Source organism: Grus americana, chromosome 17, assembly GCF_028858705.1.
Source record: "Grus americana isolate bGruAme1 chromosome 17, bGruAme1.mat, whole genome shotgun sequence".
In the NCBI taxonomy this organism is placed as follows: Eukaryota; Metazoa; Chordata; class Aves; order Gruiformes; family Gruidae; genus Grus; species Grus americana.
Genome location: NC_072868.1, coordinates 1350966 through 1490242, shown reverse-complemented (window position 1 = coordinate 1490242; position 139277 = coordinate 1350966). Strand labels below are relative to the sequence as shown.

Here is a 139277-nt window from a genome sequence, read left to right as displayed (position 1 = left end):
GAGTCGAGGCCTTTCCTGCTCCTCACCCCACCCCACCAGCGAGTAGCTGGGTGGGCACAAGGAGTTGGAGGGGGGACAGCCGGGACAGCTGACCCCAGTGACCAAAGAGATATCCCATACCATATGACGTCATGCTCAGCACATAAAGCTGGGGGAAGAAGAAGGAAGGTGGGGAGATGTTTGGAGTGATGGCGTTTGTCTTCCCAAGTCACCGTTACACCTGACAGAGCCCTGCTTTCCTGGGGATGGCCAAACACCTGCCTGCCATGGGCAGCGCGGAATGAATTCCTTGTTTCGCTTTGCACGCGCGGCTTTTGCTTTACCTATTAAACTGTCTTTATCTCAGCCCACGAGTTTTCTCACCTTTACCTTTCCAATTCTCTCCCCCATCCCACCGCGGGGAGTGAGTGAGCGGCTGCGTGGGGCTTGGTTACCGGCTGCGGTTAAACCGTGATGCACATGTCACAGAAAGCATGTGAAACCTTTGGCTGAGCTTAGACTAAAACCCCTCTGATCTGGGATGCCACCAAGCCTGAATCCCTGACCTGTGCTGCCTTACAAGAATATAAAAGATGAGTGATATTTTTTTTTTTTTTTATATGCCTCCTATCCAGGGCAAGGATTCCCGGCTTATTTTTCTTTCAGTGATTCTCCTGATGAAAATCTCTGATTTGGTCCTGTCCCCCCAGGCAGAACCGGGCCAGGGGATGCTAGCACAGACTCCGGTTTGGCTGGCCATAGCACCGGTGGAGATCTTCCGCATTGGGAAATTTTGATGAAGTTCTTTTTCTTTCACTGGCATTTTGATTTTAAAAACATGTTGGTTTCTTTTTTTTAATCTTTCAGGCCAGTCCACCGCTGCGATTCTCTGCCACATTATTTGGCAATTGTACTGACTGCCCAGCAGAGGGATGTAGAAACCAATATACAGACAATCCACAGCTCCCATCTCCCCCATTTTCCCATCCTGCTCTCTGGCAGGCAGCTCCGGCCCTCATCTCAGAGTCATGAGCTGTGGCAGCCTCAGGGCTGAGGACCAAGGAGTCGCAGGACCCTAGGGGACTCCTCCACTGAGCCACGGTGCTGGACCCTGGGGGACTCATCCGCTGAGCCACGGTGCTGGAAAGCGTGGGGGTAGCAGGGAAAGAAAGAAGGCAGGGAAGGGAGGGTGATGGGGAGATGAGAAGCAGCCTGCCAAGCCACCCAGGAGCTTGCGGCGCTGCGGCCCAGCATCACTGACCTGCTCAGGGCATGGCGCCAGGGATGTGCCTTGCCCATCACTCCCATGCCTTGACCATTGCTCCCATGCCTTGACCATCACTCCCATGCCTTGCCCATCACTCCCATGCCTTGCCCATCACTCCCATGCCTTGACCATTGCTCCCATGCCTTGACCATCACTCCCATGCCTTGCCCATCACTCCCATGCCTTGACCATCGCTCCCATGCCTTGACCATCACTCCCATGCCTTGCCCATCGCTCCCATGCCTTGCCCATCGCTCCCATGCCTTGCCCATCACTCCCATGCCTTGTCCATCGCTCCCATGTCTTGCCCATCGCTCCCATGCCTTGACCATCATTCCCATGCTGCAGATGGTGCACGGACAAGGCACCAGCCCGGCGTCTGCCAGCACAAGGGTTTCTGGCCAAGAGCATGAGGTGAAGGAAACCCCCGGGCTTGCTCTGCTGCTGCCTGGGGTCAAGACAGGCTGTTTCAGGGGCTGATGGAGGTCCCAGCCTTCCCTGGTGTTATTTGCTCACAGTGGTGTGGGCTGAATGCCTTCAAGAGCTGAGAAAAGCTGCCCTCTCTGTCCACGCCTGGGCAGGCCAGCAAGCTTGAGGCAAGGTGCTCTCAGGAGCTCTGGCTGTCCTTTGACCCCACTGGTGACAGGAGCGGGTCGTGACTTGCTCATGAGTGGTAGCGGTGCTTTGCCTCCTCTTGCATCCTCTCCTCTCCACCTTTGCATTCATGGCTGGCTGCAGGCTGCTCTGCCGCTCAGACAGCTGTCCGTGATGTCTGTTTTCCTAATGAGACAATTCGGGGCCTTCAAATTATGTCCGGATTTCTTCTCTCCATCTGCTTTCCAGCCTCTGTCCATCCGCTCTCAGTTTGCGTCAGGCCTCGCTGAAATTTGTCACCGTGGGATGGCTCTTCAGAGGTGCAGCACAAGGAGCCTGCTGGGATGCCCCGATGAGCGCTCGCCTGCCCGTCCCCGACACCGCTGGTGCCGCCTGCCAGATCTGTGCCCAGGATGACCATCGCTGCCTGGCCACCACCGCGCAGGCAGGGTCTGCCCACACCCAGCCCTGCCTATCCCTGCGGGCAGCCCCGGTGTCCCTGTCCTGGGGGCGCAGGTAGCACCGCAGCCCCGTGGGACGGCTCCTGCCCTGCTCCCCCGGCCATCCTCGTCTGCGGCAGAGGTAAGGATGCTGGCTGCTGGCACGGAGACAGCTCGGGAAGAGCTCGCTGTAGGCACAGGTTTGCAGGTGGGTGGGGATGGGGCTCCAAAACCTCAAGTCTGGTGTGAGAATGGTGATTTCCTGAGTTCCTTTGCGTGCCATCCTGGGGGACCTTGATCCCCTTCTCCAGCTATCCTCCTCCTCCTACCCCTGGGGTTCAGCACTTTTTATTCTGAATAAAAAGCAGAAAATCTCTGGACTCCAGGAGCTGAACTAGTGGAGGGACTTTGCAGCACTGTGGCAGAAGTGTTGACTCATTAAACTGACGTCACAGGAAATGCTCTTTGCATTAAGGAGATTAATCACAGCTCTTTAAAAAAAAAAAAAAACCAAACGAAAAACCGAAAACCAGAAAACCCAACACACCAAAAAAACGCCAACTCTTTAACTTCTGTGAATCCTTCCTGTGAATCCTTCTCTATGCTGTCCATGATACTTGGCCTCCTTGTCTCAGGCTGAAACTTATTTAGCATTAAAAATCCCACTCCCAATAGTATGAACAAAACCTAAACCCTTCTGGTCTGGAAATTCAGAGAGATGATGTCTCTAAGAGAAGCAACCTGTCAGAGCTCCTTCCAAACCACAGGGAAGGAGCAGGGTTTGCAACAGAGGGAGCATGAATAAAAATATTTCTGGAAAGAAATGGAGGGTTGAGGCTTGACAGCAAAACGCCTGATGTACGAGCGCAGCTGCCGTGGAACTGGTGGCACGTGGAGGTTACGCACATGCCCTTTGGTCTGCTGAGCTGCGCTGGCCTGGTGGGTGGGAGGCTCTCCTTGGAATGCCAGCAGGGATTTCAGCTGGAGCACCATGATGAAGCCAAGGAAGAGAGTGGGAGCCTGCTGTCAGAGGCTCTGGAGAAGTATGGAGGAGCCCCAGGAGATCTAGTGAGCAGAGCAGGGGTGTTGGGGAAGAGCAGGCAGGAAACCTGATGGTGGTGGATGAGGTGATGCCACCCCTCCGGGACAGGGCTGGTGGGCAGACGGAGGCATCCTGGCACAGGGGAGCAGGGCTGGGCTTGGCAATGGCTTTTAAGCAATGGCCCTGTACTGTCCAGGGAGGGGAAAAGTAATTCCTTCACTCTGGTAGGACCTCAGAGCATTTCTGTTGAGTCAAGAGACCAGCAGCCAGTGCTCATCTGCTTATCCTGAAAGCCAAACATCTAATGAATGATAGAAGACTTTCGCACATGTTGCAAGGATGAACATTATCAAATAATTTATTCTTAGATCTTTATACATGAGCAGAGATAGAGATTTATTCTCAGCAGTGCAAACTACTTTCCATGAAGGTTATATCTTTGGGCTTTGAATTAAGATGTCCTGAGTTTATTTTTCTCTGCCACAGCTTTACGTGATCAGACTTCAGAATTAACCTGGTAAATCCAGCAAAGTATCTGTAGGCTATGCCATGTGTGTGAGAGGAGAGATATTTAATGCCACACGTAACTAAACGCAAGAATGACTCCGGGGCAGGTACCTGCCTGCACGACTGGGCAGTCTTTTGTGATGTGCTTACAGAGCCCGGGGTGGAAGGTGCTATTGAAATGTGAACGTTTTTGTATCTTTTAAGTGACGCAGAGCAGGACATCAGCGTGTTTGTGGATTCTTCAAGGGTAACTTCTGTAAGAATAGTTCATTAATTTGTCTCTCCCTAGATTTTGCTGAGTTTTTTAGTTTACTTCCATTTTAAAGGCATTACAGGTTTTCATATAAAAAAAAGATTTTCATTCATGGCTTAATTTTACCCTTTTCCCACAACTTGCTGGCTTGCTGACAAGCCTGTTTATAAGAATGGTTTAGTTTTCACCTCGGTAGAAGACTGTTTGGGAGCCATTTAATAAGCTAAGTCTTTTCTATTTTTTCATTTCAGTAAAACTTAAAATGCATCCGCTGTTGCAGAAAAATAAAACCTCGGTTATGAACCATGCCTGTAGCATTTGCCACGTGGTATGAAGACATTGGAGCTGGCTACACTCCTGGTACTTGACCTGGGTCCATGGGCATTGGTGATCACCACAAGAGCCCCAGGAAAGTCCTGATTATCAGGGGCAGAGACACAACCTTTTTAAAGAAGTCGATATCTTTATCAGGGAATCGACCCACCAACCACTTCTGAAAGTTTCTTAAATGGCTTGTTTTACTACTTGTCTGCGTAGTAGTCCTTGGGGATGAAGCCTTGAGCAGCTGATAAGAGATTTAGGTGCAACTTGGCCAGCTGAATCTGAGCCTTCAAGTCCTTACAGCAAATCCAACCTTGCAGGATGCACTTAAAGTTGCCATAGGCCAGGCCTTAATGCAGTCCTGGCTTATAGTCCCTGTATGAAACATGCTGCAGAGGTGGATACAGCCAGGCAGATACAGGGAGGTAGAATCCCAGAATCCCAGACGGGTTTGGGTTGGAAGGGACCTCACAGCCCATCCAGTGCCACCCCCTGCCATGGGCAGGGACACCCTCCACTAGCCCAGGTTGCCCAAAGCCAAAGGTAAGGAGAGAAGGAGAGTGTGCAGGGTGAGAAGTGATGGCAGTAGAGCTGAAGACACACTGAGCTGTCTGTAGGGACTGCGGGAAAGAAAAGCTGATTTTGTTTGGGCAATACAGGCATCGGAGTGGAGTGGCGGCATTTCAGCCCCGCGCTCCCACGCCTGCACGGGGAGAGCTGTGGGAAGGCACGTCAGAAACTGGCCCAGACCCTGCGTGTCATGTGTGCTCTCCAGGCTGGGCGATCCCTGAGGTGTCCGTAAGGGTAAAGCTCAGCCCGGAGGGTGACACTTCACAAGTGAAATGGCTCACTCGGCGATATGAAAAAGCAATCAGCCTGTCTCACGTGGGATTACCAGTGACCTTCCCTTGCAGCTCCTCTGCTCTTGTTTATCAATCTGGAGACATCAGCACCTTCTAATATTGCTGGAGCTGCTGGGAGGGGATGGAACATAGACTGTTTGACCTGACACTGCCCCATTTGCAAGCATTTAGCCTCCTCCCCCGAGTCCTCCTGCAGGCGCAAGGGAACTGGGCCAGCGGTGACCGAAACCTGCGCTGCTCCTGGCACGTTGGGCAAAAGAATTCACACTTGCAGATCTTGTCTGCACTCCCTCTGGGTTCCCTGGATGCCGGCAGCATGCTGGAAGACCAGGCATGGGCTGGGACTTTGTAGACTGCAGTGCTATAGAACCACAGAACAAAAAGGTGTTTGCTGTGCAAGCTAAGTAGGAGAAACCTGACAGTCAGCTGGCAAACATGAGCACTCTCCTCCCAGGGATAATATAAGGGCTTTCTTCAAATCCCTTTGCCAGCAAAAGCTTTTCTCTGTCTGGGACTGCGGCCTTTGTATTAGAGGGTTTAGGCTCTTCCCAAACTCTCTTTGGAGTTCTGCTGTCCAAATAATTGTTAGTTGCTGAATTGGCCTCTGATTTACCACCTGACATGGGTTTTTCTCTTTCCATCCCCACTGCTCTCTCTTGCAATGGGCTTGGAGCAGGAGCCACAGCATTATCTCTGAAGCAATTTGCATCTCTTAGATTCTCCAAGAGCATCTCCCCAAGGGCGCGGTTTGCTGACAGCGAACAGCATTGATTTCCCCAGGTGACTGAAAAAAGCAGTGAGACCAGAGTAGCTCCAGCACTCACATCCTCGGTACCAAGCAGATCGGACTGTTAGAGGAGCCTGTGATCCCTCCAGCCACCAGCCAGCTAGTGCTGACCCCACAACATGTCAAAGTCTTTGAAGAGGTAGCAGCACGTGCTGACAGAGGCATGTTTCTCACAAGTAAAAAGAAAGCAAGACAGGGTAACAGCCAGAAGAGGTGATGATCTAGGAGTTCTCCTGTTCAGGATTCATGGATCGCCAGGCTTGTGACCTCCTGAGCATCTTTCCTACATCTTTGCATCCTGAGGTGTGTGCTGTGCAGAGGAGATGTTGGAAAGTCTGCTGGTGAGCATGATGGGCATGGAAGGCCACTGCCATGCAGAGCTTCCCACTCTGTAGCATCCCAAAACCCCATGGGGCTGGAGCTCCAGCAAGGAGAAGGGCTGAGCACCAGACACAAATACAAAGGGCACAAAGGAGGGATTTGCCTTTTCCACAAACCAGGCAGGAGAATGAGAACCAGGGAAATAAATACTTTCCACTTATCCAGGAAAAGGGATAAAACTTGATGCATTTATGCCTGCCATGTGCTTTAGGAACCTTTGATGGCATATCCCCATGAGTGGGGTTTGCTCTTGCTCTGAAGGTCTGCAGGTTGAAAAGAGGAGAGAGCAAGCTGTACGTGGTGGGAGAGAAGGTCGGTGGCATGTGGGCGCTGCGTGGCATCTGGTGGGATGGGGTCAGCCAAGCACATGCTCCTGATCTCACCCCAGACACTCACTGCCAACTCAACTCCAGGTGATGCAGAAGGTCCTGTTGGGTCTCTGCTGGGGTGACTGAGATGGAGCCAGAGGGAGAGAGAAGTTCAGACACCACAACAAGACCCCAGGTTCTCATTTGGGTGTCAGAAAAATCTAGTGCTAATGATCCCTTTGCCTTCCTGCAGCAGAGGTGGACACGGCCTGCTCGGTGTTGGCAGTGGGTGGTGGAGCGTGCACCAGAAGGGTCCGAGCACAGCGCCCTGGGTCTTGTGCCTCCATGCACGTGTGTCTAAGTGCCTGACCTGCTGCAGAAGGCAGATCTAGGAACCCTTCTTGTCCTGGATGTGTCAGCCTCCCTCTATGGGCACCCTCAGGCTGAGGTTGGTCAGACAGCAGGTGTGGGGTAGGGTAGGGCTCTGATACCCTGCCTGGAACTGCTGGTCAGCCATGACTGCTGCAGTCACCACTCTTCTCCTTTGCATTGCACAAAATGCCCAAAACTTCTGTGCTGTTGCCAGCAGGGCTCAGGGACTGGTTCAGGACCAGTTTCCCAGCAGTGGGAACGGAAGCTGTCCTCCTCTCCCAAGTGGCTCCATCCCCAGCAGGTGGAACAAAGCCCGTGGTGTGCTCCAGACACACTTACCCACACCAGCTGGCTGCCAGAGAGAAGCAAGCAGACTCCCAGGCCATCCGGGGATGGAGATAAGCCCAGTACACCCCACATGCTCTCAAGGGCTGCAGGGTGTTCCCATTCCCCTGGGAGGCTGCACCCCAGTGCTGCCCGAGCTGTCACTTGCCTTTGCACCCTGGACCAGTCGCAAGCCTGAGTTCTCATGGCTGAATGCAACCCCTCTCCCATTGCAATGGCTCAGTAAAGCTCTTCGCTGGGGGATGAGCACCCACGTAACGCTGCTGCCCAGTGCAGTGCTGGGCAGCAGGGAGCTCCCCGCGGGGACTCCACAGGGTGAGAGTCCCCAGGGAAGGAACATCCCTGTGGTGGTGGCCCAGGGTGCTGTGGGTACTGGAAGGAGCGGGCTGCCTTTGCAGCCAAGTGGATGGGCCAAGGAGAGAGGGGTGCTGGGGCAAGAGGTGCTCCCAGGGAAGGTGAAAGGGCAGTGTAGCACTGCTCCTAGCCTTCAGAAATGTCAGTATCAATTCCCTGCTGCAGTGATTGCCAAATAGACAAAGCAGGAAGAATTAATTGCTGTGTTGTTATTTGAGCTGCAGTAAACTTTCCCTGTGTAGAGGGAAAGAAGAGAAATAAACCAACAGCCTGTCCCATCCCATTGACACGTTCAGTCCTTGCTGTCGTAGCCTGCAGATCCAGTCTCACACTGGCTGATCACAATCCAGGAGATTTCCCTGGGTTTATTCTTGTGGATTGATCACTGGAGACGTCAACTTCTTTGGGAGTGATTTGAGATCAGGTTAGTTTTTCCAGTCTGCTTTGTACCTGTTCCTTTCCACACCAAAGAGCTTGTCTGGTTGCTAATATTAGCCTGGCTCTGTATAATCACCTCTTACCAGAGACCCAGAAGTGCTCATCTGACATCTCCCATTCAGCAACACTTGAGAAGACAGCGAGGCTATCATCTGGGAGCATCCTCAGATGATCCCCTTCTCGTTGGGCAGAGGTACGAGGATGTGCCCTGCTCACGCTCCCCTTTGCCTCTCACCCCCAGATCCATCTAAACCTGCTTCCACAAACCTGGCTAGGACTTGATTCAAAGAACGATTTCGACCGAGCTTGCTGTAGTCAAGGGCAGCAGGTCAACCATTTCGCACGTCAGACCTGCAGCCCCAAGTGAGGTGTGGGCGAAGCCGGCAACAGCCAGGCGGCACGTGGTGTGCGTTGGGTGGCTCGGCTGGTGTCCCGGCGCTGCGGGGCCAGCTGCCAGCGTGCCATCGGACATCTTGTGAGAGCCTGATTTGGAAGTTTAATCATCTCTCATTAACACAAAGCCTCAGATAAACGTTGGTATATTGCAAATGATGATGAATTTTTTGAAGACCAACTGCCCAGGGGTTGCCGAGGCATAGGACGTGTCTGGCATGGGATACAGCAGAGTCTGGCCCGGCAGAATCAGAGCTGTCGCTGCTGCAGACGGTAATTGCTAGTTGTGATGCCAAACAGAGAGATGCTCACGGGGCCGCTGCTACACACTCCTTTTTCTCTCATCACACGAGGACTTGTTATTTTGGCATGTAGCGAGAGGCGATGTTTTCACTTCCTGCCCGGCACAAAAGAGGAGGGTTTCCAGTCTTGCTGAGCGAGGGTTGCTCAGCCTGGAGTGCACTAGCTCTGGTGGGTTCCGAAGGAGGTGTCCCCCAAGGAGTCCCCATGTCACTGCACTGGGGTGCTGCACCCTCCCAGCCCTGGTGCAATGACTTTGTCAGCGCCGTAACGCCTGGACTCTGCTGAGCCTTTCTTTCGGCTTTGCTCAGCGGTACGGGCACGGATGCTGCGAGTTGCTGGGTGCTTCCTGCCTCCAGCTGATGTCCTCTGGTCCTCCTGCAGAGGGGGATGGGATAGTGGTTAGTGCTCCAGCATCTACCTGTTGGGTTTCTGATTCATGCAAAGTTAGCACAAAATGATCAAAGCAGCCAGTCAAAACTCTTTACTTTTCCCTACAGATTATTGGTGGCAGAGATTTTGATCACTTTCAAGGGAAGAGCTAATTAGCAACTAACTGAATTAAGTAGACGGTGCAGCATATGAACTGACTTTTTGCTGCTTTTGTGGCTGTCGTGAAGATTACTCATACCAATGAAATAATTGTTTCCATAGCAACTAATGTACTTAGTAGGGGAAGAATTGGAGACACAAATAACAAAGACAAAGGCCAAATGTATAATGCTAAGAGGCATATGCAAACAGAATAAACCACAGTGCAGTGCATTGCGATGGCTTCAGCATGTGCCGCATCTGACACTATATGGGATGGCGTGGAATTCCACAAGCAGAGGAGTGTGGGGAAGAAATCGGGCAGGGCGCGGGGCTGTGTGGCTTGGTGCAAGGGCCATAATCTCTTCCAGTAGGTTCAGGTGGTTGTTACTGCAGGATTTCTTGCTCAGCAACTACCACAGCTCCCCTTAGAAGCATGGTGATTTTAAAGCTAGCCCGGTACGTGTAGAAACAGCAGAGCATTTGCAAGATAAGCAGGAATTAAATCTTCCCTTCACCTCTGCTGTGGGATCATACCTGACTTTATCCAGGTGAGTGATCCACCAGTCTTTTGCCTTATTCTGGCTGCTAGTCCTGTTTTTGTAGCCCTGAGATTCGGTGATCCCACACACAAGAGCAAACTGCCGCCACTTGCCAGCACCACCCTCCCTGTTTACTAAATTATAGGGACTGCAGAGGAATCTGCCCATGATCAGCCTGGCCCCAGCCTACGGATCCCAGCTCATGGCCCTTGGGCATTACTGCAGGTTCACAGACTCACAGAACCCCAGACTGGTTTGGGTGGGAAGGGACCTCACAGCCCATCCAGTCCCACCCCTGCCATGGACAGGGACACCCTCCACCAGCCCAGGTTGCCCAAAGCCCCATCCAACCTGGCCTTGAACACTGCCAGGGAGCCAGGGGCAGCCACAGCTTCTCTGGGCAACCTGTGCCAGGGCCTCACCACCCTCACAGGGAATTCCTTCCTCAGATCTCATCTCCATCTCCCCTCTTTCCATTTAAACCCATTACCCCCTGTCCAGTCTTGCCAAAGGGTCTTGTGGAGTCCATTAACTACAAGGGTCTGAAGAATAGGTTGAACGAGCAGCCATGAAGGCTGGCTTAGATATATTTATCCTTTGTCAGTGCAGAGGGGGGATGCTCTGACCTCTAAGGTGTCCACACTCCTGTAACAACCCATTATGCAGCCACTGCTCAAGGTGAAGTGCTTCTTGCTTTCTGCACTACATTTCTGTCTTTATCTTTGCCAAGAGCAGAGTAAATCTGGCCAGGGAAGAGGATTTACCTGCGCAGCAGTCCAGCACAAGGTCTTATTTAGTTGTCAATGTTTGCTTGAAATGCACAAGCACAAGGTCTCAGCTCAGCAGGAGCCCAGTTTGCTGTCATGACTTGGTCTCAGCACCAGAGTGTCACCATGGAAGGAGACAAAGCAAACAAGAGCTAGGCAGGCATCTTTGCGACCCCTCGGTACAAATGTAAAACCAGGTACAGAAGGATTGCAGGTCCAGTTTCCAAAGCTCCCAGCATTGCTCAGCATCTCCCTGGTAAGAGTCCTGGGCCAGCCTGATGCCAAATTGTCTGAGATTCCTGCTGGTTTGGCTGGAATAAGGTCAGACAAGAGGCCTACACACATGAAACTGAGACTGATCCCAGGTGACCCAAGTGCTGGAACCTATAAACATCCTAGAGCCAATCTAGCCAGTCCTATAACCATGAAATACTCCTGCTCCACCACCCCCAGATCTGAAGCCCTAGGACGTACCTAGAGCTTCTTCCAGGCTTTCTGTAGCAGAGTCAGCTGAAACATGGCAAAGGTTTCCTACTAGTTGTTTAACAAACCAGACAGGCCAGCGAGCTGTTTTCCTGAAGTCCCACAGCCATAGCTGCAGATGTGTTTGTGGCTAGCGCAGATGCTACAGGGTTCTTCTTGCTGGGAAGATGCCTCTAACCCAGCAGCCATGGTGCCTTCTGGAGCGTGTGGGAAGTTTGGTGGAAGGGATGGCTTAGGGAAGGGACGAGGAAGGAGACTTTGTGCTGAATGAGCAAGCAAGGAGAGTTGGTACTGATGATTCCCTTCTGGCTCTGGACCCCAAGCACCACGAGCTGTGGACAAAAGGTCCTGTCAGGTATGGGACAGACCCTGAGGTTTCAGGGCTGTGCCAGCCCTCTGTGCTCCTGTTCACAGACGCTCCCCTCTCAGAGGCAGTCTGTTTAAGTACAAGATGGCAAGGAGAATGCCATCCCTTGTTCTTTGGTCTTTTCTCTGGGGAAAAGGCCCTGAAAGTGCCATCGCAGCTCTGGGACTGTAGTGCTCGCTCTTTGCAGCAGCTCCCTTCCCGCACCCCCAGCCTGCCTGCAGGAACATATGCCGTGTTGCAAAACACACCTCCTGCATGCTCAAATGCCTTTGCCTGTTGCAGATATCCCTGAGGTCTCTTACGTAAGCCAGCGCTGGTTTGCTGAGGCAGAAGAGCATTTGCAAGAAATATGAGAAATTGCATTGTTCCTTCCCGAGGTAAACCCAAACCTCAGCTTTTTGGGCAGGAGGAAGAAGGAGGGGCAAATTAGGACTGATAAGTCTTAATGATAAGCCCCCCTGCCAGAGCCCTGGTCCAGCTGCCCCATCCTCCCTCTCCTCACCCGTACCTGCCTGCTCCCCCGGCCCCCCAAACTCCCTCTACAGCCCCGCTCTTGACTGCGCTTGCCGGCCTCGGCGAACCTGGCGAACCTGGGCCCCTTTTGCCCAGGAGACAGGACTTGTGGGTGCCCACACCTGGGTCAGGCTGATGCTCCTCAGCCTCCCGCTGCAATTCTGCAGGTTGTGCTGGGGCTTGTGCGGGAGGAGCTGGTTCCAAGCCGGCTGAGGTGGTGCCAGGGTGGGCTCTCTGCGGGCAGGTGGTCTCACAGGAGCGAGAAGCCTGTGGAGCTCCCTGGCTGTCAGCTCTTGTTGAAGAGCAGCTCTGCAGAGATGCCATGCCAGAGCAGCGAGGAAGATGATGCTTTTCCATCAGCCATCTCCCATATCAGAGTACTGCAGCTAACAGCGATCCACCAAGCAAGGTGCTGAGTTGTATCCAGAGCGTCAGAGGGACTCAGAGACTGATCACCACAGCCTGGTTGCTGTTATCCTCACTTCTTTTTTTTAAACTGGATATATTGCTTTCCTCTATAGAAAAAGCCTTTTCAAGAGAAAAAATACATACTGTTTCTTGTGGGCACCTCTCCTACCCTCCAGCATCTTTCACTTGATACAACCCCAGTGTGTGATTCTCCCGTGTCCAGAGCACACATCAAGCCTGGAGGGCAAGGGGGACACGTCAGCTGGAGCTCAATTACTTCATGTGCTGGTCTTGGTCACCCTTCTCCAGGCTGTTGTGCAGAGCATCTGCCTTCTGCTGAGGACTGAGGGCAAATACAGCACAGCACATGATTTTTGGGCAGACAGATGGTTCAGATATGATTCCTCTCAAATCTTTGTCCACCTCAGAGGTATCTGGGCACAGCAAAGTAGACCAGGATTTTCAAAAGCAGCCACTGGTGCAACGTAGCTCAACGTTTAAATAATCTCCTACAAGACCTATGAGACTCTGGGATGTAAGGTGAGAGCGGGTGCTCCCAGGCTGTGACCCAGGGTCCCTCAGCTGGAGATGCCAGCCTCCCGCATGCTCCCCATCCCCTCTGCTGGGCATCGCTGCCCTGAAACGGAGTTGGTTTTTTGTGGAGACAAGGGAAGCAGCACCCTTCTACAGAACGTCGGAGTAATTTGGTGTTTACAAATGATGCAGGCAGTCATCATGGCACGGTGGGCTGGTGGTGATGGCTGTAACATGCACAAAGGAGTTTATAAGCTTATTGGACCAGCTAACAGGGCAATTAGTGCTCAGGGTTTTTTGAAGTTAAAAACTTGATGGACTTTTCCTTCAGGAGCCAAACGTGCCTGCTGATGGGACAGGCTCGATGGCTGGGCCCTCCAGCGGTACAACTGGATGAGCCTTTTAGCCCTGCCATGGAGCAATGGACCAGTACGGGGCCAGGGTGCGACAGCATGCATGGGGCCCTCCCCAGCCACCCGGCGGGCACAGCAGCCTTGGGGGAGTATCCACTGGTGCACGCTGGCTGTGTTTGCCAGCACGTTGCAAAACAGGGACTTCAAGGATGTGCAATGCCATCATCCCAGATCTTGTGATGCTGCTTTTACCACTGAAAAGTCTTTAATCACAGGCTAGCAATTTCCCCCTCGCTCTTTCTGGGGACTGGGACTTATTCAAGCAATTACTTTCTTTTAGAAACCTGTGGGGATTTGTCTATGAAAGGTGAGATCATTACTGATGAGAAGAGGCCTCTCCTGGAGCAAAGTGCACTTTGGGAGCGCTGCAGCCACACGTCTGGGCTCTCTGCGAGGCTTTTAGTGCTGGAGCTATGGAATGGGTGGGGTATGGTATGGCATGGGTATGGGTATGGGTATGGTATGTGCTGTCCTGCACCGGGACACTTCTCTCTGCCAGACACTGAGAGCAGCACCGTGGCCCCAGGAGGTCAGTATCCAGGCAGTTTAGTCCCCAGCCCTGTACCACGTTGTTGCCTGAGTTTGGCCCTCCCAACACAGCCAGCTCCACAGGGGCCTGCTGGATTTGACATGAAGCAGGATCTGGTCCCCCATAACCACTGTCCATGCCCAAGAGACACATGTGTGGCCAGGTCCAGCCATTCCTTTGCTGGGTTGGTGGCCTCAGGTTGCGCCTTCAACATGGGGCCAAACTAGAGCTCCCACCCCCTTGGTCAACTGGAACACAAAGCTGTGCTAGCACACCTGGTGCCAAAAGGCTTTTGGCTTTCACAGCTCCCAACACCTCTGAATTTGATAGTGATGTGGCAATCCCTCAGCACTCTTCATGAAGCGTGAAGAGTGAACAACCTCCAGCTGCTACCACCGGGCTCACTCAGACATCAGCTTGTTGCCATGTCATTTCCATTTTCTTTGATTTCCTCATGTTGATGGTCTCTCCCTCCCCAATCCCCTCTGATAAGAGAAAGAAATGAACTATTGATTCATACGCAGCACTCGGCATTTCAGAGGGAGAGCACTCTCCTGTCCTTTACTGCAAGTGGGAATAAGCAGGCTTAAATGTCGTGGCTGATTCTGCATCTGGGGCTGGTTTGGCCCTGAGCAGGGGATTCAGGCTCTCCTCTGGGCTCTCCATCCCTGGGGACCCTTTGCCCAGACAAGAACCTGACCCTTGCCCACCCTGCAGAGAGCCTGTAGCACCCATCCGTGGGGAAGCTCTGCTCTCAGGAGACCTTGCGTGGTCTCTTGCCCTGCAGAGCATGCCAGCTGTGGTTCAGACAGAAAGAGGACGTGGGAGAAGTGGGTTTTGCCCTGAGTGGGGACTGCACTCAAGGGTTGCTGGCCTCGGTGGGTGAGTGACTCATTCTGCTGCTCAGCAATGCGTTTCCCCCACCTGCCAGAGACAGCCCATGATTTTGACCTGTAGGACTTCTCTGGAGTATTGCGGAGCTTCAGTTCACCGGGATGCACAAGGTGCTTGGAGTGCCAGAGGAGGAAGGTACTTGAGGAGCAGCCAATTAGCTCAATATAATGAGTCTTAAATACTTTCCTTGTCATCCCCCTTATAGCTGCCTGCATCTTTGTGCTCAGGCATGCATTCAGGTTTCTATAGGCATTCACTCCCATTTCTTTGCTTGTGTGATTACTTATAATTCCTGTTTAAATTCTTCTCATTTTCACAGTGTAATTAGGCAGAGGAGCAGCTTTTGTTCTGCAGTCAAAAAGCAATTAGCTGTGCTTTTTGCTTCATGGTTGTTTTTTAATTAGGACTTTGTTGATGGCTTTTGTCCTCAGCAGAAAATAAGGGACGAGGTTTACGGGCTGCAGCTGCTGCCCAGGGCAAGAGGGGCTGCCCTGCTGGCCTGCCTGGCGAGATGGAGATGGCAGGACCTGCGTCGGTCCCGTGCCCCAGTGACGCTCCCTCTGCTCCCTGCTGCCTTCCCATCCTCTGCCCACTGTGCCCAGGGGCCTTTCACCTGGAACTTGCAAAAGTTTTACACAGGTGGGGGTTTGCCAACTTTTCCTTCTTTAGGATGCCAGTCTTTGACTGTAAGTGTTGCCCAGCGCTTTCCTGTGGGGCTGAGGCATCTGCACCATCACCAGCGAGTCCTGTCCCTTACTGCCAGCGGTTGTGGCCCTGTTCCCGCTATTGAGCTCCTGTCCCAAGGTGGCTGCACACAGGTTGTGTTGTGCAGTTGGTGCCAGCATGGCCGAGGATGGAGACCTGTGCAGGAACGCGTGCTGGTATGGGGCAGCTCCCTAGGACTGAGAAGATATGCTGGGAAATCCAGTTGCTTCCAAAGCCGCTTGTTATTCTGTAAGCGATAGCAACATCCACATGGGAGCGTGAAGAAAATGAGTACGGGTCTGGCACTTAAATCCCCCGGAGCAAGAGACGTGGAGCTGCTCTGTCCTTTGCAGTTTAGAGAAAGCCAGGTCCCCTGCATCCTGTAAAGAGAAAGCTTCAAGTGAAGGATTCTCATTTCAAATGAGAAATAGTAAAAGGGTCCCCACTCGTGGCTGGGGTAATGTAGCCAGGCTGATACACTGGGGAGGAGAGGAGCAGCTCCACGCAGCGGGCTCAGGTAGCAAGGCACCATGGCAGAGCTGTGCTGAGCACCTGCCAGTCTCTTCTCCTCTGTTGAGTTTCCAGGAAGGGATGGCTGCAAAGAAGTGGGGCATGTCTCTGGCTGGCTGCTCGGAGAAGCGCGTCTCTGGAAGGCACAGCCTGGGTATCTTGCTCGAATGAACCTTTTTATGGAGCACACCTGATGACAAGGGGACAAACCTGGAGCAGAGAGGCTGAACTCCTGAGCGAGTGGCGGGGCAGAGCAGCGATGACCGCGCTGGGCACAGCACATGCCTCCAGGTCGCAGGCTGGGGTTGCTCCTGCAGACACTGCTGATGGCACGATGCTCGTGTGGTGGGGAACGCGTGCTGCTCCACTGCACCTCCTCTCCTCACCTGCCCAGGGTCTCCTGGCCATCTCTCACCCAATGTCTGCTGAGTAGAAATGTTCCCCAGGAGACCTCAAGAGTTTTCCAGGCTTAAAGCTTCTGTGTCCTGCCAGCACGTTAACTTGTGTTCCTGTGTTTGCTGCTGAGTAGCTCCTGGAGCTGCCCCCAGCCAGCCTTGGGGCTGGACTGCTCCCTGCCAGTAAAAATCACAGGTTTTCGCATGCAAGTTCAGACCATTCTTGATCTATGCAGAGTAGATCAATATCCTACCCGTCTCCCTCTGTAAACCTCATTTCTACCCTGTGACCTGCATCTCTTGACCATAGTTTCCATCCTTTATCTTCTGCGATCGGTTTAATTCCAGCTTCTCCAAGCCTTCATCATCCTGGAGGCAGGATGTTTGCTCTGTGTTTAGGTGAGCCCTTCCAGCTGGTCAAGGTTGAAGTAGCCCAGCGGCTTTCCTTACCTTGGAGGTTGCTTCAAAAAAGAAAACCGGGGCACTCCCCAGTCCCGTCTCTTTGTTTCTGCGGAACGGACAGCCCCTTCTCCTATCAGTGCTCAGAAAGCTGCGAGATGAATGCGAGACAAAGACACTGCATCTCATTTCACCGTGTCTTTTGGGATTGCATGTAAATCACAGCAAATATTCCTGTGGACAGATCCCTCACCAGCAACCAGATGTATTTTTAATACATGATACCAACCAATTAATGAGGTTAACCCCACTGCTTTAGGCCCTTTCTTTATTGCACCCTTCACCTTTCCTTAAACTCTGCCTTCCTAATGGCTTTTAGGAATGGCCCCGTGCCACCGTGCCCCATCCATCACTGCGTGGCCAGGCAGCCCTGTGCTCCAAGTATTCAGGCGGACCCCGAGGTGGCTGTTACAACAGCTTGCTCGATGCTGTGGATCCACACAGCCCCTGGGACTGCCATAGCATCCCTACCCTGGCCCTCCGGTTCCTTCCTGCCAGCTCTTCGGCGTTTTGTTCCTGTGCGCAGGGTGCACCGGAGAGGAGCTCTGCACCCCTGCCCCGCGTCCCTGCCTCCAGCTCCCCACCGTCCCACAGAGAGCGGAGAAGAGCTGATGGAGGGGGCAGTGCTGCCTGGGTGGGCTGGCATCGGGCTCGCACAGCGGGACATGGAGGACGGGGTCTGGCAGCTGCTGGCAGCCCTGGGCAGCGGTAAAGGAAGCGGTGGCTGCGGCGGGGGGAATGCTGTGGTGGGAAGCAAGGGGCTCAGCCCACTCCACATCCCAGAGCGGGATCCTGGGCTGCTCCCAGCACCTGGGGACTGCTTTGTGGGGACACCACACCACGTCCCTTGGAGGAGCTGCCCTGCAGCTGGGCTGCCCGTGCCTGGAGATCACAGTGGGTTATATATTTAGTGATAGGACAAGGGTTAATGGGTTTAAACTAAAAGGGGGGAGATTTAGATGAGATCTGAGGCAGAAATTCTTCCCTGTGAGGGTGCTGAGGCCCTGGCACAGGTTGCCCAGAGAAGCTGTGGCTGCCCCTGGCTCCCTGGCAGTGTTCAAGGCCAGGTTGGATGGGGCTTTGGGCAAGCTGGGCTGGTGGAGGGTGTCCCTGCCCATGGCAGGGGGTGGGACTGGATGGGCTGTGAGGTCCCTTCCCACCCAAACCAGTCTGGGATTCTGGGATACCCAGGAGGAGGTTGGCAGCAGGCTGTCCTGGCTGATGGTCGGTTCCCGGGGCACCAGTGCCCAGTCTGCCCCCGCCACCCTCCCTGCACCCGGCCAGAGCCGAGGCTGCCTCAGGGTGCCCAGCAGCGGGAGGGGTACTTGGAGCGTAGGTGTGTGCACCTATACGGTGTTTGGCAGCTGTTTCTCAAAGTGTTTGCTGAAAAAAAAAATCAAGGGTGCCCAGAGCCCTCGATGGGAAGTGCAGTGGGTGCCAGGGGGGTGTCCCCAGCACGGCACGAGGCCACCCGGTGCACGTGTCCCCTCCTGAGCCCTGGCACGCTCCTCGGGCAGCCCTGGCACACGTGCCCAGCTCTCGCTTCCTCGCCGGTGTGGCTGGCAGTGATGGCCAGCTTTGGCTTTTCACAAGGCAGCTGGACGGTGGGAGCTGCTTCGCCTGTCAACATCAGTACAACCCCCCTGCTAAACCTGCCCTCCCTGGGTGGGGATTAACTGAACGTTCCCCTTAAGGAGCACTGTCAGCGCTGTCAGGCAGGACAAAAAAATATGAGATGTCACGCCTATATTGATTTGTTTACTGCACACTGAATGCTAAGTCAGGCACTTTTGGGGCAGATTCTGTTGAGGATGCAAGAGAATTACATGTTTGAAATCCTTTCGGGGGAGCTCGGCACGAGGCAGCTGTCACGGCGGGTCGGGAGGACGGCCGGAGCAAGCCCAGCTTCTGATGCAGCTCGAGGCCGAGGTGCTGACAGTCGCCCTTGCGGCTGGGCGCCGGGGGTCTCGGCCGACACGCGGGCAGTGCCTCAGCACCCCATGGTGCTGCCTGCAGCCGCCGAGGCCCGGCAGGGATGCTTCCATGGCAAACCGTCCTCCTGCCCTCTGGCTTTTTTTTTTTTTTTCCCCTCCTTCTTTTTAAGGTTTGTCAGATGATGGATGCAATTGTTAGTTGAATGTTAGATTCAATGTTATGAGCAGCAGGTACTTTCAGATGATTATTTGCATGTAATAACACAAAGATTCATCTGTAGACTGGCTCTCCTGGTGTATAATGACATCTTTTGCTGTGCAGGGAGCCAGGACAAAGCCCACTCCCTGTTTGTAATCCCATGGAAGCCACTAAATGGCACTTGAGGAGGGTGTAAGCAGGGCAGGGCTGTGTGCCAGACCTCTCCCTGCAGCGGAGGACGTTATCCCAGATGCATTATTCAACAAAAGGTGTCAGTCCAGCTTTTTGCACTAGCTGAAAGCAAAATCACAGCCATTTGAAGCAGGCTCTTTGGGAACTAAAATTATCTTCACATCATATTTTTTTCTCCAGTAACGCCAGCATTAAATTTTCTCAAATTCTGAGTCAGACGTCAGGAAAAAGAATAAAAATGTAATTGGCTCAAATTTCATAAAATTTAGAAAAGGATCACAGCATCAGGCTGGTTTTCTCCTTTCTGCTGTCTCTAAGCCTTTAAGACACTCTGGTTGCAGGGGTTTTGTGGGGGGGTTTGCAAGGAGCTATAGAAATTTCCTGTTCCTTTCTGTTTTAAAAGGCCAGCGCTTACCTTCTTCTGCACCTACGGTCGTTGTCTGGCCGGCAGCTCGCTCGCTGACACTGCCGTGCAGTCAGGCCAGGGGCATGCATGTGAACCCCTTTGTTCCCCATTTCTTAATGAATTTCCTCTGCTGACGTGTAAGAGCCACAAGCCCTTCGCATTGTAACTAGCAGCTGAATGTAAAATGAGGAGAAACAAACCTGCCCGTTCCCTGATGCTGGCGCTGGCGAGAGAAGCACCGGCCATTTGTGCAGGGTGGGAGTTTTCCCCTCCTGGGGGCTTTTGCTGGGAGGCAGCCACTTGTCCTCTCTCTCCTCCGGGTGCCGGAGCGGCGGGCGCAGTTGGTGCTGGCCCCGGTGGGATGGGGATGCGGCAGAGATCTCCTTTCTCCTGCCTCCCCCCTGCCCACAGCCGGGACCACTTCCACCACCCTGCCCTCAGTTTGCCAGGGGGGCTGGCTCCTCAGGCTCAGAATCTTCTCATGGAAACACCTGACCATCTGCCCCGTGCTGCTCCCACCCTGTCCAGGATCTCCCCGAACCTCTGCCCTCACTCCTGCAGCAAGCCAGCCCCCGCCAGCCCTGACGGACGAGACAGCGCACATCCACCCTGGGCATCTCCCCTGGCAAGGTGTTCCTGCCAACGCACGTGGGAAGGTTCCTCTTTGCCCAACACCCAATTTCCTACCTTTCCTAGGTCAGCTGTCTTCCAAAATGCCACTCTGCTTGGGCACCTAACCCAACCTCTGCCGAAAGCAGCGGGAATGCTGTCGCTCGGAGCCAGTGCACCTGGGGCCAGCGTCCTTCCCTGTGTTTTCGTGGTTTCTAGCACAGCAAGGGGTGAGAGGACAAGTGGTCCCACACTGCTGCCTCACCTGGCATCATGAACTCTTTGAGAAGGTGCTGAGGACCTTTCTTCCCAGGCAGTTATGGGGGCTGTGCTGCCGCAGGCTGCTCTCGGGCCAAGCGTAGCCGTGTGTTCAGCACATCCATAAACCAGATTTCCAAATCTGATCCTGGAAAAATAGGTCTGGGAGGGATTTCAAGATGTTGAATCCTCGACTGTTCACCAAAACGAGAAAAGCACAGGCGCCATTTCGTCACATCGATCTGTGAGCGGGAGGTGGAGGTTCCCTGCGCCGCAGAGGCTGCACCGATGGGGCTGTTTCCCTCCGGCTGTGCCGGGGCAAGGCAGCAAAATCTATCGCGCATGCAAACGCAGAGCAGCTGGCACAGCGCCGTGCTGCCAGGGCCCTGCCTGCTGCCCACAGCTCCAAGCAGAGCCTGGGGCACCGTCCCGCGCCTGCCTGCAGCTGGGCGGCCCTGCGTTGTGCGAGAAAAAAAAAACAACGAATTTGCTTTTCAGTCAGCCAAACGTTGGAGCTCACAAAAGATCGAACCTGCTTCTTTATTTGTGTGAAAACACGGCAGAAATTATGTCACTGTCTTTTCCAGCGCTGGTTTGCTGAACGTACCATCGACTCTGGAAGCTCATGTAGGGTGGTCTCTCGACCTGTGTACACTGCAATAGCAATGCACGTATGCTATTCATAAGACATAACACCATTTGATCAGCTCCAGCGTATCTGGCTTGGCTTGCAAATGACAAGTCATGGTAGGGTGGTTTTTAGGGTTGGTTTTTGTTTTTTTTTTTTCCTGTTAAAAATGAAAAGGAAGATGATGTGATTGGAAATGTCAGGCTTTGTGTGGCGTGGGCGGGATGCCTGTAATTTCTCAGCCAGAGTAAAACTGTGTTATTGAGAAGCTCTCTAAAGGCAGACAAGCTGAAAACATGGGGTTTTTAAACAACACACAAGAGGTTTACAATCTGTCACATGCGTCTAATTGGCTTTTATTATATGTGCATGCTGATAGCCTCCAAATACGTGCCCAGTCATTCATTGCCTGCTGCTGTGCCTACTGTGTCACCTCCCGTGGCTGCACTGCCCTGCTGCTGCTGCTGCTGCTGCTGCTGCTGATGCTGATGCTGCTGCCACTGCCAACCAGCCCATGACATCTGCTGTGCCTTTGCCCACACTGCTTCCCTGCCCCTTTCACCACTCCCCCTTTGAGATGGAGACCCCTTTTCACTGGTGTTTGTCATATCGCAATAATACTGAAAGGCCCCTTGTGTGCGGTGCAGGAAGAGAAATGGCCGTTTCTGGGAGAACATTGACATTAGGAAAAATGAATGAATGGTCAGAGGAGCGATGTGAAGCCGTCAGCTGCTGATTGTTGGGTACTACACCAAGGGAAGGATCATCTGGCAGGTGCCAGAGAGCACCTCTGAGCCAGTGACACTCAGTGCAACCCCCCCTGTGGCTGTAACCCCCTTTGCTTACCCACATCTGCACGCCACAGCTGCACGAAGCAAGGTGCAGACCCCCTCCCGCCTAACCTCTCACTCGGGGGCCAGGAGAGCCCCCCCCAAGCCACCTGATGGGCTGAGATAACCCAGCTCGTGAATATTTTCCTCCACGACATTTCTCTGGAAGCTGTTTCACCGAAATCAGACTTTCTGTATGAACTGTTGATGTCAGTGACTTCTGGTTTTGAAAAAAGTTCTTAAAAAATCCTTCCTTTAAAACACATTTTATTCCAAGAGCATATTTTATATGGTGAATTATATTATAATCATAGAATCATAGAATCTTTAAGGTTGGAAAAGACTGCTAAGATCGTCAAGTCCAACCGTCAAATGCAACATTTTAAAGTATCAGAAGAAAATATATCAACTTTGTTGAAATATAACACTTCCAAAATGATTTTTGGGATGAAAATATGAATGTGACTTTTTTCTTTTACCTGTCTGCCTTTGGAAGAATTTCAAAATGTCAAAATTTCCCTGCTTCCATCTCTCCTCTGGCTTCAAGTGGGAAATCTCCAAGCTTCTTGTCTGGGCTCTTCAGGTGTTGAAAGCAGCTGCCACACTTCAGAGGCTGATTACGGGATCCCCGTGCACAGGTTGCACGTCATGGTGTCTGTTCTCCGGGGATGACGTAAGATCACTGCCACGGGTGACGATCTGCCTCCTTTGGGTGTTTCAACAAGACTCTTGGCAGGTGCTCTCTGTAGCTCACGGTCCTCACAGGCAGATGTACATCAAGTGTCCTCTCCGAGGTCCGTCATTTCCAAAGCTGGGAGATGCGGGGACGGAGGCGGTGAGGGCTGAGGAGCACGCCCTGGGTGCCAGGGCAGGTTTCTGCCTCTGGGGAAAAGCATCCAAGCATTCCATTCTGCTGAAGAAGAAAGCAGGAGGTCTGATACTGGTTTTCCAGCCCTTCCAGTGCCTGGCTGGTTTTCCTCATCCCCTTTGACTCTGTGTTTGCATCTCTCATAAGTGGTGACATTATCATATCAAAGGGAGCCCAAGCTCCCTCCACACACCTGGTGCTGCCTAGGGACTCCGCATGAGAGAGAGGTGAGCAACTCCTGCTCTCCCTCTCTAGTCATGGCAATTAGATCTTTCATTAGCTGCTTTCCATGCTCCAGGACAAAGAGTGTTTCTCCTTTGATACGAGACATCTGAACTTGGACATGAACAACTGTGTTTCGGTATCACAATCCCTGCTCAGCTCAACAAGAGCCCAGAACAAAGAAGGAAAGGGAAGGGGATCTGTGCTGCTCCTTGGAGAGAAGTCACCATCCACCCACCAACCCACAGAGGATTTTGAAACTCTGGGAGCATCCCACCTATAGCGCCAAGTCCTGAGTAAAGGTTCCTCTGATGAGCAGATGTCACAGGTTCACTTTGCACACTGCTTTGTGCTGTCCCTTAGGGCTGCAGACGTGCAGTGTAAACCTTCACTCACGTTCCTAAATCAGAATTATTCACCCTGCTTTTCAGGTGAAATTCAGCTTTTCCTGCCTGGGCAGGGAGAGAAAGCATCCATCCTACAAGCTGTTGCTGCTGGGGCCATTCAGTCCACGTGGGTATATTCAGCTGCAAATAACTATCCATCCCATCCGGTCCCATCCCATCCCATCCCGTCCCGTCCCGTCCCATCCCATCCCATCCCATCCCATCCCATCCCATCCTGTCCTGTCTAACCTCCTTTCAGCATGCATAAAGAGCTGATGTGCTGTCTTATTTTCAGACAAGCTGACCAAAAGTGGAGCACGTGTGCACACCCAGCTGCACAGCTGTGCACGCTGCCACTGCCACAGAGGCTGCAGGAATGTAGCAGCCCACAGCGAAGCCAAACTCTGCTGCAGATGAGGCAGCTTCCCAGGCGGCTTCTCCCACTGACACTTGCTTTTAAAATGACAATCTATTGATTTCTTTCCTGCCTGAACCTTCTCCTCAGCCCTCAGCATTTAGTGTGGCCCCTTGATGGCCAGGTCCCTGCTGGGGATGAGCTCTGAACATCTGATTCATGTGGCCATGGCCACTGCTTTGTTTTGCCTGGGTACAATTCCACCTGGCTTGTGCCAGGTTTGTCTGACACCGAGCAAGAGGTGGAGATTGCGGCCACGCGTCTGTCCCACCCGTGCTGCAGGTCCAGCGACTGGTGTCTTGGTGGGAGCAGGTTGGCGGTGTGGGACTAGATGATCTTTGAGGTCCCTTCCAACCCAAACCATTCTGTGATTCTGTGATTCTATGACATGCTATATGTGCCTTGTAGCACATGGGACAGCACATGGACTCACAGACTGGCTTGGGTTGGAAGGGACCTTTAAATATCATTTAGTCCAACCCCCCTGCCATGGGCAGGGACATTTTTCAGGTTGCCCAAATCCCCATCCAGCCTGGCCTTGAACACTGCCAGGGAGCCAGGGGCAGCCACAGCTTCTCTGGGCAACCTCTGCCAGGGCCTCAGCACCCTCATGGTAAAACATTTCTTCCTTTACAAGGAAGGACATAAAATGAGAGAGAGCAGAGGCAGAAAAGGAGTTATCCCCAGCTCCTTGGGGAAGCAGGGAGCAATGTTCCCATTCCCTAAGTGGGGAAACTGGGGTGCAGAACAGGAAGGAGAGCCGTGCAAGGTCAGGCAGAAAGGAGGCTGATGCAGAGCTGGTTGAACAGCAGAGAACCATTGGTGGGTTTTTCCCTGTGAGCGTCCCTGCTTCCCCTGGTCCCGTCCATGCTTTGAGAGCTCTCCACGGGGACTTGGCTTGCCCTGCAGTGGGTGATGGCTGGACAAGCCTCTGTTTTCCTTCCAGTGCCCCTGCTTACGCTGCTGCTGCCTGGTTTTCTGGTGGCTACTGGGTCCTGTGACTGGTGCTTTGCAGAGATGGGATGTCCCACATTTTGGGAATGCTGAAAGCCGTGGTGTGCCCGCATGGAGCAGCAGCACACCCTCCTGCTGCCCTTCTGCCGTGGCTGCGCAGCACCGTGCTGCTTGGCTTCAGTCAGGCAAGTGAGATAAAACCGGTCACTTAAAAGGCAGCACTGCCTGCTGCTGCCCATCCTGCCTGCCCATGTCTGTCTATCCCTCTGTCCCTTACCCCTCCCTGGCTCGTGTGGCTACATTTGAGTGGGGGGCTGCTGGGGGCAGCCAGGCTGAAATTAAACAAGAGAAGAAGGAGAAAAATAGTATTTGTGGCTTGTAGTTAACGGAGTAGCAGAAGCCCAGTGCTGTCACCTAAAGGCACCTCTGACCATCCTAAAGGCACCTCTCTTCTGCAGCCAAGGCTCTCCAAACCTTCACTGATCTGTCTCTGCAGAGAGGGTTTGGAGTACTTATTCCTTCAAAGTATTTATTAACAAAGAATTTCTTGGCTTTTTGATAAAGTCTAAAGAAAATATCATCATGGTTTAAATTTCCCTGGTTTGGAGGGGAAGACCCTTCTGCAGGAGAAGTAAATGAAAGCCAGCCCATCCTCAGTACTGGCCTTTCCTGTGACCCACAGCCATGGGCAGTGCTGAAGCACAGCAGATCCTGGGGTGGAGCATGAAGAAGTAATGCTGCCATCGACGAGGCCGAGGAGTCCCCATTCATACCAAGCGGATCCTCACTAGCAAAGGTCTCCAGGCTGGGAGATTTAAGATGGAGAGTCAGGCCAGCCTCTCAAAGAGGTGAAATGGATGTGGAAAGTGTCTCTGGGCTGTCCCCTGAGACATGGGGGTTCATGTCAGAAGTGCTCCAGAGCAAAATACCACCCCCCCCACCGTGTGACCTGCTTGTGCAGTGCAGTGCACCCAGTGCAGGCAACTGGAAGGGGATGACATTTGCAAAGGCATTTTGGTGCCTGGAGGAGCTGCTTGGGCTCCCGACGGGCTGAAGCCTTCCTAAGCATCTGCCTCCATCCCAGCCAGTGGTCCGGGCACCTCTTGGAACCTCGCTGCATCCACAAACAGCTCAAAGAAAGTTTCCCCATGGTCCCAGCTGGAGCTCCACATCCTGGAGGCTGGCGAAGAGCTCAGCTTTCACCCAAAAGCAAAATGTTTCCCCCACTTGTCACGGTGGAGGCAGGCTAGAAAGGCTGATGAGAGCCCAGAGAGCCAAGGGCAGCATCCCTGGGAAAAGAGCCCCCTTTATTAGCTAAAAACAAAACATGCACGTTCTGAGAGCCCAAACAGCGTGTGCTCAGTGCTCAGGGTTGCGTTTCGCTCCATCTCCACATCTGCAGCCCTGGGAGAGTGCGGCTGCCCTGAGCCATCCTGTCCTGCAGGCGCCTGGCTGCGGCATATTGCAGCCCCAGGGTGCCTGGGGCAGGGACCACGCTGCGCCCTTCTCTGCTTGGTGAAAGTCTGGCAGACTTTGAAGAGCTGTATAAATATCAACCCGCTGGCAGCGCTCCCAGGTAAGATGGGGACACGGTTGTCAGTGCCCGGCAGCATTGCTGATGGAAAACCACTCTTCATTCAAGAAAAGCTTCCAGAGCAGCTTCCTCTCTTACCCTCCTTTTTTTTTTTTTTTTTGGAGGGTGCTGCAGAGATGCTCATGCTTTCAGAAATCATCTTGGCTGGAAGTTAACTTGAGGCCAGGCTGAGCAAGGCTGCTGGAAGTGCCTTGGCAGGTCTTTTATCTGGCTGGTGCTAATCCCTCCAGATTGAGAGAGAAGGCAAATGAAGCAAACCTCACATTTTAATGACCAGGATTTGCTTATCGTGTTTTCTCCTTTCCAGGGCTCCCACTGATTTCTTTCCCCCTCACCTGTTAGGAAAGATAGTGCCAATGCAGTGCTGAAGTGGGCAGAGCAGTGCTTGCCTCCGCTGCCTGCTTTGCTGCAGAGTGAGCGTGGCTGATGCTTAGAGTCAGACATCACGTTTCGGGGGAGCTGTGCCAGAAGGGAAGAAAAAAAAAAAAAATCAAGTGGACAAAACCTGACGTGAGGCTCAAGGCACGTCCTACCTCCTGTCTCACCTTGGGCAACTCAACTTCTGCCTCAGTTTCTCCTCTGGGGTGAGTTCACCCCAGGTGTTTTCCACCTGCCAGTCGAACTGGGGGCCAGAGAGCTCTTAATCCGCCGCTGCCTGCAGCCGGCAGCGCTGCCCGGGGTCACAGCACCCAGCAGGATGCCGGGGGAGGCAGAGCAGCGGCTGTGGAGCTGTGCTGGGATGGTGAGGGGTGACTGTGGAGCACAGAGCAAACCCTGCGTCCCTGCACCCATCACAGCCCTCCCGGGCAGGAGGGAAGGCTGGTGGGTGCCCCTTGATTTTCCCCAGGCAATTGCTCCCTGCGCAGCGCTGGCGGGGCTGTGCAGTGCTAGCAGCAATCTGCCTGTTAATGCATCTGTGGTGAAAATTGCCTGCCAGACGCCCAGGCAGGAGTCACAAAAATGTACTGGAGAGCAGCCTGGGGACATGAAAATGGAGCATTGCTTTAACCCTGCTGCCTTTTGCAGAAGGCCCTTTTCAAACGGGAGTGCCAGCATCCATCCATCTCTGGCTGATGTGCAGACGAACACCCTTCTCCCCGGGGAGGTGAGGGGGTGCTGGCACCCATCGAGGCAGGGCAGGAGGCAGCTGCCTGCACTGCACCGCCAGCAGCACCGTGCACCGCTCCCCGGGGCTCTCCGTCCCGCGGGGGCGAGACTGCCGTGGGAGGATTTGCTGCGAGGAAGAGTACTAATGAAGCTTCCCCAGTGTCCCAGCAGAAATTTGGCTTCTGGCTCTGGAGAGCCCAGTAACATGATGGGCCATCATCGGGTGCTCCAGAGGAAGCTGTGGGCACCCCAAATTAGCTGATGGGGAAAATCTGCATCCAGCCTTAGGTGTCCTCTTGAGCAGAGAGCATCATAGGAATCAGTTACTAGAGGACAAACACAATTGCAAATGGCAATCTAATTGCCAGGGAAAGCGGAGGGATTAAGAACAACACTTAGCTTTTAAGAGTAATTAATACTTTCAAACACTTTAATGAACACCACCTCATTAATCCAACCTTCTCAACAAGCAGTTATGTTCACTGATGCTGTGCACCGCATTCGACACAACAAAATTTACCCTGCTTCACCGCAAAATGAACATCCCAATCTTCTAGTGTTTTACTCAGTTTCTGATTTCGGATAGAACTCAACCAAAAAAGGCAAAACAAATCCAGTCCTTCCTTTCCTCTTCATCATCCTACTTGGAGCAGAGGGCAGATGGCATTAGCAGCACCCAGCACTGAGCACATCTGTCAAAGCGGAGCGCAGCAAGTGTGTTTTGCACACCGAAATGGCCCCTTTGCAGAGCATCGCCACACTGTGCTCTTTGGGGTCACTGCCCCGCGTGAGACCACTGCCCTCACAGTACAGCATGGACAGCCCTGGGGGTGCCATTTACTGACCTGGTGTTAGGAGAAAAGTTTCCCTGCACATGGATTATCGTTCTTAGTGCACCCTGAAGTGTCCAGCCCTCGTACGGGAGGGTCCCTTCCATGTGGAGAGAGGTACCTGTTTCCTCCTGAGCCTGAGAGCTCCAAGGATCCAAACCCCACCAATTCCAGGCTGTCGGTTGTTGATTTTTGGCATCGGAGCTGTTTCTGTGCACAACACGTTCCTCTTCCACATCAAAACCTACACTTCAACTGGCTGAATGATTCACAATCATCCTTAATGGAGGCAATTAAGCAAGCAAACTGTGATCCGTTATTTAGGTTGATGGTATACTGTCAAAAGGAGTTAGTCTTCCAACTTGACCTGCTTGACTGCGTTGATCAGCTGTCCTCTCTCAGAGCGCAGCTGCGCAGGGCTCTTGGTGGCCCCAGCTCAGCTCCTGGTGGCCTTGTGCAGGACAGGGGGTTTATCACCGTGTCACCTCTCAAAACCAGGGCTGGGTGAAGTGGCTTTGGTTGTGAACGCAGATGAAACTCCAGGCAAGCGAGAAGCAAGATCCACATTTCCAGCTGATGATGTCTGCTGTTTTTTTCTCCCCAGGCTTGTGTGGCTGGAATGGAGAACACAACTTCACCTTGAGGGTATTTTCCTTAGAAAACGCCACTCCAGCGCTTGTAGTCATGAACTTTTGAGATAATTGAAAATCGCAGGCTTAGAAATGAGAAGAGGAATAAAAAAGTCCCCAAACAGCTCAGTTCAAAATAACTCATGTTTTTGAGGGCCTGGACCCTGACTGGGGAACCCTTGAAACCTGGAAGCACGGTGAGCAGACTGTTCTGGCTGTAAAAGTGGCTGGTTTTGCCAGAACTGGCTGAAGGCTCGGCCTGAGCTCAGGTGAACAGACACACACTCTGCTCGGGGTGCTGGGACATCATCCTCACCTCGAGCTCAGCCAGCCCTGACGGGTGGTGGCTCCTGGGGTGTCCCTGGCTGGGACCAGCCCGGCCGGCGGCCAGAGGACTTTGCTCAGGATGTCACCGAAAGCTGCCTGGGACTGGCAGGTGCCATAACTTCTGAAACATCACCTGGGGCCACACCACCAAAATCCCCAGGCTGCTGCGGAAGTTCCGGCAGCATCCTGGGCTTGCTGGGCTGCGTCTGGGATGTCACGGGGGAGGCTGCTGGCCCTGGGTGCTGCTGCAAATATTTCCTCACTGTGTCGCAGCTGGGGAGTCCTGCAAGCCAACCCGAGTGAGGGCACCTGGGTGCAAGGAGGGCATGGTCCTCCTGGCATGGAATTGGGGTTAGGGCCCGGCCATGTGCGTGCTGTGCAACCCCAAAGCCGTGCAGCGTGCCTGCGGAGAGGGGCAGCTGGAAGAGCAATAGCCCAGTAAACTCTGTAAGGATGTTAAAAACATGACTGTGTGTTCTGGTTCCTTGCTGTCTGATGTCACAGCTGAATACTGGTTTTATTTGTGTCTCCAAATCATCGTGCCCTGGGCAATAAGAGGGTGGGATCTCCCCAGTCCTGGGCTGGGAGAAGCTATAGCGTGGTGGCCCTTGTCTGTGCAGGAGGGACCCTGGCAGGGTGCAGGACTCTGCAGAGAAGGATCATCCTAAATCATCCCAAAGAGGTGGGAGGGGATGGGCACCCCTTTCCTCCTTCCCTGATGGAGTTGGGTATGGCTGGCAGTCACTGGGCTGCTCCAGGCACCATGACATCCTCTTTATTATCTGGCCAGTACCTCAGTGAGAAGAAATCAAGTGTAAGGGAGCTGCTTCTACCAAACCCTGAGCACCATGACCTCTCAGACAGGTTTGTTCGCAGGAAATGGAGAAAACCCCATGTTTGCACCAGCACCATTGCAAAGTGTGCACAGCCTCTTGCCGTGCCTCAGTTTCCCTGTGTGTAAAACAGATTGTTGTCTCGCTGTCCTGTTGTTGGTGCATATTGCCGTTGTGCTCAGGGATGATGGGTAAGCAGATCTCACTTACACGTAATGATTAAAACTGTATTAGCAGAAGTGAGATCAAAGCAGGCCAAAGTTCCCTGGTTTTCTCATCAGTATTCCCGTTAATGACTGCAGTTAACCCCCTTTGCCCTCACTTAAGATGGATCTGGCTTTTTGGATGTTCTTTTATAGCCCTTAATTACCTATACATTTCCTCTCTCCCAGCCTGGAGGTCTGGCACATCTGAGCAGGCTTGGCTGTTGCTTTTCTTCACTTCCATCCACGCTGTGTTTGCTGTGTCAGCCAGAGCATGAGTCAGCCCGTCTCCCTGCCGAGGGCCCGGGCTGCTCCCCAAGCCTCTCCTTGAAGAGCAGAGCAGTTCCCCGGTGCTGACCACAGCTTCAGCCTGGCAGTCCCTGCACTTCAGTGCACACGGAGGCATCTGAGCCCCTTCCCTCCTTGCTAGCACTTACCGCTATTTCTCATCTGACCTGCCTTTGTGAGAGCAAACCCCTCTCCCTTCCATACGCCCAGGCGCTCTTGCGATTCAGTTCAACACTTTTGCTTGTTCTGATTTAACAAAAGTTGCTTGCATGACATATCTGAGCTGGGCTCCCTCCGCACCCCTTGAACCTCATTGGGGTGTTTCAGGGGCATCTTCAAACCAGACAAATGGGCCTTGGAGCAGGAAGAGAAAAAGAAAACACTTCCAGAGATGCTCAGCTGACGGCAGCCTAAAACCTTGCAACGAGCCTTTAGAAACGCTGCTGTCGCTTGCACGTGTGCAGAGAGGCAGTCAGAGTGGCATGTCGCAAGGAAGCTCCTCTGCGGCAGGAGGAGCAGGTCTGCTGGAAAGACACAATCTTCTGCATGTGTTCACAACATGGCTGAGCTGTGGGCTGTGCTGGTCGCAGGACGTGTGTGCATCTCTCCAGCGGAGGCTGACTTTGGGATCCTGCATGCCACAGCTGTGATTCAGCTGAAGGAATGGAGCTGAAAACACCACCAGAGGAGTATGGTCTTTTCCTATAGTGCAGAAGATCTGACAGCCCTTTCTGTACACATCCGGCGAAGTTAAACAAAGATCCACAGAATTGCTGAGGTTGGAAGGCAATGCTGGAGGTGTCTCATTCAACCCCCTGCTCAAAGCATGGTCAAAGGGAGCAGGTTGTTCAGGGCCATGCCCAGTTGGGCTTTGGGTAGCTCCAGTGATGGAGGCTCTACAACCTCTTTGGGCAACCTAGTCCTGTGTTCAACCACCCTCACAGTAAAACAGCTATTTCTTATGCTTAAGTAGAGTTTTCTGTATTTCAGTTTGTATCTGTTGCCTTTTGCCCTGGCACTGGGCACCACTGGAAAGAGTCTGGCTCTGTCCTCTTTGCACCCAACTTCAGTTATTTATACTCATTAATAAGATCCCTCATGAGCCTTCTCTTATCCAGGCTGAACAGTTCCAGCTGTCTCAGTCTTTCCTCATAGAAGAGATGCTCCAGTCCCTTTATCACCTTTGTGGCTACTGGTGTACCTGTAGAAGGCTTTCTTCTTGCCCTTCATGTCCCTTACCACACTCAACTCTAGGTGGACTTTGGTTTTCCTGACCCCATCCCAGCACACCTGGATGGTGTCTTTGCATTTGCCCTGCCTTGTCCTCCCTTGGATTTTTCCAAGTAGGTCTCTGAAGAGGCCAAAGTTAGCTCTCCTGAAGTCCAGGGTAGCTAACTTTGGCCTCTTCAAAGACCTACTTGGGAGAATCCCATGGGTTAGGGCTCTAGAAGGTAGGGGAGTCCAAGAGAGCTGGTTAATATTCAGGCATTGCTTCCTCCAAGCTCGAGATCAGTGCATCCCTATGAATAAGAAATCAAGCAAAGGAGGCAGGAGACCTGCATGGATGAGCAAGGAGCTCCTGGAGAAACTCCAAGAAGGAAGTTTACAGACTGTGGAAAAAGTGACTGGCCACTTGGGATGAATATAGGAATGTAGTCAGAGAATGTCGGGATGCAACAAGGAAGGCTAAGGGCCACTGGGAATTAAACCTAGCAAGGGATGTCAAGGACAACAAGAAGGACTTCTTCAAGAACATCAGCAGCAAAAGGAAGACTAGGGAAATTGTGGGCCCACAGCTGAATGGGGTGGGTGCCCTGGTGATGAAGGATACAGAGAAGGTGGAGTTACTGAATGCTGCCTTTGCTTCAGTCTTTACTGCTAAGGCCAGCCCTCAGGAATGCCAGACCTTGGAGGTAGGGGAGAAAGTCTGGAGAAAGGAAGACCTTCCCTTGATCAAGGATGATTGGGTTAAAGATCATTTAGGCAAATTCGGCACCCACAAATCCATGGGCCCTGATGGGATGCACCCACGAGTGCTCAGGGAGCTGGCAGATGTTATTGCTAAGCCACTGTCCATCATCTTTGAAAGGTCATGGAGAACAAGAGAGGTGCCTGAGGACTGGAGAAAAGCCACTGTCACTCTGGTCTTCAAAAAGGGTGAGAAGGAGAACCCAGGAAACTACAGGCCAGTCAGTCTCACCTCCGTCCCTGGCAAGGTGATGGAACAGCTCATTCTGGATGTCATCTCTAAGCATAAGGAGGAAAAGAAGGTTATCAGGAATGGTAAACATGGATTCACCAAGGAGAAATCATGCCTGACCAATCTGATAGCCTTCTATGATGGCATGACTGGCTGGGTGGATGGAGGGACAGCAGTAGATGTTGTCTACCTCGACTTCAGCAAGGCTTTTGACACTGTCTCCCGTAACATCCTCATAAGCAAGCTTAGGCAGTGTGGGTCGGGTGAGTGGACAGTGAGGTGGGTTGAGAACGGGCTGAATGGCAGAGCCCAGAGGGTTGTGATCAGCGGTGCAGAGTCTCGTTGGAGGCCTGTAGCTACTGGTGTGCCCCAAGGGTCAGTGCTGGGTCCGGTCTTGTTCAGCATATTCATCACTGACCTGGACAGGGGACAGAGCGTGCCCTCAGCAAGTTCACTGACGATACAGAACTGGGAGGAGTGGCTGACACACCGGAAGGCTGCGCTGCCATTCAGCGAGATCTGGAAAGGCTGGAGAGGAGAGGAACCAAATGAAGTTCAACAAGGGCAAGTGTAGGGTCCTGCACCCAGGGAGGAATAACCCCAGGCACCAGTACAGGTCAGGGGTTCACCTGCTGGAACACAGCGCTGTGGAGAAGGACCTGGCAGTCCTGGTGGACACCAAGCTCTCCATGACCAGCAGTGTGCCCTCGTGGCCAAGAAGGCCAATGGTGTCCTGGGGTGCATTGAGAGGAGCGTGGCCAGCAGGTCGAGGGAGGTTCTCCTCGCCCTCTGCTCTGCCCTGGTGAGGCCACATCTGGAGTTGTGTGTCCAGTTCTGGGCTCCCCAGTTCAAGACAGACAGGGAACTACTGGTCAGAGTCCATCAGAGGGCTGCAAGGATGACAAGGGGCCTGGAGCATCTCTGGTATGAGGAAAGGCTGAGAGAGCTGGGGCTGGTTAGCCTGGAGAAGAGAAGCCTGAGAGGGGATCTGATCAATGCTTATCAATATCTAAAGGGTGGGTGTCTAGAGGAAGGGGCCAGACTCTTCTCAGTGGTGCCCAGTGACAGGACAAGGGGCAACGGGCACAAACTGGAACACGGGAAGTTCCATCTGAACACGAGGAAAAACTTCTTCCCTCTGAGGGTGACCGAGCACTGGGACAGGCTGCCCAGAGAGGTTGTGGAGTCTCCTTCTCTGGAGAGATTCCAAACCCGCCTGGACATGATCCTGTGCGACCTGCTCTGGGTGATCCTGCTTTGGCAGGGGGCTGGACTAGATGGTCTCCAGAGGTCCCTTCCAACCCCAACCAGTCTGTGATGCTGTGATTCCCTGTCCCCACCTCTTATTCACTTCGTCTTTATGCCTGGGTTTAGTTGGGAGTGCCTTGTTCAAGCCCCCTGTTGCCTTTGCTTGATTCTCTCCTTGTCAGGGTGGACTGGAGGAGCTGATCTTTGAAAATCAATCATGTTTCCTGGACACCTTTTTCTCTCCAGGACTGCATCCCATGGGACTCTTCCAAGGAGATCCCTCAAGAGGCCAAAGTCTGCCCTCCTGAGTCCAGGTTTGTGATCCTGCTTTTTGCTCTGCTCCCTTCTCTCAGGACTCTGAACTCCACCATGTCATGCTCTCTGCAGCCAAGGCTGCCCTCATCCTTCACATTCCTGACCAGTTCTTCCATGGTTATGGGCATCAGATCCATCGGAGTATCTTCCCTCCTTGGTTAGGAAGTTGCTGCCAGAGCACTCCAGAAACCTCCTAGATTGCTTGTGCCCTGCTGTGCTGTCCTTACAGCAGATATCAGAGGGTTGAAGTCTCCCATGAGGACCATGGCCTGCTTGTTCCAGTTGTCTGAAGAAGGACTCATCTTCTTCTGCCTGATGAGGCAGTCTGTAGCAGACATCCACAATTAGGTCACCCATTGAGTTTGCCTTCCAACTAAGATACTCTTGACTGGTTCATCATCCATCTCAGGGCAGAGCTCCATGCGTTCCTCCTGCTCCCTCACACAAAGGGCAATTCCTTCTCCTTGGCTTCTTCTAGGTGAGAAGACACCAGGGGAGTCCTCCCCATCCATGGAATGAGGCAGGGATTTATGGTAAAAAGGTTCACGAGTATCACTAAAAATGTGGCAAAGTGCCATGGGCATAAATCGGCACAGCTAACCTTCAGCCTGGCACTTCCCAGTTCCAGCGCTGGACCTTGCTGCCTTACTAACAGTCTCCATTTGGGCATGCAATTGCATTTCACACTGCAAAAGAATCAACTCTGACAGCTGACGTCTGGCTCTCAGTTTCTCTCGCATCTCCCTCTGTTTTCTCTCTTTCTCTGGACTCTCATTCATGTCTTATATTTAACTCTTCCCTTGTTTTCTGACAGTTTTGATAGCTGCTCAAATATGGCCGTATTCCAAATGCCATGTCTGCTCGTGCAATGCCTGTATTTTCCTGCCAGATTTTGCTTTCTCTAAGTAGGATGCAGCTTTATGCAGAGGGTGCTGCACTGCTCTGCTCCCAGTGCCACGGCTGGGGATGTGACCGCTGTCCTGGCTGGCCTTCCCCGGGCATGTGCGGCACCTGCTCTGGGTAACTGCCCCGGGAAGAGAAAGGGCCAGACGTTTTTCCTCCTCAGGATACGGCCAGTGAACATGCAATGTTTACACAGCTCAGACAAGGTGTTTCCCACCAGTATTTTAAAAGGAAGTCAGAGTTCTGTCTCCTGTTTTGTTTTACTGGTGGAGAGACCAATGTACTGGGGGAGCAATTTGGCTGAGCCATCCACCAGGCCAGCGGCTTCCATCCCCAACCAGACCCCGTTATACCCTCATTTTACAATCGGTAGATGCTACAGCATTAAGACTCTTGGCTGTCATACAACTATCTTCACACAGCCAGGCTCTTCAGAGTGGCTGGGGATCCAAGAACCAATATAATAGATGTGGTATGGGGACAGCTGCTCCTTACTGGAGACCATTCCTCTCTTATCCACCCAGACACAGCTGGTGCAGGGACCTGCACCTCCCGCTCTGCTCAGCTCTCCCAAGGGTTCTGCTTCCTATCAGCTTTCCGTGGCCAGATTGTGTGTTTTGCTGTTTTCCTCATGCCATCTGCGCTGCTCTCTCTTCCCTCACTCTAATTGTGGCACACACTATGGTGAATGAGCGATGGCTGGGCAGGCTCCGGGCAGGCTCCTGGATTTTCAGGAGGGAGGGACAGTCAGGTACGCAGGGGCCCTCGGCTCCTTGGCACACGCTTCCCTACAGTGCAGGCAGAAATGCAGTCCTATGGGTCCAGTGGGTTTATGTACCTATGGGTACGGTGGGTTTATGTGCCTATGGGTATGGTGGGTTTGTGTACCTATGGGTCCAGTGGGTTTATGTACCTATGGGTATAGTGGGTTTATGTACCTATGGGTATGGTGGGTTTGCGTACCTATGGGTACGGTGGGTTTGCATCCCTCTTGACAGCAATGGAAGGGGAGAAGAAATCATGCTGAGGTACCTTGGGCTGCACAGTGGAGTTTAGAAAGGTGCCCGGGCAGGTAACCCCATTGCATCTGGGACACAGGAGCTGCTGAATCCTGCCTGCATGCTATAAGAACATGGGTTCTGGGAAATACACATATATTTTTAAATACAGCCCTATGGGCATGTATAAACTTACCAACCACAGCAAAGCAGGGAGTAATGCCCACTGCTGTTGCTCCAAGTGGCTGGATGAGCTGGGGCTTCTCACCTGGGCTTTGGGAAGGGTTGGAAGGTAGCAGCTAAGTTCCCAAAATTATAAATGTGATGTAGTAGCTATGTAAAGGTCATAGACTAAGCCACACCTTTGAAATACTCTGCAGAGCAGCAGGCATACGGAATACATGAGGCACAGTCCACAGACAGGGTGCTTGGTCTGGAGCTCAGGAGCCAGGACCTGTCTGCCTGTGCTGCTGATGCGTGAGGTGTTCCTGGGCTTCCTGCTCAGGGTCCCCCTGCCAGATCCCAGTTGTGATGTCATGGCCAGGCACTGCTCATGGATCTGCTGGGCTACATATGAGAAATAACAACTACAGGCTGCCGTTTCCTCAGAGTTATTACAAGCTCTCATTCTGCTGCTACTGTGAGGGGCGGATGGAGAGGGCAGGGTGGCCAGTGGGGCTGTGGCCCCTCTCCATCCTTGCCATTAGCCAGGGGCACTGAGCGCTTCAGGCCACGGAGAGTTTCTTGCATTGAGCTGACAGCTTAGGGTGAGAAATTCAGCCCTGGAGATATAACCAGAATGTCCTTCTGCCATGGGCTGTAATGGAGAAAATGGGAACCAGAGTCAAGGCAGGGAGAGGGTGAGCCATGCTGAGGCCAGTCTGATCTCCCAGGAGCTACGCTTTGGGCTATCCTTCATGACAAAGGTCACCAGCTGTCAAACTGAGGGATTATGGCCACTTTGTCCCTATTAATGAGCATCCTCCAGGGACAAGGGCATGTTCAAGATGATTCATCTACCAGTTGTGTGCTGCTGCAGCACACCAGGGACCAGAGATCCGAGTCTTTCAATGATGTGCCATCCACTCTGCAGACTGGGCAGCCCGTGGGCTGCCTGACTCACTGAGTGACCACTGGCACACCCTTGCCTCTCTCCCTGCCCACTAGAAGTATCTCCACAGCTTGCAGCAGATGTTTACAGCTTAATGAGTGCTAATGATGTGCCTCGCAGTGCTTGGGTGGCACCTGCTCTGCACGTGGGGCTGGTGACCCAGACTGGGCACCACTGAACCACTGCTGAGACTGGGGGTGCTCACAGCCTGCAGCTCCTGTTGAGTGGTGAAGGGACCATGGGACACTGCCTGGGGCTTCAGACGGCCCCTCTTCAGTCCTCCTTCCCCTGCCTGCCCTCAGCACCGATGAATAATAGAGCATCGTGGTGGCAGAGCTCTGGGCTTTCTACACAAGCTGTGGTTTTCCTTAGCCCACAGAGATGTCCCACTGCCTTAGTTGCTGTCTTTCTCCTGCCTCAGCCTGATGCTGAGGGTGGAGGGTCCATCCAAGGCACAGCAGAACGAGGTCCCACCCAAAAGGAGAAAGAACTGCATTTCCCATGAAATCTGATGGGGGGGGTGTCAAGACAAGCTGGTTTTGAGTGTTCCTCATCTGTTACTATCCCAATACTTGCACTTTCTTACTCCTCAGGGTGTCTCAAACAAATTCTTGAGCATGCCAGAGCAATCACACCTTGCAGAACCTGCCTTACTTCTCAGATCCAGTAGGTGTTTAGCCCAGCTTCTGCTGGACTTCACAAAAGTCTCCTGCACATTTCTACCCTCATATACCCTGACCTGTGTGTCTCAGGAAAGCTTTAATTTCCTAAAAGCAGGCTCCACTAGTGCTGCTGCAGGGACCAGGGTAAGAAGAGAAGGTGACAGTGAGAAGGAAGAGGTGGTTCCTCCTGATACTTACCTTTTTTTCTCTGACCTCAGCTATCAGCTCAGGCCAGAACTGGTGATAGGAAAACCAGAAAACCAGGGAGGAAAGGGATGAGCAGGAGACGGAGGCAGGAACAAGAGAACAGGCAATGGGGAGAGAGATGCTGGAGGATGGTAAAGAAGGAAAGCAGAATAGGAACTGAGCATGGAAGCCTCCAGCCAAGCCACCCAGTGCTCTTCACAGCCTGTCTTTCATGTATCATAGCGTTTGGATTTTTGTAAACCCAGACGATTCCCACATACAGAATTTTTTATCTTATCATCAAGACTGCTAAGTACAACCCAAACTAAGAGACACTACATAAGAACAAATGCTTAAACATTAAACCCACAGAAATCACAAGCAAATGTTGCATTTGTTATTTCTATATCAACCCCAGGAACTCCGGTCATGATTGGAGGTAGCAGTGGGAGAGGAACCAGCAGCAATCAAGAACCTGGCAAACTTGGGAGGAAGCCAGGAAGGAGAGCACCGTGTGGGTACTGGACTCTCAAGAAAAGCAGATTCAGGTTCCTATAAGCAGAATCCTACATCACCAGAGAAACACGCACTTGCCAGCACTCACATAACCTGAATTCTGACTCTGCATCCCATTTACAGTGTTCATTTCAAGCTAGGAATAGCTTTCTGTTTTCTCTAGCCTTAAAAGTTCAGTTGTCATTCAGTTGTTTTGTCATTTGTTGTGTGCTAAGTGGAATCCCCAGTATTTACTGCTTTACTCCACCGCAAGCTCTGCATTTCCTCATGAACTGCATTTAGATACACGTAAAATCTGGGTTTGTACCGTAGGTTTATTTTGCCAAGTGGGGAAGCATTGCTATTTGAAAGATATCTGGGTGACTGTCATCCCGAAGGTTAGAAACCTGTCTGGCAGGCACCGGCTCCTGGGCTGGGCTTTGCGAGGGGCTGTAAGCTGCCTTTTGCAGTCTCAGCCTGGTGGGAGCGGTGCATTCTGGAAAATCTGGTCTCTCTTACAGGCACTGAGCCCTTGGCCATGACATTTTAGAAAGTTTGACCCAAGATGGCTCAACCTGAGCTTTTGATCTTTGCAGCAGACAATCTTTTGTCCAGATTCTGCCATCTTGACCCATTTTCGTAACACTTCTCAGCCCAGCAGCTGGCACAGCTCCTTGGCAAGGCTCTGGCTGTGGCATATCTCCTGTTCCAGATCCTGCTGAGCCAGATGTGATGTGTACCAGATGATGTATCACCGGCCTGACCGGGCAGTCACATCTATCCACGGGAGCTCTCCAGGCTGGGAGGGGGCTGCAGTCTCAGCGTGGGAACACAGCCTCTGCACCCCGGGAGCTGGCAGCAAAGCGGGGAAGGGGTAGAACAAGGGATGACAGCAAAGGGGTGAGCCGGAGAGGTCTGCCGTGCCTCCTTACGTCTGTCATCCCGGCTATACCTGCACTGCCACCTCCCTCGGGATGTCTCAGCTGCCCTGACGCCTGTCCCTGCTCCCTGCGCCCTGGATGTCACAGCTGCCTGCAGTGGATCTGGATTAGAGCCTGCAGAAGGAATGACTCATCAGACATCCAGTCGCAGAGCTAATTACTTCCTCTCATGACTCACAGCAGGCTGGAGCTGCACGGTTCAGGTGCACACCCAGCCTTGAGTGTCCACAAAGCTCGAGAGCCAAGACCTGAGGCTGTGCAGCCCAGGCTGGACCAGCGAGCAGCTTTCTGGCATCACTAGCCTGGTGCAGCCTTCCCAAGGGCCTGACGGGGTCAGTGCCCTTCCCAGCTTCCCGGGGGAGATCTGTCCAAGTGGAGAACGGTGACGAGTGGTGTTCCTCAGGGGTCGGTACTGGGACTGGCACTGTTCAACATCTTTGTCGGCAACATGGACAGTGGGATCGAGTGCACCCTCAGCAAGTTTGCCAATGACACCAAGCTGTGTGGTGTGGTTGACATGCTGGAGGGAAGGGATGCCATCCAGAGGGACCTGGACAGGCTGGAGAGGTGGGCCTGTGCGAACCGCATGAAGTTCAACAAGGCCAAGTGCAAGGTCCTGCACGTGGGTCGGCACAATCCCAAGCACAGCTACAGGCTGGGTGGAGAATGGATTGAAAGCAGCCCCAAGGAGAAGGACTTGGGGGTATTGATTGATGAGAAGCTCAACATGAGCCGACAGTGTGCGCTTGCAGCCCAGAAAGCCACCCGTGTCCTGGGCTGCATCAAAAGAGGTGTGACCAGCAGGTCGAGGGAGGTGATCCTGCCCCTCTGCTCCGCTCTGGTGAGACCCCACCTGCAGTACTGCGTCCAGCTCTGGGGGCCCCAGTACAGGAGAGACATGGAGCTGTTGGAGTGAGTCCAGAGGAGGCCATGAAGCTGATCAGAGGGCTGGAGCACCTCTCCTATGAGGACAGGCTGAGAGAGTTGGGATTGTTCAGCCTGGAGAAAAGACGGCTCTGGGGAAGATCTAATTGCGGCTTACCAGTCCCTGAAGGGTCCTACAGGAAAGCTGGAGAGGGACTGTTTATCAGGGAGTGTAGTGACAGGCCAAGGGGTAATGGGTTTAAGCTGAAGGATGGCTGATTTAGATCAGATGTTAGAAAGAAATTCTTTACTGTTAGAGTGGTGAGGCCCTGGCAGAGGTTGCCCAGAGAGGTTGTGGATGCCCCATCCCTGGCAGTGTTCAAGGCCAGCTTGGATGAGGCTTTGGGCAACCTGGGCTAGTGGAGGGTGTCCCTGCCCGCAGCATGGGGGTTGGAACTAGATGATCTTTGAGGTCCCTTCCAACCCAAACTGTTCTATGATTGTATGATTCTATCTTCCCTCTCCCCCCCATCAGTGGCTCCACAGCTATCAGCCATCCATGGTACATGGCAAAGCTTGGCCCTCCAGAGAGCAGCGAGGGTTGGGACCCGCTACAGGAGCCCAGCTGATGAGTGATGCAGTGGGAATGGGTTTGCTACTGCCCCGAACCCCCCCATTCATTTACTGGGGAGCAGGAAATACATCCCACTGCATTTGGGCAGCACCCCCCACTGTGCCCAGGTGCCAGAAGGTTTGGCCGTGGGAGATCAGTCCTGAGTGCTGTGTTGCTGGGCTGGTGCCACGAGCAGAGCAGCCCTTGCTTGCCTGCCTAATAAACAGCAAGGCTGCCCCGGGGCCTCACAGTCACCCTTCTTCCCAGTTGCTGGAACTCGTGTGCGTTGTGGTTGCCTCAAAGGAACAGGCAGCCTCTGGGTATCCTGAGAGGGAGTTTAGCATCACCGGGGAAGCTCCTCTGTGCTGGGTTATTCCGGCACAGCCAGGCAGATGAACCAAGACCTGAAGCCACCTCAGCACACGGATGTGGCGGTGCCAGCCAGCACCAGGACCTGGGCTGTGCAGCCAAGGAGCAGCAAGAAGAAGAGAGAAGGATCAGGAGTGGAAAGAGTTGGAGTAACAATATAGTCGTTCCTCTGGGTGTCTAGGACAAAAGGACCTGTAGAAACCTGTGGTGTGCCCTGGTGCTGGGAGCACAGAGACCATGCGGCCCAGCAAGGGCAGTCGCTGAAGGGACGGGGTGCGGTGCTGCAGGGTTGGGGCTGGCAGGCAGAGTGCAGCACTTTCAGGGACTCCTCCCAAGCATTATGCTCATCTCCGTGCAGCCTAAACCCATCTGCAATGAGGGGGTGGAGAGCCTTAAGCACAGGCAGGAAGCACTGTCAAAAAAAGCCTCTTCAGTGTTGTTATGTCAGTGCAATCATGTCAAAAAAAAAGAAAAAAAAAAAAAAACAAAAAGGCATCGCCACCTGCAAAAGAGCAGGCGCTAACTCTGACAGCCTTGGAACTCCCACCCACATCGCCAGCCCTCCAAGAGACAGGCACGGAGCTCGTTCCTCAGGTCCCTGCACTCTGCATGACCCAGTTTCAAGCCCTGGGGCCAGCTGGACATCCCTCAGCCGACAGAGCAGCTCAGGGTCTCCTCCACTCACCCACCCTACAGCACTGCACCAGCTCCCCAGGACCACCAGCAGCCCAAAGCAGCCTGTGGTCCTGTCACCCCCCCTTGAACTCAGCACGAGCCCATTCCCAGCACTGCCAGAGACACAGCCAGGGAGACGATGTGCCTCCTGCTCCATCAGCTGAGCCATGATGGGACCAGGCACTGACTCAAGCTCAAGTCCTTTCCCATGAGCCCTCCTTGTAGCTTCAAATCAGGGACGAGTGCTGCAGTCCAGGAGCAGGGTTTCTGGATTTGCCAACTGCATCTGAAGACCATCGCTACTTGATGCTACATGCTCTCTGCCTTCCCTACCTGCTTATCCATACAAGGTCCTGCTGGTGCCTTGGGGAAATGAAAGGCCATACTGAGCAGTCCCATCCCAGTGCCAGGGGGAGGTCTTGACTGAGCCCTGGATGGTCTGGAGGAAGGCAAACTTGCTCCCTGACACTGGTTTTTTTTTCCCTAGTCCTACCCAGTGATCCAAGCAGATTGCAGGCAGCATGTTGGCGTATGGGGGCTCCAGGATCAGATCCTTCAACCATAATCAGTGCTCCTTCCTCGTCCTGCTGGCAAAGCACTGCCTACCAGTCTGAGGCACTGCCCAGCCACCCATACCCTCAGCACGATGGGTGTCCCAGCAGTCCCCAACAGTCTGGGGGTCCTGGGGCACCCAGGGAGTACAACGAGGTACTCACCATCCTCTCCGCCAGCTAGACTTCAAAGCACTCCTACATCACTTCAAACCTGGCCTGACAGCAACAGGAGCAATATGTGCTCCATGCACAAATCCAAAGGGATAACAATCCCTGAGGATGAGCAAAACCCTGATGACAGCTGGCATGGCCTGCAGGAGCAATTCCTGCCAAACTGCTTATCTCCCCAGAGAGGATTTTCACTGGTGCTTTCTGGCATCCCTGACCACGGTGTTACCTACCAAGGGCTGGTGAGCTGCCTATAGAGCCTGTGCGCTCATCTCTCCACTCTCCCACATCAGTTGTCGCCACATTTCTGATGGCCACAGCTAAGCTCTCTGCCTGGCATCCCTGGCATGCCCCCTCTGCACCATCCAGTGGACCCAGGAGGTGCAGCCCAGAAGATAACTTGGGGACTTAGCTGAGGATGCCTGGCTTCCGAACCCCAGCACCAGTGAGGCAGCACAGCAACAGAGAGAAACAGAAGTGTCACATCGAATTAACCCGTATTAAATGTTTTAGATCCGCTCATCAAACTACAACAGTTCTTTCCACCTTGGTAATACTTGCTGACAACACATCAAAAAAAACCCCCAAACACCACTTCCTTTCCTTTTCCAGAAGTGACACTTTTGTTTTGTTCCTTGCAGTGTTCCACTTAATGAAAAAATCTGAGATTTCCCTTTTTGAAATCTGGATAAACTGAGTATAAGAAGTTTTGTGCAGGAAGGATGACATGGCTGCTGCTCAGCTCAAGCCTTTGCTGGCTTCTGGACACTCCCGGCTGCCCTCCCTCCCCTGCTCCGTGCAATGGCATATACGCAGTGCTCCAAATGGTTTTGTGCACCGGTGTCTGGCCATGCTCTAGCTCAAGGCACATCCCTGCAAGGGTAAATGCATTGGTTTGTGCAAGTGGTGCAGAAAGGAGGGTTTGGTTCCCTTCACAGCATGGTTGGACAGAGGTGGACCCTGCTTGATGAAGAATGAAAGAGCATCCAAGGACCCCGAGGTACCTGTCCAGTGAGGAGAGATTTATTTCCTGTTTGAAAGGACTAATGACAAAAACCAAGGAGAAGAAACAAGAAAAATGGATAAAAGCCTCCAGGAAGAGCGGGAAGGTGCAGCAGAACCTGAACAGGGCTGAAGGAGGTAGCATGGTGCAGACTCCTGAGATATGAGCAGGGCAGGCAGAAATGCCAGCAGCAAGGTGGACAAAATGGAAGAGCTGGGAACATCCCCCAGGAGCTGAACATCACAGGGACTTGGTGGGACAACACAGGCGGGTATGTCAGTATAGAAGGCAGAACCTGGGAAAAGGGAATAGTGCAGCATTGCTGTACATCAAGGATGTATGTATAAAGATGAATATGGAGGAAAACACAAATACGGAGAGACAAAATCAAGCAGACTAAGGCAGAAAATGAGTTCTGAAAAAAAATCTGTATGTCCAGGAAAGTCTAGATTAACTAAATGGGACAGATGATAAGCAAATACCAGATGATATGTGAGATGGCTGGATTGTTCAATCTCTTTTACGCTTTAAATATTTACAGAAGGGTTAACCGTGACCAGGTTACTATTATCAACAAGAGGTTAGGAACAAGAACAAAATAACAAGGTTGAATAATATAGCATGGGAATATTCAAATTGTCATAGTCTGATAAAATTTACCCTCGAGTACATAAGGAACTAGCCACGGTAATCTCTGACCCCATTAGCAATTATCTCAGAAAACTTATGGAGCATGGGTGAGGCCCTTATGGACTGGAGCAGGACAAAACACAGCACATAGCATTAAAAATGGAGAAAGGGAAATACATAAGTCAGACTAACTTTGATGCCTGAAGAGATACAGAATGAAATTTTATTACACAATCACATGTTAAGCACCTTAAGGATAGTATGTGGTAAGGAACAGAAAACAATTATTTGCCAATAATACAACATGTTGAACCAGTCTAATTTCCATCACTGATGGGAAGTAGCCCAGCTGATAACAGGAAGCAGTAGGTATGGTATGTCTTGACTTCCACAGGTTTTCAGTGCTGTCCCACAGGACTTGCTCTTCAGGAAACGCAGGTGATGGAGCGCAACTGAAATATTGCTGAGGTGGATGTCCAACTGGTTAAAAACCACTGAGAGTGGGAGCTGCTCAGATGCTATCAGACCAGGAGGATGTGTTAAGTGAGGTCCTGTGAGGTCTGTCCTGGGTCAGGTCCTGGTCAATATTTTCATTAGCCACCAGGTTGATGAAATAGTGATTATGCTTATAAAATGCTGAAATAATAACAGATAGCAAAGGGCTGCAACTGTTTGAAGGACATGATCAGCATTTGAAATAAAACTCATTCACTTAGAAATTACTTGTAATTGATAAAATGCAGTTCAGTAAAGATGAATGCAAAGCAGGCAACCTGCAATGCACAGACACCGTGCAAAAACCCTCCGGCTGGAGAGCAGTACTGCTGCTGGGCAGTTTCGGTGGGTGACTGCTGATGAGGCTCAGCACCTTCTGCTGCTGCGAGTGAGGCAAGTGCGTGCTGGGCAGTGCCAGCAAGGTGGCCCGCATAAGGCAGGCACGGCCACAACGCTGCTCGGCTTGGCCCGGGTGGGAATTTCAGCCAGAGATTTGGGCCGGTCATTGTAAGGAGGAGGTAACAAATAGGAGAAAGTCTAGAGGAGATGCTTACAAGATCGGTTAGAAGTTTGAAAAAAATATGAGCTGCAAGAAGAGGAAGAGCAAACCGAATCTGTCTAGGTCTGTGTGGTGGGTTGACCCTGGCTGGAGGCCAGGTGCCCACCAGAGCCGCTCTCTCACTCCCCTCATTCACTAAACAGGGGAGAAAAGGCATAACGAAATGCTTGTAGGTCGAGATAAGGACAGGGAGAGATCACTCACTAATTGTTGTCACAAGCAAAACAGACCAAACTTAGAGAGGGAATTCATCTAATTTATTACTAGGCAAAACAGAGTAGAGGAATGAGAAAATAAAATCAACTCTTAAAACACCTCCCCCCACCCCTCCCATCTTCCCGGGCTCAACTTCACTCCCGGCTTCAACCTTCCCCCCCCTCAGCGGCACAGGGGGACGGGGAATGGGGGTTACGGTCAGTTCATCTCACGTTGTTTCTGCCACTTCTTCATCCTCAGGGGGAGGACTCCTCTCATCGTTCCCCTGCGCCAGCATGGAGTCCCTCTCACGGGGTGCAGACCTTCAGGAGCAGACTGCTCCAGCATGGGATCCCCCACGGGGTCACAAGTCCTGCCAGCAAACCTGCCCTGGCGTGGGCTCCCCTCTTCATGGGTCCACAGGTCCTGCCAGGAGCTTGCTCCAGCGTGGGCTTCCCACGGGCCACAGCCTCCTTCAGGTGCCTCCACCTGCTCCGGCGTGGGGTCCTCCACGGGCTGCAGGTGGAATCTCTACACCCCCTCATCCTTCCTCCATGGGCTGCAGGGGGACAGCCTGCTTCACCATGGCCTTCACCACGGGCTGCAGGGGGATCTCTGCTCCGGCGCCTGGAGCACCTCCTCCCCCTCCATCTGCACTGACCTTGGTGTCTGCAGAGTTTCTTACATCTTCTCATTCCTCTCTCCGGCTGCAAAAGCTCTCTCTCTAAGTGTTTTTCTTCTTCTTAAATATGTTATCACAGAGGCGCTGATTGGCTTGGCCTTGGCCAGCAGCGGGCCCGTCTTAGAGCCGGCTGGCATTGGCTCTGTCAGACACAGGGGGAGCTTCTAGCAGCTTCTCACAGAAGCCACCCCTGTAGCCCCCCCGCTACCAAAACCTTGCCACGCAAACCCAACACAGTCTGCCAGGGCAAAGCCTGAGCAGGGAGATGAGAACAGCCTTCCAAAATGCTAAAAATCACTAGGAAGAGATTAGTCATCATTTATTCTCAGGTTTATCAAGGATATTTTGTGCAGTAATTGGCTTAATTTGCATCTAGAGAGATTTAGGGTAGGCATTAGGATTGCAAGGAGATTTTCCTTGGGCCACATCATGATGTATCAAAGGCTGGCTGAGATCTAGCTGCTCCAAAACAGCATGCAGAGGAGCAGCTCCTTGCAGTCCCACCCTGGAGGGACGCTGCTGTGCCAGGCACCCTGGGGAGACTTCCCTGGAAAATCAGGGAAAGGCCAGGCAGAGCCATCTCCAAGCATCCAGCGCTGGGGGCTGAGGCAGAGGTGAGGCAGCGGGGGCTCTTGCTCCCGCTCCTGAGAAGCTGCCTGCCTCCTTGCTGTGGGAGAAGGAGGTCTCTGCCCAGTGGCAGAGGGGGGAAACTGTTTTGGCGAGCTGTGCCATTCGCTAGGAAAACCAGCTCCATAACTGTATCTCCAGTTCTCCCTCTGCCACACCATCCCTTCCTCGCCCATCTCTCTGTGCCTGTTTTGCATCTCCTCCATCATCTTTCTTCTGCCGTACCCCTCCTGCTCTCCATCTTCCCCATCCCTCCAGCTGCACTCCTCCTCCTTTCTAATCTCTCCCACTTTATTCTCATTCCTTCTCACACCAGCTTTTTAATTCAACAGCATGACATTTCCATTTGAATCGTTTTCCTGACTTCATCCAGGACAGGAGCCGAGCCAGAGTTCTGCATCCTGTCCTAGCCCCACATTCATTGGCGTCACGTGGATGGTGCTGGCTGTCACCAGCAAGTCCATTCTGTATGCGTGGCAGCGTGCTCCCGCGCCCTCCTCTCTGTCTGGTGAGCTGAGCTAAGCAGGGATTACAGTGCATGCAGTGCTCCAGCCGGCGTGCGGAGCCGGTGAGTCTCGCCCGGAGACAGACGGAGTGCTCCCCGTTGGCATCCCGAGGGGTAAAAGGGCACTCTGCAGCCACCCATTTCCAGGGAATCTGCTGGGTCTGCAGGCTGCATTTCTGAGGGTACAAGGGACATGCGTCTGCGCCATCTCTGCGCATCAGTCCTTGTGAGCCCCCCTGCCAAATCAGGGAGGATTGTCTGGTGGAGGATGGATGTCTGTAAGATCTGCTGGCCGGGGGTAGCCACCAGACTGTCTTTCTAGCAGGCACCAGGTTTGCTAGGAGCGAAGGTCTGGTCTCACCAGGATGGTGCAAGCTCGGGAGTTTGCTGTCTGGCTGGGTGGGGGTGTGGGGCTCAGCCCACCCCCTCTGAAGCACGGTCAGTGCAGGGACCTGCCCAGCTCTACACAGACCCTCAGATTAGCCACTGGGATCTGGCAAAGCCTAGTCCTTCCCAAGGAACCTGTTCCTGCTCATCTGGGTGCTGATGGCGGTGTTTTGGGACAAACTGGCTCTTTTTTGCATTTTCTCAAGTCCTTGTGAGCATGATGCTGTGGTCTGTGCAAAGTGTTTGAATTTCTCCTGTTTTTCACAGCCGTTGCCTTGTCCAGGCTGAAGCAGATGGTGTGTGCGTGTTCCCCAAGGAGCATCTCACCGAGCTCCGTGCTCCCAGAGCCACACTCTGCCCTCCAGTCCCCCACGGCGGTGGCTATTTTCCCACCAGAGCAGCAGCTCAGCACAGGGGCTTCGGTGGAGCCATCCCTGCCCAAACACCTGCCCCGACTGTCCCCACGGCACGCGGGCTGGGGTTGCTCCCCTTCACTCAGCTGTGTGCTTGGCCCTCCCCAGGACGCTGCCTCCCCCAGCCTTCCTAGAGCCAGGCCCTCAGGATGAGAGGTGTCCCCGGGCTCTCAGCTGTCTGTGCACATGTACCCCCCCAAATGCCTGCTCACACACACACACACACACTTGTGAATTCACTTCTTGCACATCAGCACATGTGAACGTCTTCCAGGGACCAGACCACATCATGCAGGGGCCATTGCACGGGGCCCAGGACCCGCTGTGGCAGCTGTTCTGGCTCCCCGGCCCCCCCGGGGCTGCTGGCTGAGGCTCCTTCACCTGGTGGACGGAAAGCCAAGAAATCCCATCCTGTGGGCTACCTCTCCATGGATATAGAGGCCCTGTTGTGGAATCCCCCAAGACCAGGACAGAGTTCTGTCCCCAAGTGCGTGTCCCCTGAGGTCCCCTGGTCTGGCAGGCAGCGCTGGGGGGAAGGCCGGTGGGGCACATGGCTGCCCACCCTCCCCTCCTCTTTCTCTCTTCTCTTGAGGCTCATTTGGGTGCTCAGCCTTGCAGAGCTCAACCTCTCTCCCTTGTAATCTTGCAGTCTGCCCAGGCTAAATAAGATTTGTCATCTCCCCAGCACCATGCGGACACACAGGCAAATACCTTACAGCCTCACAGTGTGTTTCCTTCCTTCTCTATCAGGTGCCAGTTAATGGTTAACTTCCAGTTTTCCTCCTGGCAAACAGGGACCCCTTCAACATTTTCTTTAACCTCTTGGTTAAAGAAAAACCAAGAGCCAGTTCGTATCTGGTGAACTTCATGCCAGATGGAACCAGTGCCCACTTTGCAGATGCCTCCGTGCGGGTGCAACAGCAGAAGGACACGGCAATGCTCCCAGGCCAGTGCAGGCTGCAGGCAGCCAGCCACAGCTGCCGATGGCATGATACAGGAGATGGTCAGGGGGCGGTTCTGTTTCACTTAGAAGATGTGGAAGGTCGGTTTGATGGAGGGCTACTGATGCTGATGAGGATCTGGGGGCTTGCAGCGACCTGGCTGTTTGCCAGCAGGAAAAGGACGATGGTCTCCATTGGGCTGTAAACCAAAATTCCTCCCATCTCCTTCTCCGGGGCAGAGTGAGAACGGGGTTGGTGCTCTGGTTTACTCAGGGGACCTCAAGCCCTTTGCCAGTAAATGCACAAGACACCCTCTGCGTGCAGGCGGTTGGTGCTACCGCATCAGGTGCTGGGAGCTCCCCAACAGCTGCAGCCATCAGCTCCATCATCATGGAAGAAAACCAGGCGCATAGGTTTCCTCTTCCTGTCTCTGAAAGCAGAACTGTTACCCAGAAGTTCACACATTTGAAAGAGGGTCAGATTCTGCTAGTAATGGCGCAAAGAGGTAGAATATTTTGCAGTCTCGTTCGCGTTTCACTGATGGCCGTTCACAAACCATCAACACGCGGTGACCCTCGGACCGTACGAGCAGAGCGACTGGGGCTGCCCTTCGGTGTCAGCAGCACAGCACAGCACAGCACCTCGTCCCTTCATTTCTGACTGGTGTGTTAAAATACCACTTGATTTCCATTCTCTCTGCCATGATGGAAAAAGCAAACAGGCAAAGAGGATTTGCGCTTGGGTTGTTAAATTTTCATGGCAATTTAGCAAGGCTGGTTGAGAAGTCATTTTCCAGCTAATTTCAGTTCCTTTGCACCGCTCCTGGGCTGCAGGGCCTGGGCTGCAAATGTGACAGCAGGGAGCTGCTTGTTTGCCACTCAGAGTCTTGTCATGGAAAAAAGCTGATCTGGGAAACATTGTTATCAGCATTTGATAAGAGACGATAAGGCTAATTTTGGTCCTGAAATCTTTCCTTAATAGAAATGATCGGCTCATATTTATTCCAGTAATTACAGCTGCAAAGAGCTCACACAGGTAGAGAATATCCACCTTCTGTAGCTGAGAGAGAGGAGAGGTTTTCATGGATCATGAGAACTAATACTAACGTAACTTTTTAAAGGAAATTCTCCCTTTGGAGGGTAAATCAGCACCTACCTGTTAGAAATTAGGCCCTGTTCTCCCATGGGGCAGGCTGTCCCACATCTGCGTGAAGGACGGCTGTCCTGCCTGTCCCTCTGGTGCATCTGGCTTTTGTCCTTGCAGCAACCAGGAGGCAGGACTGGCTCTGCTCCAGTGCCCAGCTTGTGCTCAAGGTCTGACATCCTGAGTGGTATTTTTGAGGATGCCTGCAAGGGGTTTTTGCCAGAAAATGTCCCTTCCAGGGCATCAAGTCGAGTTGGGCACATGCATCCCAGCCTACGCTTGATCCCCGAATGCTTCTGAAGTGCAGCGGTGTGCAGTGTGACCCACTGAGGCATCACCATACATGTACCAGGGGGTGGTCACTGCTTGCAGATATTGGCAGCCCATGCTTCTTATCTAGCATGTGTGGTCCGAAGGCTCGGCAGGACACAAGGCAGAGCACGTATGGCTCCACAGTGGGGATGCTGGAGCTGCTGCCAGGGAGCTTGTGTTTCAGGTGCATGGGCAGACCTGCAGAGCCTTTGCAGGGCATATTCTTACATTTTGCAGCAACGAGGAGAGAGTTTTCCAGCCTGGTCCAGCCCTTGCAGCACTGCAAAGCGTAGTCCTTGACTCAACACTGCTCACCGACTGCTTTCCATGGCACCAAGTGTTAACCTCTCTCCTCTGCCCAAATGAATCAACATGCCTGCAGGGCCTTTGGAGCTGGTGAGCGATGCCAGGCAGTGCTGGCAGGTGGACAGGGAAAGCGAGGAGCCAGTCAAGGAGTGCATCAGCCTGGTTTGTCTGGGTCTTATCTGGCCGCAGGGTGATTTGTCAGCCATAAGGACCAGCGCGGCACTGGGGTGGTGTGGCCATCCGCAGGGGTGCCCAGACACCCGGCCCTGGTGCATGGGCAGGGCTGGCACTGACACTTCTGCCACATGGGTAGATAAAAAGGCAAAGGCTGAAAATGTGTCTTTTATGTGCAAAGCACCAAAGCCGAGGGGGCAGGATGAATTCCCCAGTGCTCCCACAAGCCAGTCCAACTGGTTCATGCAAAGAGGAAATCCCTAGCATTTCTGTGTTGGTGCTAGTGTCTGGCCAGGTCTCATATATATCAACCTCAATTTTAGCATGTCAGGACTTTCAGAAATTTGACTCTTTGGCTGACTCCAGCGATTTGGACTTCTTGTCCCTGTGAGCACCTTCAGCACAAAGCCTGCCAGCACCACCCACTCACGAAGGCCATTAACCATCACCTTCCTGTACCCAGTCCTGAAGAAAGGAAGCTGGCACCTGCACTGGTCCCCTCCAGGACAGGGAAGGGAGAGCACACGTGTTGAGGATGATGAGGGCCTAAGTGTGGAACCTGCTCGGCTGTTACTTGCAGGGTACATCCCAAGGGAGGAGGTGAGGACCTGCTGTTTTGCGTGACACCCCTCAAACGCTGGCTTTGCAGGGGAGATGTGCAAAGAATGGTCCCCCTGAACCCAGCTGGCCATTGGCACTGGGGATGCCCAGCCCTTCTCGTTGTGAAAGACAAGAGCGTGTCCCCAAAAGCACCCAGCCATCAGCATTGGATGGGGGTCCCCGCACCACCCCGGTGCAGCGGCAGCTCTGCCACCCGGCTGGGCTCCTCACCAGGCTCCAGCATCTCAGAACAACGATCAGCCAGGGCCTGCTCCAGACAAGTGCTGAGTACCCACATCCATCCCTCAAACTGGCCAACTGAAGTGTGTCTCTGAGCCCAGGGCCTCTGTGGCTGCCACCAGCACTGGGGTCCCCAGCCTCTTGGCCAGGGCATTTGGGGCAGGAGCAGGGATCAGGAGAGGTTCCTCCTGCACCTCCTCACCTTGCCCAGCGCACCTCGCACCTTGGCCACGTGTCCCCTTTGCTCCTGCCAGCAGTGGAGGAGGACCAGCCGGCAGTGTGAAGCCTCCATGGCTCCAGACCTTCCCCAGCAGCCCCCTGCTTTCCTCCCTGAGCCCCCATCACATCGGGCTCGTGCTGGGGGAGCCTCAGGTAAGCCCCGCACTGTCTGCGAGGGGTCGAGCAAGACCACGGCAATCGTGGGAGCCCTGGCCAGGGAGCAGAGCTGGCACGGGGGCGAGCTGCACCCACAGGCCCCTTCCCTCCTCCTCACTTCTAGTCACATTAACCAGCATCAGCCGAAGCTGGCAGAGGGCTGGACGTCTCAGCGATGCAAATAAATACCCTGAAAAGAGGACCCCACTTTCAAGCCTGATCCTGTGCTGCTGGGAGAGGCTCCAGCTGAGTCCTGGACACCCCTGGCAGGGGCTGGCTGTGCACAGATCTTTATTTTCCAAATATTATTCATGACCCTGTACATGATGAGCAATAATAAGACCGAGCTCTCATAGTGTGCTACTGCCAGGGCGCCCGGGCTGGGGAAATTGGCTCCCCCGATGACTAGTAGCATGATGGTGGCTGTTGGGAAAATGTAGGACACTGATCTTTTTTTATTCAGGGAAGGCTGGAGCACCCTCCAGCTGCACTTGGAGCACTGAGATCTGCTTCTGATCAGTGCAATGGCTCCGGGTGAATTTCTGGCACGTAGTCTGGGATCTTTGGCAGGAGATGGGAACCATGTGAATCCTGCATCCAAATCCGTGAGTACCTTGCCAGACCTCAGTCCAGAGTGTTTAGGACCAAATGTGGCTTTAGCAGAGGTTTTGTAAGCTGTTCAGCCCTCCCCGCATACAGATCCCAGGACTTGAGTCCTTTTGCATTGTCCCTGGCAGGTACTTGCAGCACAGCCCTCACAACAATGTCACTCAACCCAGGTGGTTTTGTGTCATTATACCCAGGGAAAAGGTTTTCGTGGATTCCCTTCACTCAGAAGACATCCCAGGAAGGCACTGTCAGTAACCATGGGGTGTACTAATTGCTTTGAAGATACTAGAGGAAGCCTGTGCTCCTTGTGACCCACATACCTACAACAACTTCCGTGCCTCTCTGCATCAGCAGGGAAGGGCGTTGTGTCCACCTCTTACCTAACTTCAGCCCAGGTATGCAGCACGGACTCCTGGGGACCCTTGGTAAAGAAAGTGTCCTTCTTCCTACACCCATTCCAAACCTTCCTGTATGAACCTGAGTCTCAAATGTGTCTTAAAACCACAAACATTCACTGGCATCATGTATGAAGCTGAAAGAGGTCCAAAGAGGCCTGCCAGCCCAGCCAGGGTCAGAAGAACCTGCCTGGCAGCAGCAGACCAAAGAACTTCAGCTCATTCGTGAATGCCCAGAGGTGCATGTGGGAGCCGCAGGCACCAGTGTGGGGAGAGACTCGTGCGTAACAGAGCACTCTGTAACCAGATACGTGCAGTACGACCTAGTGGCTAGTAATTGGAGATACTTAAATTATGGCTGAGATGCTGCTCATACAGTGGAGGTCATTAACTTCCTTAGGATGGCAGTCAGTTCACCATCACTCTGGTGATGCTCAGCCACCAGTCCTGGGCCTCATGGGAGGCTGTGGGGCCAGTTCTCCAGGCTTTGCTCTGGAAGGCACTGCATGATTGTAGTAGTCCTGCATGGCCTGGTGCCTTTTCCACCTAAACAGATGCTTAGATCATTCTTGACCCTCTCTTGGTTTGCTTTCTGCCATTCCAGACTTTAGGTTTCCCATTTTCCTGTCTTTGCTGCACCCAGAAGTGTTAGAAGCTGAGATTTTCACATAGTCACCTGGCTCCATGAGCTGGGACACTGGGGGTTCTAACTGATAATCTGAAATCCAGAACAGATGGCTTTTTTTTTTGTGTTCTCTTCATGCATATGATTCTTAATAGAAAAATCCATACAGTCTCAAAATGTTCGCACTGAGAAATAATAGTTTGGGCAGCATGAGAGACTATGCAGTACCAAATCAGGTTCTTGGGCAGAAATACCATTTTCTGCTGGTGCCACCCCCAAGGTCAGCACTTTTGCTGCAACACTGTAATTAATATTGCACCCTCCCCTGTGGTTCCTCAAAGCAGAGCAATTTAGGACAGTCAGTATTAAGTAGCATCACAGAATCCCAGACTGGTTTGGGTGGGAAGGGACCTCACAGCCCATCCAGTCCCACCCCCTGCCATGGGCAGGGACACCCTCCACCAGCCCAGGTTGCCCAAAGCCCCATCCAACCTGGCCTTGAACACTGCCAGGGAGCCAGGGGCAGCCACAGCTTCTCTGGGCAACCTCTGCCAGGGCCTCAGCACCCTCACAGGGAAGAATTTCTTCCTAATATCTCATCTCCATCTCCCCTCCTGCAGCTTCAGGCCATTCCCCTTGGCCTGTCACTCCCTGCCCTTGTCACCAGCCCCTCTCCAGCTTTCCTGGAGCCCCTGCAGGGACTGGAAGGGGCTCTAAGGTCTCCCTGCAGCCTTCTCTTCTCCAGGCTGAACAAGCCCAACTCTCTCAGCCTGTCTCCATGGCAGAGGTGCTCCAGCCCTCGGATCATCTCCGTGGCCTCCTCTGGACTCGCTCCAACAGCTCCATGTCCTCCTTGTGCTGGGGACCCCCGAGCTGGACGCAGCACTGCAGGGGGGTCTCACCAGAGCGGAGCAGAGGGGCAGAATCCCCTCCCTCGACCTGCTGGTCACGCTGCTGGGGATGCAGCCCAGGACACGGGTGGCTTTCTGGGCTGCAAGCGCACATTGCTGGGTCACACTGAGCTTCTTGCCCCCCAGGTCCTTCTCCTCAGGGCTGCTCTCAATCCATTCTTTGCCCAGCCTGTAGCTGTGCATCCTTCTAACAAGGGCAGCTGAGGGATCCAGGAGCCACGTGAAAGGACGAGATGCTTTGTTGGGGGGTGCTGCCATATCAGCTCAACCTTCCCTGCCTCAGAGCAGTGATGTTAGCAGAGTGGGTTAAAGGAGCAAACGTGACTCTGCTCTCCACTTTGCACCTTGTTCTTCATCTTTCCCTTCTTTCTCTCTCTTTGGTGCCACAGGTTTCTGCTGGGGGTCTCAGCTGTTCTCAGTGGGGCAGGCTGGTGTTAGACTCATCTTCATTCAATCCCTGCCATCCTCAAGCTGGCAGTTAATTAAGCTGTCAGAGTCTTCCCTGTAATCAGAGCATGTCAGACCCGTGCCAGGGGCTCCCCTCAGAACTGTACTTTCCTGGCAGCGTCAGGATTGAAAGACACAGGAGATCCCACTGCTCTGCCTGTCCACAGTCTAGGGCAGAACCTCAGACTCACTGTGTTCCTAAACAGGATGGGACCGATGCTCTCCAGGGACTCGCAGCCCAGGATTGCTCTCGCCTGCGTGGGGCAGGACGTGCGCAGAGGGCTGGGGCTGCAGCTGGGAGCAGGACCTGGCCAGCCCTTCCTTCTTCCTCTCGCAGTCACAGGACAGGAGCAATCCATAGCTGATATTGTCACTCTCTTTGCTGGTGGCTCCTAACCCCATCACTGACTCACCGAGGACCCCATCTGCCCCAGAGGTCTGCTGAGACAGCCATAGCACGAGTGCTTTCTGTGGTTACTTTGCATCTCCTTACAGCCCTGTTGGGTGGCATCAGGGAACTCACATCCTGCACCGGGTCTCAGGTTCCCTGCCTGTAAAGTGGGCAAATATTCCTTCCTCTCTGTCTCCCAGCAGTGCTGCAATCCTTTCCACTGCAACCTTCCAACCCCTGCAAGGTGTCCAGGTGGGATGTCTCCTGTTACATGGGTCATTAATGTCTATGAGTTAAATTTAAAAAATGCATTTCCTGCCCATTTCATTCCTAGTTCTCTGCCACGTGCATGGCTATGTGGAGTAATGCCCAACTGTCTGAAGGTCAGCATGCATTGACAGCATTGGGAAGCAGAGGATGAAGGCAGTGGGAGGCCTGCTCATCCCCCAAATCTTCAGGGCTCCAGACACACAGGGATAATAAGGGCTTGATCTGATGTCTCTGCTGACATCTCAGTCCCAGGGACTTCTTTGAGCTTTGGATCCCACTCAAACAGCCTGGAGAAAGATGGCACCAAGAGCTGGAAATGTTTTCTTTGGATGGAAACATTTGCCTGGAGCTCCTGGAGGTGAAGCAGCCCGACTTCACCACTGTGTTCCCATCATCCAAAACATGTGAAGGGCAGAAAGTGCCCAGGAGCTCCACACCAGGAGTGTGCTCCCTCTCCTGCAGAGTGGCTATTTCTGCGAGCCCTCCTCAGCCCGCGGGCACCCCCATGCCTCCCTGCGGGCACAACTTTGCTGAGGGGGATGGAGCTGAGGAGCACATAGGGAGCGTCTCACTAATCCCAGCTGGCAGCCAGCTCCCCGAGCTGCACAAAGGGCCTTTTCATGCCCTGCATAAACAAGCGAGAGGCATGAAAGGTTGTTATCGCAGAGCATCAGCACGAGCAGCAGCTCAGGCGGGGATTCTCAAAATAACCTCCTCCCAAAAACACACAGACATGCACACCCCTTTTTCCGTGCTGCTGGGCTTTATGGAATAGAGGTTTTGGGTGCAGCCAGCTCCTCTGCTGAAACCTGTAGCCTGAGAGCTGGGCCACAGGCAGGACTTGACCCCTGTGCCTGCCAGGAAGGGCAGAGCTGGCGGTGCACCGGTGTGCACGTGCGTGCGTGTTTGCATGCACACGTGTGCGTGTTCACCTTGTGTCAGAAGTGAGGAAGGACACAACCACACTTCCACTTTTGCTGCATCCTTGTGTTTGTAAGTCTGACAAAGAATATTTTGCAATGATTATTACTACCGGGCGGTGCGCTTCCCTGACACTGCTATTGCAAGGGCTAATTAACAGTTTGCCCTGTGCTTGGAAGGGGGAGCTCCAAGAGCTCCAAGGTGCTCTTCCTTGGAGGAGATTTCCTCTTCACAGCTACACCTATGAAGCTGGAACCATAGTGGCACCCCTATCTCATCTATCTTCTCTAAGGAAGAGCAGGTAGAAATACACTCAAGGGTCACAACCGGAGGATGCGCTGGTCCTCTTTGCTTTCTATCCCACAAAGCCAGGCCAGAGTCACTGCAGAGTTAAATTATAAGGAGAAAACTTGCTGGAATAAAAGAGCTTGGAGGCTCTCAAGGAGATCTGGCAAGAGCCAGGTGACCAAACCTGTCCTAACATTGAACCATGAAACATCTGCAAGCCCTTGCAATTTATGCCAGTTAATTTCTATGGGCATTTGTGTTTTCTTATGTTGTTTCAAGCTGATTCAATGGGAGTCTGGCCAGGAGATCCTCACTTGGGTTGTAAAAGTGACCTGACTCCCAAGAGAGGGTTTCCCGTGGAGCTGCTGGCCAGCAGCAAGCAGGGCTTGCAGGCTCCTCCATTCACATCGCCGTTGCGGGAGGCTCAAAGGTTTCCCTTGTGCACCACTGGGCAACAAAGGTCTCCAGTGCCCAACGGGCAAACGGACAGGCAGTTCCACCCAACTGCGTAATGGCTGGGTTTGGTGTTTAAAACAACTAACTTTTCTGGATTTATTTGAATTTGATTGTATTTGATTTATCTGGAAAAGAAAAAAAAAACCTGAAAAAATGTCAGCTCCTTTAAATTTCTTTAAATTCTTTACATTTTCAGTTAAGCTCCCAAAAACCTTGTAAAGTTTGTACTTCCTCAGTGTTTTCTGGGGGTAAAAAAAAAAAAAAAAAAAAAAAGTCTTACTGTCCCTTCCCTGCCACCCCATCTGCAATGTGTGGCCAGAGCAGGTATCTCTATCACTCCCATCATGGCAGCAGGAGTCGGACAGGGATGCAGGAAAGCTCATTTGCCTGTTACTGAATAACCGGAAGCGGGTCCAGCACACAGTGAGGTAATCAATAAGCTCACGGGTGATTATTTTGCAAATTAAGCTCTTTTCCTCTTTTCAGCAAGCAGAGGGCTGTACCGGGATGTGCATAAATTGCATTTTCTATGTCTCCAGGACTGTTGAAGAGTTTCAGGTTTCAGGTTGGTGGTCACTGGAAGACGGTTCAGGCTGGGCTGTTTGCACCAGTGCGAGAAGGGGAGTGAAGGATTGGCTGGAGGAATTTCTTCTACATGCTCTTCTTCCAGCGCCTTGGCTTCCCAAGGGGACTGCTCCCTGTGGCGGGTACTGGGGAGCCGTACCAAGGATATCTGTGCTCATAACTCTGCCAATGTGATCACCCACTGACTTATAATTCACTTAAAAGTGAATTTAACATTTAAATTTCCTACATTTTCTTTTAGAGTACGACAGAACCCGACCCCTTGAGGAGAAATCGCTATTTTTCCTTTGTCCTGAACAATGAAAACAGACAGTAACAGTCCTCAAGACACGGCATGGAGCTACAATTGCAATTATTTTTTGCAACAATACGGTGCAACTTTTCTCCTCTGCAAGTTCCCTACAAATTCAGCACAGCGTGACATGCGAATGATGTCACTTGCAGCGCAGCCAACCCTGCGGCAAGGTAAAGCACCTATTCAGCATCGCCCCTTAACGATACGCAGCGGTGGAGGGCCAGAGGTGAAAACCATGCCTGCAAGGGGAATCTGAGCAGCCAGTTGAAATGCTTTTTATTGTAAATGAATGCCCTCCCTCAAGCTTTTTTTTTTTTTGGCTTTTTTTTTTTCCCCAAGATGTTCCTGCTATTTACCCAACTTTCCAGCTGGGCTTCTCCGAGGCACAAAGAGGCAGGACCTGCCTGAGTTTGTACAGTGAGTCAACAGCTCAGCAGGGGATTAGAGCCCACAATCCTGCTGGCATCGCTGCCTTGGCTCGAACCACTGGACCATGCAGCCTCGTTTCGTTCCTGGTACTCTCTGCTGGTATGTGGTTTGTCAGGAAAAAAGCCTCAGTGTGGCTAATAAAGGAGGCACTTTATAAAGCAGTAAATAAAAAAAGCCTGCCTCGTTCCAGCGCTTCATCCCAGTCATGGTGGTGTAGGGGTCAGGCTCCCTGTGTGAGCGGGACCAGCAGGATTCCCGAAGGCTTGTGGAGAGGAAGCTGAGGAGCAGCACCCGGAGGCAGCCGGCAGAGAGCCTTGGCACCCACTGCTGCCAGACAGGGGACCGTGTGCTGACACACCGTGACGAGCTGCCCCAGGCTAGCCCTGGCTTGCAGAGGACAAGCAGAGGCAGCCAGGTCAGCCCTCTCCTGCTGGAGAAGGTCCCCAAGCCTCCCCCTGGCCCTGGAGACCTGCCTTTCCTGGGGTCCTGCACAGGGCTGCACCCTTCTAACTTCAGAGGACCCATACAGTAACTGGTGGCAGATGCGTGATCAGGTAACAGAGCAAACCAAAGGCCCCACGGGGAAGTCCAGGGGCACCACGTGCTGATCGGAGCCCTGCATGATGCAGCAAGTGCTGGTGGGTTCTGGGTACCAAGTCAGGACTAGCCACAGGCTCTGGGAACGAGGAAACTAGACCCAGCACTAAGCTGGTGACACATCCTGTCCGTCCTTCGCTCCTCAGCATCTGCGAGGCAAAGAGGGGAGCGTGCAGCGCACCTCTAGTCTCATTCCTCCCATTGATGAGCACTGGTCTGACTTCCCCAAAGGTTTTGGCTATGGCCACAGTGGCCATTGCAGCCACACTGCGTATCCAGTGCGTCCCTGCACCCGGTGCATCCATGCTGGGGGTGCACATGTGGGCGGTGGAACAACTGGCCCTCCCTTTTCATCTGCATTTCCTGGAGGGGGCTGCTTGCCCTGACACACCCAAAATACTCAAGCCAGGTCACTCGATGATGTTGGAGATCTCCTGGGACTGGCTTACGGGTGTCCCACGCAAACACCACATGCAGTGCTCTGGGGCTGTGGGCAGCGGATGGGCAGCCCCGGATGCTCCAAGAAGGATCAGCCATCCCTTGGGAGAGCTGCAAAGCCTGCTGACATGTCCTGCCGAAGCGAAGCTCCTTCCCTGAGGAAGGAAACCTCCGTCCGAGGCTGCAGGTCTGGACGGGGAAGTGGCAGGAGGAGGCTCTGCAGGGATGGGAAGTTGGTTTGGGGTTTTTTTTTTGGGGGGGGGGAAGCAGCTGGTGCAGTCATGCGGGCTGAGCTGGGCCTGATAAAAGGGGCAGTGAGGTCCTGGGTGCCTCTGCGGGACACTGCCCGTGGGGGGAGGGGAGGTCCACGCACGACATGCGTGAAAACAACCGCGAATGCCCACCGTGCCAATCGGGAACGAACCAGAACCGAGAAGCCGATCCCCACCCGGGCACTACCCGCAGCTGGCGGTGGCACGGAACTCCCGCAACCCACGGCGCTGCCCGTGGGCGGCTCCCACGCAGCGCGGGGCGGGGCGGACCGCGGCGCTGCGGAGGGGGAGCGGCCGCTCCCCCTCCGCAGCGCCGCGGTCCGCCCCGCCCCGCGCTGCGCTGCGCTCCCGCCGCACGGCGGGCAGGCAGGCAGCAGGCAGGCAGGCAGGCAGCAGGCAGGGCGGGCAGCGGCGTCGGCGTCGGCTGCGGCGTGGGGCCGCGCCCGGGAGGCGGCGGCGGTGGAGGAGGAGGAGGAGGAGGAGGAGGAGGAGGAGGAGGAGGAGGAACGGGCTGAGCCGAGGTGAGCGCCCGGGCGAACCGGGGGATGGGGGGTGTTGCGGGGTCGGAGAGCGCCGGCAGCCTGAGATGTGCTGCCTGCAAAGGAAAGGCAGGCAGGGCTGCAGGCAGGGTTGCAGGCAGGCGCAGCTCCGCCGTTGGGAAAGGTTTTTCCGAGCCGGGCCTCTCCTTCTCGGCAGCGGTGGGAGGGAAGGAGGGAAGGGCGGGCAGCGCATCTCTCGTCGTGTCCTGCCTCCCTGCCCGCCGTGCGTGGCGGGATGCTGAGGTCGGGGCGCGGCTCCCCACGGGGGTCCAGCCGGGCACGGGTGGGGGTGTGTGTGTGGACCGCGCTTCCCACCCGCGAAGGAGCAAAGCGGGGTCGGATCCCGCCCTTACGCCGGGATGAGCCAGCCCCAGGGAGCCGTAGCACCGAGCTGTGTGTTGCCGTAATAGCGTTGAACTGCCGGGCTGTGATTTCAGGGAGAGGATTTACATTAGAGGGAGAATGTGGAGAGAGCCAGGAACAACTTGGAATGGGTCCTCGCATATTTCTGTGGTTATTTTTGGAGTATCGTCATATGGCGGGAGGTGGGCTCTGGAGGTATCCTTGAGCTCAGCATTTTCTACATAGACTGGTTACTCGGGAGATTGTAGTAGAGGACCTGCACGGCCCTTTTCTCTATCGGTGGTTTCTGTATAAAACACTATTTCTCTTGCTGTTTCCGCAGCAGTATTGTTTCCCTCCGGCATGCCCAGCCTTCATCGTGTTATGGTGGGGACCCTTCTGTGGACAAACAATGGTCTGGGTACGCGTGGTTGAGTATTCACAGTGTGTTGCAGGAGCAGGCGATGGAGAAGCTGTGTTTGATTCAGCTGTAGATGGTGTGAGGTGACTCCTGATCAGCCCCCTCTCCACTGCTGTGGATGAGGTGTGGCATCCCCAGAGAGACCAGCCCATGCATCAGCCTCCTTCCCGCACTCAACTGTCACTTCCCCTCCTGCTTTCTCATGCCAGGCTTGACCAAAGCGATGTTGGTTCCAAACAACTTGAGGCATAGGAGGGACATTGTTACTGAGGTCCGCTCTGTGGGGCTGCCTTGCAGATCTCCGCATCCTTTGCGGCCCACTGGAGGACTCGGCATGTGTCAGATGCCTTTGACCGTGGCTGCGCAGGCTGGAGAGCTGTTCTGGTGGCCTTCAGCTGCATGCCCTTGTTGCTGTCGAGCAAGTTTGGAGCTGAGGGAAGGCTGTGTTTGGGCAACGATCCTTGCAAGAAGGGAATTACTCTTTAATTATATTTTTTCAGAGTCTGGTTTGGTAGGCATGGAGCCTGTCTGTGGAGGTCTCCCCAGGGTGCTCAGAGCCATGTTGTTGATTGGGACCCCGGTCTCTACTGCGTGCAGAGATGCAGGGCATGTTCTGGAAGCTGTGGCAGACCCTGGCTGATACAGCATGTGGCAGGTCCTCAAGCACCCTCTTTCCCCCAGAGCATTCCCAGGGGTAACCACGGTGTCTGGTGTCATAGGACCATGATGTATCTGTCCCTTGGGGGTTGCGAGCTGCCTCCCTGCTGGGAGCGGAGTATTCAGTCTCCTCTTCCATCCTTGTGCTGTGTTGATTGCTTTAGCCATGACGTCAGATGGTGATGCAGTCATTAAACCAGACATCACTGTAAACAGCAGAGCCCTGGGTTGGGCTGCCGGGGTACAGGGGGTCTCAGAGGGTGTGATGCAGCTCTGGGTTAGCTGCAGAGCCCGTGTTTGTGCTGATGGTAGGCTGGCTAAAATGTGTTGTGATGTCTTCTTCCCCTGCTGTTTTGGTTACTTGTTGATCTTGCATCTAGAACTATCCAGAATTTTTATATTTACCAATTTTTGAGAAATCAGCATTTTTGCAAAACTCTCAGGGAAGATGTTTTGTTTTGGAGGAAGCTTCTAAAAAAGGTTTTTGAAGTCCAGTGTTGTATTTCTGGTCAAAAAGTATGAGTGTAGAAGACAGCCTATGTTCCTTGTGTGTGGAGGGTGAAGGTGTTGGTTCTTTCCTGTCCAGTGCTGTCACGGAGCTTGCTGGGCCCTCCGTTCCTGGGCTGCTGCCGTGGTTGCCGTGCGGTTTATGGGTGGCCAGGAGGGGTGGCTGGGTCAGCTGAAAAAATCACTGCACTGTATACAGAATGGGGAAAGTCTTAAAAATCAATTTTCTTCCCCTAGGCAGTTGAGCTCCCTGTTAAGCTCTGGGTGATGACCCTGGTCCTGGTGAGGAGCTGGATCTCTCATTGATTTACAGAATAATCTTTCACACTTTCTGGTGGTGGCACCGAGCCCCTGTCCCGTATACAGCTCGTGTCACTCGCTGTGCCTGCGTTCCTCATTGCTCTAGCACTGCTGATGACTTCTGTGTTACTAGAGGAGGTTTTCAGAGACAGACCGACCAGTCAGATGCCTGATTAATTTTTTCCCTAAAAAAAAAAATAAAATAAATCTTTCCCATAGCTAATTAGGATTTCTAAATTAGGAAGTCACAGGGAATGACCTGTTGGTTAAAGGGCAGGGGGTGGGCTTGGCTGTTCCCAGGCTCGCTCCGGGTTTCCTGCCCAGTCTCGCAGACATCACTTGAGTGTCCTTTGCCTTAATTTTATTCGGCTGTGGACTGAGGACATTTCCCTGCCGCCTCGGGCACAATGCTTCCTCAGTGACAGCTGGGATACCAATGGGGAAGCAAGCGTGTGCGAGGAGATGGGCTGAGCATGGGCTTAAGCTTTGTGGCAGATCAGCGTGGGCGTCTGTAAGGCCTGTGTTTAGCTATATAGTAGACTTTCATGTGGTGCCTGTCACTTGGAGGTCTGAGCCGAGTCTGAAGCTCTGTTTTAAGCATAGATACAAAAGAAATGCGAAACGGCGGAGGTTCCGGAGTCCCTGGTTGCTGGAAGCTCCTGTGCAGGAAGACTCGTGCAGCTACAAATACACGACTCTCATACAGCACCTAAAAATGTGCTTGCGCTGAGGCTGTGACAGCGACGGCTGCGTGGCTTATTGTCCTCATTAGAGCAGTCGGGTGGCTCTGAGTCAGCAGGTTTGGAATTGTCCCAGGCGGGGCGATTGTGCCAGGGAGACCTGTGAGGTTCTGTGGTGCCGGGTGGGGGGGCTGGCCCTGGCTGTCTCCTTCAGCGCGGGGAGCGAGCACAGACTCGCGCTCGCTGTTGGCTCATGCTGTCACTTGAGCCTGGAAGGAGTTGTATGTTATTTGTGGGAGCTGGGGGACAGTCTCTCTTGGGAGCTCCTTTCCAGCACCTGCCCTGTGCCATTTGGGTCCATAAAGTTGAGCGTCGCTACTGCCAGCTTGCCGAGGGGACCAGCCTTTCTCATGCACATCACCTTGTCTGGATTGCAGGAGATGGGAAGCGTGGTGGGAGGACATGTTTGTCCTTTGATGGGGACATGTTGCAGTATTTCCTTGTGACTGCAGATCCATCGTTCCTCTCCTCCCAGCCCTTGGGTGGAAGCCTGTGGGTTGTCCAGGACCTAAGTGTACCTTAAAGGGAAGAGGAGGAGATCTGGGCAACCACACCTTCCACTGTGGAAGCACAGCTGCTTTCTGCAGCAGCTCTCCCGTCGCACAGCGTGCTCCCGGTGCAGAACAGGACGTTGAGCCCAGGCTCCCTGGATGTCCCTTGTCTTGGCTGATAGTTGCTTCCTCTGCCCTGCCTTGCTTCAAGGAGGTGAACTGTTTGGGGGTGCGTGGAGGCATCTGTACCAAGAGCCGTTGGGCTGAGCTTTTGTACAACTGGGACGGGAGCCAAGGCTTGCTCTCCTTGCGCTAGATGGGGAGCTGTGGGACTGTGTGGAAAGGGGCGGTCATCCCAGAGCCCTTGGTGGGTGATTTGGTACAAGTACTCCATGTCTGCTTGTCCCAATACACAGCTGAGGGTGCTCTGAATTGAAGCTGAGAATGAGTGCCCTGCCTAGACTGTGTCTGCATGCCCATGTGCGTGCTCATGCACACTCCCAGGTTTGCTGTCTGGGAGGATGGGAGTAGCGAAGAGATCCTTAAAGTCTGATGATAATGCTCTGGAAGAGGAATTTCTTTCCATCTTCTGCTGATGGTCTGTCTTTTGCCCTCCGGAGGGCAATACTAGCTCCCCGGGGGGCTTAGCGGTGCCCCAGGCTGGGTCTGCCCTGTGCAGCAGCTGCTGTGTGCGGGAGCAGCCGGGTCTGGGTAAGCAGCATCCCAGGTCCGGTGTGATCACAGCACGGAGAGGAGACTGGGCTGGCCCTATTGTGCTCAGAACATGAGACAAATGAGGCTGAAGCTGCAAATCTGCAGTTGCCAGCAGGTCAGCAGTTTTACTCGGGCACTTGGCCTCTTTGCGGAGATGAAATGTGGTAGCAGTTTAGTATCTGCTCCGTCCCCCTTTCAGAAACCAGCCCTCTGCCCACCTGCTGTAACTGGACCCTGCAGCCATCCCACTGGGCTTTGCCATCCCTCACCCCTTCTCGGTCCCAAAGACTGATGCTCCTTTGCAAGGTGTTGGCAATGAGGTGGAGACCAGGGCCAGGTGCTGTGCTACTGTAAAAGGCATCCTGTGTTTGAGGCGATGCTGAATGAGGATTCACAGCGCAGCCCTGCTGCCAGGTTCCACCCACCGGCTCCTTCCTCCCTCTGCTCCTACTAACCCACTGCCGGGGTCCCGCTCGCTGCCTGGCAGCAGAGTGGAGATGTGTGCTGGCTGGTATCCTTCCCCCAGCATCAGATGGAGAGGAAAACACAGGGTGGAGTCATCTCTCGCACAAAGGAAACGTTGAGGTATCGTTTCTGCCTTCCGTGGATTTTTTAGGTGGCTGGGGAGAGATTAAACAGGATCTTAACGCATTCACAGCCCCCTTCCCACCTCATTTTCCTGTGAATCTGTTGCTGTCATGGTATCTTTCAGAAGCTATTTTTAGCTTTGCCTTTTCTTTTTTTTCCCCTCTCCTCGTATCAGGCTTTTGAAGGGAAACACGTTTCTATGGGAGAACAGAATGAGCCATTTCACGAGACATTTTGTTATGGGCAGAAGGGCCGGGAAATCTGATTGTGCGTTTGAAATGACACATTCCCCTTTGTAATCAGCTAATCGTACTTGCTGGGGTGAGTGCCAGCAGAAGGCCATCCTGGCCGGGCAGAGGCAGGCAGGCGCGTACCCTGGCAGGCTGCGGGGCGGAAGGCGGGGGGATGGACCAGCCTTTCGCATCCTCCTCCTGCCCATCCACACGGGACCGTCACCCAGGTGGCCACGCGTGAAAGGCTGCAGTGCTGGAAGCAGTACCCCTGTGCATGAGAGAAGGAATTAAGTGTTCTAATTAGGTGCAGTATTGATCTGGCAGTGTTTCTGCTGGCAGGAGTTCCTGCTGAGCATGGGATGGCACGGCACCTGACAAAGCTTTGAGTCTCTGCTTTGCCGGTGATGAGAGGGACGTGGCAAAGGTCTCAAGGTGGGAGAGTGGTGCTGTGTTAAGGCCTAAGGGGTGGTCATGCAGCTGGGTCTGCTGCTTGCTGTGGGAAGGTGCGATTTTTGACAAGGATACAAACCCAACATCGATGGTGAACTTTGGGGTGGGAAGCTTCCAGCCTGAATTCTCACCGGTGTGGCCTTTTAGGAGATTTCCTGCAAGTCCTGATAGATGAAGGTCCTGCAGAGTGAACTGGCCAGATCAAAGGAAGCCTCCTCTGAGGTCTGATCGGGCTCTGGGTACGTGAGGCAGGAGCCATTACCTCTGCAAATTCACTGGGGTTCTTCTGCAGGCAACCAAAAAACGCTTTCTGGTAGTACGGCATGTGTAAATCCCTGTTGGTCACCTTTGTCTCACGTGCGATACACCTGTAAGAAATGCACCTGGCTCTAGGGTGACTGTTGGAAGCACAACGGGACATAGAGAAAATGCAGCTATCTGTGCTGCGTTTTGGTGGCAACTTGCACGGTTGCTGTAAGCCCACCTGGCCACTTCTGTGCTGCTGCAAGAGCTGTGGAGCTCAGGGCCAGCCCGGCACGGTGCTGCTGGCTGCGGCAGCCCGGCGTGTGTAGGCAGCGCAACCTGCAAGGCCCATGGTGGTGTGGTCCATGGTCATCTCCAGCTGAGTGCTGGCTGGGCTCTTCCTTCTTGGCTTGCCAGAGCTGATGTGATCCCAGCGCAGGGCGGAGCCGTGCACAACAGGACCTCTCTCTAAGGTGCCCTGAGGCTGCCGTGCTGCCCTGCCCTGCCTATGTTCCTGTTCTGGTGGACATGTGAAGGGGACAGTGTGAATCCTTGTCCCCTTTCCTTGCCCTTTGTTGGACCCATCAGCATTTTTGCAACTTGCTGGCCTAGATTCAAGTGAGCTGGGCTCAGCATACGGCTCCCTCCTGACCGCAGCCAGCGGTTGAGCCTGCCAGCGGTGCTGGTTGGGATCTGCCCCTTGCACGGCCCGGAGCCTTTGTCTGGCTGCCGTTGGTGTCCCAGCGCCTGCTTCCACAGCTGGCACTCGAGCTCACCCCATCAGGGTCAGGCTGGATGACTGTGATGACGATGTTGTGACAATGTGGGTCACTGTAGGATGGTTTCTAGCCCAGGGCACTGTCTGCGGCTGCGATGGTGTATGCACCGGCCAGGTGCTGGGGAGAGCTGCATGGCAGGAGAGCGTGATGCAATTTAGCATGGATTTTTGCTAGCAGGAGTGTTACCGGGAGCTGCTTGTTTGCAGGCAGAAGTGAGCAGGGCTGGGGGAGGGTCTAGCTCTCACTGCCTGTATACTCAGAACACTTCATTAATATGATACTAATTGATGCAGTAACTCAGATCCCAAAATGTCTATAGCTCAGAGCCTGCTGCTGTGCAGCCAGCCCCGGTGAATGCTGCTTCATGCAGCAGAAGATAGGAAGGAGGGACAGTCGGTGTCTGATGGAAAGCGCAGGGGCTTTGTTTGACAGCACTAACACAGCCAGGTTGGGGAGCGCTGAGTGCCACTGCCCTGCCTTTGGTGACTGCATCCTCCGTGCTCCCTTGCAGGAGGAACACGGTGCAGCCCTGGTGAGCCCCAGGTGCCGGGGCTGCTGGCGCAGAACCCCTTCTTCTGGGTCTATCAAAAGCTGGCTGCTCTCATCCTGTCTCCCTGCCTGTCTCCCTGCCTGTCTCCCTGCCTGTCTCCCTGCCTGTCTCCCTGTGCATCTCTTGACTCGCCCCTGAGCTGGGATGGAAGGAAGCTGAGTGTATGAACCCAGGAGCAGCACGGGGCCCCCATAAAAATCACAGGAGCAGGACCACAGAGGCTGTGCCAAAGAGGGGACAGAGCCCCACAGATCCCCGCGGCTTTGTGCGACCGTCTGTGGGTGGGAGCAGGAACCACTGTGTTGGAGTCCGTTCCCCGGACCAGCTTGGCCCGTTGGGGCAGCCGTGTGTCCTGCTGCTGGGAGAGGGCAGAGCTCGTCTCCTGATGGGGCTCTTTTTCTCCCTTGGGCTTGGCATCTGCATGAGAAGAGGAGGGAGAGGTCTGTCGGGGGCTCCGGGATCGAGGGGTGTAGTGTGTAGGTAATGGCATGGGCAGCAGCCTCCACATGCCAGTGGCATCCCTTGGTCCGTGGGCAGCGCGGGACCTCTGTGCGTCATCGCGAGTGGGTTGGGAGAATGCAGTTTCCAGGTCTGGGAGAGCAGTGAGCTGTACACCGGGCGTGCGTTCAGCTCCCGTGCTGGGCACTGGTGTGGAGGTGTTCAGGCCCTGTGACATAGACCCCAGGGTGCCTGTGGGTGGGGGGACCTGGGGGCGCGGGTGCAGCCAGCACTGGTGCCGGCTGGCCGGGTTCAGGGGTGCCCCACGTTGCATCCCAGCCCCGCTCCCCACACAGTGAGGCAGCTGAGTGAGTAAAACCAGTCTATGTGGTGGCTGCGAAGGAATCTGTCCCTGGTGGCAGGGGTGCATGAGAGTGTGCCCAGTGCCAGCGTACGATGACATCCTGCTCGTGCTTCCCCTCGTGCGACAGCACCAGAGAGCTGGGACAGGACCACACGCACGGTGGTGGCTGTAGCTCCCTCCTCTTTCCATATCTGTCATGCAAATCATTTGGGGGTGCAATTTCTCCCTGCTGAAAGGTGATTTTGTTTCCTTGGAGGTGCCAAAGCTCCCGGCATTATTGCATCAGGTTTTCTGCCTGGGGGGCAGCAGCAGGTCCTGTCCTTGTCCAGGAGGAAATGGCCGGAGCCCCATGCAGTAGCTGCCCAGCCACGGATCAGTGATTGTGTGTCACCGTGCTGCTTGGGGACTCTGTCCAAATGGAAAGTGGAACAGCTTTTGTGCCCCAAGCAAGCTCCTGGGGAAGATGCTGTGGATTGGAGTCGCTCAGGGCGAGCTGTGTCGGGCTACGCACAACCAACGTTTGCTTCCGGAGAGTGAAAGGTTTTTGCTGAATCCATGGGAGGGGTGGGTGCTTTGCGCAGGAGGGCCATCCTGCCTGCTTTGCTTTTGTGCTTTATGGGAGGATGGTCCTTGCCTGTTGAAGGTATGTTTGAAAATTAACCCTTGGAAAAGCCGAAGGTATCCTTGCTGTGAGACTGGCCTTTCTCTGTGTCACTGTAGTGCCTGCTGGGCAGTCTTTCCTCCCCCGTTAGATGTAGTTGTCATCTAAAAAGCAGCCCTGAAAATGCTGTGGCAGGATTTGGGCTGTTCCTAATAAAACTGCTGATTTTACTCCTGGTGTGCCAGAGCTGCTGGTCACTCCATGGATGAGTGAGCGAGGCTGGCTCCCGTGGGTCCTGCACCACTGACCTGCATCATTACCCGGGGTAAAAGTCCTGCCGACCAGATGTTGCCCTCAGTGTTACCGCGGAGGCTGCGCCGGTGAGCCGGAGGGGCGAGTGACAATGGGGTGGCACAGATGGCCCTGAAAGGAGAACTTGGGTAGCGCCCGGTGGCGCGAGCCAGGAGGGTATCTGTTTTACTTCTCGGAGGTGTGTTGGTTCTGCGGCACTGCCTGTAGTAAATGTTTGCTTTTATCACTCAAACAAGCAGAGCTGGCTCACAGCGTGTGCGGCAGGCAGGCTGACTGCGTGAGAAGATGCTGTTTTCACATCAGTCTTTTTGAGAGTAAAGTGGCATCTAACGTAATCTGGAGCTTACGTTCTCCAGCAAGCAGATTTGTGTGGAGTCTAAACGCAGCGCTCGAGCCGTGCGGGCACCATCTTGTGATGTAGTGCCTGGCTAACGTCCGTGCGCTTGCCATCGTCTCCAGGAAGGGCTTTTTTTCCTTCTTTCTTTAACGAAATCTGATTTCTTCTTTGCAGGTTCTGAACTGTGCCCGAGCAGCGCGCTGAGAGGAGCCCCTGGAAGCAGAGTGAGTTTATCCTCAAAGCTTTTATTCTCCTTTCCAGATCCCACAAAAGGCTGAGTGGGTTTTGTAGCGTAGAAGGGGTTGCTCAGCACGGAGCCAGTGCTGCGGGGAGGCTCATCTGCCAGAAACCCCAGCAGGACTGCAAATCTGGCCTGCTACCACCAAAGCACAAAACTGCTGGGCTTGGCCTTGTTCTGGCTTTCTTTATGTGTTGGGATTTTTTTCCTGGTTTAGTTAGGAGTTGGGCAACAGCCCCTTTGCCAACAGAAGGGCTCCCACCGGCTGCTCGAGCCGTTGCCCACTGATGGAACGACTTTGGGACGTCACGCTTAATGCTGGATTTCCATGCTCTTTTTTGTGTGGAGGATTTGAAGGCAGCAGCGTGTTTGCAAACCAGCCGTTGTGTTTTGTTGGGTGTGGATCTGAGCCTGGGGGGGTGTGTAAGGGGGCACGGCCGGCCTGAGGCACATCCTGGGGAGGCTGGCATCCCTGGGCACCCGGGAGCGGAGGATGGCAGAGGACAGCAATAGGTCTGAGCTGCAGAATTAAATTGCTGGGATGCCTGAAAGAGTCGAGGGCTTGTGGCCCAGGTCTTCTCGGAGACCCCTGGGGTCCCTCCGGCTGGGTGGACTGCTCCGCTCCAGGGCCCCGGGTTGAACGGTGCTGTCAGTGTGACACCAGGGGTGAACCGCTGCCACGCGTCCCACGGACGGTGTGAGGCCGGGGATAGCTGGGGGGACAAGGTCTCGCTTCTGCTTTCGCTCCCTGACGTGCAGGGTGAGCCTGGGAGGAGAGCAAGGCCGCAGCGCTCCCCTTGCTCTGGGCCCAAGACGGGAGGAAGGTGTCATCATCTGAAAATTGGGGACAAGGAGCTCCGGGGCTGCACCCCACTGTCCTGGCCCTTTCCCAGGTGACAGGTGCACCGTGGGCCTCACTGCGTCTGCGGAACCCCACTGCCCACAGGAGGCAAAGGGTGCAGAGCCGGGCAGCACCCTGGGTGCATGGGGGGTCTACGTCCTTGCCGAGGGCCGTGGTGGGTTGCTGTGACGTGCTCCTCGGGGCTAGGGGTGTCCCTGGCTCTGAACGGGGCAGCTCGTTGCTTTTTATGAGTGGTTTCTCACCCGTGGTGCTACAAAGACCATCCCTCCAGGAGGGCTCTTTGTGTGGCCAGCAAGACGCCAGCTCTGCCTGTGTCCAGGGCCATGCATCTGTAGGGAAAGCAAGGAGAGCGACGGGGATTCTTGTCCTGTGTCTGTACGCTGAAGAGTTTGGGTGCTGGAAGACCAGTTTTGGAATTGGGGCCAGAGGTGCGGGCCCAACTTTGGTGGTGGATTGCCTGTGATCCTGCATCGCTGCGTGCCTCAGTTTCCCTCCGGCACGGGGCGGGGTGCCTGTGTGTTTCCGCTCTGGGGCTCTGTGCGAGGAAGGCTGGGCACCAGCCACCGCCAGTGTGGGAGCATTCGGCTCCTGGGCCATGCCTGGCGGGAAGCTCTGCCCCGGCGTGGGGTAAGTCCCTGCCGGGGGTCCCTGCACAGGGGTGGCCCGGGGAACAGGAGGTCATACAGCACCTCCACAATCACCCGTGGTACCCAGCCACCCCTTCACTTTCACTGGTGGCCTTGGTGTCCCGGGTGCAGCTGGGGGTCAGTGGCACGGGTCTGGGTGTCTTTGGTTTCGTGTTTCCGTCTTTCAGTTGCGTCTCGTGAGCCAGCACCAGGGATTTGGGGAAGCACTTGCACAGCAGAACTGCTGCGTGGCTGCACGCTCCGGGCACGCTCACAGAGCCACGTGCCGGTCACCTGTGAGTCCCAGCTCTCTGGCAAGTCCGGGAAACTGAAGCCTTGCCGGCACAGCCCAGGTCAGCTGCCGCTTTGTGCCGAGGGAGGTGTCCCCCCACTTCTGGAAGGGTTGGTGGTGCTCCCGTCATGGCACAGCGATCGTGCTGGTGATAAGCTGTTCATTTCTCTGTATTTCTACAGCTCCCTCACAGCTGATGTAATATCCTACCTCCTGGATGTCATGAAGGGCTTGCTGCTGAGATTTGGTAGGCAGGAGTGAAAGGAAAGAACTGTGTCCTTGGGAGTTTGCTTGAAGGAGATGCTCATCCATCAGTTGGACTAGATAATCATTGTAGATCCCTTCCAGCTGAGCTACTCCATCCTCCTCAGAAGTGGTGCACGAGATGTGACCGTTACCTTGGGGAAAATGGCACTTTGTAGCCACTGCTTTAAACCCTGAACAGGGCTCTTCTGGGGCTGCAGACCAGAAGATGACGACTGTAGTCAGAGAGCTTGGGCCTTCCTTTGGAAGGAAAGAGAAGACGGAAGAAGGCAGGGCTGAGCACGTGCCTGAGCTGGCCTCCCTTCGGTGGCTCCCCTTGTTCTAGGTGCTCTTCACCTACTCAAGCTCCTCTCCTCTTCCAACACGCTGCTTACAGGCTGGCCTTGTGGTTTCCGGGGTGTCTGGTCTTGTGTTCTCGCAGATAAGGCAGCTGACCTCCCCTGACTGCTCGATCCCAGTGCAAGACAGCTGAACCCGTGGTCTCTACCTTCCTCTGCTTGCTTCTGTCGGCGAGCGGTGATTGCCATAGGGGCAGCGGTGACCTGGAGACAGGAGCCGCTCTCCGCCTTCACTGATGGAGGAAGGGTGTTCCCTGGTGATGGGTGGTCCATGTGGTTTGCAATACCCCTGCCTGCTTCTGGTGTGTGTCTGAGGTGCCTTGCTGGTGCTCTGCAGTGGTCAGCCGCAGAGTGCAGCTGGGTGAGTTGGGTTCAGAGAGCACTGGTTGTTACCATAACAGCCTTTGGTTCAGTCTCCCTCTCCGCTGCACCGGAACAGCCCCGTGCTCCGCTCTGGTGCCATCCCTGTGTGAGGGCTGGAGTAGGAGGGGAGGGATGGCTGCAGAGCTGGTGGTCCTGGTGTCTACCTAGAGAGCCTGGTGCTTACCTGGGATCTGATGGCTCCATTTGACCATGGCACCTCTTGGACAGCCCCTTCCCCATCCAAAAAAGCTCACGGGGGCCAGCGGGGCACGGCCAGCTCTGCAGCCCTGTCCCCCAGGCAGAGCCCCCCGTGCTGTCCGGATGCGGCGCTGAGATGATTTGAGCCCATAACTCTGCTCGCAGGAGGTTCCTAATGGCTGCAAAGTGCAGATAAGCACAGAGCAGTCCCTGAGGTCCCTCCCCAGCACCATGGGCAGGATTAGCTCCTTATTATAAGAAATGGTCCAGGAGGCTGCAAGGATCACCTTTTGCCTGACAAATGCTGTTGGTCTGTTTTGCAGAGTAGTTAGGAAGATGAAGCCGTTCTCCCCTCCCCACCCTGCACCCTGTCCAGTGGTGGGACCCTGGCTGGGCAGGCGGCACTACGGGACCCTGGCACAGCCATCCGGAGCTGGCAGCGCTGCTGCGGGGCGGGTGTTGTGTTGGTGGCAGTGCTGTGCCTGCTCCCCCCACCCTGGCTTGGGGCTGCCGGTGCACTTTCCTCTTGATTTCGGGCCCATCCTCGCTTTGAGACATGCCTTGGTCAATGAAGCTTGCTCTGTGCCATCCCAGCTGCTTTGGCCTGGGCTGAACAAACAGGTTTGCGGTATGTGGCAATGTGTGCCCCGAAGGCTAGTGAGAGCTGCCAGCTCCCTCAAACTCAGCTTGGGAAAGGCTGGCTTCTGGCCAAACACCCTGCTTGCTTTGGCTGGTACTTTTAACCTCTTCTGCATCACATCAGTTAGGAGCTGGGCTTCCCCCGTGCTGTGTGGGATGAGCTGGGATGCCCACTCGTCTCTGACTCCCTCTGCCTCGTTGTTGAAGGCTTCTCTGCCTGGGAGCCGTGCTGGGATCTTTGACATGCGGCGCTTTCTGCCCGGGCGTCAGGAGATGGGGCTTGCTTTGGAAGATGCAGCTTTGCTGCTCCACTGGCCGTGCAGTCGCTCAAGTGCTCGGCAGGTCTCAGCGTGGCGGAGAGCTCTGTTCCCACGTGATGTACCACCCTCACCACTGGTTTTGGCCAAGGGTGTGAAGGGCTGAGCCGGAGTCCCACCTTGCTAAACTGGTGATCCCACTGGGGCTGGGTGGAAAGGAAGAGCTGTCCGTTCTCAGATCCCTGCGGGGGAGGACTTGTCAGCTGGGACTGGCGTTTCAGCAGCTTTTTCTGGTATAGCAGGACCCAAAGGATGCGAAGCTGCAGGCAGCGTCTGACCAGGCACGATGTGGGGTGGGGATCTGCAGGACTGGCTCCCAAGGGTGGGTGCAAAGGCTGGACCGCGTGCAGGAGAGCACCCAGCCCTGGCGTGGGTATGCTGCAGGGCATCATCTTCCAACTAGTGTGTGTTGGTGGTGGCACCGCTCCAGGCTTCTTCCAGCACAGCACCCCCACAGCCCCTGCTGCTCTCTCCTTTATTCTGGGACAGAGGCTTAAAGGCTTTTGATTTTCCTTTCTTGGTTTTCCTCCCTGTTGCTGAAGGAGTTAAACAGTGTTTGGACCACTTCCCATCCTCAGCAGCTACAAGAGCAGGTGCTGAGAGCTGCTTGGTGGGAGGCCAACAGGTTCTGTGGGTCATGATCGGCTCCCCTCATTGCAGCTTGCTGCGAGAGTCCTCTGCATGACTGGTATTTTCTCTACTGTGGCATTGCTGAGGGACCTCTGGAAAGGGCCAGTTCTTCATGGAGCCATATGCTTCCCCAAGACTCAGGTCTTGGCTTGTGTCCTTCCCCACCTGCAGAGAGGGCAGGACACTTGGTAGGGCAATGCGGAAGCTGGCGGGGCACCAGATGGAGCTTTTTGCTGCAGTGAGGAGCTTTTGGAGCCTCTAAGGCCACCAAACGTGCTGGATGGAGAGTGAGGCTGGGTCTCTTTGGCACTGGTGTTACCTGGAGGATGCTCGTCCTGCTCCCATGTCCAAGTGATGGCCCAGGCCGTTTGAGGCAGCTGGCACTGAGATGGCGTACGGTGCTCTGCATGTAGCTGCTGCGCAGATTCCACTTTCCTCCAGCCAAAAGCCCAGCGGTGCCCAGTAAGTCCCATGGTGGTAGTGGTTGGCAGTGTGAGCAGGATTGCTGCTGCTCCTCATGATGCTTCTTGTTCCTCACCACAAGGTTATGTTTTAATGATGAATTTTGGATGGAGAGGGCAGGAGGGCGAGGGAAGGAGAGGGCTGCTGCAATCCTGCTGCAGATTCAGCGTGGCTTTTGCTACACAAGACCGCTCAGCTGCAAGTAAGGCGGCGCTGGTACCCATGTTGCCGGGGAGACGGAGACGTTCAGCCGCTGGGGAGATTTGGGGGATGCTGCGGTCGTGCCGGGCGGATTGCCATCCCACCCCTTTGCTGCCAGCAGTGACAGCCCCAGTGGCTGTCCCTGATGTTGTTGCAGGGGAGCAGTGCTGAGCGGTGTGCATGCTGCCTTGTACCAAGAGGCATTGGTGATGGACCCCCTATGCCAGTGGCTCCTGGTGGCTGTGGCTGCACCGGTGCCCTGGAGGGATGCCCCAAAGTTGGGGCAGGCTGGGGAGAGCTGGACAAACGTGGGTGCTTCTGGCATGGATCAGGGACCCATGCTCCAGAGCCATCCTCAAGTGTGTCCCTTGTGCTGGCCCCGGTGGGGTGATGCTGGTGGGGGATGAGAGGCTGTCTGGGGTGGCAGGTGGCCTTGCCACCACTCAGCTCATCCACCTGATGCCTGAGATAGGCAGCTCCATCTCTTGGAAAGTCTAGACTTCTCTGTTCTGACCCATCATGGGCCACCTTCAGGTCCCTCATGAGTGACCAGGGACCGACAAGCAGAGGCATGTGGTGCCATGCCAGCTCGGGGGTGAGCACAGCGTGTTGGTGCTCTGCCAGGGCTACAGCCTTCCTGCGTCCCCGCATGGCCGTCACCCATCCAACGCCTGGTCCAGGCAAGACCACTGTGCTTTCTGCCTGCACGCCCAGCCCTGGGCAGCTGCCTGCGCTGTTCCCCCCATGCACCTTCCTCCCAGCTGTGGGACGGGTGTCCTGCCTGCCATCTGGAGCAGGAAGCAGCAAACCCATCGGGGTCGGCTGCCAGGTATAGAAGGCATTTCTCTCTTGTTCCCCTAACGCTGTGGTGAGAGCGCTGGAGCCTCGTGCATGTGGCAGCCGTGGCGTCACTGCTCCGCGCCCGGCAGCCCTGCAGCCAGGCTGGGCTCTGTGGGATGGAGGGGTCAGCCTGGGCTGGACCTTGCTGAGCCCAGATCTGCCTGGGAGCCACCGCTGGCTTTGTGTCCCCAGTGCTGGCTGAGGCTGCCCGGTTTAGCTGGGAGGGAGGGCAGGAGATCCTGGACACAAATTTCTCCCTTGGGTTGTGCCGTGGCAGGGCCAGCCAGCTGCGGCAATGGGGTCCTGCTCCCTGTGTCCCATCTGTGCCGGGAGCAGGGGTTTGTGCCCTATGGATTGGGACCTTCCTCTCTGAGCACGAGAGCGGGAGGCACTGGTGATCACCACACGGTGGGGATCTGCCCTTGGGCGTGGTGGGGAGGAGAGGCTTCGTTCAGGTTTGCTTTTTCCCCCCCTTTATTTACTTTCTTTCTTTTTTTTTTTTTTTTAAACTTCTCCTCCAGCCCTTCCTTCTGTCATCATTTAATTGTCCAAGTTCCCTGAGTACACGTCACCTGCCTGGGGGTAGAATTTGAGACACATCAAAGCTAGATGAGCTTCTGCAGGCACTAAGCGTACATCCTCTGGGAGCTAGAGAGAGATTAAACAGCCGAGAAAAACAACTGCTCAGGATTGTCCGAGAGGTAAAATGGAAGGGTTGGGGGAGAGTGAGGGAAAACCAGCAATATTTGCTTACCAGAAAATGTCTGCCTCGTGCTGGCTGGCTTGGTGGGTCCCCCCTGGGGTGAGGCCTGGAGGATGCTGGATGGGGGAACACCAGGCTGGAGCAGTCCTGCAGTGGGAGCGGGGGGTCTCCGTGCATCTCACCCAATTTTGAGCCTGGCGTGGGTTTGTACAGCTGTTTGTCAGGATTATATCTGTGCAGCACCTAAATGACTCTGATTCCTGCCACCCCTCTGGCAGGGTTGGCATCTGGTCATGTGGAAGCGGAGGAGCGGTGCCAGGGATGGAAGAAGTTAAAATTAAGTGGCAAACTTGGTGTTGTACCTGGGATGGAGTCCTCCATGGGGTCTGCGGGCACAGCGTGGGCTGGTGTGGGTCCGGGCAGTAGGAGCAGACCTGCACCCACCCAGCTGCCTGCGTGCAGTGAGGAGCTGCTGCCTGCGACTGGCAGAGACCTGCCTGCACCTGAGGGGGAGATCAGCCTTCGACTGTCAGTTTGGGGGGGGGAGGGGAGGGGGGGACCACTTTTAAGCTTTGCATTTGGGAATAATGTGAAGCAAATAGAATAAATCCCAAGCGGTGGCATTGTTTGTAGGCTCAGGACCAGATCGAGCCAGTGCTTGAGGAGGTCTCTAGCAGAATCTGGCTGCCCACATGCATGAGGGAGCACGGCGTGCGCCTTAGCAGAGCAGCCTGCCCTGGCCCTGCTGGTGCCTTTGACCAGTCCTCTGTGCCTTATTAAACCTGCATTCAAAGAAGAATGGGGGTTTTTTGGAGTTTTGTTTGTTTGCTTTAAAAAAACCTATAGTAGTAGTAATTTTGTTGTATAAAGTATCTACTTCCCATATCTTAAAGAAAACCCCAACCCACCTAAGATGTTCTACTCCGCTTCACTGAAGAACCTTTGTTTTTGATGATACTGGTGAGCGAGCTGGGCATGGGATGCTGGGCCACACCAGCCAGGAGCATCTCTCCTGCCATCCAGCATGGCCCGGGGTGTGGGTCCAGGGGAAGGTGGGGACCTTTGGGAGAGCAGCCTCTGGAGACCCAGCTGCAGGTACCTTGGGCTACTTTAATGCACAAGGCTTGGCCTCCTGCGGTGCTGGCACCCAGTGCCTGGCTGCAACGAGGCTGTTATGGCAGGGTTGAAAGGTTGTGGAAGTACCTCAGCTTTTTTAATGAGACTTTGGGGCGATGTGCTGGCGACCGCAGTGATTTCTTGCAGCACTGATGATTAATCAGACTTCCAGGTGGCAAAGTGAAGGAAAAGCTTGGTTTGCTCCATAGCTCTGACCCACGAGAGGTCAGACCTCTGGTAGAGACACCAATGCTGGGGATAGCTTAAGGAAGCCCCAGAAGGTCTATTTTCTGGTCTTGATTTTCCATGGTTAATATAGCAATTTCCTGCTCCTCATTCCAGCCAGCTAATCTGTCTTCACTCAGAAGTGAGATGAACAGCAGCATAAATTGCAGGCGGTGTCCAAAAAGACGTTTGCAAGAACAATTCTCTTCCTCAAGTTCCAGCTCCTGCCTGTTTCACTTACTGATCTGCTGCTTTTCTTCCCACGAACTTGTAGCATTTTCTTCCCTGCAAAGCAATTTTGAGATGTTTGGAGGGATTTTCCCAAGTACGCTGGCCTGTATCAGTTGAGAAGCAGCAGCGATGCTGAGGCTTGTGACTTGCCCTTTGCAGCTTGGGGACTTGCTAGGAGGGAGCCAAGCTGTGAGGGATGATGCTGACTAGAGCACAGGGCGGGGGGGCTCAAAGGCATCAGTGTCCTTGGGAAAGCAGGTTGTGTGGTGGTACGGGAGATGCTCGTTCCCAGTCAGCCGGGCTGGCTGCTTGAGATGGGCTCAGACGGCGTGAAGCGGTTTCCACTTGTCCTTTTCCTTTCCCTATCCAGCGTTTATCAGCTTCTGGAGGCAGCAACTGGACTTGGGGTGGGAGGTGTGTCTCGTTGAAAAGTGTTGCTCCCTTTCCTGTAGGCCTTGGGTCTGAGGCAAGGCTGGGGGCTGGCGGGGGAGCTGACGGGGCGCAGGGACAGAGCACAGCGTGTCCCCGGCACAGCCAGGCCCTGGGGGAAGGGGGAAGCTGGCGGGTACCAGGTGGAGGTTTCTGCTCTCACCTCCGCTGCCAGAGCCATTGCAGCAGAGCTAGTGCTGCTGGCAGGGACGTGCGGGCGAGGTGGCTCCTGCGGGATGCTGGTCGCTAAGCAACCGGCAGAGGTGGAGCTTGCTGGGTACCATCCCCAGCACAGCTGCATGCGCCGCTGCCTGTCTGCTCCGGCATTGCCCACATCGTCCCCAGGCAGCACAATGGGGGGTTTTACTGGCTGCGCCACACTGTCCTGGGGCAGAAGGGCACCCCAGGGTGTCTCTGGGCATCGTTGAACCCTAATTTGGGGTTCCTCTGCTCAAGATCACTGACACCCTCACCCTGGGGAAGGAAGTGTTCTTGAAGCTCTGTTGACCCTTTTGTTTGGGGCTTCCAGCTCAGTGCTGCTTCCCTGCCTGGTTCTGCCATTTGGCACTAGAGCAGGGCAAAAAGTGGGGAGCCCCAAGGCTCCTGCACCCTGTGGCTCACGTGCAGCCCCTTGGCTGGGCTGGGGGCTGTGGATGCAGGGTGGGCTGGCTGTGAAATGCTGGGGGAGTGTGTTTCCCCTCTGGGACAGACGTGGCAATGGAGCCTGGGTGCCTTTGGTCCTCCTTAGGTGATGGTTGCATCAAGATGGGGGAAGGCTGGATGGTGCAGAAGGGTTTGGGGAGGTGTCGGTGGCTGCGCTGCTCAGGTGTCCCTGCTCAGGGTGACTGCAGCCCTGCCTGCGTAAGTTGTGGCCGTGGGTGCCTTTTCTTTACGACCTTCCCATGCCGGGTGTTTTTAAGGCACTTGGAAAGTCTTTGGATCAAATGACGTCCTGCAGCATGGGAAGGAGCTGTGTCGATGACTGCTGGGGGGCTGGAGGAGGGGAGGTTGCTCTGGGTGGTGGCTGAAACCCTTCAGTGCATCCACAGGGCTGGTTCACCATGTGCTATCACATTAGAGGATGTCCTGCACCAAACGTTAAGCAACCCGCTTTCTCCCCTGCCCTCTCCTGTAATATTACTGCCCACAGCCTGTGCTTCTTGTTGAACCTTTGCTGGAAGAGCTGAATGCCCCACGCGCACCCTTGTATCATAAATCTCATGTCTCATTGCTCCTAGTGTGCTCCAAACTCTGCTGACAGTGCGAGCGTGCCTTTTAGAAGGTATGTGTTTGCCTGGAAGAGGCACATTCCTGGCTTTACAGGGCTGCCTGACGTGAAGGAGGGGGCAAGCTGTGCAACCTTTGGTTTTGCAAGAAGCCTTAATGAACTTCCACATCCCCCCCCCCGGGCTCCTTCGTGGAGGAGCGGGCAGAACGCGGGCAGCCAGTGGAGGGTGATGCGGGGGGGGGGGGGTTGGTGGCTGTACGGTTTCTTGTGCAGGGGCTGCCTGGTTTCCCGCTGGATCCGGGTGTGGGGACCTGTCCTCGCTGCACCCGTTGTTCCCGTGCGGCCGAGCTGCCGTGCTGCTGGTGGGAGCAGTGCTCTGGGTTGGGCTTGGGCTGAGCTTTGGGGTCCCCGTCAGCCCGCGGGCTGGTGCGACCGTACTGGTGTACAGTGCTGTATGGCGGTGTGGCTGTCCCCACTCGGGGGGGGACTGGCAAGCCGTTCCCTGTGGGGACATGCCCCGTCCCTGAGAGCCAGCGATGGTGCTGGCGCAGTGCAGCCTTGCCACCAGGCTCTCTTCCCGAGGAGGCAGCGAGGTGGTCATCGCCGCCTGCCTGCTGAGCTGGTTTGGAGATGCTTTGGGGTGGGTGTCTGATGGGCAGCAAGGGTGGCTCTCGGGGACGTGCGGCAGTGGCTCTGCCTGGGAGCCGGGGATGGTTTGCAGCCGGCTGGTGACAGGTAGGCATTTCTGCTTGTGCTACCGAGCGGCTGTAGTGAGGGGCAGGGAGCTGAAGTGGGAGGGCATCGGGCTGGGAGCTCCGGAATAGCGTTGGCCCTTTGGCACCTCCAAAGGGTGCTGGTGCCCAGGGCTGGGCTGGGCAGGTGCAGGCAGGGCCCTGGCATAGCCGAGAGCATCGATTGGCCTTGGCTTTCGGAGGGGAAAAGGGGTGAGACTGGAAGGACCTGGGGGTGCCGAGGAAAGCAAAGACATCCCCAGAGCACTAAGCAGGTGAGTCGTGGTCTGCTGAGAAGATGATGCTGCAGCATCCGGGCTCAGTGATGGCATGTGGCATGCTGTGGCTGGTGCTGCTGGTCCCGACCCACGTGCTCACGTGGCCCTCCGGGAGCAGGAAGAGCAAACCAGGGGACGGGGGGTGGCTGGGGGTTGCATTCTGCACCGGCTCTTTCATCTTGCTGATGGGTGGTGTCTGGGCTGCACTTTCATCTGGAGAAATCTGGGGTGGTTTTGCAAGGGCTGAATCACCGCTCTCCTGACCCACCAGTCGAGAGATCTAAGTTTGCGTGTTAATGACGCTGTCTGGAAGGTGTTTCTTGGCTTCCCAAGCTGTCTGCTGCGAGGGGTCACAGCACTTTATTCCTGAACTTATTTATTCAGCTGGGAGGTCTCACTCGAAAGGGCAGGAGTGAAACCTTGTTTAAAATGGCCCAATCGTGACTAGGTCTTGCAAAATGACTGTGTGCTGCCATGCGTGGCGGGAGCAGGGCAGCAGGGAGGAGGATGTGCAGCTTTTGCATCCTGGCAGGCTCGGAGGAGGAGGTGCCTCCACCCCATCCCGTCCCCCCTCCCCAGGATGTAGCAGAGGTCACGTTCCTCTTCCCTGGTTTTTTTCTGGTGCCAGAAGGACTGGGGCCAAAGCGTGGTGGGAGCAAACTGGACAGAGGGTTTGGTCTCTCGGGATGGACTCTGCCTCGGCTGCTCTCGACGCTGGCAGCTGAGCTGGGGAGGTGGTGAGCTGCCATCGCTGCCTAACTCAAGGCTGGCTTGGGGGACAGCCCTACCCTCTCCCTGCAAGCTCGGTGGCTTCTTAACTTTGCTTTATTCCCCCCCCCCCAACTTTCTCATGATTCATTTTTGACCCATGGCACGATGCCTTGGGTGCTGCAGGGGAGCTGAACCCGGCTTCCGGAGTGTAATTTGGTGAAATAAGCTCAGGCTGCTTTATTACCCCAGGAGCAGGGGATGCCACCACAGGCAGCAGGTCGCTGCCCATCTCCCGAAGGTGATGCCACTGGAGGACAGTGTGGTTTGTGGCGGGGGAGGCACTTTTCTGCCTGTCAGCTCTGTTTGCACAAGCCCAGCATCCTGCTCCAGGGTCAAATGTCTCTGTGCTGCCTGGCTCGTGCATGATGAGCGAGCAGATGTCCGGGCTCTTGGCAACTGCTGACATAATATAAAAACATAATTGCCCAAGCACAGATTCAACACGTGTCAATTAAGTCTGAGCTTGCTGGAGGAGAGCAGCTTTGCCAGCCCCGTTCAGAGAGGTGGGAGAGCCCTGTGCTGTGGGCTCCTTCCATGTGGTGGATCCCAAAGCTCGCGGAGGTGTTACACAGGATCATTGCCCTCGCAGGAGTGTGCTGCTGCAGGATCATCTCATCCTTGCTGCCTTTACACTGATATTTTTCCCCATTTGATCCAATTCATCACGTGGCAGCTCCAGCCTGACCGTCGTGTCACTGAAGAGCCACTGTCTGCTTCTCATCATGGTGCTCAGCGGCTGCTTCAGCCCTGGGTTTGACTCCCTTTCCCCAGCTCAGCATCCCTCAGGACCTCCAGGTCAGGTCAGTGGTTGCAGAGCACTCCAACTCAAGAGCCCAAGCTTGCCAGGCTTGCTCAGGGCTGGAAAGCAACCACCTCTCCTGGCAAAGGTGTCTGTAGTAGCCATCAAAGCCCTACGTTGATTTAAGGCCTGCTTGTAGGGCATGCTTGGGCCTGTCTTCAGAAAGGGACTGGTCCAGCCAGCCTTGATGAGACCTTCCTGCCCTCCATCGCCAGCCAGGCTCTGGGCTAGACGTCTCTGCTGGGGGGACAGGAGCTGACGTGTCCCTGCAGTTTCACTGGGAGCAGCCTCTTGTGGTTAGTTGGTGATGATCTCCTCTGCCAGCAGGCTCAAACCTCATTGCTCTTCCTCACCTGAAGGCAGGAGCTATGGTAGGACCGGGTCCTCCTGATGCCATGCTGTCATGTGGTGGGCCAGCCTTGGTCTGGTTAGCAGGACAAGGCAACAGCTCACTCGGGGCAGCGTGAGGTCTGCTCACAGGCTGGTGAGAAGGTATCTGAGGTGAAGAGGGAATGCTCGCGCTATCCTTCATGTTCCTAGTGTGACCTACTTGAGCTTACACCATCCTGCTGGGTAGGAGAACATCATGCTATGTTGGTCTGACATCTTTCCGAATGCTCCTGGCAAAGCGGGTGGGAGGGAGCAGGCTTGGGGGCGATGGGAAAAGGGTGAATTCGGGGAGCGTGGCTGTGAGACTCCACGTGTATGCAGTGACGTGGATGGACGTGTGGTGCAAGGCTCACGGGTGGATGGAGGGACGATGCCTGCAAGCACCTAACAGTGGCAGGGAGGACTGGATGAGGTGAATGGTAGTGACAGGGGATGGGTGAGCACAAAAGCTTCTCCTGGCACCCAAGTGCCCTGCTGCTTCTGCAGCAATTGAGTCTTGCTTAGGGGATGTGGTGCCTGTGGTCCTGTGCTTTCGTCCTGCCCGTTGTGCGCACATCTACGCGCTTGCTGGGCAGAGGAGCCAGGTCGTTGGGAACTGAAGGATGCCTTTGGTGTGAGGTGAGGGGAAAACTGCTTTACTGGAAATGGAGAGCATCAAGAGAGGTTGTGATTGTCTGGAAAAAGACTTGGATGCTAAAACATCCATCTGTGTGACTGATCTGAGTAACACAGAGAAAGTAGCGGGACGTGAAGAGGGAATGTAGAGAGGGGGCTTGAGACAGGAGCACGGGCATGAGGGGTCTTAGAAAGCTGTGGTCACGTACCAGAAAGCTGTGGTTACGTACCAGATGGCAAATCTCAGCACTGCGATCACAAAGCCTTTCTGTCCCAGCTAACAGGGATCTGCAGGAGCCGGGCAGAGGCGAGAGGTGAACCCCAAGGTCCATCCAGCTGTGGCACATGGACCAGACCCTCATGGCACAGCCAAGGCCCTGGTGGCTGGAGGAGGAATTGAATGCTTTCGGTTTGGATCCAGCAGTGCTCTGTGCCCAGCTGTTTTCTGCTCTTCCAGGGTTAAGCAGAGAGGAGCTCCTGGGGCTGGTCCTGCAGGACCTCCCTGGGCAGCTGTCTTTGCCTTGGTTCAGAGACTCTGTAGACCTGCTGCTCTCTGAGGACCTCCAAATAACCTCTGGGTGACCAAGGCTGGAACCTGATGGACCTGGGAAGACACTGTCCTGTCGAGGATGCTGCGGGTCCTGCTGGTTGAGTGGTGGCCACAGGGGGTTGCTGTCCCTGGGCTGAGTGAGCTACCATGGCTGTTGCCTTCTCCTCCACGCAGGGCTGAGCTGGCACCAGCTCTCTGTGGGACTGCTCCCGTGGAGGGGTCGTGGTGGCCTGGGGACGGTGGGGAGCTGCAGAGCTCAAAATAGTGGAAAGGCAGAAGGAGCTCTGCCCTCGCTCCTCGGGACAGGGACCAGCCACAGCCCAGAGCTACACGGAAGGAGGTTTGGTGAGATGCTGGAGAATACCTCTCTACTGTGGTGAGGATAAAGCCCTGGCGCAGGCAGTGATGCAGGGAGAGGAGTTTCCATCGCAGGGAACTATGAAAGGCTTGTCGGGCTGGTGTGGATGGAGCTGCTCCCTGTGTCGAGCCGAGGGGGATTAAATGACCTCTCGAAGCATCGCCTCCCCGCCGCAGTGGAGGGCTGCCGCGGCCTCCCTGGGGCTCGCAGAGGCGGTGCGGGGACCTGCAGGAGGCTTGTCGGGGGCGAGCGCACGGGAGGCTGCGGGGACCAGGGCTCCCGCGTCAGCCGCATCCGGAGCCTCACCTCTGTGAGTCAGCATTTTGCTGCCGATGATTCACAGCGGCGCCGCAAGACAGCCACGGGCTGGTGCAGGGCTGAAATTAATTGTCTGGAAGGAGGGCAGTGCAAGAGCAGGGAGAGAAGATGTTTTCCCTCATCTTATCGCTGTTTCCCAAGCCTGGCTGCGAGGTATGCCAGCACCGAGCTGGAGAGAGATGTGCTCAGCCCGCAAAGGGCGCTCCACCTCTCCGGCAACGGCCGGGGCACAGGGTTTGGTGCCCTGTCACCTTGGTGAGCTGGTGGCTGTGTCCAGCCGTCGTTGTCCTAACCTGGGAACACAATCCCCTGCTTGGCCGGACCTCCTGCTGTGCTGCTTCTGGCACGGGCAGCCCCTGCGACCTGGCGGGGAGTTTGAGACGACCTCCCTCCTCCCGTGCGTGTGTGGGGAGACATCTCTGGTGCTGCAAACCCTGCTGCAGGGCTCCTGGCTGAGCACGTGTTTCTGTAATTCGGTTTAAAAGTGGGGGTCACCCGCCTCCCCCTTCCTGGTGGGAGGCAGGTGACTCCCAGCACATCTGGCACAACTGTAAATCCATTGAGCTATCCTGAACCGACTCGAGGACAAGGGACACGTACCATTGTTATACTTCAAGAATATTATTTGGGCATCTTTCCATGTCCTTTCTGGGCTCAGATTCCCTCACCCTGAGATGTAAATTGTCAGAACTGCCCGCAGGTGTGACCCTCTGGGGAGGCTCGGCCCCGTCCTCCATGCTGTAGCTCACAGCCGGGTCGGAGGCTGAAGTATCGCGTCCTCAGCACAGGCGTGTCCGGGTCGGTGCTTTCCAGCCTCTGATTTCCTTCTCCTGACGGATTTTTGCAGAGCAGGCTGAAGCCCGATGGTGGTGGCGTTTTTTTGGTTACATTTTGCAAGTCGTTGAGGGTTTTTCCGTTTGTCCCCAGTTTGGGTGTCCGTAGTGTCTGGGCGCTCAGATGTCAAAGGACAGGTTCTCCCCAGCTCTGCGAGGAGACAAATGCAGTTGCTTGAAAATACGTATTGAAGCCTGACTAGTGAAGTATTTTCTTAGCAAAGTAGAGTCTGAGGCAGGTGAGAGAGGTTGTTCAAGGCCGTGGACCTCTTGCCATCCATCTCCAACAACCATTTGAAGGTTGTTTTCTGCTCTGGGGCAGCCTGATGGGAAAGCGTCTGGCCGCCCACACCGTGGTCCTTCCAGCACACGTTGCCCAGGCTCCTGGTTGCTATTTCTGGCTCCTGCTCAGCCCTGTGACTTGTTCGAGCTCCTATGACACCTTGTTGGTCCTTTTGCGTATCTGTGAAATGCTTCAGAGCGTGGAAATTTCCAAGTTACAGTTTTTTCCTGCAGCAGCTGGAATCCAGCTCTGCCACATGTATATTTTAGGACTTGGGTGTAGGAGCGGGCACTGCAGTGCCAGTCGCTGCAGGCACCGCTGGGGACCGGCGTCACGGTGGCTTTGGGACTCAGACCTTCTGAAGTGATGGCGCACGGCATGTTTGACTGTGCGGTGATGACGCTGCATTAATGTATGTAATATATACATTATATATGCATCCTGAATATAGAACAGGCAGGGAAAGCAGCCCAGCAGAGCTAATTGCTGCTGAAAGACAAACAGGGGATGGATAAAGGATATAAAGCCGAAGGGAATTGGAGTGAATCCGTTCCCAAGAATTGGTTTTCTGGTGTGCGGGCACTTCTCGCGTTGAGTCGCAGCAAAGCTGGGACGGGGCTGGGGGGAGACGGCGTCCCAGCTTCTAGGGGCCGTGACCTGGCGTGGAGCTGATGGGAGAGGAGAGGGGGACCGGGAGCACGTGGGGTTCTTGAAGGTGGGCACGGGGCAGCGCAGGGGCTGGGGCAGCTCTGCTCCTGCTCCTCCAGGCTTGCGGGCATGGCCTGTCCCCTCCCTGTCTCCTCTGTGGCAGGTGGGGAGGGCTGGGGGCCCCTTTCCTCCTTGCCCTTGAGGTCCGGTGAAGCGGGGTGTTCCCCCAGTGGGTACCTGCCAGAACCCCGGGTCTGGCCAGCACATCTCCCGGTGAGCTTTGCACCGGGTCTGGGCATGCCCGGGGGGGGTCGTTGGGGACCCCAGGCACCGGGGCACCGTCCCAGACAAACTGGAAAATGCGAGTGAGCCTGGCCGGCGTGGGAAGCCCCCGGAGGCTTCCCCGACAAGCAGGGCACCGCACCGTCCCACGGGACCCAGGGGCGCGGCGCAGCGTGTCCTGCCCTCTGCGGTGGTGGGAGGCGGCAGGACCCCGGTGTGGGCAGCAGGAGGGGGGGGCTGGGTGGGGTTGGGCTGCATCCCGCAGCGCAGTTGCAGTCCTGGGGCAGGACTGAGGTACCTTCTGCTCGGCACTATTGTTTTTTCTCCACGGCAGCCCCAGATGTGCCCACGTGGCCTGAGTCCCCGCAGCGTCCCATGGTGTCCTCTCTGTGGAAGGTCGGAGCTGATGAAGGAAGCCCTTGTGCTGCTTCCCACCCCATGGTGGTTCCAAGCCGACTTGCTTTTTCTTCTCCCCACCCTCTGTTATCCCTCTTCCGTCCCATCTGGCCTTTAGAACATTTGTCTCTGATAATCACCTGCAAGGCTTGAACATCTCCGAGGCCTCAGAGCTGTCCTTGCCTTGGAAAAAGCTAAAAACCTCTTTTCTGCTGTGGCTGGGCACCCGCAGAGGGTGCGTGTCTGTCTCTGCGCCAGCCTGGGAAGCCGCTGCACCGCAGGGAGCGGGGAGTGGGGGGGGATATTTCTGTGCACGGGACAGGGTTCCTCCTCTTCTGCCCACCCGCTCCTCACTGGAGCCGCAGGTCTTCACCAGCAGAAAGGCTGGTTTGCTCCTGCCCCGGGGGAGCTGGCCTCGTCCCGTGGGTCGGTACCCCCGACCCGGCTCGTTAGCGGGATGTCGAACCCTGAGATGGGCAGGGAGGCCATGCTGTGCGTGCTCTTGTTATTTAATCTTATTTGGTGACGCTCTGGGGTTTCTTAGGGTCCTGATCCCGCTTCAGTCAGTTGCCACTGGCGGGGATGTGGTTCATGGCTGCGCAGCCGCGAGGGCGCCGTTGCTCCGCTCTCCTGGCCGTACGTTCCTCCTCGTGGTTGGGAGAGGGTCAGACGGGGAGAAGGCAGAGCGAAGCCTGTGTTGGTGTCTTTAGGCGTTCAGAAAGCATGAGCCAGGTATCCCAAAAGCAGGGGAATTGGGTTAAAACCCAGAAATATTCTAGTAACAGCCCCTCCCGTGCTTGCTCCAGCCTGTGCGAACCTCTGAGGTAGGTGCCGAGCTCTTTTTCGCTAGTGTGAGGACAGAGCTGAACAGATGGTGACGGGGACAAGTGGGGTGTTTTGGGAAAAGACCGCTTCGGGCGTGGAACCGGCATGGTGTGCCGCAGCCCCTGGCTCCTGCTTGGGCTCTGGAGGGAGGGCAGCAGGGGCACGGTGTCCCTGCACAGGGTGACCAGCTGCAGGGTGCCGCTGGTGCCAGGAGCTGAAAAGTAATGATCAACCCTTGCTTGGATCTGAAGCACTCTGAGCATTAATGTCGTGTTTTCTCCTTTGCCCACCCCTCCCTGCCCTTCCGGGGGGGGTGACAGGTCTGAGTCGGAGCTGGGTGCAGGCTCTGGGCAGGGGAACGGTTGTAGGACGAGGCCCATCCCAAAAGCCTCCATCCCCACCGGGGTGGGAGGCAGTGAGCGAACATCGCCATGGCTGCTGTGTGACCATCCCCACGTGCCTCAGTTTCCCCCGCCGAGAGCTGGGCAAGCTTCCAACCTGTGGAGGGTGCCGGCGGGGCATGCAGGAAGCCCAGCAGCAAGGTGATGGCGGCGCAGCTCTGCCACCCTCCCCTGCTTGCCCGAGCCTCCTGGGGTGACGGGCGCCACGGGCGCCATGATCCCCTGCTCCTGCGGGGTGGGTTTGGGGTGGCGGGGCACGAACCCCATGTCAGGGCAGCCCTGGGGAGGACAGCACAGGGAGGAAGGTGCTTTCTCTCCAGCACGAGGCAAAGGGCTGACGCTGCAGAAGCGCTTGGTGAGTCTGGATCCCCGCAGCCCCTCGGCCCTGCCATCCTCTTCCCGAGCGGGAAAAGCCATTGTGGCCCTGTGGGCCGGAGCGCCAGCCACGAGCACGGGTATGGTACAGCGCGGGGCCCAGCACCGTGCTCCCACTGCTCTGGACAGCCCTTCGCACTGGCCCCGAGCTATGCCGGCCCTTCTTCAACTCTAGGGCTGCACGGTGGAGGGGCAGCCGGTTCCTGGGCGGGCTGGCTGTGCAGCAGCCCCGGGCACCCCGCCGCACCCCAGCGCTCCCCTCCGTCCCTGCAGGCAGGCACGTGTATGCCGGAACATGGGCAGGGTTGTCCTCTGCGAGCCTTCCTTACGTGAGGGATGTGCCCAGTGCTAGTGGTCATCAAAAGGTACTTTTTTTTTTAAAAAAAAAATGCAAATTTGGGTAAAGTTTTTCAATGGGTTTTCCAGCATTTCCAGGGCAGGGATTGGCTTTGCCAGCCATTCTTCCCCCCTCCAAGTTTAATTCCTACCAAATTAGTCAGAAACACCTCCGTCCCTGTTAGTGGGCAGCGAGGGCAGTGGGTCCCTTCCAGCCCAGCACCCTGGGGCCCAAGCGCCTCCAGCTTGGTGCATCGTTGCTTCCTGCCAGAGACGGAGGGAAGATTCTTTCTGCTCTCGTTTTCCCTGAGCTGCCTTATGGAGCCAGCACAGGGATATTTCATGGGGTTCAGCACTGATCAGAGAGGGGGGACATCCCATGGTCATCGCCTGCTCCCCCCAGGCTGGCTTGCTTGCTCCTCCGGGGCAAGCAGGCGCGGGACAGCGGCAGCTCCTGCTCCCTCTTGCTCTGGGCAGCGCTCCCAGGGCTGGGAAGTTTGGCTGAGCTGGGGCTGGGGGGTTGCTCCTGACGTGATAAATTAGGTGTTTCCTGTCACGTGGCAGGTCCAATCTGAGGCATGGCTCGGGTCTGGGGGTCTTTGTTGCCATCTCTCCCTTTCCCCCTCCTTTTCCTGTCTGTGTTTCATCTCTTCTCTCAGCTCTGGGCTGACTCTTCCTTCCGCTTTCTGGGTCTCCTCCTCCTTGTTCATGGGGCAGCTCTGGACAAGGAGGTTTTACAGTTGTGGGTGCTCAGAAATTGGTGACGCCAGCCCTGACCACAGTGGGAGAGGTACAGAGCAGCCAAGAACTGGTGGTCCCCAGCCCTACACCCCCGCGGCTGCAACCCCCCATGGTGGGGTTCAAGGCTGGAAACGCCGTTGAGGATGCCCAGGCTGAGACCCCCTCGCGTGTGGGGCTGCCTGAGTGCTGCTCCCGTGGGAGCTCAGCTCCCTGGCTGAGCGGTGCCCAGCTCTGCAGGGAGCTCCTGGGGAGGGGTGTGAGGGCTGCAACCTGGTCCCTGCGCTGCCGGTTTCCCCAGGGCTGATGTTGATGGGTGTGGGGATGATCCGTGAGCACCCTCACCCGTGGGTACCATTTGAGAACTCATACTGGTGAGCAGCTGGGCAGCTGGGGCTGAGTGGGGTTTTTTTTCTCTCTGCATCCAGCACGGTCAGGCTCTGTGTGGCCGGACCATGCGGGTGGGTGCCTGCGCCCTGATAGCAGGAGCCTGCTGGGAGTCTGCCAGCAAGTTGCCAGACTTTGCCTGGCTTGTGCTTCTTCCCCTGGGGCTCCTGATGGCTTGGTGTGTTCTGGAGTTTTCATCAGCATATGTCCAAACTGGTTGGTGGTACCTGAGCACTGGTCTCCTGCCAGTATGGCTGCACCTGGTAAATATTGCTGAGTCCCTGCCTGCAGCTGCCTGCCTGACCTGCAGCCAGCCCTCCCTGCCCACCCCGGGGCTACCCAGGTATGGGGTGCTGGGCAGCACCCGCTGCCATCCTGCGGCTGCTCTGCCAGTGCCCCTGCCTGTGCTCTGGGATTTTCCACCACCTCACTGAAGGCAGGATCCGTCCCTGCGGTGTCAGCACTTGGTGCTGTTGCGTTACAGGGTACAGGGCACCTCTGCGGTGCAGTACCCAGCCCCAGTGGTGGCTCTGTGGTGTTGTCCCTCCCAGGGGACAAGGGGAGGACAAGGACCCACATGCCCTGTGGGCAGGGATGTGCTGGGTGTCGCGCTCTGCACCTCGCTGTGGACAGGGGCGATGAAAGAGCTTCTGTTCAGCTCTCGCTGCTGGCACATCTCCAAGCTGACGTGGGCGAGTGGGGTGCTTGGGTACGTGTTTTGGAGGCAGTGCAGTGTTTGCTGCCCTAGGACCCATGCAAGAGATGGGAGGGGGCGATGCAGGAAAGTGCCAGATTAACTCGGGATGAAGATGTACAGCGGGGCCATCTCCTTGCTGAGCAGCCAGCGCAGGAGCCGAGTTCTCCTTCCCTGCCGGTACATGCACGGGGAAGGATCCTGGCAGGATCACAGCCTGCACCGGCTCTCTGGTGCCTGGCCCGGGATGACTCAGGTGTTTGCAGGCAAGGGGGGGCGGATGGGGCTGGCACCAGCATCCACGCGGGATCCTCCCACCGCTCCGAGGGGCTGCGGTGTGGGCACGGAGCTCCCGGTGAGGGGGGAGCCCAGCGGTGGGGTGGGAAGGCAGCCCAGTTCCCAGCTCGGCTGCGGTACACATCAATCACTGCGCGGGGGTGTTGGGGTTGAGGAAGAGGCAGCTCTGCAGAAAGCGCTGCCTCGGACGCGACGGCAGCCTGGCAGTGACGAGCTGCGCTGGAGGCATGGGGAGCTGGCACCAAGGTAGGGCTGGCCCCACCGCTGAGAAGACAACTACGCGGGATGCTCTGCAGTGCTGCTGTGGGATGCTCTGGGCTTTAGCTGGCAGCGGGTGCCCAACATGGGGAGCAGCCTGGGTGGGATGAGGGTCCTGGAGCCCGGTGGGGGAGACGGGATACTGTTCCAGCTAGGGAAAGGTTGGGGCAGGGCAGATCCCTGCCCCTGCCAGCCCTGCGTGAGGAGGAGCCGTGTGCAGTCTCCAGAAGCTGGGGACACCCTGTGTTTCTGATCCCCCCACCCCCCCACCATAACCAGGGCAGCTCACGTGGGGTTTTGGCCTTGCTGCAGAGCAGTGCAGGAGAGCTCTTCGGGCTGCACTGCGGAGTGGTTTGGGGATTTGCACATCCCCCAGTGCCCAGGGCTGAGGGCTGTGTGACAGCAGGGCTCAGGGGTGCGCATGCTGCCGGGGCTTCAGGGACCGCTTTCCGTGTCGGCTTTCTACGTGTCCCTGGACGATACCCAGGACTCCCCGTCCGGGCTCCTCTCTGGTTTCCAGGATGGGTGCATGACACTGCCTGTGCTCTCATCCTGCCTGTCCCCTGCCAGCTCAGGCCCTGCCCCGTGGCAGGGCGCTGGGTGCTGCAGCTCTGGTGAGCTTCTCTTGTTGTTGGGGGGTGACAAGTACCTGGACCCCCTGCCTGGTGTCCTGCAGCTGCTGCCACCCCTGTGGGCTGCTCCCTGTGCCCATCTTGCTCCCTGTCCCCAGCTGTCTCTGCAGCAGCCGTCTGTCCTGCAGCATGGCGGTGGGCTTTGCTGCCAGGATCAGCCCCACGGGGCCCTCAGCAGCTGCCAAACGCGGCGGCAAGAGAGGAGGGCGCTTGGTTGTTACCCAGCTCTGTGCATCCCAGTTGCACTGGAGCCCGGGGAGATGTGTTTGGGCGCTCAGCACAGGGCTTTGCACAGAGACTTATGCCTGAAGTGGTGCTTCACTGCTGAAGCATCATGGATGGGCAGTGTCCTCAGCAGGGAGCGATGGGGGGAAGCAGAGCCCTGAAGCAAAGGAGGGTGCTCAGCCTTGAAAATCAGCTCAGCAGTAGGGAGTGAATGGGAAGGGCGAAGCGGGCTCGGGTGAAGCCCCGTCTGAAGGGAAGGAGAGGCTCTGGGAGGGGAGCACTGCGGAGGCTGGAGCCAGGATGCGCTGGTGAAGTGCGGAGGCAGAGCGTCTGGGAAAGCCGTGAATCCACACTCCAGCTTGGAGAGAAGAGGAAAACACCAAGGGAAGGAGGAGCAGGCAGGAAGATGATGGGAGGAGATTATAGGCATGACAAGCAGGTCCACTTCTGATCCTGTTAAGGCTTTCTTTGCAGTCACCGCTCCCATGTGCCTGTTTCAGTAGCCTGGAGGTCCCACCAGCTCCAGCCATTTCACCTGATGTTTGCCCTGAGGAGAACATCCCCCAGCCCACTTTGGGTCCAGCTGCGGCAGAAATGAGCAAGCCCTTGCTGAAAACTGGGCTAGCGTTTGACATGTGGCACCGGGGACCGTGGGTGCAGAGGAATCCTTCAGCCAGCACCCTGCACAGAGGAAGGGTCTGGGGAGATGGTGCCTGCTGCCAGCTTCAGCACGGGAGCTGCTCTGGCCCTGGCTTCGCTCCCGAGGGAATATGCATGAGCGAGGCTAGTGCTGGGAAGGGCTGGGACAGCCTGGGAAGGCTGCCTGCCGTGCAGGATTGGGTCCTGTTCCTGCTGTGGGTAATATTTAGAAATAAATTAAATTGTTTAAGCTGAAGGAAAAGAGATTTAGATGAGGTATTAGGAAGAAATCCTTCCCTGTGAGGGTGCTGAGGCCCTGGCACAGGTTGCCCAGAGAAGCTGTGGCTGCCCCTGGCTCCCTGGCAGTGTTCAAGGCCAGGTTGGATGGGGCTTTGGGCAAGCTGGGCTAGTGGAGGGTGTCCCTGCCCATGGCAGGGGGTGGCACTGGATGGGCTGGGAGGTCCCTTCCCACCCAAACCAGTCTGGGATTCTGGGATTCTATGATTTGGGACAGCATTTCCACTGGTCTCAGTGAAGTTCACTGCAGTTGTGGCAGCATGCTGAGACCTGTGTCCATTCTTGACCTGTGGCCCCTCACATTCAGATCTCATGAGGGGGCTGTCCTGTGAGATGGGGCAGCAGGAGCTGAGTTTTGCATCCAGAAAGTGCTGTGTAATGGCAAGTGCTCCGCATGACTGGCTTTTCCCTGTCTGGAAGGGTGCTTTCTGCATTTAATCCAGGGGTAGTTCCTGCTTAAGGCACAGAGATGCTCCCATAATAAACATCTTCTGGCTCTGTTTAGCCTGGAGAAGAGAAGCCTGAGAGGGCATCTGATCAACGCTTATCAATATCTAAAGGGTGGGTGTCTAGAGGAAGGGGCCAGACTCTTCTCAGTGGTGCCCAGTGACAGGACAAGGGGCAACGGGCACAAACTGGAACACGGGAAGTTCCATCTGAACATGAGGAAAAACTTCTTCCCTCTGAGGGTGACCGAGCACTGGGACAGGCTGCCCAGAGAGGCTGTGGAGTCTCCTTCTCTGGAGGGATTCCAAACCCGCCTGGACACGATCCTGTGCGACCTGCTCTGGGTGATCCTGCTTTGGCAGGGGGCTGGACTAGATGATCTCCAGAGGTCCCTTCCAACCCCAACCAGTCTGGGATTCTGTGAATCTGCTTTTGGAGCTCTTGAGTGCTGTAGGAAAGTCCACGGGAGAAAATCTAGCTTGCTAAGAGGCAGAAGGGGCTGGGACAGGTCATACTGGCTGCCTCACCATGTGCTGCTCAGGTCCCTACGGAGTCCTGCAGGTGCCTGCAGGGTGCTCAGCACCCCCAGCCTGGCAGAGGGAATGGTCAGGGTGCTGGTGGTCACACCAGCCTTTGTGGCCTTCTCCCATGGCTGGGTCTCCAGCAGCCCCTGGTGCTGGTGACCAGGCTGTGGTGGAGGATGGCAGCATCGTGCTGCTGGCCCGAGCCCTGGGGCTTGGTGCTGCCAGGCTGAGGCTGACCCTCGGTGCCCAGCCAGCCCCGAGCCCCCCAGCCCTGCTGCCCACGCTGCTGCGGGCAGTGTCAGGATAAGTGGCAGTGCTGCGGGCAGCCCCCGCTCCGTGCTCCCAGCCTCTGCTCAGCTCCGCCATGGGCACGAAGAGGATGGGCAGAGAATCCCAGGCAGCAGCACTGCCCGCGTGGACGTGGCACCAACTCCCCACAGGTTCCCAAATGCCGCCGTTGTGGCTGTGCCCGGGAGCGTGACGGTGCCAGCACGTCCCCTCTCCCCTGCCTGCGCTGCCTGCACGGGGACTGTGCACATCTGCAGGGCTCAGCCGCAGTGGTGCTGTGCCCCGGGGTCCCTGGCTTCCCTGCCAGCCCCGTCTCCCTCCGGGCATCTCCCGGACCCTTTTATCCCAACAATGAGGAGTCTGCAGCCTCATGCTGCGGACTGGAGCTTTCCCAGCTCGGCTGCAAGCTGAGAGACCGAGTGGCTCCCTGCTCCTCCCCCGGGAGCACGGAGGGGCTCGTTCCTCTCTCCTCCCTGCTGCTGGGGCGGGAGCGATGCCACAGGGATGGGCTCAGCAGACCCATGCTGAGCCTTGTCTCCCCACTGAGGCATGGGGACGGGTGGTGCTGGGGAGCCCAGTGGGGACACTGGGTGGGATCCCAAAGCGGGTGGCAGGAGAAGCCAGGCCACCATGGGAGCAGGGAGATGGTCCCTGGGGGCTTGCCAGAGCCCTTTGCTGGGGCTCTGCTACTCTGGCACTCCTGGGTCATGCTCTCGCCTGCTTCAGCTGAAAGTTAGGGTCCCTGGGTCAGGCTGCTTCCCATCGTCAGAAGGTTTGAGTCGGAGCTTAATGTGCAACAGTAGGGCTGGCTGGGAGAGGTGGGATGAATTCCCAGCCTGCCACCCAGAATTGAACAACCCCCATAATTTCCTCGAGGATCAGTGCTTCCTAGTGCAGGGAAAAAATAGCTTGGAAGAAAGTTGAGAAAGTTTGAGGGAAAAACTCAGCAAGTTTTTGGCCAAAAGTGATGGTTATCATTTTAGAGATTTCACATTGATTAGAAGTTCACACACTGCAATCCAAACGGAAGTGCTTGGGAATGATCCACGCAGGGATCGGAGCTGGGAGCGTGCAGCTGCTTGAATTTGCAGTGGAAAAACAGCAACCCTGTTTCCTCTGCGGAAAAAATAAACCGCTGGTGACCTTTGAAATCTTCTCGTGCCCTGGCTGAGCAGTGGGGTCTGTTAGAAGCTGAGCTGATGTTTTTGAGGGGCCAGTGGCAGGTTGTCCTGTCTGTTCTGGCCTGGAGAGCGTGGGGCAGGGGGGTGAAATCCTGGCTCTTTTGGTGTGAACCAAGTCCCTCTGCGGTGACCGCACAGCGCTTGCATGGCCAGCAGCAGTGTTACTGCCCGCTGGGTCGTGGGAGAGGGCTGCTCCGGGGCAGGCTGAGCCTGGCTGCGGGAGGCACAGGATGACTTGCTCTGTCTTCTCTGTCCGTCCCTTCCCTTGTCTCCTGTCTGTCCCCTCCCACGTCCAGGAGCCAGTTTTAGCAGTTCTTCTGGGTAAGGTTTCACATCTCCCCATTGTGCTGAGGACACCTGAACGTCAGAGGTGGGACATGAGCTGTGGTGTGAGATGTGTTTTCTCTGTAAAAGACAGTAAGTCAGCAAGTTTGTGAAGGACACTGACCTGAGTGGTGCAGTTGATTTGCCAGAGGGAAGGGATGCTGTCCAGAGGGACCTTGGCAAGCCAGAGGAGTGAGCTCATGTGAACTTCATGAAGTTCAGCAAGGCCAAGTGTAAGGTCCTGCACCTGAGTTGGGGCAACCCCCAGTAGCAGCACTGACTGGGGGATGGATGGGTTGAGAGCAGCCCTGAGGAGAAGGACTTGGGGACACTGGTGGGTGACAAATTGGATGTGAGCCGGCAATGTGCGCTGGCAGCCCAGAAAGCCACCCGTGTCCTGGGCTGCATCCCCAGCAGGTCGAGGGAGGGGATTCCGCTCCTCTGCTCCACTCTGGTGAGACCCCCCTGCAGTGCTGCATCCAGCTCGGGGGTCCCCAGGACAAGAAGGACATGGAGCTGTTGGAGCGAGTCCAGAGGAGGCCACAGAGATGATCTGAGGGCTGGAGCACCTCTGCTATGGAGACAGGCTGAGAGAGTTGGGCTTGTTCAGCCTGGAGAAGAGAAGGTTCCGGGGAGACCTAATTGTGGCCTTTCAATGCTTAAAGGGGCTTATGAGAATGACAGAGAGAGACGAGGGCCTGTGGTGACAGGACAAGGGGCAACAATTTTAGACTGAAGGAGGGTAGGGTTAGACTGGACGTAAGGAAGAAATGTTTTACAATGAGGGTGGCGAGACCCTGGCACAGGTTGCCCAGAAAAGCTGTGGATGCCCATCCCTGGAAGTGTTCAAGCTCAGGTTGGACCTTTGAGCAAGCTGATCTAGTGAAAGATGTCCCTGCCCACAGCAGAGGGGTTGGACTAGGTGGTCTTTGAAGATCCTTTCCAACCCAAACCATTCTGTGAGTCTAAAAGTGGTCTTTCCTTGCCTGCCTTAGATCATGGTCCTGACTGGGGTCTTGCTCTCCCATACCTGCTAGAACAGTGTTTAGACAGCTGGGACTTAAAGGAGGTGATGGTGGTGGGATGTCATGTCACCAAGCAACTCCTCCAGCCCCAGGGTGGCCGAGTCTGTGGCCTGGAGCTGCACTGGGACCTCATCCCTGCATCAGTGCTGCCAGGGCTGGGGCAACGCCTGGGGTTTGGCAGCTAGGGAGAAGCCGGCTCTCTGCCCGTGCTGCATGGGCTGTCATTCCAGAAACAGGGACCAGGAATATCCCATATGGGCTTCCACACTCCAAAAAAGTGCAGTTTTTCTGGTGCTTGCAGGCATTCCTCAGGGCTGCTCGCGTGGCTGCTCTGTGGGCAAGGCGAGTGATGTGTCTGTGGGCAGATGCTGCCGACTGAGCCGGCTCGTCCAGGCGCAGCCCCAGCCCTTGGGCACTCTGCTGAGGGAGATCCCAGCTGGTCCTGTGCGGCTGGACACAGCCCGGGAGCCCAGCGATGGGGGACCTGAGCAGCTCGTGTGAGGATGGGTGACGTTCACAAAGGGTGCTCGATGACCTGGGAGGGGGGTGCTGTCCCAAAAGCCCCCGCCAGCCTCACGCTACATTTGCATAAAGGTTTCAAAAACATAAAGGCTGCAAAAACATGTTACTGAGCACCCCAGCACAGAAAGTGCCTTCCTCTCCCCTCTTCCTAGCCCCGGGTTTGTTTTTGCGTATTCTGTGGGACAGGCAGCTGGAGCTGGAGGCAGGTTTCATCCTGCTGCCGCGTAGGGTCCAGCCGCGCCAGCCGTGGGAACCCAGCGTGCTGCTGCTGCTGCTGGGAAGTCCAGAGGGGAAAAACCCAGCCATCCCGGATGCGATATGTGGAGTTGTCCGTGTTTGCAATTTCCTGTGTCAGTGCAGCCTTTAACCTGACTCACAGCTTGGTTTTTCCTCCCAGAAGGAACCCTTCCCCTTATAAAACGTGCTAGGGAAGGGACTGAAGGCCCCAGGGTTCCTGGCCAGCCCCGCTCCCTGCTGTGAGCGTGGGGATGGGGTGTGAGGCCCGTGCTCTGACCGCTGTGGGTCCCTGCCACCAGCGTCCCTCCCCACGCCACTGGCTCTTCCCCTCCAGCTCACCTGGGTGTGAAATCCTGACGTGCTGCTGCTGCCACCGGCCCTTTGGGAAGCCATCTCCCAGCGCGGGCAGGGAGCCGGGTGTCTGGCAGCGCGTCTGTGCGTGCAGGCTGCAGGGCAGAGATGCCCGTGTGTCCAGGGCATCCCGGGCCACTGGCTGCCTGGCTGGCATCCTCCATCCCTGTGCACCCAGGTGACACCTCCTGTCTCTCCCTGTGGGCGTTGGTGGCAGGGCAGGCTGACCAGCGGTCATGACGACAGAGACGGGCCCTGGTTCGGAGGTGAAGAACGCGCAGGAGGAGGCTCCGCAGCAGCAGCTGGAGGCAGCCGCACACGGCCCCACCGCCGCAGCCGCCAACCCCGCCGGCCGGGACGCTGAGGCCAATGAGAAGCCCAGGGCACAGTCTGATGCCCAAAATATGGAGCCGGTGAGTGGGTGACGGCCAGGTGCCATGAGATGCGGCAGAGGGGAAGGTGCAGCGGAGGAAGGGGACGTGCCGCCGCTCTCTGCTGCCCATCAGCATGTCCTCGCTGCAGCGCGGGGGCTGCAGGGACCCCGGTGAGGCGGGCACCTCCCCTGTGCTCAGCCCCGGCGGGAGCATCCCAGAGGGAGCCCCCTGCAACCAGGGCAGTGGATGGGCTCCGCCAGCTGCCTCCCAGCTGCCTGCACGGGTCCCTGCGGCCAGGACAGGCAGAAGGAGCAGTACGGCAGCCCCAAGTGCTGACTGTCCTGGAAATGGCACCGCCACAGCTGCCGGCCAGGGAGGGGGACAAAGCGGGTGGCCCCGTGTCCCAGCACTGAGCTGCCCCTGGCAGGGCTGGGAGCGGTGGCTGCACCCTGGCACTGGCCTCGGGAGCTGTGCTGCTGCCAGCAGGCATGGTGCTGCCCTGGCCCTGCCTGCTGCACCGGGCAGTTGGGCAGCGAGGTTTCGAGCGCTGAACTGACCTCAGGCTCACGAGTGTCCATTTTCCAGGGACCCTGGCTGTGCCGGCAGTGTGGGGTGGAGCAAGTGGGCTTGGCTGTGGGCTCCCAAGAGCTTTATCAGCCTCCCCCCCGCATTAGCTGCCCTCTTCTGTCTGCTGTTGGAGGGCTTTCCCCATCTGCCTGTCCTGGCAGTGGTGCCAGGTAACCTTGTGCATCTCCCTGCTCCAGGGCACAGACATGGAGGAGAAGGACTACAGCGAGACGGACGGGCTCTCTGACAAAACAACCCCCAGCAAGACCCAGAAGTCGCCCCAGAAAACCACCAAGAAAGTGAAGAGTGCCCTCTGCAGAGTGACCCTGCTCGATGCCTCCGAGTACGAATGCGAGGTGGAGGTGAGTCCCAGCTTCAGGGGGCTGCACTGGCACCAAGGAGGGGACACGTCTCAGCATGGGGACCCTGCCCAGCCCAGCGAGTCCCCAATGTCAGGGCTCTTTCCAAGGACAGCATTATAGTACCTCTCTCCTAGTGAAAAGGATCCACAGAAATAGCTGTTTAAGTTAAAATTTCAAATTTTCAAAATAAGGGAAAAATCTGGAAAGACAGACGCTAGCAGGGAATTTCAGCCCAGTGAATCCAAATTTAGCAGCTGCTCACAACAGAAAACAGCGTCTAAAAAGCAGAAGCTTAATAGATGGGGGATAGAGTTCTGCCTGACAATATGTGCACGACACATCCATGCGACAGCCTGTCTGCCGACACCTCAAGAGCATGAGTTGACTGTGCCACACGCTAAGGCGAAGGATGCGTGTGCACGTGTTGATGTGAAGGGGCTGACACGCATGGACACTCACGGCTGCCCCAGGCGGGTTTGCGTCCATCCTCGCTGTGTTCATCTTCTCATCTCTTGCTGCCCTCCCCATAAGGACAGGGACTGCACAGGGAGGTGTGTCGGAGCCTGCCAGCGTTGCACGTGTGTGTGTGCATGCATACGTAAGGGTGATACATGTGCACACCCTTGTAGTTGCATCCTGGTGTGTGTAGCAGGGCGGTGTGCCCAGGCAGGCAGTCCAGCACCCTGCTCTGGGTGTGGGGGTCACCTGCTATTTGTGCAGCATCACAAGCATGTGGCATGGGCGTGCACACGGGTGTGCACCAGGGACAGCATTTCCCTGGTAGTGGCTGTCACCACAGGGAGGGACAGAGGGGACTGATGCCTGCCGGTGGCTGCCTTGGCGTTGGGAGATGCTGCAGGGCTGCTGTCAGCATGGGGACCGCTCCCTTCTAGGACAGGCTGGGGACACCCAGGATTAAATCAGGAGCTGAGGCTGGGTTTTGCGGAAGGGTCCTGTGGCCCTGCCACGGGGGCAGAGGCAGCTGGGAGGAGAAGCGTTGTGGGCAGTGCCTGTTTCTGTCCCCAGCGCTTGCTGCCGTCTCCTGCCTGCAGGTTGGGGAAGGCAGCGCTGCTCTGACCTGTGCCATCATCCTGGTGGGAGGGACTGGCGACTTTGCTTAAAAATGCAAAAGCTGAGGTTGTTCAGGAGCAGAAATCCCAGAGCCTTTGCCAGGGAGACCTTTGCACTTGCTGCTGGTGAGCGGGAAGACGGGGTTTTGTTGGCAGTGGCTCGGAGCTGGCTGTGCAGAGCGGACCCACATCTGTATGCAGGTCCGGCTTCCCCGGGTCTCAGCTGTGTGGGATTGATGGGCGTAAGGAGCGTGGCTGCCTGCTTGCTGTGGTTGCCTGGGATGAGCGAGCACCCTGAGGCAGCCGGCAGCAGGGGGGTCTGCCCCCCTGCCCGCGGCACAGGCAGCAGGGCCTTTGATCTCTGCGCTCCGGCAGCCCTGACTGTCGCTTTAGTGGTCAAATTTGTCACAAAGCCATGGAGAGATGGGCTGTCACAGAGATGAAAGCCCTCCTGAAGAAGAAAAGGAGTGGAGCACCCCAGGGATCACGGGGGGCTGCCGGGGCACAGGCACGGCTTGCACGAGCCCCGGTGGGGTCATCCTCCCCCCCCCCGGCTCCCCCCATAGCACTGGCCAAGCAGAACTGGCGTGCAAGCGGAACCCCGGGTTGCGGGTTTGCCGGCAGCTTCGTGAGCAGAGCAGTGTCCCTCACTGGATGTGGGGAAGGACGAGCTCTCTGCTGTTGCAGTGTAGAGGATGGGGTGGACTTTTAGAGAGATGCTGCTCTCTAGAAAAGCCACCTGGGGCACAGGGGAGAGGGTTTAGCATAGAAAGGCTGGTGCTGCATTTCTGCTTGCTTTCTCGCGGGGCCTGTGGGAATCATCGTGCCTTGCCCATGTATTTAATTAAGGCTTAATTCAGTAAAAATAAAAAAGGGGAGTCAAACTGGTCAGTGTGACACCCCGGCACATGCCATGGGTGAGCCTCTGCCTTCAAAACTCGGGTCAGCAGGAGGGAGGAGACCCAGGAAGCGTGACTGCAGCTGCTGGAAAAGCTTTGCAGGGCAGCAGGAGCCCGGGGTCACAGCAACCGCCGGGGCTGTGCCGCTTGCTGCCCTGGGCTGCCGTCCCTGGGGCGCGTGGTGAAGGTGTTCCAGTAAATGGTTGCCTTGGGGAGGGGAGATGGGAGCTGCCAGGCTGGAAGGCTGTAAATAGGGGAGAAACACACACAGCAGGGGCTTTTCTTCCATCTCCATGAGCAAGCCTGGGCCTCGCTGCCACCGGTAATGAAGGGAAATTCAGGGGAACTCAAAGTACCAGAAGAAGAGGGAGCCCTCCATCCCTGTGTGTGGCTTGGGCTTTTTGTGGCTCTCATTTGTCATGCCGTGCTTTGGGACCCAGCCACAAGTGCCACCAGCAGGAAGGGTGTTGGGAAGGAGCTTGTCCCACCAGCAGCACCCACCGCCACAAGCTCTGGGGCGCATTTGTCCCAGCTTGCTGGTCTGGCATGGAGGTGCCTGGGCTGGCTGGACCCCTCTCTGGTTTGGCATCGCTGTCTCCTGGTGTGATGGGGGATGAGCCGGGTGGGCAACAGGTTCCCCTGGCCCGTGGGACCTCCTGCCCACACTGGCTGGACTTGACCGTGCCCTGTCCCTGCAGCCCCAAGACCGACTGGGTGTCCCCACGGGGTTGCTGCCAGGTGAGAGGGCTGCTCACAAAGGCAGCCCAGCACGTTTTTGGTGGTCACATGGAGGGCCAGGGCTGCCCTGACCCTCCCCAGTGCTCCCTGCCTGTACCCAGTGGGTGCTGCCTGTGCCTGCCGGGTCTCTGGGAGCACAAGGGAACAGTCTCGCCATCAGCCTCTCCATGTCTCCCGCAGAAGCACGCCCGAGGCCAGGTCCTCTTTGACATGGTGTGCGAGCACCTCAACCTCCTGGAGAAGGACTACTTTGGCCTCACCTTCTGCGACTCAGACAGTCAGAAGGTGAGCACGGGGGTCCCCTCGGCAGCCACCCCCTCTGTGGTGCGGGGCCTCCCTGACCTGCTGTCTCCTCATTGCAGAACTGGCTGGACCCCTCCAAGGAGATCAAGAAGCAGATCCGCAGTAAGTGCCCGGGGAGGGTCCATCCTCCCCAGCCCTGGGGCATCCTGCAGAGCTCCCGGATGGCTCGGCCGTGGCTGTCCTCCACAGGGTCCCCTCCCCACCCACGCTGGAGGGGACTTTTGGCAGCTGGCCTGGAGACAGGGATGCTGTTGCTAGTTCGGCTGCCTGTTACCCACCTCTCCTCTTACTCATGACAGGCGTGGGGGGCAAAGGACTCCGTCTATGCCACTGGAGAGCTTTCTGAGACCTGGTCCCTCTTTGGGCACCATCCCACCTGCCCTGAGCAGGGACGACAGGGATGGGGGAAGAGTGGGAGGCTTGCTGGGACAGGTCCTGGGGTGCCTTTGTCCCCAGTGTTGCCTTGCTGGGGTGGAAGAAGGGCTGTTGCCCAAGGTATCACCTTCTGGGACATGTGAGGCTTTTGCTGTGACATTGGTAGTCACACTGAGCTGATGGCTCCTGAAGTTGTGATGCTTTTCTCTCCCCAGCTGTTTGGGGAGGATTAACCAAGTCGTGCTGGTGTCCCAGTGGCCGTTCTCCTGGCAGCTTCTGGAGCCCCCTTGTCCTTGCCCTATGCCAGGCTTGGAGGGAGTCGTGGGACCCTTAGTAGATGCCTGGATGCTCCTGCACGCCTGCGTGCAGCCAGCGTGGGTGCTGCCCTTCCTGCTCTATCCCCCCTAGGTGGGCCCTGGAACTTTGCCTTCACTGTGAAGTTTTACCCTCCAGACCCTGCCCAGCTCACAGAGGACATCACAAGGTGAGGACCACCCCTCCATGGGCACAGCTGCCGGGGCGGCTCCCAAGGGACCAGCTGGGAGCATGTGGAGGGGCAGGGGTCAGGCAGGACATAGGCAGCCAGGGGATGTCTGGGGGCTTGCTCCTCTCCCGCTGCGTGTGGCATGTCTAAATCAGGCAGAGTGGAGCCAGGAGGGTGGTCATGGGAGGTGGCAGTCCCCATGGAGAGCAGTGCAAGGTGGGGTGCACACTGCTGCTCCCCAGGGAGGCCCAGCCTGCTCTGGAGGGCATGTTCCTCCACCCCGCTCTCACCCTCTGCCCCCTCCTGCAGATACTACTTGTGCCTGCAGCTCCGTGCGGACATCATCACGGGGCGCCTGCCCTGCTCCTTCGTCACGCATGCCCTGCTCGGTTCCTACGCGGTGCAGGCCGAGCTGGGTGACTACGATGCCGAGGAGCACGTGGGCAACTATGTCAGCGAGCTCCGCTTCGCCCCCAACCAGACGCGGGAGCTGGAGGAGCGCATCATGGAGCTGCACAAGACCTACCGGTGAGCCCCAGGAGAAGATGGGCTGGTGGTGAGGAAGGCGCCAGGCAGCTGGCCCGCACTTGGCGGGGCACCTGGCCACATGTCCCTCTCTCTGTCTCCTTGCAGGGGAATGACCCCCGGGGAAGCGGAGATCCACTTTCTGGAGAACGCCAAGAAGCTCTCCATGTACGGAGTGGACCTTCACCATGCCAAGGTATGGGGCCATGGGGCTGCCAGAGCAACGGCCAGTGCCACCCCATCCTGCCCTGCTGCCTGCACACACCGCCCTGCCCAGCCCCTTCCTCCAAGGAAGGTTCAACAAGGTCCTGGGTGTGGGTGGCCCTGGTTGGACCAGAGGTCACCAGAAGTCCAACCTTAACCATTCTGTGAATCAGTGACCTCTCTGTCAGCCGGTTCCCTGTAGCAAAAATGCTCCCAAGGGAGTGTGGCACTGCTGGCCAGACTGGTTCTTACTGGGCAGCTGAGCAGTCCCCGTCATGTCCCTCTTGCCTCCAGGACTCAGAGGGCATCGACATCATGCTGGGTGTCTGCGCCAACGGCCTCCTCATCTACAGGGACCGGTTGAGGATCAACCGCTTCGCCTGGCCCAAGATCCTCAAAATTTCCTATAAGAGGAGCAACTTCTACATCAAGATCCGCCCGGGTGAGGTGGGTGCCACGGGCCAGCATGGTCCCAGGGCACGGCAGGGTGCCTGCTCTGCTGGACTGGAGCTGCCTGGCCAGGAGGTCCTCGCCTGGCTCCAGCCTCTGCCCCAAGGCTCCCAAGTTAATGACCATGCTGGCCAAGAGAGCACATCTCCTGTGGCATATGGAGGCTTTCAGCAAGGGCTTGCGTGATCGTGCTCTCATTTTTTCACTGGCAAAGTGACCTCAGCAGGCTGAGGGCACCCCAGGCCCCTTTCCCCACCAGCCATATGCCGTGACCCTGCTGGCATAGGGAGGTCACCCAGGAAGGGGGGTTGAGGGCCATTTTTGATGTGTCTTCCATGCTTCACAAAAAAAACATCAGGAGGCTTTTTCATTTGTTTTCCAGCTTTATTTTCACTCTCTTCACTTTTACATGCACTTGTGGGAGAATGCATTTCCACCCACATTTTCCAGCAGGCAGGAGGGCAAGGACTATCCATCTAAAATGGAGAGTGATGCCCTTTCACCAAAACGAGCTGTAAAAGGTTTTTGTTTCTTGAGGGAATTTGGCACTGAAAAGCCATTTACAGTTGAGGAAAGTGCTTAGGCCAAAAGTGTGAGGAGCGTGATTGCACCACCCAGTGGGGCTGGGCGTGGACCTTTCCGGTGCTGCTTTGAAAAAGACATTTTTGGCATGGCCATGGCCCCCGTCAGGGGAACCTGAGGGCCTTGGCGAGGCAGGTCCCATCCCATCACGTCCTCTAGGGCAGGATCTGCCTGTAACGGCGTGTCTCTGTCTCCCCCAAGTACGAACAGTTTGAAAGCACCATTGGCTTCAAGCTGCCCAACCACCGCTCCGCCAAGCGTCTCTGGAAGGTCTGCATAGAACATCACACCTTCTTCAGGTGAGGAGACCTTCTCCAGACCTTCTTGGAGGCAGACACGCTCCTGCCTCTTCTGCAGTGGGTAGATGTGGGGGGCGGTGCCAGGAGGCACGGCTGGGGCTCGCTGACAGCACTCTACCTCTCTCACCCCCAGGCTGGTGTCCCCAGAGCCACCCCCCAAAGGCTTCCTGGTGATGGGCTCCAAGTTTCGCTACAGTGGGCGGACACAGGCGCAGACACGGCAGGCCAGTGCCCTCATTGACCGCCCGGCTCCCTTCTTCGAGCGCTCCTCCAGCAAACGGTACACCATGTCTCGCAGCCTTGACGGAGGTATGCCCCAAATTGGGGAGGGGGAGGGAGATTGGTCCGCTGGCGGGAGCGAGGGGGATGCTGTTCAGCTTGTCTCTGTGAGCTGGTCAGCTCATTTGGCAGGGTTACAGCAGCCATCAGGCTTCCTTCTAGAGGCTGTCCCCACTGCATCCCCATGGCAGAGGGTCTGTCCCCACCCCAAGTGATAGCTCGTGATGAGCAGGGGGACGTGGCAGGGCTGGGGCTGGACAGCTTGAGGACAGGGCTCTGCCCGGCTCCCTCTGCCCCAGGACCCCTGGAGCCACCAGGAAGCTCTGGGACCCCTGGGACCAGCCATCCCTGCATTCGGGGCTCCTCAACCCCCAAGTCTGAGCTGGCAGGGTGGGGGGCAGGGGATGGTGGGCTGTGGTGCGGGTTGGGGGCCGCAGGGCTGGGGTGACCCGGGCTCTCCCCCACGGGCAGAGTTCTCGCGCCCAGCCTCCGTCAGCGAGAACCATGACGCCGGGGCAGAGGGTGAGAAGCAGGATGAGGATGGTGAGTTTGGCAGCAGGAGACGGTCCGAGACAGAGGATGAGGAGGTGACCACCCCAACGAAAATCAAGGAGCTGAAGGTACTGATGAGGCGGGCAGAAGAGTGTGGAGGTGGAGGGGTAGGCTGGCTCACACCTGGAGAGGGCAGGCAGGGGACCGGGCACAGGCAGCAGGGCTGGGCTGCAGGCAGGAAGGGTCACCCTGGGGCACAGTCTCCTGCAACCCTTTCTCTGCCAGCTGTGCCGCAGGCTGGTGGGACCCTTCAGACATGGCTCTTGGCCTCACCAGTGGCAATGGGGCTGTCACAGGGGCTTGGCTCAACTCTGATTCCCCAGCACCCTCCAGGCGGTCTCAAGGCTCGTCCCCAGGCAGGGCTGGACCTGGGAGCAGCCCCGCTCTGAGACAGGGGTGGGGATGGGGACAGGCCAGGCACACCAGTGTCCACTCATGCCCACCACTGCCTGGGCACAGCCCACCCACTCCCTGCCCTGGCCCCTGGGCTGGCCCAGGGACACCCCAGCCCATTTCAGCCCCACACTGCGAGGGGAGGGGGGGTCCGTCCTTCTGTGCCCTACCAGCCCATCAACTTAACTGTGATGTTTGTGACAAGTTCCCTCAACTGACCCTGCTGGTTACTTTTAACCCTCTCTTTGCTGCCAGCCGGAGCACGAAACAACCCCCAGGCACAAGCAGGAGGTATTCTCTCTCTGGAGTATCTTAGTCCTCATCGGTGCATCATATTGTCCATCCTTTCCAAAACAACACTATGTGTCACCCTATTTACTGGAATACAAGATGCACCGGGGCGGGGGGTTGGATGCTAGAGAAGCCCCATGAACAGACAGCTGGGGATGCGCCCCAGCACGCACACAGCATCTTCTATCCCACTAAGTAAGGTAGTCCTAATCGTACGTGTGAGCAGGAGCCCTCCCAAGGCGCAACGGCCAGGCCCCCGTGCCGAGTCCTTGGCCTATTGGGAAGACCTGGCTTCTGCTCGTGTTACTGACTCCTCCATGTCCTCGCCTCGTGTCTCCTCTCCGCCCAGCCCTGCAGCCCTAGCTCTCCCGCAGAGGCTGGTCCCATCGCTCCCGCTGGTGCCCCGACCCACGCTCTGCTTTTGCCAGACCTGAAGTGCCTCCGTCCCTGCCCTCCCGCAGCCCCCCGCTCCCGCAGCCCCCCCTCCTGCGGCGAGGCTCCCCTGTAGAGAGCCGGGCTCCTCGCAGTGCCATGGCTGACATCCCGCCCTGCCCGGGGCAAATGAGTCTCTGAGCTGCCTTCAGCGCCTGCTCGGCTGCCTGCGGGGCAGGCATGGGCACCCACCCCCTGTGCCAGCAGGCAGCTGCCTGCATCTGCCCAGCCCGAGAGCAGGCTGCCGCAAAGAAGAGGGAGGCCGTGCTGTTCCCCGCACAAACTCCCTTGTCCACGGCAGCCCCCCATCGGGATCGATTCATCCCAGCCTAAAGTCCACGGCTGCTCCCTGGGGGTTTCCCCCGTGGGACGTCCGGTGGGACGTAGATCCTCGCCGGAGCTGTTGACAGGGGACAAACGTGGCCAGGCGATGGGTTTCGCCGGGCTGGCACCACACAGCCCTCACTGTCCTTGCAGACCCCGCCGGGGTAGTGGGCACCGATCCCAGTCCTGCCCCGCCCACCTCATTGCTTACCCTGCTGCATGTGCATGTGCTGCTCCCCCGGCGCACCCCGAGCCCAGAGGTGGGCAAACCATGAGGCACTTCTCCACGGCTCAGACACGCGGGTCCATGCGGGGAGTTTTTTCATGAGTCGCGCTGAGCCCTCAGGGTCTGGGAAGTCTGGTAGGGTTTTTCATGGGCCTCTCTTGGGTCTCTGGGCTGTTGCTGAGGAGAAATACCGGGGAGGTATTTTAGGTGACTCCTTTTGAACCTCAAAAGAGGTTTGGGTTTGAGTTTGAGTTTAAGCAGAAGCCGGGGTTCTTGCTGTTGCTGGTTCTTGCTCTGAGCCAGTTTGCCCACCTCTGCGGCAGGACAAGGGGAGCCACCCCGGTGCCTGTACCGTCACAAAACCACACTCTAACGCCTGAACCCCACCTTGCACTTGAGCGCTCTGAGCTGTCCTCTCTCCACAGCAGGCCAGACCCCACCCCATTCAAGGCTGCCGCTGGGCCCAGGCTGGTTCGTGCTGATCCAGACTCGGATCCATGCTGGACATCTCTGACCAGCCCTTGACCTCCTGCCCTTTGGCAGAAGGACCTCCATTGGAAATGCCGGTTTCCTGCCCTGCTTGAACAGAGGCTCGGGCTCCCTTTGTGCCTGGCACGGGAGAGCAGCAGAGGAGGCTGCTGGTATTTCCAGGAGGGCCCTTGCTGATCCCCAGGGAGAGCCCGCTCTCTTTCTCCAGGTGGCTTAGCTTGTCCTCAGCAGGCCGTGCTGGAGATGCCGAAGGGGCGTGCTGTGCCCTTCATGGAGGGAAGCCTGCCGCACACGTTTGGCCCGTGCTGCCTTTTTGCTGTGCCGTGCAATGGCCTTAGTGAGAACCTGCAGACCAGGGTGCTCTGACGCGCTGTTCATTTGGCTCTTGAGACCCTAAATTCAAGCCCAGTGTGAAGCAAACCCTCCAAGTGCCCCTGCTCATCTCTTTTGCCTTGGCTGGTTCTTTAATCATAGTTACCTCCCTCTCTCCTTCCCCAAGTTTTTAGACAAGCCAGAAGATGTTTTGCTAAAGCATCAGGCCAGCATCAATGAGCTGAAACGGACCCTGAAGGAGCCCAACAGCAAGCTGGTTCACAGGGACCGGGACAGGAGGCTGCCTTCCTCACCAGCCTCTTCCTCACCCAAGCATGAGGATGAAACACCAAAGGGAACCCCAGAAAAGGCCAGCGAGGTTTGTTCTGCTGCTTCTTTTATGGAGAGGATCAGGTTGGTTGCGGGGAGGTATTCCTCCGCTTTTGAGCTCTGCGTCTGACTCCTGTGCTACCCTGGGGGAACATGGTGGAAAATACATCGTGCAGACACGGTGTGGAGGGAGGGGACCTCTGGCCAGGCCGTTGTCTCTAAGTTTTGTAATGAGTGTTTTCACACTCCTGGTAGTGATCTCCCCTTGTGCCCAGGCACTGCGTGGCGTGGTGTTTTGGGGGTACCTGGGAGTTGGGCTGTGCCTTTGTTGACCCATGAGATGCAGTTTTCCTCACCCCTCGTATCAGCAGGGCTGCTGCGTGGCAGCGCCTGGTGCAGCTCTTGCCCGAGGGGTGTCCTCAGCAGAGCAGGGCCAGGTGCCTGCACAGAGGTGCCCCATGGTGCTCTCGCCAGCCAGGACCCGGGTGGTGGGAGTAGGCGGAAGGGTGAGCGGTTTCGCACCGCACCCTGCACCCATGTCCTCCCCTCCTGGTGTTTTGCCTGCTGGCTTTGCAGTGGGACCGTGAGTGTGAAAGGAAGGCACCCGGGGAGCTGGAATTGGGGGTGCTGGGACATGCAGAGGCCCCAGTGCTGTGTGAGGGGTGCGGATGCGGTGCAGCTGGGTGCTCTGCGGTGCTGGGTTCCTGGCTGGCTCGGGAAAGGCAGTGTGAGGCAAGGGCATCCCTGCTGCCAGCGTGGATGTTCTCCCTGCCAGGGACCCTCCCTGCTTGCTCTCCCTTCTGTGGTGTTCTCTCCTCCCATGGGGATTCTGGAGCCGGTCCTGTGCCCACACCACCAGGCCTGGCTCCAGGCAGGGTGGACACCGCATGCGGTGCCTGCTTGGCCCTGGCTCCCTCATGGGAGAGTCTTGCAGAGCAACTGAGGGCCTGGGGCTGTGCTGCGAGGAGGGCATGGGCACTGCTGGGCGGCTGGGCCAGGGGCTCTCTGTGGGGACATCGTGATGTGCGCATGCACCTGCTGGTCCCCAGCATTGACTGGAGACCCAGGGCTGCAGGTGACCTGGGCAGGGGTGAGCTCACAGCCCCTCATCAAAGCACTGAGCTGGGAAGAGGAACTTCACCCCACATCTCCTTTACAAGCAAATATACAAAGATGTAAATGGAGCATTCAGAGCTGGCATAGCTGTGACCTCTGTTCATCCATCCATCCATCCATCCATTGATCCATTGATCCATCTGCCCACCTACCCACCATTTGTTCCTTCATTCTTTCTCATGTGCTCTCTCTCTCTCTGTCTCTCTGTCTCTCTCTCTCTCTCTTTCCCCATGGGTGCTGGGGTTTCCGTGCTGGCACAGACGATGGAAGAGGACACCCTAGACGATTTTGCATCTGAGCACGGAGCTTCCCTAAGCATGGAGTCTTTCACGCAGAAAAGCCTTGTCTCCTCTCCTGAGGTTGTCACCATCCTCCTTCTCTCCCCACCCCTTGCTCTCACAGTTTGCCCCCCGTGGGGTCCTCCAGCCTGCCAAGGTGGCTCCTGCCCTCTGAGCAGAGCTTGAGCCATTTTCTGGCCCCACTGGGTGGGTCCCCTCTCCAGCAATGGGCAGGATCCCTCGCCAGGACAGGGCTGTTGGTGAAAGCTGCTCCCCTGACTCTTTCTTCTGGGCTGTGAGGGTCCTGGGAGGGACCTTCCAGTGGAGCCCTGCTGTGCATCACCAGGGCTGGCTGTGCTCTGGGTGAGGGGACCATGCTGGAGGCCAGTGCTGGAGGTCCCAAGGCAGTGCTGACCCTATGGCACAGGCGTTCTGTGGGTGTCTGCTCCAGGTGCAGGCAGGCAGCCAGCTCCAAGGTGTCTTTAGCAATCCCTTGTGCTTTCCCTTCACTTTGGCTACAGTTACAGTTCCCCAGGCCCAGGCAGCCTGAAACAGGGCATCTCTGGAGGCATCAGAAATGTTAGTCTTAATGCCTGTGCAAAGCAGGGTCATGCTGCCTTGGACGTCCTCGCACAATGCCCACGGGTGAGGAGTGTGGGCTCTCGGCACTGCTTGCATGCAGGGTTTATCTCACATGATGGTGGCTGTTTCTTGGCAGGACAGCCAAGAAAAAAAATACCACAGAGCAGAAGAGAACTGGTCTTTGAGATTGGTTCTGGTGTGGTTGGACACAGCCACACTGCAGCGCGGTGCTGGGGTGCCCGTCCTGCCCGAGTGCCCCCAGGGAAGGCAGCAGAGCAGGAGCAGGGGGGCAGACAAGGCAGGGGCAGGGGCGAGGCTGGCCCCGTCACCTCCCTTAGTCGGGGCCGGCGTCGGCAAGCTGTGCCCTACCAGCACAGCACCGCTGGAGCCAGAACCTGGGCTGGCTGGAGCACGCAGCCCCTGGAGGGAGTATGGGTGTGAGCGAGGGCTCGGGCACAGCCCCGGGCTTCAACGAGGATACAGGCACCTTCAATGAAGCTTGGGCTCTGCATCAGCATCTCCTGCTCCACTCTGGGACCCTCTACGTGACAGTATTTAGGAGCTTGTGGACAGAAACAGCAAAAGTGAGGTGCGCGCACATCTCTTGATTCAGAGTCATCTCCACCACCCTCTAGAGGCCCTCGTGGTGCCAAGGTGGCCTCACCAGTGATTTCTCTCCAGGTGTTAGTGGCTGAGACTCAGCAGTTGATACGTGGGAACTTGTCCTCTCCTGGCCTGTGGCTGCCACGAGGAATTCGCGGCCCTGAGAGGGTGATGACACGAGGACAGCATATCTGCAGAGCTTGGAGCTCACATCACACTCAGCCAGAAGGTCCCTCGGTGCCTGTGGGCTTCAGACCTGCTGAGGCTGCGTTATCTGTCACCCCCAGCTACAGGATGGAGGTGTCTCCACCCTCCCCTCCATCCCTCAGTCCTCACTCCTGCTGGAGGACCAGAATGCTGAGCTGGGAGGTGCCAGGAGTCTCTTCAGCTTTGGGTGACAGAGCAACCCAGTGTGCTGTCTCAATGTCTCAGATTCACTCATTCTCCCCTCCTTGTCATGAGGCTCCTCTCAGGTGAGCTCCGTCTCCCTTAGGAGCAAAGAAAGATGGCAGGGACATTGAAGGATGCCGAAGGGAGAAGCCTCCTGCCTACCCTGGGCACTGCCGAGGTTATGGGCCTTGCTGCAGGGGCAGAAGCTTGTCTCTGCTCCATGCCATCGTTTTTTTCCTTTCTGCCAGTTTGCTCTGTCTTGTGATGTGTAGGCCACTGTGAGCATGGCCTTCCCAATGCTCCTGTTCCTAGAGCAGATCGGGGCAGGAGGGAGGAGGGGGAAGTGGGAGAGTAAATTATCCCTTGGGAAGTCAAAGTTGCTCTATGGACAGACCCTTCCCAGCATCATCACTTCTTAGACTCAGCTTCTGCCTTGGCACACACTCTGTCCTGCCAGCCTACTGACCTCCAAAGCTCCAGAAGTTCTTTCTTGGAGGACATACCCAAGTATCTAGATATTTTCTCTGAACATCCCCAAGTGTCCCCAAGGTCTGGAGACACAAGGACTGCCATGAGCTGTGGAACCAGAGCTGTGGCTGGAGCTGGCATTGAGCCCTCCAGAGCAGAGTTCAGATCACACCACAGAGTAGTTGGCTGTTCCCTTGGAGTGGGCTGTGCTCATCCCAACAGAGTCTGAGGAGAAAGAAGCTGGTTCGGCAATAAATCTGGAGTTGTGTTTTCCCTACTGGTTAAGAGGTGCTGCCATGGATGAACACATTGTTCCAAGCTTCATAAGACTGGTGTTAAGGCTTTTTGCTCTACAACATATATCTGAAGCCTTAACTGAGAGAAGGAGCCTGAAGAAATTCATCATCTTTGTCCAGGGGAGGTCTCCTCCAAAGGACCCTGGTTTGCATTCAGAGAAGGAGGATGAGAGGGCTTCACTGAAGAAATTTGTACATGTGCTCACAACCTGTCCATCCTTGCCTTGGCTGCAGAAAGGGTTCAGCAATGAGACCACAGTGCAGGAACAGAAGAGAAGCTGCTGTACCCTCAGGAAAGTAAGCAGTCTTCTGCTTGAATTGCCCTTGAGCATCGATACTGATTGGGGAGACTGGTGTTGAGGGAATGCCAGAGACCAACCTGGGCTTCCCAGCAGGCCCAACACAGCTGCTGAGTTAGTGATAATGTTGCTTTCATGGGTCAAACCCAACTGTGAAAGACCTCCATCCGTTTTGGTGCTCCGGGCAGTCACCAACTGCCTCTTGCAATTTCCATGGACTAGGAAGAATAACAAAACCTGCACTGGAGGCAGGTGTGGAGGAAGGGACCTGGAGAGCAGGCGGTGCTTGGGAGTGCAGGGTAAAGGAGAGGCTTGTGTGCGTGATGCTTTAGGGAGCTGGCATGGGACAGGTGTCCTGAAGAACTGGCTCCTCCAGCACAAGTGTGCAGGGCTGCCTGGCTGTGGCAGGGTCCAGGTGCCGTGGCAGAGTCCCTGGCAAGGATCCGTCTTCCACGCATGGAGGAGGGTGCCCTTACAGTGCACATGTGCCATCCGTGACTGTCCTGGCAGTGCGAGGAGCCTGCACCTCAGCGTGGGCAGCTCGGTGTTCTCGCAGGGGGCCAGCAGCGGGCCGTACCCACGCGCAGCCCCTGTGGTGCCTCCCACCCAGGCACAGCCTTGCTGGTACTTGTGGGGGATTTTCAGGGGGCAGCCACACTCCTGATGTAGCCCAGGGCGGGGGGCTGCCCGATCTGCTGCTTGCCCAGGTGCTGCTGGGGCAAGGTTTGGGCACTGCATCTACAGAGCTGTGCTTTCTTTGGCACCTGGTAAAGAAGGCAGGAGCTGGGAGGTGGCATTTTTCTGCTGGGGACTTTCACCAATTTCTGATTGCCCTTCTTGTGGAAGCCTTTCCACTAGTAATTGGTTTTCCTCCTTCCTCTGTCTCCTCTAATCTCATCTTTTCCTTTCCCTCTCACTCTGCTTCTCTCTGCTCCCCTGTTTCCCCTTATTCAATATCAGTTATTAGTTTTCCATTTCGGGTGAAACTGCTCCAAATGTTCACCCTGACACTCCTGCCTGGGGCATGGCTCACGTTTTCATGGATTATTTTTCCCAGTTTGACTGGGGAGCAGACAACCACCCCCCCACTCACCGGGACAGGAGCGCACCGTGGTGCCGCAGAGGGTCAGCCTTTGCCAGCCCACAGAGGTGATGCTGGCTTTGCCCACAGGCTGGTGCCCAGGCAGCCTGTGCCAGGGGCAGAGCCAGCCCCATAGTGAACCCCGCAGGACCATGCCCACAGCGTTGCCCTTTGCACATCTGCTGCCTACAGTAGGATTCCTGGGGAGGCTCCTGGGCTTCCTCACTAGTGCAAATGTTTTCCTGCTGCTGTCTTCTCGTGGGTTGTTTTCTATCTTCTGTTCCAGAAGTGGTTGAATTTTAGCCGTGCTCTGTTCTCAGCACTTGTGAAGTCTTTAGCTGTCTTGCAGGACAAGCACGAGAATGTACAAAATCTATGAAGTAACAGTAATCTAGCATCCTCCCCCGTGCAGCAGCACAGATACACTGTGTGGTATATCACATACCCACCACGTCCTTGCTGCGGGATGCTCCACAACCTTTGCTTGGCCCTTGCTGCAGTACCTGTAGCTGTCTCAGCTGCCAAGCCCATGGTCATCTTCTACATTTCACAGGTAACCTGTACAGGTTACATTCTCTGAACCACTGCTAAATAATTGCCTCTGATGAGATTTCCCTGGAGAGCTGGAAAGGAAGGATGGACTTTGGAGTGAATCTGAGCTGTAGCATCTAGTAGGAAGGGGAGAGGGCCGTTCTGTGCCTAAAGGTGGTTTCGTTCCTTGCTCATGCTCCTGGCAGTCTGACGTAGTCTTAGGGCACGCGGATGAAGCTGAGAGTGAAGCTACTCAAAACAGGCCATTGCCTACAGTGAAATCTCACCCTTTGCTCATGGAGATTGGTTAGAGCCAGCTGAAAAAAAGGAGTCCTAGTTGGATTTAACCAGCTGTGTTCCCCTGCTTCATGAGAGGTGACCCAATGGATGTTAATATGTCTGCTGGGAGCATTGCTCCTGCTTCGTACTTCCAACAAAGCTGCAGATACTGCAGGTATGTCAGTGAGCCACCGCCCAGAGCAAGACATGGTCCCTGGAGAGGACAGAGGGGCTCAGACCCCGTCACAGCATCAGCCCCCTTATTTTCAGTCCCTTCTCTCCATCAGCGAGTTGCCAGGCTCTTTGTATAGACCCTGCCTCAACTCTTGCATGAATAATAATAATTTAGTCAGCCCTGTCCAAGGCAGATCAGCTTTCTGTTACTCATGACAGCAGTCATCAGCAGTCAGGTAAAGTATGTTTGATGCTAACTCTTCTTGCTCCAATTGCAATGCAGGGTTCGGAGCATTGGGTATTTATAGAGAGAGAAACTCCTAGGCTGGAAGTGGTAGCTCTAAAGAAAGCTCTGGGAGTCAAGAAAGAAGAAGCACATGCAGGTACTTCAGAGGTGAAAATGAGCGCGAGTGTATCGAAAGTGGAGATGGCAGTAGGGAAAGCCAAGGAAGTGGCTGGCCAGGAAGAGCCAGCAGATGCAGCCCTGGATACCCGGACAAGAGCAAAAATGATCGCTAGTCCAGAGGATTTTGAGTCTGTCTGGGAGGATGAGATCTATGAGAAGGAAGCCAGTGGGGAGCCCAGCCAGGAGGCTGAGCGCCTACCAACTGAGAGCGCAGAGGAGGAGCCACAAGAGCAGGGCGAGGAAGCAACCATCAGTGAGCCAGGTCTGCCCAAGCCATGTCAGCAGCCTGAAGAGAGGCAAAGGGCCAAGATTTTGGGGCCACAGCCTCCCCAGGGGGAAAGCGAGGTGATCTCCAAGGAATGTGCTTCCACAGCCTCCAGGAAGCAGGAGGCCAGAGCACCGGCTGCAGCCACAGAGCTCATGAAAATTAAAGTGAAGGCTAGTGATGACAGCTCAGAGACTTCTGCAACCCAGAGGATCATCTACTTAGGAGATCCAGAGGGAGAGGAGAAGGACAGTAAAACACACCTGCTCTCAGTGACTGGTAGACAGCTTGACTTGGAGGACAGACCAGAAGCCACTGTGAACACGTCTGGGGAGGGATCCAGGCACACGGCACCTGCGGCAGAAGGGTTCCAACCCCCTTCCTCAGCAAGTCAGCAACACAGGGCAGTGTCTGGAAAACCTGCAGAAGCACTGGAGGAGCCCAGGACAGGCTGTGATGGGACCAGCCTGGTGGAACATCCCACCTCAGGGCAGGAGGAAGGGCTGCCCCTACAGCAAGAGAAAGCATCTGCTGGGCTGACAGGCTACAAAGCACCTGAGGGACATGAAGCCCTACCGTGTTCCCAAGAGGCGGGACCAGAGGAGACGGATCTGCAAAGCCCACTGGGAGGCTTGAAGCCGTGTAGCCTGGCAGGGGATGACCATGGGGCTGAAAAGCACAGAGGGAGCCCAGTACGGAGCCCGGACATCTGCACGGCAGTGGAGGGGCTCTCAGGAAGGATTGGAGTAGACAGTGACAAGGAGGAAAGTGCCAGAGTGGTTCTTCAGATGGAAGATATAGAGACCAAGTCACCTCCATCAGCTGTGCCTTGGCAGGGCCACCCTTGCACCACCACGGGGTCAGAGGGGGATAAACCCAGCACTGCTGCCCCTACGCCCTTTCCCCAGCAATCCAGCCCTGTCCCTGCAGAGCCAGCCCCAGGCACTGAGCCTGAGGGCAGAGACCTGTCCCAGGGCACCAGCCCTGTAAGAGGTGTGGGCATACCCAGGGATGTGAACCCCTCAGCAGAGGTGACATGCCAGGAGGCAGGCCCTGTAGTAGGCAAAGGAGCACCCAAGGACGTGAGCCCTGTGGCAGAGGTGGCAATAGCGAGGGGCGCCAATCCTGAATCTGAAGAACAACCCCAAGACACGGGCTTTGCTACGTGGAAACCACACCAAGGTGCAAGCCCTGTTGCAGGAGAACCACCCCAAAACACAGATGCTGCAGCAGAGCTGATGCAGGTCAGAGACCCAGCCACAGGGGAGGTAGTCGAGGACATCGACCCTGTCACAGCGAGGGCAACCCAGAGCAAAGTCCCTGCCACAGAAGAGCTGCTCCAGGAGGAGAAGCCCATGATAAAAGAGCTCTCCCAGGACACAGGGCCAACATCAAGGAAGCTGACCAGAGATGAAGGCCGTGGGATGGATGAATTGTCCCATGACAGAAGCCCTTGCATGGAAGAGCTGTGTCCCAAGGCAGAAGAACCAGAACAACAGACTGAGGCCATAATAAGACACCTGCCCCAAGAGGGTTCCATGGCTGGAGGGCTACTCCACATTGCAGGTCCCAAAGCACAAGAGCCACCCTGGGATTTGGAGTTTAATGTGGGACAAGATCTGCAGGGCAGGAGCTCTACAGTAGGAGAAACTGCGAGGGACAGTGACCTTGCTCCGGGGCAGCCACCACAAGATGAATCTTCTCCGAAAGAAGCCGCTGATGTCCCACACCCCCAATCCTCCACAGGATTGTGTCAAGGAACCAAGACGTACCGGCTCTCTACCTTGATTTACGAAGGTGGGGGAGAACTGCAAGCGAGCAGTGGGACACATCAAATAGAGTCCGGGTCATTGGTATGTGTGGCCAGGCGGGCAGGAGCTGTGTCCCAGGAGCATGGAGATGTCACAGTGGCCCCAGGTAGCTGGCAGGACAGCGAGAGCTACAGGAAAACCTCAGTGGCCTCTAAGATTAAGATGTTTGAGCAAAGCGAAGTGGAGCGAAGGGCAGCCCAGGAAGGACAAGAGCATGTGCCTGAAGCTGAGACATCAGCCAAAGCAAAGGGGAAGACGGGTCTGGCACAGGACATGCTTTTGAACACAGGCCTCGCCTCACCGCTGGAGGTGCCGGTCACTCCAGTGGGACCTGCATCCAATGTGGGCTCCTTGGCCCTCGGGCAGGGGGCTGGTTCAGGAGATGCCTCCCAGCCTCTCTCTCTGAAGGAAGAAGTTTCTGTTGACCTGGAACATGAAGGAGAAGACAGTGCTGACCTGGCCTCCCCTGACTCCGGCTGTGAACTCACACTGGCAGAAGCCGTGGTAACTCTTCCAATGAACTGTCCGGCCGGAAAGTTCATGCGCATGTTGTGTGGCTCTTTATTACCATGTTCAGTGGCTCCTCACACATCCATTGACTGACAGCAGTTGCTTTGCATCCCCTGTCCTTTATGTATGTGTGTGTGGTCAGGCTTATTTGCTGAATGCAGACCTGCTGGCCAGTTGGTTCATCAGCTTTTGTTTTGTGACCTTCCCCGACATTTTGGCTCCCTGGAGAATGCCACTCGTTAAACCCAAGAGTGGGCACCCAAGCTTCATGTCCAGGAGCAAGAAAGGGAGACGGGGGGGTGGCTGAAGGAGCTGCGACTCTGTCACGGACATGCACACACACCTAGCAGCAGCGTTCCCACGCTTCCAGCTTCACCCTTGCATTTCTTACATTGATATCCCTTCTTGCTTAGCTCGCCGGCCTCACCCACCCTCCCTTGTCTTCAGCAAGCTGGTGGCTGGATGATGAAATAGCTTTCTTTGCTCTTGTAAGCGCTAGATCCTCTCCTGTAGAGTTCATTTCCTTACAACTAACCATTTTCTCTAATCCAGAGCAAATCTCAGGAACCAAGCGGGGAAGAAAAGGATTTATCTGACCCGTCAGTAAAATCCAGCCTGAAAGAAGAGAATTTAAAGACTGCTGTTCCAGTGGTCTTCCAGGTCTCAGTGCTGTTTTACTAACTGCTTCTTACCGTAGTATGAAAGCTCACCTTAACCGGCTGAGGGCTGTGTGCTTCCAGCTCCTCTCCCCATCGCAGACCTGTTATGTATATATTTATACATACACACACACACGAAAACATGTATGCAGGTGTGTTCCTCTTGAGTTTGTTTGACACCCTGTTTCTCATACCTCTCAACCTCCCAGCAGTGCCAAGGGAAGGTTGTGCCGGCACAGCCCGGCCCGTTGGGGGTATGGCTCTGGCTGCAAACGCTTGGACCAGAGTCCAGGAGGGGGGTTTCCTCTGGCATCAGTGGGCTTAGAGCTGTTCCTAAGGGAAGCTGCCTAGAGCAAGCTGCAAAGTCCAGCAATGGGTCTAGATTCCCCATGGCTTCACAGCAAAGTATGGCGAGGGGAGATGTACCCTCTGATGGCGGAGTTGAGAGGTATGTCCATGTCTGAAGAAGAGCTAGCAGAGGGAGGTCATCCCTTGGCTCTGATCGTGCTGTCAATTACACTGACCAAACACTCCACCGGATCACCCCTAAGCCTCACCACCGGCTGCATGAGGCCCCTCATGCAGGGGAGCGTTCTGTTGGTGGGGCACGTTCACCCCCCCAGCTCAGGCGGCCGCCCCAGCGTGCAGGGCTGGTCCTCCTCGCCCCAGGGCGATGCTCTGCAGGGCCCACGCGGATGCTCAGTGGAATTGGCACACTCCTTTGCTTCTCCTTCACCGTGCGTGGCTCATGGGGCCCTTTTCTTTCAACCTCTTCTCTCTTTCTTTCCCTTCGTTTGTTTTTTGTTTGTTTTTTTTGAGTGCCCAACCTTACTGACATATGATAGCACTGGCGTCTGAGCTGTTTCTGAATGTCTCTTAACAGACCTGTTGTTTTGCATACATCTGCTTCCACCAGGTGCACTGACGTGCCTCCAGGCTGGCCAAGCTTTTCTGTGTGACTGACCCTTTCTTGAGATGATTAATTACCTGTAGAGTTTTGGCAAAATCAGATTGAATAACCCTTCTCCCCCCACCCCTGCAAAGTCGCTGCTGTCAGAAAGGTTTCAGTCTCCGTGCTTGAGTTGTGTTTGACTCTACTCTGTGATGTTTGCTGCAGCCTTCTTTCTCCTCCTCCCCTCTCCCCCGCCAGCGCTGCCAGCGCTGCCGCGCCATGCGGTGCTCACCATCTCCGTCTCTCTCCGCCATTGTGTCTCATTCAGAGAGCGGGCTTGAGGGAGGGTGCCGAGGAGAAAGCTAAGCCACCTCGGCACAGGGCTCCTGAGAGCGACACCGGTGATGAGGAGCAGGACCAGGAGAAGGACTCGGTCTTTCTGAAGGACAACCACCTGGCCATCGAGCGCAAGTGCTCCAGCATCACAGTCAGTTCAACCTCCAGCCTGGAAGCAGAGGTGGACTTCACAGTGATCGGTGACTTCCACGGCACGGCCTTTGAGGACATCTCCCGGAGCCTGCCTGAGCTGGACAAGGACAAGAGTGAAACGGAAGACGAAGGCCTGGTTTCCTTCCAGCACACTGACAAAGTAGTTCCCAGACTGGAAGAGGATGTCAAAGGCGAGGAGAAGGTCTCCCAGCCCAGCCCAGATGTCTCCCAGCTAGAGGTACACAGGGACGCCATTCCACCGAGACTGTCTCAGTGCCATCACACCTCCATGTTCCTTGTCCTGGTGTCCCGTATTGCCTCGCTGGTGTGCACTCCCACGTTGGTTTAGAAGAGCATGCTAGCTTTCAAACCCCGGGTTCCTGTCCGGTGTAGCTGTTTTCCCCTGATGCACGCTGTCTGTGTTGCATGGCTCTGTCGTGTATTTGTGCGTCTGCTAACCAGGAGAAGGCATCGTTATCTCTTAATCCCCTGCGTATGGCTGCCTACCCTGTCCCTCACACCACTACAGCATGTCAGCAGCTGGGAAGGGCACGTGTCACTAACCAACGGCTCTGTCCTTGTGTTTTGCATGAAGTCAGTGACCAGTTTGTGTAGCGAAGAGAAGCGTGCTGCCGACTAACCTCTCCGGTCATGTCAGGGCAGGGAGGGATTTACAGCGTAGCTTGTGGGAGCCGCTCCAAAGCTTGTGGAGGGTCATTCCCATGCTGGGACTGATGATAATGGGGCTGAGGAAAATGCATGCAGCATGCGTGTGGAAGCTGAGTGTACGCCACAGGGAGAGGATGGTAGAGCCAGCTCGGACTAAACGTAGCCTTGCCTCTGCACCGGGCCAGGGCCATCTCCCTGCCCGGTCAGCAGTCCTCCAGCCCTGGCAGGTAAGTCCCCAGTGCTGCCTGGAGCTGCCAGGGTGAGGCCAGACCTGGAGCCAGGCAAAAGCTGCGGAATTAGAGGGAGCTTTCTCTGAGCCAGCCTGGAGCATCCAGTGCCATGGGCTCCATGGTCATGGCGGGGCTGTGGGCATGGGTGATCAGGTCCACAGTGCCCCATGGCTGGCACTGGGCAGGGGAGGCCATTGGCTCCGGAGTAGAGCATTGGGTGAGCATCCCCTGTGCAGGAGGAGCCCTTGGCAGCTCCAGTTTCCTGCAGCAGGGGAGTGCTGGAAACCTGTCTCCATTCCCCCGAGGTTCTGACACCCCGGGTGTAACCACAGCCACCAGGAGCTGGTGCAGACCATGAACCTGCTGCGGGCTGTGAGTGAAATGGATTTGGTGGGTCCCACCCACCTTTTGAAGACCAGTTTGACCTAACCCATGGTGTCTATAAATTTATCCCAAAAATCCCTGAAAAGCCCAGGGACAGAGCATGAGGTCTGATTTGGGGTATGTCAGTCACACAGGGCACTTTGCATGGTGGCCATCTGCCCAGGGCAGCAGCCTGGCCTCTGCTCTTTGGCCCAGCATGACACGTGCAGGACATCGTACGTGTGTGGCCCTTGCAGAGGAGCAGGGCAGGGATGCTGTGCTCACGGGGGCTGGTGCACAAGGAGCACTCGGGGCTGTTGGCATTGTGTCTCAGCGCCTGACTTGCTGTGTTTCCTCTGCAGCCGTCAGCCCCAAAAACGGATGCTGTGACCGTCAGCCTGGGGCCAGGCGTGAAGAAGGCCGAAGCGGATGGCTCCACTCCCCACCGGGTCGGCACCACGGACACAGCCCAGGTGACATGGTGGCTCCGTCCTCCTGTAGCCCTGCCGAGCCTCAGTCCAGCAAAACCTGTCCGCAGGCAGCAGCGCTGGGGGGGCAGGTGGCTGAGTTGGGGGCCTCTGCTCACCCTTGTCTTGCTGGAGTCCCCAAAACATCAAACCAAAGCCCACCCAGAGATATTCCGTGTGTGTCCCCGGCCCCATCTGCCACACTGCTGGGCAGCGCTGGCACATGGGGACATCTGCAGAGGGTGACAGCCACCATACACGCTGCACCGTGTGTGTCCGTGGCCCCATGGCCCTCCCCGGCTTCCTCTGGCAGCAAGGACAGCCACACCATCCCTGCGAGTGTCGCCCCCTCCCTGGCACCTCCAGGCTCACCCGGTTTCCTTTGGCAGGTGGACGGCGGCACCCCGGGCGGCAGGGACGCCACAGCCGCTGCTCGCACTGGCACTGCAGAGACAGCACTGGCGACCTCAGTAAGCGGGGCTGGCCCCTCGAGAGGTGGGGGAGCCGCTGTCCCCTGCGGTCCCTCTGCTCCGGGGAGGGTGACCAGGGCCGGCGGTGCTGGGCAGGGGACGACCCTGCCCCACCAGGGATGTCTGCGGAGGGCGACCTGCCGCGTTTGCCCCTGGGTTGCATCCAAGCCAACGCACCCATCTGCTCTTCTTTCAGGATCACAGCACCAAGGCTGGGAAGGGGGCTGTTCCCATGACAGACCTTCGCTCCCTCTCACCGGTGAGGGGGGGGATGTGGCACCACCAGCCAGGCCAAGTAGTGGGGAGGGAGGGACAGAGCCCTGCAGGGCTGGGGGCAGGCCGGGGTTGGTCCCACAGGACCTCCTCCCATGTTCCCAGCACTGGCACCCTTGGCTGGTGTGTTGGTACTGGGAAGAGCAGAAGGATGTTGAGAAGGTTGGGGAGCAAGATGGCAGGGGACCCGCTGGCCGTGGAACTTCCTGTGCCAGATGCACCTTGAGCACCTGCTGGAGGAGGGTAATTCCTAAAAAAAAAGCCCATCCCCTGGTGAAGTCTCATAGCGGGCTGAGATATCTTTAGTTCTGAATGTCCTGCCTGGCCACCCAAGGCCACACTTAAAGTGTCCTGACATCCAGAGGAGGTGATGGCCATCACCAACCCTGCCCAGCAGCAGGTCTTCCTGTGTAAAGTGTTTTCTTACTCGATTGCCTGATTTCGATGGAGTCAAGCCCAGCCAAACACCTCGTGCTGCCCCAGGCTCCGTCACTTTGTGCACCAGGGAGGACGTGCGTGGCGCTGTGTGGCTGGGCCACCGGTGCAGCCTGCCCAGCCCTCGCCATGCGCAGCACGACGGCAAAGCTAGAGGTGGCCTGAGAGCTGTGCACTTAGGGTGATGCTGAGGATGGGTGGGGAAGAGCGGAATGCAGCCATGAAATCATCTCCCCAGTGCAGAGGCCCCCTCCTGCAGCTTTGGGCTTGGGGTAGCTGTGGAAACCTCTCCCTGTCCCCCTCAAAAAAACTAGGTCCAGTTGGAAGCACAGCGCAGTGTCTTTTTTTTTCCCTTGCCGCGCTCTCCCCTCCTGCACTTGGCTGAGTAGGTGCATCCCAGTGGGAAGGTCCCAGCTCTTCGGGAGCCAGCTCTGGGGGCTCCCCTGCGCCGGCCCCGCTGACTCCGCTGCTCTCTGTCCCGCAGATCTCCAGCGGCTCTGCTGGGAAGGAAGTGCTCACCAGCATATTCAGTGCCACTGCGGAAACCCTCTCCACTTCCACCACTACCCACGTTACCAAGGTAAGAGCAGCTCCGAAGCTGGCACCTGGGGGGTTCCTGATGCAAGCCTCTGGAATTTAAGGATGGGTGGATTTATGCTGTGGTTGGTACAGCAGAAAACGCCCCTCTCCTTACAAGCTGAAAACATGTACGCTGTCCCGCGGGGAAAGGTGAGCCAGCACAGCGCACCGTGCCCCGCTCCGAGCGCCCTGTGCCCCGTTCAGCCCTGCTGCGCTGCCTGTCCCATCCGGCCAGGTGTGACCGCGGGGGACCGCAGGCAAGGACGGCCAGGCATCGGGTGTTCGTCACCCGCATACCACCCACGGGGACTGGGAACACACGCTGCGCCCACCTCTAGTTAGATTGGGAGGGCAGGGAGTGGTCGGGGCGAGAAGGAAGAGCAGCGTGCAGTGTCGCTGAGCTCCTGCGGCCAGCTGCGCGGGTGGGGGGACTCTGGGGTAGGCTGCCAGCAGCGTGCACGCGAGACCCTGCCCGTGCAAGTGGGGGACGTGTTCCCAGACACACCCAGAGCCAGACCCCCCGTCCCCCTGGCCCAGGAAGCCCACAGCACCAGCGCTGGAGCATCTCGCCTTGCGTCAGCTGTGGGAGCTGTGTTTGCATGGGGCGTACTGGGTTTATTAGAGCCGGAGTGGCGCAGGCAAGGGGGGGTGATGTTAGGAAATGAAGGAGATGAGGCTGCATCAGAGGACCTCACCCGTGGCCATTTCATTCCCAAATTAAGTGCACATAGATGAAAGCAGGCGTTAGCAGAGCTATGACTGCCAGGAGCTGGCTTGTCAGACGGCTGTGGGTGAGTGCTTTCCTTCTTGTTGTGCAGACTGTGAAAGGAGGGTTTTCAGAGACCCGAATAGAGAAGCGCATCATCATCACAGGAGACGAAGATGTGGACCAGGACCAGGTAGGAGCAGGACACCCTGGCTTTGCCTGGCTCTGGCTGCCCCCGGCTGCAGCACCACATGCTTCTGGTGCTGGCTCGTACCTGTTTACTCCTTTCCGAAAACTGACCCCTGAGGCCCCAAACCTACAAGCTGTGCCCAGCAGCGCAGGTCCCCATGGGGTGCACTGGCCCCCACCTGAAGCCCCAGCCCAGCTCCCATCAGCAAAGCAGCGGTAAAGGTTACATCCCAGCACAGAGCCCAGGGGTGGGATCAGCTGTTTATTTTCTTAAAACACGTTTCCAGTTGCCCTTTCTCTGTTGAAATGCTCCGGTGACCCAGGTTCTTCCTCTCTTTCCAGCCCAGTTTCACTCCAAGTGATGGTGTTTTGCATCTGCCTCCGTGACAGAGGAACAAAAAGTGATAAACTTTTATGATGAAATAACAGCGATTGATACGAACCTCTAGGGCCACAGGGTCATTTTCCTGTGGCCTAACCCTTTGGGATTTGTTGCTTAAAAATTAAAGAGCTAAAGTATTTTAAAGGCTCTAAAATAATTTTTATGGGGTTTTTTTAGAATTATAAAAATAAATTTATTTTGATTATTATTCTAGATTTTTCTAGGGTTTTGCTGCATAGAGAATTGCTGCTGTTCCTTTGTTTGGGTTTCAATAGGGAGCCTGGGACATAGCGCATCTCTACAGAAAAAAACAGCAAGAGAAGGGCAGTGCATGTGGCATCCCAATGGTGTTTGAATCCCCAGTGGGTGGTGGGCTCCAGCCTCTTCTGCCGGGCTACTGTGGGTTCAGCTTTGAACCTCTGCATCCGTGTCCTCCTGAAATCCCACTCGGCTTCAGCTGCTTTCTGCCCGCTGGTTCCGTCTGAGAGAAACGTGCCAGATTTCAGGGAGGTGATGATAAATGCTTTCGTCCTTCTGGTTTCTAGGCACTGGCTTTAGCAATCAAAGAGGCAAAACTACAGCATCCCGACATGCTGGTAACCAAAGCTGTGGTGTACAGAGAAACAGAACCTTCTCCAGAGGAAAGGGACAAGAAACCTCAGGTAGGCGGAGAAGTGACCGGGATGATTTATTCCTGCTGCGTAAGGGGTGGATGTAACTGGGCAAGTGTCTCTGATCCCTGCCAGCTGCCGGTGCTGGTAGGTGCTGCTGCTGCTCGGCACTAAGAGCGGCAGCTCTCGGCCAGCGGTTCCAGGGTGATCGTGGCTCTGGGCATGGGCACCTGGTTGTGGTTAGGAAGCCAGTGCCATGCCACCAAAAGTAATTCTGCTGATGTCAGCTTGCTGTCCTGCTCAGCAGAGGGGTCAGAGTCATTTGGATGTAAAGAAGAAAGGATCCGCTTGTCCCCCTGGGGCAGGGAAGGAAAGAGGTGATACCAGTTTTGTGGATGGGCTGAGAAATTTGGCTACAGGTTCTGCAAAGCCAGTCCAAAGTATCAGACCAGTGTGTGCAAAAAAAAAAAAAAAAAAAAAAAGAGGTTTCTTTAGTCCAGTTCAGATCCCCAGGTTGTCATTTTGGACACGTGCAGGCAGCAGCACACAAGGTTTGCACCTCCCTGCAGCTGCCCCAAAGCAGTCACAGCCCCAGACATTTTTCTTCAGGGCCAAGCTGGCTTGAGGAGTCCTGCCCCACCTGAGCCCCCTACACTGACCCCCTTGCTCCCCCATCAGCCGGGTTGCTGTGGCTCTTCGGCGGCGGCACAGCCCGGCAGACCTCTGTGCCAGAGCAGCTGAGGGGCAGAGGAGCGTGGTGGAAAGGAGACGGGGAGCTTCTGAAAGCAGCTTCGCTGATGAAAAATGTATGAGGGGCTCCGTCGCCAGCCAGGCTGCAGGTGCATCTCGAGAGGCCTCTTTGGAAATGTGATTTTGTGTTTCTTTATCATATGAAGATTTTGATTGACAGCTTTTAAGCTTGGAAAAGCGACCGGCTCCATTGCAGCTTGGAAGGTCAGAAGAGGCTCTTGCATCTGCCTGATCTTACCTCCTATCGCGCAGTACAAACAAGCAAGCCCTTCTGCCTCCTTTAGGGAGCCACCCAATTTTAATTGAATGGCTTACAGTAAGGGAGCACTGACTCACCGTTACCTCCCCCATACACCAACGCCAGCCCAGTGAATTAAGAGTTCCTGCTAATTAACAGAGGTCCTGGTAACTTAGGTGCAAACCGTGGCCCCAAGTGTTTCCAAATTTACTGTCCAGTGCCCCTCATACAAAGCGGAGCCCTTTTATAGCCGAAGAAATCAGCACTCCATGACCGGTCATTTCCATCTGCCTTGTACAGGAATCTTGACCAACATGTTCATGGAAGTCGGCATCTGTATTCAAACCTGGAGAACAGCGGAGAAAGAGCCTTCATGCTGGATTTGTCAGCAAGACATAGACATCCTGGCTGCAATGTTCATGGCGAGAGACAAAAATTTTTAAAAAAGGAATAGCAAATCTATTATATATATATATACATACATACATATATATATATATAAAAACCAGGAAACAAAATGCATCCTTGCACTGCTGCTATATGCTGGAAATGAATAGCAAACAGCACCACCAACAAAGCCAACCCTCTGCAGATAAATTGAAGAATTTACTGGATTGGTGATAAAATAAGATTTAAAAAATCATAATAACAACAATAATATTGTTAACAATACAATAAGCCACCATCTTGCATGTTACATTAAAGGATACACAATCATGAGTTCATTTGTTGCACACTGAATGGAAAGGAAAACTGCTTTGCAACAAAGCAAGAAATAAGCAAACTGAAATAAAAAAAACCCACAAGCAGAAGCAAAACCATTCCCCACCTCTGGGAAGAAGAGAGAAAAACATTGAATTTATTACCTTATTTTCCAATTCACAAGTGTTGTTTCACCCTTCTCATTCCATGCTGGTTTTTTTGCATCTTTTGGGGTTCTGTTAACTCTTCCCCTTCCATTCTTTATCTTCTTCTCTGTGCACTTGTCCAACCTCTTGTTCTCTGAAGGTATTTAAGAATGGATTTCATTTCAAACAAAACAAATGATATGTATATGGTTTCTCATTTATAAAAAAGCAGCCTGTAGGGGTTTCATATGGATGTGCATTTAAGTTATGTATATTATTATATATAACGAGGGGGGAGGGAGGGAACAATACTGAAATAATTCAACAGTGCTGGTAAATATGATGACGATGTTTTTAAATTATTAACTCTTTGATTGACTGTGGTTGGTGTATTTTGAGACTCTTAGATCACACGTGGGACTCTCAGTCCTGCAAGAAGAGAATGGGGAAGGTTTCAGCCCACCAGCTGACCTGCAGTGTATGTGGTGGTTGGATTTGAAGGGTCAGCGGTGACTCGGAGGGGCAGGGAAGGAGGTGGAGGCTGCGGCTCTGGCAGCTGTAGGCAGGATCGTCTCCCCGGCCCCCACCCAGAGCCACGAGAGTCAGCTGGGAGCAGGGTGGCAGCCGCAGGACTGCGCTCATCGCCGCTCTCCAGCCCACTGAGCCATGCCGGTCGTTGGGGTGGTTTTGCTTTGTTTCTGGATCCCAGTAATGAAGTTACTTGAGCTTTGTAGCAGTGTCAAAGGCAGAGGGGTTGTTTCTGCCCTGCCTCCCCCGCTGCCCGGGGTGTGATGGCGAGGGCTGCCCGAGGCGCTGCGATGAGGTGACAGTGATGGCAGGGTGATGGCAGTCCTTCCCCTGACCTGCCTAGGGATGGGCAGTGGAGAGACCGCGCTGTCTCCATCCCTGCAGAGCGTCTCCAGCATCCCAGGCTGGACGACAGAGCCCAGGTCCTCTGCGTAAGAAGGCGCGTGTCGAGGAGATGTCAGTGGAGCTGCCTTCCCCCAACTCATCCCAGCTCAGCCTTTAACCACAGGCTTCGTCTACGGCTGCCTTTGGAAGGGGATCATGGGCCAAGCACAGGGCCTCGTACACTGTGAACCAGACAGTTAGGGTGGACGTGGAACCAAAATCAGAAAGGAAAGGAAATAAACAGGTTTCCTTCCTGGAGTCAGCTCTAGCTCCTGTGGAAACAGAAGGGCCCATGATTCTGCACCATTTTGCCTTTAGTCTCCCACCCCTCACGCAGACCGTGCCCAGAAATAGGTGCATTTTGCCAGGTCCTGCAATGGCTTGGAGGATGACAGCAAGCAGGAGAGCCTGTGCTGTGAGGACGTTATGGGCAGACTCCGCTCACCGCCTGTGCTGTCCTAGGAGAGAGCCTGCTCTCTGGCAGCCACGCTTCACCAGTTGCTCACTGGTATGTGTCCGTGAAGTCTGTTCTCCTTCTGGCAGAGAGGGTTCTCCTGCAGGCACGAGAAGCGTGAGCCCAGGCTGCTTGGGAAGCAGACAGAGCTGCTGGCCGGCGCCGGTGCTGCCAGGTCGTGAGGGTCTCCCCAGCTTCCATCTGAGCACATTCAGCTACCTTTAAAGAGCAGACCCCCAACCAAAAAAAAGAGTTAAGGCAGCTGCAAAGAGGCTACTTTTCTCTCTTTTCTTTTTTCAAACACCCAAACCAGCTGTAATCAGCTGTGGCACTTTCAGAGAGAGAAGCGGGGTCGCGGAGGACCTGTGGTCCGCACACAGCGCTGGTCTTCATCAACACACTGCATGTTTCCTACTCAGAGGAGCCCACCTGGCTTTGACACCTTTACACCTACCAGAGGTAACTGTGAAACTAGAGACTTGCTTTTGATGTTGTGTACAGTTATAAAATCCAAGGTTACTGTTAAAATGAGTGGCCTTACAGAGTTAGACTTGATGTGCGCTTGGACTGAGATGAGTTACGTTTGGAGTGAGCAGATCCAGTCCGTGGCTTCCACAGCGTGTTTAATGGGTGACAGTGTTTAAAAAATTAAAAAAAAAAAAAAAAGAAAAAGAAAAAAAGGAGAGAAAAAAGCTCACTGCTTGTGCGCCTGGCGAGGTGTGGGTTTCTGCTGCCCAGCAACAACTGAGGCCCCCACGGGCGCAGGTCCCCCGGCCTGCCCATCACCGGGCTCCATTTCAGATAGCTGATCACCGCTTGTTTTCTTCCAGGGGCCTTTCTGTTGAAAGGGGTGGGAGACATGAGTGCCTGTTTTTACCTGATCCCACAAATTCATTCCAAACCTGGCCTGTGATTGCATGAGTAACAATAACAGTAACAATAATAACAATATTTATTTTTATTTGAGAAGCACCTTACCAACCAACTGCAACGCTCTGTTGTTCCTTCACTAACTCTCCTTTCTCTTCCCTTGTTCTCCCTCTCCCCCCTTCGGTCATACTCATTTTCAGTGCTCGGTGGTGTATGCGTGTGTGCTCACTGTTCTTGTATTCAATAAAAGTGAAATAAATGTGTTTGATGCTAAACCAGCTTGGGGCGTCAGTGGACTCTTTCCTACCAAGATGATGGAGAACTGGAGAACTTGCAACCAGGGTCTGTACGTGGAAATACTGGACTCTGCTCTCTAAAGATTGCGGCTGGTGGAGCTGGGAATGGCCTCACACAGCGGCTGCCGACCCTCATGTGCACGCGTGGGGCAGCGAAGGTGGTTGTGAGGATGCTCAGAACACTGAGAGAGGTGGCGGCAGCTGTCCCTGAGGAGCGTGCCTGTGGCTGTGGTCCTGGGAGGGAGGACGTGGTGCTGCGAGGGCATCTGTCCTGCTGCGGGGTCTGGGACAGCAAAGGCCTCTGCGTCTGTCCCACTGTGCAAGTCTCCAGGTGTCTGTCCCGGTGCAGGGCTCTCGGTCCACGTGTCCCACTGCCACCAAAATTTGGGAATAAAGAAAACTCCTTAACACCAATTTAGCATGAAAAGCAGGCACTTACTTTTATCGCAGCACTGGGTGTCAGGAGGAGAGTTCCTCACATCAGGCACACCTAATGCTGGTTCTCTTGTCATATTTATACACAAGTGTTACAAAGATTACAAAGCGGTGCACTCCCCGTTACAATAATTGGTTCATATTTCTTCGCCTAGTATGCAAACTAGAAGGCCTTTCTCCGCCTCTCTCTTTTGCGTAGGTGGTATAATTTGGGTGGGGGGCTTATGGGTTGTTGGTGGTGGGGACCCTGGACCAAATTACCTTTCCCCTCTTTTCTCAATACTCGATGTTGGTAATTGCCCGCTATGTGCCCTCAGGGAGATAAGGATGCTGCTGGAGGCAATTAGTGTCCTCCCTTTCTGCAAAGTGTGTACATAAGGACCTTGAAGTGCCTTGTAGCTCCTTCTTTTTATCATGATGTGTAGCAGGTGCTCATTCTAAGAATCGTTAGCCTTCTACCTAAAGTAATAATGAACAGTTTCTTAACACATATAAGTAAGCCTTCGTTACAGGCCTATCTTTTTGGCTACACCGCTGCAGGGCTCTGTCCCTGGCCGGGAGGGATCGGCTTTGGGGGACAACGGGCCTGAGCGGAGCAGCCGCCAGCCAGGGAGGGCGCGGCGAGGGCAAAGGGGAACAACGGCCGGGTTTGGGGCCTTGGGAGCCGGGGGGCATGGGGGGGGGGGCGGGCCGGCCGCCGGGGGAACCCCCCCTCGGGCCTGGGCGGGCCGGGCACTGCCAGCCGCTCCCCCAGCCGGCCGCGCCCGGAACTGCCACCGCCGGAACCGCCGCCCCTGAGCCGCCGCACCGCCCGGGCGTTTTTCGGTGAGGACCGGGCGGCCGCGCCCGGAACTGCCACCGCCGGAACCGCCGCACCGCCCGGGCCTTTTTCGGTGAGGACCGGGCGGGCTCAGCGGTTCCGGGTGGTGAGGACTGGGCCGCGAGTGTCGGCTGTGCTGGTAGCGGCCTGCCCAGCCCAGCCCAGGCCAGGCCAGGCCATGGCGGCTCCGCGGCTGGAGCCCGAGCTGGCCAGGCAGCTCTTCTTCGAGGGCGCGGCGGTCGTGGTGCTGGGCGTTCCCGAGGGCACCGAGTTCGGCATCGACTACAGCACCTGGGCCGTGGGCCCCCAGTTCCGCGGCGTTAAGATGATCCCGCCGGGCGTCCACTTCTTGCACTGCAGCGCGGGGCGGGCGGGCGGCGGCCGGGAGACGGGCCCGCGCACCGGCTTCTTCCTCAGCCTGCAGCGGCGGGAGGTGCGGGTGCTGCGGTGGGACGCGGCCAGCGAGGCGGTGGGCCTGGCGCCCCCGGCCACGGGGGAGGCTGAGGCCTTCAGGGAGAATCTGCAGGAGCTGGACCGGTTCCTCGGGCCCTATCCCTACGAGACCCTGAAGAAGTGGGTCTCCCTCAGCAGCTTTATCAGCGAAGCGGCGATGAAGAAGCTGCAGCCGGAGAGCGGGCAGATCTGCGCCTTCTCCGAGGTGCTGCCGGTCGCGGCCGGGCGGCACACCAGGGACCGGGCGGAGCAGCGCTTGCCGCCCTTCGGCGCCGAGTGCCGGAGCTACGCGGAGGGCATGGCCCGGCTGCCCCGCATGAAGCCGAAAGCCGGCACCGAGATCAGGTTCACGGAGCTGCCGAAGCAGATGTACCCCAGCGGTGCTACTCCGGAGGAGATAACCAGGCACAGCATGGACCTCAGCTACGCTCTGGAGAAGGTGATCAGCCAGCGATACGCCAGCCAGCCTCTGGATCTGCTTGGTGAGTACCGCGCATCGCCCGGGAGAGTCCTTGGGTGCTTTGGGAGAATGCAGCCATGTCTCTGTGAAACGAGAGCCCCGGGATGAAAGCTGTGCCTGTTTGTGGGCCCTGTTCCCTGGCATCCTGAGGCATCTCTCCTAATTGTGTGACTGTTTATCAGGGGCTGTACTGACAGGACAAGGGTTAACAGGTTTAAACTAAAAGAGGGGAGATGGAGATGAGATGTGAGGCAGAAATCCTTCCTTGTGAGGGTGGTGAGGCCCTGGCACAGGTTGCCCAGAGAAGCTGTGGCTGCCCCTGGCTCCCTGGCAGTGTTCAAGGCCAGGCTGGATGGGGCTTTGGGCAAGCTGGGCTGGTGGAGGGTGTCCCTGCCCATGGCAGGGGTGGGACTGGATGGGCTGTGAGGTCCCTTCCCACCCAAACCAGTCTGGGATTCTGGGATTCTGTGACTCGACAGGACAAAAGTTTCTGGAGGTTTTATCAGCTGTAGGGCCTGTTCCAGTTGTACTGGTGTGAGAACGTAGTGCTTGGTTCTGGAGCTGCCAGCCCAGATTGCTGCAAATTTAAGTCAAAAGCAGCAATCGTAGGCAGCTGCGAGGTGCATCCCATGCAAAGGGGACCTGACGTTTGGCACCAGCCTGGCAATTTGCCTGTTAAGTGAACCTCTGAGGACGGAGCTAACAGAGTCCTGGGAGCATTGAATGGGGCTGAACATCGTAATTTTCAGATTCTTGTTCCCGTTTCAGTGGTGAGGTGGTGTCAGGTCTCCCAGCAGTAGCCGGTCTCCTCCCTGGCTGGAGCGGTGGCAGCTCTGCTGTGTGCTGCTGGCGACTCTCTGCGGCAGCGTTTGAGGTTTGCCAGCCCTGCTGCAGGAGACATCCACAGCGAGGGCTGCGACTCCCGGTCACAGGGTCTTAATTACTTGCCAGCCTTTTTTTGACATCTTGTGATAGGAAGAAATATCAAATCTGTGGAGGTCCTGAAGTGTGGGTTTTGTTTGGTGGCAGGGTGGAGGGAGGGCTTGGGAACCCAGCCGAGCTGGAGCCTTGAGGCTCCTGAGGTTTGGAATAAGCTTTTGGTTTTCTCTTCTTCCATCTTTTTCTATATTAACGTTATACAATTTATTCTCTATCAAAATTATCAAAGATAATTAGGCTCTAGGATATACAAAGAACGAATTACCTTAGGAAACAGTGACACCACCATTCTGGCAAAATAGCCGATACTAAGTGTCTGGTGAGATGCATCCTGGCTCTTAATTCCATGACGAAAAATCATCTGTTAACGTACTGCTCGTCTCTCCCAGTGTTCCCGCAACCTTTACATTCAAGGGCAGTAGAATTTGCACTCCTGTGTGGCTCTGGAAACCCGCACTCCACACAAGGCAGAGTGAATGCTTGCAGGATAACAGCAATGTCTGACTACTTATTTGAATGTCATTTTGAGAACGTGGAACGATACTGGAAGTCCTGAGGTGGCTGTGTATTCTGATTGCCAGGAAAGTCACTCTCCAAAAGTGATAATTACAGTTACAGGTGGACCTGCCTGATTATGCTTTGGGTTTTTTTCCAGCTGACCATTAGGAAATAGTCAGTGTTTGGAGTATTGATTGCTATTAGCAGAATCGCTGGAAGGGTAGAATGCGTGTGCAAAAGGCAAACCCAGAGTTTTATGCAATCATTGACAAAGCTTTTGAGAGGACACGTACCTTGGATTTGTTTCTCGTCTTATGTGTGTTTTGTTTTGTTTTCCTTTGCTGAATATGCGCAGCTGAGTTGCAGTTTGCTTTCATCTGCTTCCTGATCGGGAATGTATATGATGCTTTTGAGCACTGGAAAAGACTCTTAAACATCCTGTGCCGATCTGAAGATGCCATCGGGAAGTATCAAGACCTTTATATTAATCTCATTTCTGTGCTGTATCACCAGCTCAGTGAAATCCCAGCTGATTTTTTCGTGGACATTGTCTCCCAGGACAACTTTTTAACCAGCACCCTACAGGTACGTTTGCGGCTATTTCTTGAAAAAGAGGAGTGGGAGGAAAGGACAGACAGGATGTCAGAGCAAATTCAGGGAGAGGATGTAAAAGGAATTAAGCTACTGTTGAGCTGCATGGGAGATAACGAGCCTATCTAAGCACGCACATATTTCCTGTTACTTTTTCCCTGTGTTATTTCCAAAGAAATGCCGTTTGCTTGTCATCTCAGAGTTGATCTCCTCAAGCTACGCCTAGAAGAGTCTAATGCAGTACAAAATTGAGTTAATCTGCATGCAGAGAGGCCGGCAAAATGAGGCAATGAGAGGCTAATGACAATGGCTGCAACAGAGAATAGGGACTGCGTCTTTTTTAGTATGTTTTCCTTGCAAATAGTGCTGAAAGTAGCCTGCTACACGGCACGGTTTGAGGGTTCTGGAGTGCCACATCTAATGTGACTGGACTGTAGCAGCATACTTTTTCTAAAAATTTTTAAGGCCTTTGACTACACTAGGCTGAATGGCTGTGAGAGAGGCTGAGCTAGTGCAAGGTGATGTCTGTTTGATTCCCCCCCCCCCGCCCTGAAATGACATTCGTTCATTTAAAAAAAAAAACCACAAAACTTTGGCATAAAAGACTGACGATGGTGATTTTTGTTCAACTTGAATGTTATGCTTAGTATGCAGAGACATTGCAGTAAAACCTTATTAAGCACTGATAGTATTTAAGAAGTTTTTCCATTCCTGTTAGCCTTAAGCAAAGCTGAAGATTTCCTGTAATCAAGTTCTTATCCAGAGGGAGTTTATGGTTAGTCCAGAATGCAGAAAGCACTGCTTCTATGGGCAAATGTGTGATTCAGCACTACTAAACCCTGTTACTCCCACTGATTGTAACCATGTTAACAGCTCAGCAAACAAACTAAACAAAACTTGTTTTAAAAAAAAAAAGCCAAAACCAGATACTCTGGTGAAGCTCAGCAATGGAAACATAACTTACAACTGTTTCTGCTGAGATTAAGTTGCAGGTGCTTGATGCAAATTGGTGATGCCTTCCTCTTTCTCAGGGAGTAGTTGCATTTCTGGACTTGTAACTCCAAGTTCTTGCTGTAGATTTGGGGAGAGCGGAGGTGTTTGGTTTTAATTTGCTGGGTGAAACATATGGGCAGCATTGTTTTAATCAAGTGACTTTCTTCACTTTTTGGAATTTGGATTCATAACAGTCTCGATATTTTTGTTGTTATTTTATTTTTGTTGGTGGTTTTTTTCCATGCCATCACAGGACTGGAAAAATCTAGCTCTATTTGCAGCACGCTCGCAGAGCAACGCTTTGCACTGTCGATTTACAGCGGTACAAAGAATGTGTCAGCCAGCCATTCTTTCCATCTGATGGGAATTTTGGAAGCACCCTGGTTATCTTTCCTTTTTGGATACCTGAGTCTTGTATGCCCTTGGATTCCATCAGTCTTTTTTTTTTTTTTTTTTTTTTTTTTTTTTAACTTAAGCAGTAGAAACTGATGCCTTTAGGTGGCTGTGCTGGCTTCAGCGATCATTGTTAAGCCCTAGCAGGATTCACCACATTCCTAGTAACAAAGAAGAAATTTGCCTTATGGTTGAACTAAGCCGCTCCTTGCTGAAAGTTCTTGTTTCTCTGCTCCTGTGGGATTTCCCTGATGGGCTGAAATAGTGCCAGGGAACCTCTGGGACTCGCCTTACCCAGTTGCTTTATGTACACAGCCATCAGAGTTAGCAATCTTAATTGGATGTGGGCAGGTGGATCGGAAGAAGTGCAAAATGGTGCGTGTGGGGGTAATATATTATCTGTGTTAGCTTTTGCTCGGCTTTGAATACAGCAACTTTATTTTTGGAGTTTGATCTAAGGCAAGAAGAGTACAGCATAACCTCCACTGAATATGCAGCCCTAACAATGTTTAAAGAAAAAAATATTGATGAAATAACTCCTTTTAACATGCATTTCATTGAGGAGAAGTGGGAAGTATAATCTTTTAATCTTTTTTTTTAATAGCAGCCTTGCTGTGGAAGAGAGTTCTGTTATAAAGAGGCAGTTTCACGGTAGAATGAACAAGAAAAAGGCAAATGATCATAAACAAAGCAATGAACTTTGCTGCTCATTGTCAGTGTTTTATCCAGCTGCCAGTAGGTCTCTCCCAAATAAGAGCCTGCTTTTTCCCCAGAGGGCTTTCCCTTCACTTCCATCGTCCAATGATGTTTTTTTCTTTGGCTTTGAAATACGTTTCTTTCTATGGAAGTGAATTCTGGATCATGAGCTCAGAAGAGGAGCAGAAGCAGGCTGATGAGAGATGGGCTCTGAGGCTAAATGCCCTGTTTAATCATACACAGCTGCTGTAACTCTCACGGTGCTAACAGAAGCTGTGAATTTGTGAAAATAGATTTGTGTGTGTTTGGATGATGGAGGGGAGCTCACCCTTAGAGCTTAGTCCAGATTTCAGTGCCCTGTGCTCAAGGGAATGGCTGCGCTGGGGATAACTGGACTTTGTCCAGAGAGCTCCCGTTCCTCTCTTTCCTCCAAGCTCATTTTATTAAGTTTCCTCTGTATCCTAAGGTGTTGGTGACACCATATTACAGAAATACTTTGGGGGATCTCCTGGTCCATCCACCCGTGAAAAAGATGGATATAATTGTGTGTTGGCCTTTTTGATACATGCTGTAAAATTGACTGTGTGGCAAATGAAAACTGATAGTCCTCTTTTTTCTTTTTTTTTCCTTCTGCTCAGAAACTTTTCTTTGCTCACACCTAAGAGTATTTCAGAATTCCATAATACATATTTAATTGCGTATATATTCCTCCTTGAAACAAAGTTACTCCCTTCGTGCAAGTATTTCTATCGCTGACTCAGTGGAATGAAGGCAGGATGTCTGTCTTGGCTGTGGGATGAGAGAAGTGTAGGCTTGGTAGCCCCAAATCCAGAGTGGGTTCCAGGGTGGTAGGTCACTTACCAGTGGCCTAACCTGAAACTTTTCCTGGTGCACCCTGTTGATGATGTCTTTGTAGGAAAGAGATGCACAGCTTGTGCCACGGCTGAGTTCTTACTGACCTGTGCTTTGTTCTTTTAGGTGTTTTTTTCCTGCACGTGCAATGCTGCTGTTGATGGGACCCTAAGGAAAAAGGCTGAAAAATTCAAGGCTCACCTAACGAAGAAATTTAAATGGGACTTTGAGGCAGAGCCTGATGACTGCGCTCCTGTAGTGGTAGAACTTCCTGAAGGTGTGCAGGTGGACTAAGCAAAATGCTCCCTTAGAAACAAACAGCTTTTTTAAAAGAACTCTTTCACCACATCTCCAGCCTTGCCAGCTTCCTAAAGTCTGTTTCTGAAGCTTACTCCTCTTTCTGCCTTAGAAGCAGATGTGGAAAACCCAGGAGGATTCCTAACTTCGAGAGGAGACCAAAATTATTGGAGGAGTTTGAGTATTGTCACGCAGCTACTTTGGGCACCTTGTGGTTTTATTCCCTAGCTCTTCTGCAGCATCTTCTCATCCTGTACCCAGCTGACCTCTAGATCCCTGGTCCCCTGCGTCCTCCCGAGTGAGGAGCGTTAAGCCCACACAACTGGTTATTGCAGCTTTTGACAGCTGGAACCCAGAGTGTGAACTGAGTTGTTCTGCTCTTCCTAGGCTTGTGTTACAGGGGTGTAACCACAACGGTTTCAAAACTCCGTTGGATGCTTATGCCGCTTACTGTGACTTACTGCCATGATCTGTTGTGGAGGAGGACTCAGAGCCACAGCAAAATTCCTCCCATTTCATACCCCTAATACTGAGGTATCTTATTCCTCTCATTCTGTTAAAGCCTTTTGTATTTACTGCTGACGCTCTGTTAAACCTGATGTTACCAAACTGATAACTTTCTTTTACAAGAAATAGAATTATTGGACAGTAGTCACCCAGGTCTTGAAGAAGAGAGCCAGCACATGATAAAGTCAAACTTCCACATGAACTGGATCCTCTGTTTTGTTATAATTCAAAACCTTACATATTTTCACTGGTTCCAGTCTCTTCTTTCTCCCCATTTCCCACAGATAGGCCATAGGGAAACTTGTGGTGCTCATTCAGAGCTGCACAGGGATGTAGTCCTACCACTCTTTACTTCCTTGGCTGTTCGACTCCTCCAGGAATTTCTCTGTGTGCATGTCTAACAAGATAACGCTGTTTGTTAGTCTTTCCTAGTTCCAAATAAATCTCAAGAGAGCCTTGCCTACAGAAAACCTCTGTATGAATAGTTCTGAGTTATTTAGCCAAATGTTATGGTACGGTGACACTGCCTTCTCTTTCTCATCGGGATGTCCAGCGTCCCCGGAAGTAACATCACAGCGGTATCTGTGACATCCAAGGACAACTCATAGTGAAATGGTGCATGGCATGTTCTGGGAAGAAGGTATGTGGTGAGATGTTTCCAGATAATCAGGAACTTACCACAAGAATCGGCTTCAGAAGCCCTTGTCTACTGCTCGGTGCTGTTTCTTCCCTTTCCTCAAGGGCTCTGCGCTCCGTTACTCTGGTGTCTTGGTTTGTCCATTTTAAACACGCTCCGTGTTGACTACAGGCCCTTAGGGGACATTACTCCGATTTGGCAAGTGTTTTCTTCTTAAATCTTTCTTTCCATGCTTTCTTGTCCTTAATACCCTTGAGATGTTCTGTACAGTACCTTGACTGTGCTCCCCTCACGCCTTCTTGCTCTTTGTACCCACAGGCAGTGCTGGCTTTGCAGTTGCCAGCTGGACAAATAATTTGTAGTGAATGGTCCCGGCTTTGAGGGAAGA

At 55.2% G+C, this 139277-nt stretch overlaps 2 protein-coding genes across 18 annotated transcripts; both read left to right on the top strand.

Moving 5' to 3' along the window:
- Positions 1-61006: 61006 nt before the first annotated feature.
- Positions 61007-130295, top strand: EPB41L1 (erythrocyte membrane protein band 4.1 like 1). Of its 17 annotated transcripts, none has more exons than XM_054845784.1 (25): positions 61007-61045; positions 70305-70354; positions 98805-99000; positions 99726-99890; positions 102778-102882; positions 102960-103002; positions 103684-103759; positions 104069-104287; positions 104393-104480; positions 104783-104935; positions 105722-105819; positions 105953-106128; positions 106570-106718; positions 107299-107334; positions 109305-109496; positions 110824-110922; positions 115828-118530; positions 120416-120814; positions 122201-122311; positions 122695-122775; positions 122972-123034; positions 123968-124063; positions 124881-124961; positions 125885-126001; positions 127239-130295. In XM_054845784.1, exons 3-25 carry the CDS (start codon positions 98824-98826, stop codon positions 127245-127247), a joined length of 5436 nt encoding a protein of 1811 aa, XP_054701759.1. In that variant the 5' UTR covers positions 61007-61045; positions 70305-70354; positions 98805-98823; the 3' UTR covers positions 127248-130295. The 17 variants fall into 17 exon arrangements, with proteins under 17 accessions (XP_054701759.1, XP_054701751.1, XP_054701757.1 ...); XM_054845776.1 differs by lacking the exon at positions 127239-130295 and adding an exon at positions 126560-127204; XM_054845777.1 differs by lacking the exon at positions 127239-130295 and adding an exon at positions 126560-127204 and having other exon boundaries at positions 61021-61045; positions 98810-99000.
- A 1344-nt stretch (positions 130296-131639) lies between these two features.
- On the top strand, positions 131640-138722 carry AAR2 (AAR2 splicing factor). Its single transcript, XM_054845811.1, has 3 exons — positions 131640-132508; positions 134279-134508; positions 137575-138722. Exons 1-3 carry the CDS (start codon positions 131752-131754, stop codon positions 137740-137742), a joined length of 1155 nt encoding a protein of 384 aa, XP_054701786.1. The 5' UTR covers positions 131640-131751; the 3' UTR covers positions 137743-138722.
- The last annotated feature ends 555 nt before the right edge of the window (positions 138723-139277 follow it).

Coding starts and splice junctions, on each gene's coding strand:
- AAR2 (XM_054845811.1), top strand. CDS start 131,752: ATGGCGGCTCCGCGGCTGGAGCCCGAGCTGGCCAGGCAGCTCTTCTTC. Junction 132,509..134,278: donor CCAGCCTCTGGATCTGCTTG/GTGAGTACCGCG, acceptor GAATATGCGCAG/CTGAGTTGCAGTTTGCTTTC. Junction 134,509..137,574: donor TTTTAACCAGCACCCTACAG/GTACGTTTGCGG, acceptor TTGTTCTTTTAG/GTGTTTTTTTCCTGCACGTG.
- EPB41L1 (XM_054845776.1), top strand. CDS start 98,824: ATGACGACAGAGACGGGCCCTGGTTCGGAGGTGAAGAACGCGCAGGAG. Junction 103,003..103,683: donor GATCAAGAAGCAGATCCGCA/GTAAGTGCCCGG, acceptor TATCCCCCCTAG/GTGGGCCCTGGAACTTTGCC. Junction 104,936..105,721: donor TCAAGATCCGCCCGGGTGAG/GTGGGTGCCACG, acceptor GTCTCCCCCAAG/TACGAACAGTTTGAAAGCAC.